Genomic DNA, 144,179 nt, shown 5'->3' with positions numbered 1-144,179 from the left:
CAGCATTCAACTCTGATATCCTTCTCCATGCAAACTCCATCTCTGATTTCACCCCTTATCTTTGCTGGTCTAATGGTGGTAATGCCCTCCTGCTGTTGCTCGCCTCAGGTAGTGTTGTAGTTGTGCCAGAGCTATAGATGGCTCTGACCAGCTCATTAGATCCAGTTGTGGGCATCACTTTTCATTCTGTCTTCACTGAGGTAATACTGACAGTTTAAGTCATGACAAGAGTATTCGCATGCATGATGAAAACAGTACACCTAAAAATTAGGGTGCTTTTGTTTTCTACTTTTTTGGAAAAAGTTGTTAAAACTATGTGAACCATAATTGTTCATTTTGCTACTAATTTCTTATTTAAATACATTCTTCTTTGCAACCACCCTCTGTGTTTTTTTTCAGTGTAACTTTATTGATATTTTCAATGGCTGAATCAAAGATCTTTCTTGATAGATGTCACACTGCACTTGAAAACATGTGGGATATTTTCAAATTTATTTTAATATTAATTTCCAACATAGTTCCACAGTGATAAGAGAACAGACATTGCATGATTTCAATACCTTTAGACCATGAAATTTTTGCACCTTGTTTTATGTCCCTAGATATGTTCCAGTGTCTCCTAGTTTACAGTCTATGGGAACTTGAGTCAAATTTGTGTTCTACTGTTGTGTGAACATTAATAAGTCTTAATTATGTTGAATTGGTTTGCTGTGCCTGTCAGGTCTACTATATCCTTCTACTTCTCTGTATATTCATTCTATTTATTTTTGAGAGTTTGACATTGAAGCTTCAACTAAAAATCTTAATTTATCTACTTAAAATAATTGTCATATACAATAGAACTATATGTAACATTGTTCTGTATTTTCCAAGTCTCATATAAATGTGTTATATTTTCATAATTAAAAAAGTAAAAATTAAAAATTTCTGAACTTACCACAGGCTCACAGTTTCTGTGTTAGGCCCCCTGTCCCTTATTTTTATTTCCTAAACTATGCACACACTTTTGTAAAAAGATTTGCTTTATTAAACATTCCACAAAGCACCAATTTTAATGTTATATCTTTTTCCTGGTGAGCCTTAACTGAAATAGTAATTGGTACATAAAACGGCTCCAGGAAACAAACCTTAGAAATAGGAATCCGAGATTGAATTGCACACATATTGAAAATGGTTTCCAGGGGAAATTGGACACTGGTAAGTTGTGGGACATAGTGGCATCAAGAGTCTCAAAATGTTACAGGTACTAGCATGGGAAGAAATGTAATTAAGACTCAGCTTGGGAGAGAGAGAATCTTTGAAATTTCATCCTTTTGCTGACAATAAGAATAAAAATTTTTATTTTACTTGGCAACTCCTAAAATCTCTAGAGTATATATTCAAGTAAAAGAACAAAATAAAGGCTGTGAATATCTAACTCAGGTAACAAATGGAAGCTTAGAAATTCTTAGCTACAGATTTAAAGAATTCCTTATTTTCTTCAGCTACAGAGTTGAAGCTGAAGAAATATGTCTGAGATCAACAAAAAGAACCTGCTCTAAGAATTGCAAAAATGAAGTGTCAATAAAATACTCAAAGAAGTGTACTGATGGGAAATGAACAGGTCTCTCAGATATGGGATAAGAATATTAGAAGAAAAAGACACAACTGAGAAATTTAGACTCTTTTTCCCTACATACTTCTAGATTTCCCTTGCTAGTAGATGTTCAACTTCTAACCCTTTTCTGAAGGAACAGATTTATGGGCTTGGGGACGTTTACCCTGCAGAGTCATGCTAATTGCCCTTCCTTACTTTCAGTGCCACAGGAGTGGTTGCAGGATATCAAATGAGAACAAAGTTGACTCCAGATCAAGCTAGGCTATACACAAAAATGTTACAGAATTTCACAAGCTTTAACTGACAGAATCTAGCAAACAAGTATGGGAATGTTCGACTTTCTGAGAATGTTAGACAAAGGAAGACGACATTTAAAAGAAAAAAGACATGTTATTTACAAAGTGCCCTTACTTGAAATGTATGATATAATGATTGGATCCAGCACCTGAGAAGGATATTAATAGTTAGCAGCTACTTTGACTCCTTGAAATCTATATACAACAGAGTGGTGGTTTTGTCACTAAGTCGTGTCCAACTCTTGGGACCACATGGACTGTAGCTTTCCAGGCTCCTCTGTCCATGGGATTTTTCAGACAAGAATACTGGAGTGTGGGTTGCCATTTCCTTTTTCAAGGGATCTTACTGACCTGGGAATTGAACCTGGCTGTCCTCATTGCAGGCTGATTCTTTACCAACTGAGCTACAAGGGAAGCCCCCCTCATATACACAGGGAGCTGTAGCAATTAGCAATGTGGTTGAAATATCAGCAATGTCTTGATGATATGTATAGCAAGGAGCCAGAAGTTTCATTTGGATTGTAATACTAGAAGCAATATTAATTACTTATGGATTAGTGCAAGTATTATTAATATTGAAATACTAGAAGTTATTTACTCAGACAGTCTTTAAACATGAGCTCTCTAAGAGTCTTAAGACTACTCATTTATTGGGCATTAAGGAAGGCCTTGATAAGAAGGGCATCACCATTTTTAGTTGATGGTGTAGCCATCAACTCTTTGCTTAAGATTATGACAAAGGATCCTGTAATAGTCTTAGGTTCCCTAAGTCTCAGTGGAAACATGGGGATCCAAGAGTGCTCAACTGGTGCTTGATATTGAGAGAGAAGGTGGATGCAAATATCTCAATAAATCTCAAGACAATAATAATTATAAAAATAATTAAAAATGTATATGTGCAGAGATCTGTAGTGATGGTTAACAAAGCTCAGAATCCCCAAGGATAATATTAACTGACAACCTACAAAGGGGATGCATGGCATATTTAATAGGAAAGTTATTTGACTACAGGACAAAAAGCTAACTCAGGTGCAAAACCTGTGCCAGTTCCTGGACTCACCGGTCCTTAGTTGAGAGAGAAATCTGAGTATTTTGAGAACGGTCTTAAGAAAATGACATATGGATCCAACGTGAAACTTCCCCTAAAATTTTTACCAAAATTTCAGATATTTAACAGGATAACAGATACTCAAGAAAAGAAAAAATGTAAATAAAAGTATCCAAACATTTTGAGAGTTTATGGTACTGCTTCTTAATTGACACTAATATTCAGACATTTTCAATTTACCAGACCTACATAGAATGGAGATTGTTGATGACTAAAGGAATCGTGGTTTAATTCTTGCAGTGGGTCCAATGGGGCTACAGACTCATGTCATGTTTTTATTTCATTTCCAGAATGTATAGTGTGAATAGACATATGTTGTTGTTCAATCGTGTCCAACTCTTTGCAGTCCCATAGACTGCAGCATAACTGGTAAAACCTCAACAGTGTCTTCTACATAGGAACCAAATGGAAATTCCTATCTCACTCCACACAATACAATAAAATGAAGCTTATCTTACCTCTGTCCTCCTCACTGATTTGCTTAGAGCTCTGACAACAATCTTGTTTCTTGTCATAACTAATTTGAGGTTTGCTTAAATTGTTGTGATATCCCCCCAACCATTTTTCTGATCCTTGTACTTTAGGCATTATGATATTTGGACTTGATGAGAAGAAAGTAACAAAGCTACCAGTGTTGAGGATGCAGATTTTTCACCTGGATAAAAGACAGGAGCAGATGCTCATTGGAGGATGAAGGAAAGGGATTCACTCAGTTAGATATCTTTGGTTTGTCCATCTAAAGACATTCTCTAATCTTCCACACACTGCTATGTACTCTAGGAAGCTGGTGTATATATACTACCTCAGTGACTTCTCTAGATCTTACCATTTGGTTGTGTACACAACAGCAAGATGTCATTGGCAAGAGATCTGAGTGCTGGAGGAGTATGAACTTTGTATATCTATTTCCCTGGATTCCTTAAATGCATGATGTTATCTGTTGGCTGTGTTGGGCTATTCACCATTCTCTGCAGATTGGAACAACTGATACCGTTCCTTGATCCTTCAGGATCAGGAAACTGAATGCTTTATTTTTGTTACTAATTCCAGAGCAATGAATTATTCTTTAAGTATTCCTAATTCAGTTCAGTTCAGTTGCTCAGTCGTCTCCGACTCTTTGCAACCCAATGAATTGCAGCACGCCAGGCCTCCTTGTCCATCACCAACTCCCGGAGTTCATTCAAACTCACATCGATCGAGTCGGTGCTGCCATCCAGCCATCTCATCCTCTGTCGTCCCCTTCTCCTCCTGCCCTAATCTCTCCCAGGATCAGAGTCTTTCCAATGAGTCAACTATTCACAAGAGGTGGCCAAAGTATTGGAATATTAGCTTTAGCATTAGTCCTTCCAATGAACACCCAGGACTGATCTTCAGAATGGACTGGTTGGATTCCCTTGCAGTCCAAGGGACCCTCAAGAGTCTTCTCCAACATGATAGTTCTAAAGCATCAATTCTTCAGCACTCAGCCTTCTTCACAGTCCAACTCTCACATCCGTACATGACTGTTGGAAAAACCATAGCCTTGACTAGATGGACCTTTGTTGGTAAAGTAATGTCTCTGCTTTTGAATATGCTATCTAAGTTGGTCATAATTTTCCTTCCAAGGAGTAAGCATCTTTTAAGTTCATGGCTGCAATCACCATCTGCAGTGATTTTGGAGCCCCAAAAAATAAAGTCAGCCACTGTTTCCACTGTTTCCCCATCTATTTCCCATGAAGTGATGGGACCAGATGCCATGATCTTCATTTTCTGAATGTTGAGCTTTAAGCCAACTTTTTCACTCTCCTCTTTCACGTTCATCAAGAAGCCTTTTAGTTCCTCTTCACTTTCTGCCATAAGGGTGGTGTCATCTGCATATCTGAAGCAGTACCCAAATTTCAGTAAAAAAGTAACCTTATAACCTCCTCTAGTCACCTCATTGAATTTCCAGTGTCATGGAGGGAATGTGACTGGTAGATTGTGCCTCAATTATCTCTAGGTCTCATGATTTGCTCAAGAGTCACAGTTACTTAACTGCTTCCTGGCAAGGCTTTGGTTTACTTCGTGATTTTTTTCCCCTTCCACTTAACAGTATTTATGTATACTATGTTATCGCTTTAGAATATAGCCTGAATAGTGAGGATTCTTGAATCTAAATCAAAGTTTCCTTGTGTTTAGAAAACTGATGAGCTATTTATTGATGAGCTATTATAAAGTTCTCAGTTGTATGAAATATAAAAATAACATTTTTGACTCACAATACAAATAGAACATAATATCCCATCAATAAAGTGATGGTACTAATTGATGACCCTAATGTTCAAATGTACCATCTATGTAGGCACTGAAAATTTCTTGCTTATATTATGAATTCATTATAAAATTTCCACATTAATGCATACATTTGTTTGAATTAGATTTCCTACAGGAATAAGAAGCAGAAAACAACTTCAATGAGACACTATGATTACTTTTAATTGGTTAGTCATTAGTGTTTGCCACAACTGTCAATTCAAAAAAGATAATTTTTCTAGCTATTTATTGGGAAAATCTGTTTTTATATTACCTTCGCATGTTCGGAGAGTTATACAAATAAAAATGATATTTATTAGATGCTTTATTTTTCACTCTCAATCTTTTAGAAATAAATATTATAAGACTACCGAACTCTCAAGCTTTGTCTTTCCAGTCATTTGTTTAGAGATTTCACCATTCAATCTGCTATTAGATAATCTTTTTTGTTCTCACTATTCCACTTTGAGTTTATGCTTCAGGAATACTAAATGATCTAAGTTCTTCTGAGTGCACCAATCTGTTCAAGTCTCCCTGACTTTGTGAAAGTTCCCTCAGCCTTGGAAAGACTTTCTATTATGATCTCTCATGTTAATATTTTTCTATTTTTTAAACTTTTTATTTATCTACCTGCCTACCTCAGATAGAAGTAATCATTTGCTCCTTTTGCTACTGTGTCCTCAGTGAATATTCTATTTCAATGACAGTGTAAGATTATTCAGAAAATAGAATCAGCACACAAATCAAGCAAGTACCTCAAAGGGAGAAAGATGAAAATGCTGATGTTTATTATATTTAAAAAATGTGAAGGACCTCATTTTATCAACTCTTATTTGTACATTTTGACATATTTAAAATTGAAATATGCTGCAATTTCATTGATACAAAATTTTCTTTGTGGTATCTGAGATGATGGTATCTTATAATTGATTAAGGAGTTGTGTGTGTGTGTGGGGTGGGGGGGTGGGCTGGGCAGGTGTTTGCTCAGTTGTTCAGTCATGTCCAACTCTTTGCAACCTCATGGACTGTAGCCCACCAGGCTCCTCTATCCACAGAATTTTCCAGGCAAGAATACTGGAGTGAGTTGCCATTTCCTACTCCAGGGGATGAAAAAATTACTATGATAAATTATAGAAATAGTTTCTGATTTTCTAATTTAACAACTTCATTTTCTCTCTCTCTTTCCCTCTGATCCCCTCCCTTTCCCTACCTCCCCATTCTAAGGATGATTTTTCCCCTAATTTTATATTAATTTACACAAAGAGATTTATCTCACTCTATACTTGTCACCTTAATAGTGATATGTGATGAGATTGTCTGGTTTATTTCACTGTGCTTACAGAGCAAAATCAATCCATATGAATGAGAAGAATTTGGAAATTTTAAATTTATATGATTATGGCAAGTAAATTTAAAGTATCTTCAGATTTTATATTTTTGTATGAAAGGAATCAACATATGTGTTCACAAAGAGAGCTGAGGCTTGCAGTTAGGAGATAAGAGCTAATGTAATTCAATATACAAAAACAATTCTTAGTAGAGCTTCTCAAACTGTTAGCCTGCTCCCCCATAAGACAATGTAATAGAGTTCTCTATGACCAGAAGTCTCTAGATAGATTCACTGACTACTTGTAAAGGAAAAAAAAAAGCAATTAGGCATAAACTCATTGAAGATGGAATTGAATTCCCTGTTGGAAGTCTCAGAGTATAAGACAATGTCAGACCCATAATAAGTAGTCAGTGCTGACTGTAGAACTGAAAAAGCAGAAAAACATTGAGAATTCAAATATCTTTCTTTATGTTGTCCTTTCCCAAATAAAACTTGATCATATGTTAAAAAGTCATAAGCATTTCCTGGAATATTTTCTTTTACTTTAGGTGGAAGAAAGCCAGCTGCCTTCTTTGTTATGCTTCTCTCTATCGTTAGCCTTTCCCAAGTGTCCATGTCCATGATGACTTTCCTTCTTTTTATAACTGGGACATAATTAATATATCTTAATCTATCCTTTTAGAGAGAAAAATTCCATGGTCTTAGTGTACTTACACAGTTAACAACTATCACTACCATTAACTTTTTGTTTTTTTAATCACTGCACAAAGAAACTTTGTAGCCAACAGGAAACATTCCGCATTCCTGCCACCCTTCCCCACCATGGAAACTACTAGTCTACTCTCTGTTTCCATGGATTGACCTCTTCTGGCTATTTCATATAAATAGTATCATATAAATATGCCTTTTAAGTCTGGCTTCTTTCACCTAGCATGTCCTCAAGATTATCCACAGCATGTATTAATACTTCAGCACTTTTTAATGGATGAAAATATTCTATTATATAAAAAATGCTTTATTTTTATTGCATTTCAGACACTGTTCAAAGCACTTTACTTAGGAAGTCTATGGATTTGTTTGATATAATTACTTATGTTGAGAAGATCAATCACAACTGATTAAGAGTTCAGATTGGAATAACAATAAACACATAGAACCCAAGCAAGCAAATAGGTGAGGCAATTAATGGAGAAAATTTTACTTACAGTATGCTTCATGGCTTTGGCATAATTGCCATTAACTTTAACCATATTAAAGTGCTAAATACTTCTCCTAAAAAATCAAGAAGCAACATAGTATGCTATTAGATATGAGGAGGTAAATGCTAAAAGAGCTAAATAAATTTAATTTTGTTTAGATCATCATTGGTGTATAAACTATTATGGCCAAGTTTTAAGGGAGGAAGGACAAGATGAAGACAGTTATCTTAAATCTCAACGTATTTTATTTATACACAGAGTGCCCAACAGCATGCTTTAAGATAATAAATTATATATACATTTCTAACAGCTAAATGAGTAGATTCAATCTTTCATTTCTTGAAAGATAAAAAGTCTAGGTGATGCTACCTAATTTTGACATGCTAATAGGATTTATTGTTAGTTTTTAATTATATCAATGTTCTAAATCATTACACAATAATCCCAGCAACTTTGTTAAATGTTGTTCACCATATGAAATAAAAGAAAAATGAATATAGCACTATTCCTAAGAAAATTAGGTTGATTTAATCAAATTAAAACCCTATGATAGAGAAGGTATTAAAACTCTATTTCATAACAAGAGAAAATTAACTATTCTTATAAAAAAGAAGGCACAGTTGAACAGTCACTGGCTAAGGTTTGAATTTCCCTCAACTACACAAATAGATATGAGGTTCAATTCAATAATCAATGAATGACCCTCATCAAAAAGTCTGCAAATAAATGTTCAAGAGGATATGGAAAAAAGGAAAATATCCTACACAGATTTTGAGAATATAAATTGGTACTGGAACAGTAAAAATCAGTTTGAGGTTTCCTTAAGAAACTAAAAATAGAACTACCATATGATCCAGAAATTCCATTCCTGAATTTATATAAGGAAAAAAAATGAAAACACATATTCAAAAAGGTACATGCACCCCAATGTTCATAAGTGCACTATTTACAATAGTCAAGGCATAGGAGCAACCTGAGTGCCCAACAGATGGTTGGATTAAGATGTGGTATGCATAAACACACAGACACACACATACTGAAATATTACTCAGCCATAAAATCAAATGAAATACTGCCATTTGCAGTAAGGTAGATAGACTTAGAGAATGTTTTGCTTAGTGAAATAAGATGGAAAGAGAAAGACAAATACTATATAATATTACTTATGTGTGAAATTTAAAAAATAATGCAAACAAGTGTATATGCAAAACAAAACCAACTTAGATACAGAAACAAATTCGTGGTTACCTGGTTACCAAAGGAGAGAGGAAATAGTGGAGGGACATTTTACCATATGCAAAATAGGTAAGCCACAAGGATTTACTGCATAGTTCAGGGAATTATATCAATTACATTATAATAACCTATAATGAATATAATCTGCAAAAATAATTGAATCACTATGCTGTACACCTGAAATCAACATAATCTGTAAATCAACAGTACTTCAATTAAGAAAAACACTGTCACCACACATCTCTTGTAGATTTCCCCAGTTTGACAGGGAATCATTTTCCTTCTTTATACCACATAGATTATCATAGCAGGAGAAACTATTGAAAAAGTATCAGAACAAATTACTAAAATTCTGTGGTGTCAATCCAGGACAAGTGAAACAGTAGGAAATCCAGAAATAAAAAAATCTTAGTTTAAATTCAGTGTAGCTAAATTTTGAAACTCAGTTTTTATGAAAGTGTGATCATTTGTTTTATAGTTACCATAATACATCAATGATTTTTGTCTGAGTTTATATAATATCTAAAGTATTCAATGTAACCTGAATTATGAACTTTTTAATTTTGTTTTGATTTTTAGAAAATAAGTTGAATATATTGTTAATCAATGTTTAAATATTTAGTGAACAATCATTTTATACTGTTGGGTTTTGCTTGTTGATTGTAATAAACCATTTGTTAATTATTAGAGGCCTGATAAATAATATTTAAACTAATTATATATTATAAAGAGCAATACACTGTTTGCTTTGAGTAGTTCATTTGCTTCTCTTATATACACAGAATTTATTCTAATATTAAAGAATTAATCACTGTATTTTAAGCACTGAAAGTGTAATACTGTCTTTTACAAATGATGCATTATTTTGGAACCATGGAAATAGATCTTATGACAGTTACTTCCCAGTTGCGAGTTCATTCATAAGAATTTAAAGTAAATGTTTATTTAGTCTTTAAATGCTATTGAGCAAATGATGCAAATAATGAAATAACAATTTGACTGGGAAAAGGCAATTTTTTTTTCAGGGTAGATTTAGGTAAGAAGTGCATGTCATACAGGCAAGTATGAATCATTATTTTTTCTTTATCACCACTCTATATGGATCATTTTTAAAGACTTTTGAGAAGTAAAAATAAATAAAACAGGCATAATCTCTATATTCATGAAGCTTAAAACCCAGTAAAAGAGAGTTCATATAGTCAAAGCTATGTTTTTTTCCAGTAGTCATGTAAGGATGTGAGAATTGGACTGTAAAGAAGGCTGAGCACTGAAGAACTGATGTTTTTCAAATTGTACTGGAGAAGACTCTTGAGAGTCCTGTGGACAACAAGGAGATCAAACCAGTCAATCCTAAGTGAAATCAACCCTGAATATTTACTGGAATGACTGACGCTGAAGCTAAATACTAAATATTTTGGCCACCTGATGTGAAGAACTGACTCACTGGAAAAGACTCTGATGCAGGGAAAGATTGAGGATAGGAGGAGAAGTGGGCAACAGAGGATGAAGTGGTAGGATGGCATCATCAACCCAATGGACATGAGTTTGAGCAGACTCAGGGAGATGGTGAAGGACAAGGAAGTCTAGCATACTGTAATCTATGAGGTTAATGAGTCGGACATGATTTGGCAACTGAGCAACAACACGATAATGAAACCAAGATTCCTCCCTCTCCAAGACTAAACAGACTAATTTGGTATATGGACCACTTTTGTTTCTAGGTAACATTCAGATACCTTTTAGTTAAATAGATCTTCAAGGACTTGGGAAGAATACTTCAGACTAAAGGGCAGAAAAAGACAAATCAATTATGAGTGGGTGTTTCATACTAGCATCAGGCTTTTCAACAGGTAAATCAATGCTAAGATCACAAATTTCAAAGGGAGGAATATAAGCCAAAAGATGCAGTTATTTTCAAATAAAAATCAATTGTGAATTGTAAAACTCATATTTATTGAACAGATATTATTGATGATTAACTGCATCCAATTAAGAAGTTTATAAAAATAAATACTGCCCCAAACAAGAAAATCATCATCATAAAAGCAGATACTTTCAAATGTAGAACATACATTTTATAATGTAATGTTTAATATTACAGAATAAATTGCAAAGTAAAAAAGTTTAGCAGATTAAAGTAGTATATATATAAAAAGTTGGCTTAAAACTCAACATTCAGAAAACTAAGATCATGGCATCTGGTCCCATCACTTCATGGGAAATAGATGGGGAAACAGTGGAAACAGTGTCAGAGTTTATTTTGGGGGGCTCCAAAATCACTACAGATGGTGATTGCAGTCATGAAATTAAAAGACAGTTACTTCTTGAAAGGAAAGTTATGACCAACTCAGATAGCATATTAAAAAGCAGAGACATTACTTTGCCAGCAAAAGTCCGTCTAGTCAAGGCTACCGTTTTTCCAGTGGTCATGTATGGATATGAGGGTTGGACTGTGAAGAAAACTGAGCACCAAAGAATTGATGATTTTGAACTGTGGTGTTGGAGAAGACTCTTGAGAGTCCCTTGGACTGCAAGGAGATCCAACCAGTCCATTCTAAAGGAGATCAGTCCTGGGTGTTCTTCGGAAGGACTGATGCTAAGCTGAAACTCCAATACTTTGGCCAACTCATGCAGGGAGTTGACTCATTGGAAAAGACTGTGATGCTGGGAGGGACTGGGGGCAGGAGGCGAAGGGGATGACAAAGGATGAGATGGCTGGATGGCATCACCGACTAGAGTTTGAATGAACTCCAGGAGTTGGTGATGGACAGGGAGACCTGGTGTGCTGCAATTCATGCGGTTGCAAAGAGTCGGACATGACTGAGTGACTGAACTGAACTGAACTGATATATAAAATATTACAATGTTATTATTATGTATATCAAATAGAATGAAGGAGAAAATAAGACTACTAATGACTTTATCCTTTACAGCAAAGATTCAATAAAAATAATTTAAGAATGCATGTAGTCACAAAATAAAAATATGTCCAAGTATAATGGCTTTCATAATATTTGGCTTCATCTAAATCTTTAAAGAAATAATATACTTGGGGTAAAATAATATAATTCCTTAAATGTATTAGCTTTTCCGGTTCACTCCAATTACATTTTTTCTGATAATTCAAATATTATTTTTATTGTATATTTTAATTAAATTTACTATTAATTTAATAAAACAGACTTATGGGCATGGGGAGAGGGGAGGAGAGAATGAGATGTATGGAGAGAGCAATATGGAAACTTACATTACCTTTTCTAAAATAGATAGCCAATGGGAATTTGCTGTATGTCTCAGGGAACTCAAACAGGGACTCTATCTCAAACAAGAGGGGTAGGATGTGGAAGGAGATGGGAGGGAGTTTCAAGAGAGAAGGGACATATGTACACCTATGGCTGATTCATGTTGATGTTTGTCAGAAAACAACAAAATTCTGTAAAGCAATTATCCTTCAATTAAAAATTAATTAAACATTTATTACGCATGCAATTGAAAATGATATGTTGTGTCATTTTCATTACTTTTTTTCTGTAGTTACTAATATTACAAGTTGTTTCAATAGCTTTGACATTAAATAAAAATTATATAATTATTATTTTTATACTAATTATATGGTAGCAATACTATGATTTTAAAAATTAGTAACTTAAGTTAGTGAATAAAATTCAAAACCATCCTGGTAAATAACATATGTCCAAGTTTGGAGAACATAAGTCCCAGATTCATATATGACTAATAAACTTTACAATGTAAACTGTTATTCAATAAAAAAAATGTGAACACAAGGCAAACTGAATATTGCTTCCCCTATGGAAACATGTAGTTAAAAATCAGACAATTTAATAAGTGCTGAAGTGTCAACAATGCTATAATAAGGAACTAATGGCTGTGTGAGTCAATACCTCTGAATGCACAAGGATAAAAATTGTGTACATAAATACCTTGAAGAATGTAATGTTCTATGTAAATTTGTCTGAGACATTAAATTAAAAGTTTAGATTACTACATTAAATTTGATAATGCTCTTCCTGCTCTTTCCATTGATTATTTCATGAGAATGTTTAAAAAGATGACTTTTTCTAGCCCTAGATGTTTGGAATAGTGATCAGTTAACTCTATGGACATGAGTTTGAGTAAACTCCATGAGTTGGTGATGGACAGGGAGGCCTGGCACGCTGCAATTCATGGGGTCGCAAAGAGTTGGACGCGACTGAAAGACTGAACTGAGCTGAATTGAACTGAACCAGGAAGACCCAAAAGTACTAAATAGGCCCAGGGAAAAGCCAAGAGGTAGAAAGGCAAGGCAAAGTGAAAATAAAGGTCACTGAAAGATTTACAAACAAATTAAAGCATTTTGTACTTTTAATCCTTTATTTTCTTTGTGGTTATACAGTCATTCTGTAACTATATGCTTTAGCAAAACTACAGAGAGTAAATTCCATGGCAGAGGATAGAGTAGGAAGGGGTTTAAACTGGGATAGAAGCATAACAGCCATGGTATTAGAATGTTGATGACCATTGTCCACTCTTCATAATAACATGATTAGAGTGAGACCAGGGAATCTTTTCCCCAGATAGTGAATCCACTCAAAAAATGCAAACCAAGGCAGATGGAAACCTGGTTTGCATGAACAAATCGATGACTAATGAAATCGTAAATCCACAGACCCTCTCTGCCTCCTGCTTTCTCATCTGCCTCCTCTCCCTTCTCCTTAGCCAAAGTGGGCATGGTCAGGCTTCTGACTATAGTGAAGGTCTGTAGCGACATGCCCCAGAAAGTGCTGGTCTCTCTTACTAAATTTAACAAGATCATTTCTTTCATTTTGGAGATGAATTGGTCCAAGTTCCTAGGTCTTAAGACTGTTTAACAAATGATCCCAAAGGACCTTACATTCCTTTTCATTAAAAACATAAGTCTCCATAGCTCACTACAGGCTGTTCTTCGGCATCAGTGACCAGCTTAGAGTCAATAAAGTTACCGAACATAACTCTGTGTGAGAGATCTCTAGTGAATTTTAGTCCCATCACTTCAGAACAGTAAGCAATAGCTATAAAATTGTTTTTCTGGCTTTGTTAGAGGCTCTTTGTTGGATCTTTACTTTCAGCCCATCTCCATTTCAGGGACCCATGCCAGGGATATTCAATCCTGAATATTCATTGGAGGGACTGATACTGAGGCTGAAGCTCCAGTACTTTGGCCACCTGATGTGAAGAGCCAACTCATTAGAAAAGACCCTGATGTTAGGAAAGATTGAAGACAGTAGGCAAAGTGGATGACAGAGGATGAGATGGTTGGATGGTGTCACTGACTCAATGGATATGAGTTTGAGCAAGCTTCAGGAGATGGTGAGGGACAGGAAAGTCTGATGTGCTGCAATCCAAGGGGTCACAAAGAGCTGGACACAATTGAGTGCCTGAACAACAGCCATTCCAGGGAGCACCTCAACTGTATCTCCCTTTGAGATTGCAGTGCATTGGCTATGCACTGAGTCCAGAGTGCTGGTGAGGGTAGGAAACAGCTAGTCTATGTGAGACCCTCCACGTAAAGCCTTTGTAAGTGCCTATGATTAGGGCTGAAAGATCACAAATAGGACCAGAGCTATGCTCAACTGATATTTAAATTATTTATAGCACATGCACTTGTTTTTCTTTATTTGAGATATTTCAAGTAGAGTAAACACTATTGATTTTACTGCACCGCTTATTTTTTGCATATAAATATACCATGATCACAAAGATCAAGATTTAAAACATTTATGGTATACATGACAGTTTCTTTTTTAAAAAATTAGAACTATAGTTGATATACACTACTGCAAACTATACCTTACAAGTATACAGCAAAGTTTTTCTTCTAATATATATGTATATATAATTTCTGAGATGACTTTTCATTACAAGATACTGAATAGTTCCTATGTTATATGGTAAGTCCTGGTTGCTTATCTATGTTATATATAGTACTTTTCATCTATTAATCCCATACTCCTAGTTTATGCCTTTTCACCTCCCTTTCCCCTTTGGTAATCATAAGGCTTTTTTCATGCCCATGACAGATTCTTTGTGATTCTTCTCAGACAACACCCCTGGAAGTACCCAGTATTCTCACTGCTATCACTCAGGATAGTTGACAGTTTTTGTTTTTTGTCATTAAAATGGATAATAGGGTATGTTGTCCTTTGCAACTAATTCCCTTCATTCAGCATACTGTCTTTGAAATGTACTCATGTTGCAGTTTATTCTTTTTATTATAGAATAATAAAATAGGGCATGAATATAGCACATTTTATGTGCTTATTCTACAATTGTTGAGCACTTGATAGCTTTCAATTTGTGGATACGTGAATGAAAATGTTACGAACATACTCAGGGCATACATGATTATACTCATAGCTCTTTTTGGGAAGATATAGATATTCATTTCTCTTATGCACATGCAAAGAAGTAGAATTGCTGAAGTGTGGAGCAAGTATATAGTTCAGTTTAGGAGATATTGCCATACAGTCCTTGAAAGTAGTTTTATTACTACCTGCAGTGTATGAGCAAATGAGTTCTTCTATATCCTGAAAATTACTTGTCAGTCTTTTTCATTTTGAAGCATTTGATAGATGCATATGATAAATTTTTGTAGATTTAATTTGTGTTTCCATGATGAGTGATTTTTTTTAGATGATTTTGAGCAAATTGAATGATTCTGGAAGCTTATCAGTAATACACACTGAGTACGTTGTTCATTCTCACATATAATCTTCATTTCAACTGAGTAGAAGCTAAGTGAAATTGTATTGCCATAGGAGAATCTGAATGTGGGACTTGTGCTCATTAGATAGAGTGTAGTCCACTGGAGAAGGGAATGGCAAACAGTTCAGTATTCTTGCTTTGAGAAGCCCATGAACAGCATGAAAAGGCAAAATGATAGGATACTGAAGGAGGAACTCCTCAGGTCAGTAGGTGCCCAATATGCTACTGGAAATCAGTGGAGAAATAACTCCAGAAAGAATGAAGGGATGGAGTCAAAGCAAAAACAACACCCAGCTGTGCATATGATTGGTGATAGAAGCAAGGTCCGATGCTGTAAAGAACAATATTGCATAGGAACCTGGAATGTTAGGTCCATGAATCAAGGCAAATTGGAAGTGGTCAAACAAGAGATGGCAAGAGTGAACATCGACATTCTAGGAATCAGCGAACTAAAATGGACTGTAATGGGTGAATTTAACTCAGATGGCCATTATATCTACTAGGATGGGCAGGAATCCCTTAGAAGAAATGGAGTAGCCATCATGGTCAACAAGAGTCCGAAATACAGTACTTGGATGAAATCTCAAAAATGACAGAATGATCTCTGTTTGTCACCAAGGAAAACTATTCAATATCATAGTAATCCGAGTCTATGCCCCAACCAGGAACACTGAAGAAGCTGAAGTTGAACGGTTCTATGAATACAAACAAGACCTTTTAGAACTAACACCCCAAAAAGATGTATTTTCCATTACAGGGGACTGGATGCAAAAGTAGGAAGTCAAGAAACACCTGGGGTAACAGGTAAATTTAGCCTTGGAATATGGAATGAAACAGGTCAATGCTAATAGTTTTGCCAAGAGAACACACTGGTCATAGCAAACCTTCTTCCAACAACACAAGAGAAGACTCTACACATGGACATCACCAGATGGTCAACACCGAAATCAGATTGATTATATTCTTTGCATCCAAAGATGGAGAAGCTCTACATAGTCAGCAAAAACAAGACCAGGAGCTGACTGTGGCTCAGATCATGAATTCCTTATTGCCAAATTCAGACTTAAATTGAAGAAAGTAGTGAAAAACACTAGACCATTCAGGTATGACCTAAATCAAATCCCTTATGATTATACAGTAGAAGTGAGAAATAGATTTAAGGGCCTAGATCTGATAGATAGAATGCCTGATGAACTATGGACAGAGGTTCATGACACTGTACAGGAGACAGAGATCAAGACTATCCCATGGAAAAGAAATGCAAAAAGCAAAATGGCTGTGTGGGGAGGCCTTACAAATGGTTGTGGAAAGAAGAGAAGTAAAAAGCAAAGGAGAAAAGGAAAGATATACCCATCTGAATGCAGAGTTCCAAAGAATAGCAAGGAGAGATAAGAAAGCCTTCCTCAGTGATGAATGCAAAGAAATAGAGGAAGACAACAGAATGGAAAAGATTAGAGATCTCTTCAAAAAAATTAGAGATACCAAGGGAACATTTCATGCAAGGATGGGCTCAATAAAGGACAGAGATGGTATGGACATATCAGAAGCAGAAGATATTAAGAAGAGGTGGCAAGAATACATAGAAGAATCGTACAAAAAAGATATTCACAACCAAGATAATCACGATGGTGTGATCATTCACCTAGAGCGAGACATCCTGGAATGTGACATCAAGTGGGTCTCAGAAAGCCTCACTACGAACAAAGCTAGTGGAGATGATGGAATTCCAGTTGAGCTATTTCAAATCCTGAAAGATGATGCTGTGAAAGTGCTGCACTCAATATGCCAGCAAGTTTGGAAAACTCAGCAGTGGCCACAGGACTGGAAAATATCAGTTTGCATTCCAATCCCAAAGAAAGGCAATGCCAAAGAATGCTCAAACTATCACACAATTGCACTCATCTCACATGCTAGTAAAATAATGCTCAAAATTCTCCAAGACAGGCTTAAGCAATAGGTGAACCATGAACTTCCAGATGTTCAAGCTGGTTTTAGAAAGAGCAGAGGAACCAGAGATCAAATTGCCAACATCTGCTGGATCATGGATAAAGCAAGAGAGTTCCAGAAAAAACATCTATTTCTGCTTTATTGACTATGCCAAAACCTTTGACTGTGTGGATCACAATAAACTGTGGAAAATTCTGAAAGAGATAGGAATACCAGACCACCTGACCTGCCTCTTGAGAAACCTATATGCAAGTCAGGAATCAATAGTTAGAAAAACAGACTGTCTCCAAATAGGAAAAGGAGAATGTCAAGGCTGTATATTGTCACCTTGCTTATTTAACTTATATGCAGAGTACATCATGAGAAACACTGGACTGGAAGAAGCACAAGCTGGAATCAAGATTGACAAGAGAAATATCAATAACCTCAGATATGCAGATGACACCACCCTTATGGCACAAAGTGAAGAGGAACTAAAAAGCCTCTTGATGAAAGTGAAAGAGAAGTGTGAAAAAGTGGGCTTAAAGCTCAACATTCAGAAAACTGAGATCATGGCAACTGGTCCCATCACTTCATGGGAAATAAATGAGGAAACAGTGGAAACAGTGTCAGACTTTATTTTTTATTTATTTATTTTTTTTTTTGAGCTCCAAAATCACTGCAGATGGTGATTGCAGCCATGACATTAAAAGACACATACTCCTTGGAAGGAAAGTTATGACCAACCTAGATAGCATATTGAAAAGCAGAGACATTACTTTGCCAACCCAGGTCCGTCTAGTCAAGGCTATGGTTTTTCCAGTAGTCCTGTATGGATTTGAGAGTTGGACTGTGAAGAAAGCTGAGGACCAAAGAATTGATGCTTTTGAACTGTGGTGTTGGGGAAGACTCTTGAGAATCCTTTGGACTGCAAGGAGATCCAACCAGTCCATTCTAAAGGAGATCAGCCCTGGGATTTCATTGGAAGGAATGATGCTGAAGCTGAAACTCCAGTACTTTGGCCACCTCATGCAGAGAGTTGACTCATTGGAAAAGACCCTGAGGCTGGGAGGGATATGGGGCAGGAGGAGAAGGGGACAACAGAGGATGAGATGGCTGGATGTCATCACTGACTCGATTGATATGAATTTGGGTGAACTCAGGGAGTTAGTGTTGGACAGGGAGGCCTGGCGTGCTGCAATTCATGGGGTCAGAAAGAGTCAGACACGACTAAGTGACTGAACTGCACTGAAGAAATTGCCAAGCTAGTAGAAAGTATGGAGCATTGAATCACTTTGTCATTTAATAGAGCTACCCTATGGAATGGTTCCCTTCTCAAGCATAGGTGCTTGCTCCCTAATTTCCCAGAGGCAACTGAAAATTGAAACTAACAAGGACAGTCTGAATTTCAGGGTACTAGATTGAAATTGAAGGTGGATAATAATGTACTTTTAGAAGAGAGTGACATTTGGAATCTCACAGTGCCTGAGTGAAAGCTGTTTGACATGGTAAAACCCAAAACAAAAACGTGGCCTGCAGCTGGCAAAGATGACCACATGGGTTAACTGCCAAGACAGGTTTCTAATAATGGTAGTTCTGTTAATTAGATAGGAGAGAAAGTTCCTGTGTAATTTCAGAATGCCAAAACAATGAGAAAAATGGTGCAAAAAAACAAATAAACCAAGTCATTCAGTGGTTGCCAGGTATATCACAACTTAACTGTCATGATGATAGAAAACTAATAAAATATGCTAAAAAAATTATCAGTAAATAGTATAAATACTGAAAAATTAGACAGGATTATAAATTGAAGATAGCATTGTATATGTGAAAATTAAAAGAGGCTAAAATAGCCAATATATGTGTGTGCATATGCACTTCTATACATGTATTAAAACTATATAATAATATAATTTATTAAAATGTTTGGACATACATATATATCCATATATCCTGTACATTAATTTAAACATTGGAGAAGGCAATGGCACCCCATTGCAGTACTCTTGCCTGGAAAATCCCATGGACAGAGGAGCCTGGTAGGCTGCAGTCCATGGGGTCGCAAAGAGTCCAACACGACTGAGCGACTTCACTTTCACTTTTCACTTTTATGCATTGGAGAAGGAAATGGCAACCCACTCCAGTGTACTTGCCTGGAGAATCCCAGGGACGGGGGAGCCTGGTGGGCTGCCAACTATGAGGTCGCACAGAGTCGGACACGACTGAACCGACTTAGCGACAGGAGTAGCAGCAGCAATATTAACAGAGAAAAATTCCATTTATAATGAGGGCAGTAACAATACAATTAATTGTTAATTAATATTAAACATTTTAATGAGTAAAATAAGTTATTTTATTTAAAGAGCATACTGAATAAATGGAGAAATTGTCTTGCTAGTAATTCTAAATTGCTGTGTAATCATAAATCAATTTCATTTAGAATTCCAAAGTATTGAGATTTGTTACTAATTTTGTTTTATAATCTTATCTTGAAAAGAACTTTAAATATACTTATTGAAAAACATTTGTGACAAAATTATAAGTTCCATTTGATAGAAAAATATAGTGGTAGAAGATTTTCTGTACCAGATATTAAAATTTACAATAATGTTGCTATATTCAGAAAAGATAGCATTGATTTTAGAAGAGATAAATAAATTTATGGAAAATATTAGAACAAAAGTATATACAAGAATATATGCAACTCAATATTCAATTAAAGTAGCATCTTAACTCAGTAGTAATTGGACAGGGCTGTTTAATAAATGGATTGGAGATATTAGAAGGTCCTAGGAGGAAAAAATTAATATCACACATGTTTTACCATGAATAAATTAAAATTTTTTGAAAATCTTAAATTGAGATAATTATCTCAATATTAAAAGTAAATAGAAAAAACTGCTTGTATTAATATAAATTACAGGCACAGAAAACCATTCCATGCTAGAATGAAAATCAAGATGCCATAAAGATAAAACATTGACTGTGTTACTATGTTTAAAGTATGTGTGGTAAAAAAAATCATTAAAAAAGTGTCAAATGACAAATAAAAATGAGAAATATTTGTAAATTCATATTTGAAAGTTGGCTGAAGTCTTAGAATGCTCCTACATTCTTTTCAAAACAACTTGATATTCAAGAAAAGCAAGAGTAGAATCTCAAAATTTGCCTTTGAAAATAAATGAGACAAAATTTCTGAAATAATACTATTGAAAACAGAAGACATTGAAATATTTTGAGCATAAAATACAATTAGGACATAGTGAAGGTCAGTTTTCATTCCAGTCCTAAAGAAAGCAATGCCAAAGAATGTTCAAACTGCTGTAAAATTGGGCTCATTTCACATGCTAGCAAGGTAATGTTCAAAATCCTTCAAGCTAGGCTTCAACAATATGTGACCCAAGGACTTCCAGATGCAAAAGCTGGATTTAGAAAAGGCAGAATAACTATAAATAAAAATTGCCAGAATACACTGGATAATAGAAAAAAAAAAAAAGCAAGAGAATACCAAAAAAATAAAAATAAAAGAATCTACTTCTGCTTCTCTGACTATGCTAAAGTCTTTGTTTGTGGATCACAACAAACTGAAATAGTCTTCAAGAGATAGCATACCACCTTATCTGCCTCCTGTGAAACCTGTATGCAGGTCAAGAAGCAATAGTTAAAACCAGACATGGAATGACAGACTAGTTCCAAATGGGGAAAGGAGTACATCAAAGCTGTATATTGTCATCCTGCTTATTTAACTTCTATGCAGAGTATGTCACATGAAATGCCAGGCTTGAAGACTCACAATCTGGAGTCAAGATTGCCAGGAGAAATATCAATGACCTCAGATATGCAGATGATATTACTTTAATGGAAGAGACTGTAGAGGAACTAAAGAGCCGCTTGATGAAGGTGAAAAAATTGGCTAAAACCTCAACATTCAGAAAAGGAAAATTATGGTATCCAGTCCCATCACTTCATGGCAAATAGATGGAAAAAAAAAAGTGGAAACAGTGACAGCTTTTATTTACTCGGGCTCTAAAATCATTGCAGATGGTGACTGTAGCCATGAAATTAAGACTCTTGCTCCTTGGAAGAAAAGCTATGACCAACCTAGACAGCATATTAAAAGCAGAGACATCACTTTGCCACCAAGTTCCATATAGTCAAAGCTATGATTTTTCCAGTAGTCATGTTTGATGTGCTGCCGCTGTTAAATCGCTCCAGTCGTGTCCAACTCTGCACGACCCCATAGATGGCAGCCCACCAGGCTCCGCCATCCCCTGGACTCTCCAGGCAAGAACGCTGGAGTCGGTTGGCATTTCCTTCTCCAATGCATGAAAGTAAAAAGTAAAAGTGAAGTCGCTCAGTCGTGTCTGACTCTTAGCGACCCCATGGACTGCAGACTACCAGGCTCCTCCGTCCATGTGATTTTCCAGGCAAGAGGACTGGAGTGGGTTGCCATTGCCTCCTCCGGTGTGGATGTGGAAGTTGGACTATAAAGAAAGCTTAGTGCTGAAAAACTGATGCTTTTGAACTGTGGTGCTGGAGAAGATTCTTGAGAGTCTCTTAGACAGCAAGGAAATCAAACAAGTCAACCCTAAATGAAATCAACCCTGAATATTCACTGGAAGGACTGATTATGAAGTTGAAGCTCCAATCCTTTGGCCACCTGATGCGAAGAGCCCACTCACTGGAAAAGACCCTGATGCTGGAAAAGATTGAGGGCAGGAGGAGAAGGGGTCAACAGAGGATGAGATGGTTGGATGGCATCATTGACTAAATGGACATCAGTTTGAGTAAACACTGGGAGATAGTGAAGGCCAGAGAATGCTTGCGTGTTTTAGTTAATGGGGTCCCAAAGAGTCAGATATGGTTTAGTGACTGAACAACAATCTTGAAGTAATCTAGATATAAAGGAGGCAAAAATGAGAATTAAGAGTTTGGTAGTTAGGTTATTGACATAATTCTGATATAATGATGACTGGGGTTAGCCTTTCCAGAGTATATCAACACAATTGTACCAGTTGTTCACTATTCAACTCCAGATTGTTGTTGCCACACAAACTTCACAAAAAGAGAGTGCCACTGTAATTTGGTGATGGCAGTGCATACAAAGACAATAAAGATGATAGAACATTTAGAATGTAAAAGCAGTAAAACATATTAAGAGAATGAAAGGGATATATGTGTGTGTTCAGTCATGTCTGACTCTTTGGGACCCATGTGCTGAAGCTCACCAGGCTTCTCTGTCCATCAAGTTTTTCGAGGCAAGAATAGTGGAGTGGGTCACTATTTCCTCCTTCTGGAATCCTCCTGACTCTGGGATAGAACCTGCATCACTTGTGTCTTCTGCATTGGCAGGCAGATTCTTTACCACTGAGCCACCTAGGATGCTTAATGTGTAAAGTGAATAGAGGTCATTGCACAATATTCCAGCATTGTACAAATCACTGAGCAATTTCTTCAGCTATTAATATTTTCTAAACATGAATGGATTCTGAAATTTAATTCAAATCTGGTTCTCACTTACAAGCATTATACATATAATGATAACTACTTATTCAAAGTCTTCATTTTATTATTTCAAAAACATATTTAATACAGTATGTCTGGGAGAGAATTTATGACCATACTTCTATGTCCAATCTACAGTTTTATCACCATTTCAATGACTATCACATTATTCTTTTAAGTTGCTGATTAAAAATATTCTTTCTCTCCATATATTTAATGACTCTTCCATTAGTTTTCTGCATATTCTTAGCCTTCTGCTTGAATTGCTGCTGCTACTCCCACCATCCTTGTTCATTAAAACTTATTAGCCTCTATTTTCAATTCATCCTTTAGACTTTTTTCTAACGTTTCTTATATTAAACACTAGTTTCTCTGAGCCTCGAGTTTGGTTTATTTCGTTCTCTACATTACATCCTTACAGAGGTATCATTGTTCTACTAATAACCTTATAACAAAGAGTATTGAAACTTTAAAGTGCTACTAATTGATATTTGTATTTCTTTCTTGACTAATATTCATGAAACCAAAAGCAATTTACCTTCCTCTTACCAGTCTATTATCAAAATCTAGCAATAAACCAATAAATATTTGCTGAGTATGTGAATTAATGAATAATAGTATTTATTGAAATGGGGAAAGACTAATAAACTTTTACCATCAGAAAAAGTCTGACAGTTAGGAGGAGGAGGAGGAGGATTAGTAAAATGAGCGAATATTAGAGTTTTTATTCTTCAAAAGTCAATGATATCTATCCATATTGAAGATATCATATAGGCTACTGTCTGTGTAAAAAAAATGTTTGTGCTGAAGACATGAATCTGGGAGTTATCTTTTTACACATAAATCTAGTGCTTGGGGATGTGATGCAGTGTGTCTGGACAAGCTAAGAACAGTATGTAGCAAGAAAAAATTTAAGTATTTATGTAAGCACTGAAGCATTTTAATTTTCATATGTTGATATGGTAACCTTGCCTTTAAAGGTAGTGTGCATGTGATTGGTGGTATGAGGGAAGAAATTCAAATCTTGAGAGCAGACCATCTGTAAAATAATCAAATTTTTATAAAAAACTAAAGGAGGACTTTTTTCTCTATATAAACTATACTTAAGTTTTAATATAACAAAGAGCTATAGGAATTTTGATAGCAAAGATAGCAAATCAATGAAATTCAGAAACACAGAAAATCCACTACACATATGAAGTTTTTTTTGTTGTTTGTTTGTTTTTTCCTTATTAATCCTCGGGAGTTTTTAATAATATCTACTGCATGTAATTCAAGTAGCCAGTACCAAGTGCCTATAATATTTATGTCATGAACTGTGTTCATGCCTACTCTTGTGTGCCTACTTTCACATTCCCAATTTAGAAAGGCTGTGTCAATAGTCTACCTCCAAATTTCACTGATACGTGTAAGCATATAGACAAACATGGAATGATGTAATATTGTACCTGAATTACTTTTAACTCCAACGCATGGATGCTAAGTCTCTTCAGTCATATTTTTTTCTGTGTGACCCTATGGACTGTAGCCTGCCAGGCTCCTCTGTCTGTGAGATTCTCCAGAAAAGAATATTGGAATGCACCACCATGTCCTCCTCCAGGGGATCTTCCTGACCCAGGGATTGAAGCTGTGTCTCTTGGGTCTTCTGCATTGGCAGGTGAGTTTTTTAATGCTAGCACCACCTGGGAAGCCCTTATAAAAGCTAAATAACAAAGTATTAAGAATAATTATAATCACACTCTAGTATTCTTCCCTGGAGAATCCTATGGACAGAGGAGCCTAGTGGACTACAGTCCATAGTATTGTACAGAGTCAGACATGACTGAAGTGACAGCACACACATGCACAACCACAGAAATGTGCTAATGGATAAACAACATGAAAAGTAAACTGAAAAAAATATGTTTGGGAGGCAACTAAAAGTATAGAGTTGTCATCAGCTTAAAATAGACTGCTACAACTCTCAGAGGTTCAATGCAAGCCTCATGGTAACCACAAGGATAAAACTCATCATAGATAATATATAAAAAGAAAAGTAAAAAATACCACAACAAAAAATTGCAAAACCACAAAGAGCCAGAGAAGAGAGAAAAAAAGAAGCAAAAAACAGAAAATTGAATTTTATTCATAAAAATGAATAAAATAAGAATAGAAAGCTCTTATTAATAATTACTTCTAATGTAAATGGATGAAACATCAATAAAAGGATGTAGAGTGGAAGTGATATCAGCAATGTGGCTGAATAATGTGTCCCTCATTATTTCCCTCCTCAGCAACAACAATTTGATGTTCATTCATGGACAAAAGCACCTTTGTGGGATCCAGCATCATATGTCAATAGGCCCAGGAGGGATTTGACCCCCCTGTGTACTAGGTAATGGGCATAAAGACCTTGGGTTTGTCTGTGAACCTTTCACTTGGCCATGAATAGGCTTCAGGTCCTCTCAGCATTAGTCTGGAAGCTCCTGGGCAAAACTTTCTTTGATACATGTGGCATTCCTTGTGGAACTTCAGGTTCTCAGTATAAAAGTTCCAACACAGCACTGAAGCAAGTAAAAACAAAACACTGCCACAACAAGAAAACATGTTTGGACACACTGAAGAGGATAAAATAAATAGTTTGCATTTATGCATGTCATCTTTCCCCAGCTCAGTGCTAAGGGAGATCTTCTCAGCCTGCTATTTCTCCTACAGGGGAGAATGAGAGCATATAAGTGAGTACCTTGCTTTCCAAGCTGTGTGGGACACTGTCAAAGAAGCCTATTTCTTTCTTGCCTTATTAAGAATGCTGAGTTGCAAGATGAATATTTGGAAGGTGGAAAGATGCTAGGAGAGAGTGGCAGATAGGACACTCTGGGGACATTCAAGGGATATGGATCCTACTAACTACCATGTGGACTCCATCAAGAAGACTGCCCACAAGTTGCTGGAAATGCCTCACTTGTGGGTCCCTCAAAATGGCTCATAAGCACACCCAGTATTCTGAACACTTCATCCAGACACACCTCACCTTAAGTCTGACTATGTTTGTTCAAAATGGTGGTTATAGTGAGCTTTGTCTGTTGAATTGTGAGCATACACAGAAAACTGACTTGAATCTGTGGGTCAAGGAGAGACCATAAATTGAGATTTAACTCCACTCTTGAGAAAGCAAAAGAAAAGCTGTCAACACCCTGCCTTGTACTTTCTAGTATCAAGAGAAGGTATACAAGCTTATGAATTCTGCCATAATATGGAGCAGGCATACCCATTAGAGGTCTGTGAAAGACTTAGAATTACTAGCAAGGTTGATGAAAGTTATTTCTCTCCCACAGTTAATTAATAAAGGCTGGAAGAAGTGATTGCTAGTGCAACTATTAAGACAGCAATATAAGACTTCAAGGAGGACTTCCCTCATGATGCAGTGGATAAGAATCTGCTTGCCAATGCAGGGAGCATGGATTCAATCCCTGGTCCAGGAAGATTCTACATGCTGCAGAGAAGCTAAGACCATGCAGCACAACTATTGAGCCCACTCTCTAGAGTCTGAAAGCCACAGCTACTGAGCCTACATGCTGCAACTACTGAGGCCTGGGCACCTAGATCCCATGCTCTATAACAAGAGAAGCCACTTCAGTGAGAAGCCGAAACACCACAGTGAAGGTTAGAACAGCCCTCACTCACCACAACTAGAGAAAACCCACGCTAAGCAATGAAGACTCAGTGCAGCCAAAAATTAAAAAAAAAAAAAAAAAAAAAGACTTCAAGGAGTCATGAAGAGTCAAGAAAACATAACACAGTCAAAGTATTATAATAATCTTTCAGTAACCAACCCCCAAAATATGGAGACATGCCATTTACTCAAGATTCAAAATGACTGTTTAAGGAAGCTCAGGGAGCTACAAAAAGAAATAAAACAAAAACACAGAAAGACAATTAAACAAAGTCAAGAAAAATGTCACAAATAAAATGAGAAGTTTAACAAAAAAAAATAGAAATAATAAAAATGAATGAAACAAATTCTGGAGAAGAATACAATGAATTAAATGAAAATTTTCAATAGAGAACATTAGTGTAAAAAAGAGATCAAGAAGAAGAAAGAAGTTGTGAATTAAAAAATAAGAATTTTGTAACTATTCAGTCAGAGGAGAACAAACATAAAATAATGAAAAAGAGTGAATAAAGTCTGTGTGATCTAAGGGATACCATTAAAAAAGCAGGCAGCAAATTTCTGGAAAAGAGAGGGAAAGGGACCTAAAACTTTGAAGAAATAACGTCTGAAAAATTTTCAAATCTAGGGTGAGATTTGAATATCTGAGTTTATGAAGCTCATAGGTCATCACATAAACTCAAGATATATTCTCCAAGATATATTACAATAAAACTGTCAAAAAGCAAAGACTTCTGGAAACTTAAATGCAGTAAGAAAAAAGAAGCTTATAACTTACAAGGGAACTCTTAAAAGACCATTGGTAAATTTCTCAGCAGGAAACTTACAGGCCAGAAAAGAGTGAAATAACATTCAAACTGCTGAAACAACAACAATAACAACTCGATATGAGCACTCTGTCTGGCAAAGTTTTCTTTTAGAAACAAAGAGGAAATACTTTCCCAGACAAAAGCTGAGAGGATTCACTATTACTTGACCTGACTTATAAGAAACATTAAGACATGCTCGATCTGAACTAAAAATCCATGAAACCATAAGAAAATATACAACATTTTGGTAAAGGTAAAAACATAATCAAATTTAGAAAACTAAAACTGCAATATGGTATTGTGCTAACCACTTATCTCTGGTATAAAGGTTAAAGGAAAAAAATATTAAAAATATAAGCAATTAAAAACTGTTAAAGAATCCAAATATATAAAATAAAGTGACATCAAAAACTTAAAAGGGTAGATTTTTTATCTTTGGTCAAAGTTAAGTTGTTATCAGCATAAAATAGATTGTTAATCTTTATAATGTTTTATGTAAGCTTCCTGAGGCTGGTAAATCAGGAAAACTCAGCAGTGGCTACAAGTGTCCACAAAGGACAAGAAAAGGTCCATTTTCATTCCAATCCCAAAGAAAGGCAATGCCAAAGAGTGTTCAAACTACTGCACAACTGCACTCATTTCACATGCTATCAAGGTAATGCTAAAAGCCCTTCAGTCCAGGATTCAGCAGTACATGAACTGAGAACTACAGGATGTACCAGAAACAGCAGAGGAATGAGAGATCAAATCATCAAAATCCACTGAATCCTAGAAAAAGCAAGGAATTCCAGAAAAAGCTTTATTTCTGCTTTATTGGCTACTCTAAAGCCTTTGACTGTGTGAATCACAACAAACTGTAGAAAATTCTTCATGAGATGGGAAAACCAGACTACCTTACCTGCCTCTTGAGAAACCTGTGTGCAGGTCAAGAAGCAACACTTAGAACCGGCCAAGGAACAATGGACTGGTTCCAAATTGGCAAAGGAGTATGTCAAGTGTTTATACTGTAACCCTGCTTATATAACTTATTTGCAGAGTAAATCATGTAAAATGCCAGGCTGGATGAAACTCAAGCTAGAATCAAGATTGCTGAGAGAAATATCAACAACAGCAGATGACATATCTAAAGAGCCTCTTGTTGAAGATGAAAGAGAAGAGTGAAAAACCTGGCTTAAAACTCAACGTTTAAAAAATAAAGTTCATGGCATCTGGTCTCATCATCTCATAGCAAACAGAAGGGGGGAAATGGAAAACAGTGAAATACTTTATTTTCTTGGGCTCCAAAATCACTGTGGATGGTACTGCAGTGATGAAATTAAAAGTGTTTGCTCTTTGGAAGAAAAGCCATGACGGGCCTAGGCAGCATATTAAAAAGCAGACATCAATTTGCCACCAAGTTTCATAAAGTCAAAGCTATGTTTTTTTTCTGTTGTCATGTACAGATGTGAGAGTTGTACCATAAAGAAGGCTGAGTGCTGAAAAATTGATTCTTCCAAACTGTCGTGACATAGAAGACTCTTGAGAGTCCCTTGGACAGCAAGCAAATCAAACAAGTCAATCCTACAGGGAATCAACTCTGAAAATTCATTAGGAGGACTGATGCTTAAGTTGAAACTCCAATACTTTGGCCACCTAATGTGAAGAGCCCACCCATTAGAAAAGACCCTGATGCTGGGAAGGATTGAGGGCAGGAGGAGAAGAGGGTGACAGAGGATGAGACGTAAGGGTGGCATCATTGACTCAATGGAAGTAAGTTTGAGCAAACTCCAGGAGACAGTGAAGGACAGGGAAACCTGGTGTGCTGCAGTATATGGAGTCACAAAGAGTCAGCCATGACTGAATGACTGAACAACATGGTAACTACAAAGCAAAAGCCTATAGTAGATACACAAAAAATAAACAGAAATTAACCAAAAAATACCACCCTGGAAAATCATCAAGTGATGAAAGAATGCAGCAAGAAAGGAAGAATGTTACAAAAATTATATAAAACAGCCAGAAAACAATGAATAAGATGGCATTATTAAGTTTTTTATTAATAATTGTTCTTAATGTAGATGGAATAAATGCTCCAGTCAAAATTTATAGCATAGCTGGATAGATAAAACTGTAAGACCCAACTATAGACAATTCCCTGGTGGTTCAGTGGTTAAGAATCCATCTTCCAATGCAGAGGACACAGTTTTGATTCCTGGTTCGGGAACAAAGATCCCATAAGTCATGGGGTGTCTAAGATCAAACATTGCAACTACTGAGCCAAAAAAAAAAAGAAAAGATACGCCTATTTCACTTTTCAAAATATATTGAAAATTTCACTTTTCAAACATTATCTATTACATAGAATCATTTATTGATACTCCAACATACTATTGAATAAAAAACTACAACTTGTATTTATATTTATACATGCTATTTCATTTGCAAAACCGTGCTAAAAAATCAGAGCTATTGTACATTTAAATATAGAAAAAGCCATAATGGTAATAGAAAATAAATGGAACTTCTAAAAATGATAATAATCTTCAAGCTTTAACAAGTTTCAAACATTACAGGACCCAAAGACTAAATAGAATTCACTGATATATTTGAATCTAACAAATTAATCTGTATAATATTAGAATCCAGAAATCATAAAATATTTGATTCATAAATCTGTTAAATAATTTGAATACAAGTTAAATGCCAATATGTTTAAAAATATACTAATATCACGATTGAGAGTTAATTTACTTGCCATATAAGCAACTCTCATTGTAGTTTTTCAGTCTCCAAGTTGTGTCTTTGAGACCCATGGACTGCAGCACACCAGGCTTCCCTGTCCCTCACTATCTTCTGCAGTTTGCTCAAATTTGTGTTCATTGAGTTGGTGATGCCATACAACCATCTCATCCTATGCCACTCCCTTCTCCTCCTGCCCTCAATCTTTCCCAGCATCAGGATCTTTTCCAGTGAGTCAGTTCTTCGCATTAGGTGGCCAAAGTATTGGAGCTTCACATTCAGCACCAATCCTTCCAATGAATATTCAGGATTGATTTCCTTTAGGATTATTTGATTTGATCTTTTTGCTATCCAAGGGACTCTCAAGCATCTTCTCCAGGACCACAGTTGAAAAGCACCAATTCTTCGGTGCTCTGCCTTTCTTATGGTCCAACTCTTACAGCCATGCATGCAAGTTAATAATCAGAACTTTACCAAACTTGAGCAGAATACTGGTATATAACATGCATAAGGAACACACAGAAGAAGAAACAAAAGTTTTAAAAGATAAAGTCCATTTATTATTTATATGGGTGTAATTCATAGTGTGCCAAACCCTGGTCTTTTGGCAATTTATCTTGTGAGACAATGTCTTTTTTCTTTGTGATCCAAGTGTATCTTAGTTGTGAATTTTCTACTGAATTATGTCAATAAATGTCTTCTCCCTCTTCAGGTTGTTCATTTTACCCCCTTACATGCACCCTGTATGAATACACTACAGTTATATTCATCTTTCTATCAACCATACATAAACAATTATGTAAACATCTATGTAATTTTGTCCATAATAATTTTTAATTTTAATAAAAAAATGTTTAATAATTTTATACTTTTTTGTCCTAGCTTTCTCAAGCTAGTAATCTGTCCTTAATGTTTTGGGCATTATTTTCCTTTTTAATTGTTTAGAATGTGACAACAATTTTCTTTTGTAGTTTCTCTTGTTTTTTTCTAACCCATAACCTCAACTTCAGATACTACGATAGCTCATCCTTGAGCTTTTATATCTCATTTGAGCTTTTACAAAACTTTAGGGGGGGCAACATTTTTTTTATCTGCCATTTTTTGATTTCTGTTTCTTTCTTCTTATATTCTTATAGTTTTTTAATGTCTTGTGCAAATTACTTTTTAACTATAAAACATTGTTTAATGACATGAATTCTTTTCTAACCAGTTGTTTGCAGGAAATATGTGTGGAAACGTGGAGAGGTAGTATTCAAGGCAGAAAATTTAGTGTGTGCAAATGATTTATTTTAGCTCCTTGTTTTCTCCAAGCTAAGAGATCTTGCCAAGTGCAAAGATGTTCCCAATTATTCCCTAAACAACAGACTCATAGGCATTTATATATTTCCTCATTTACCTCCATTATCCCTGACTTGTCTGTGTTGTATCAGAAAGGAGTTCATGGAAACTGTTTAACATCAGCCTTCACAAGTAACTGCTCTTGTGTTAAAGGTTGCTTATTTATTGTCTCTGTTAGTGAGTGCCACTTACTTTGGAGAAATATTCTCCTTGACCTTAGTTTGAGAATAGTTCCTGAAATCATCCTCCTTAGGCATCTTTCCCAGACCTTATTGGGCATCAGTTGCATTCTGTAGCCCTCTCCCTGTATAGTGGTGTGGGGTCTCCTGCTTATGCTCAAGGTCAAGTTTTCGTTTCTTTTTCTGGTTGCCATTGCAGCATTTATTTGATTTATTTGATAGAAAAGAGTCATGGTTTTGACCCATTTATAACATAAAATATTTGTTAATGTTTATCACAAGACCATACTTACAATATTAATGCTTATTACACTGCACTGAGGTGCCTAACAGTATGTTACCAGAGTTAGCATATGTTTCAGGGCAATTTTATACAGTATTCAAATTATTTTTTTATGTGCTACAGGAACCCTGGTGTAGTTAAAAAGAAGGTCATATTTGTTCTAATTTTATTGACCTTGAGACATCATTTTTTAAACTGGAAAATCTAGAGGCTTTTATAATACTTGCTGCATCTTAAACTTTATGCTGCTAGATGGTTGTATAGATGTTTTATTGATTATTAAATCCTTGATAAAGAAAATTATCTCAGTTACTTCACTCTTGCATAACTATGCAATCTGCTTTAAAATGATACACTTCAGAGAGTGCTCTGAGGAATCCACGGAGATAAAAATATGAATCGACCATATAATACACATCTTCACCGTAGCCTCATTTGAGAATATAATAAAAGCTAAAGATATTCTACCCACAGGTGAAATTAAAAGTATAAATCACATGTACAAAAATATTTCACTTTTGAATTCACAGGATTTGCTAACTTCCTGAATACTAACCATAGGCAAGGAATTCCTTTATCCAAGATTAAGATCTTTAAAATAAAGTATAAAGTGTATAAATACGTTCAAAATGAATTATCTTTGTTAGCAACCTTGGAATCTAACAATTGACATCTTATTTAACTCTGATTTTATGGCTGAAATTAAGTGGAATTCACCCTGTATACCTATTTTCATATGAGGCTTTCAACTAAATTAATTTGTCTTGCCTTACTTTTAGTAAAGTGAAATAATTTTAAATGTCAGACAATGTCATTTTTGATAGTTACCATAAAATGAGGCAGCTGCTAAGCAATCTACATATTTTTGCAAAATATCTGTGTTAAAACCACTAGTAAATATCAAAGAGAAAAATTTTGTCTAGATACAATAGAGAATTAAGTTTGAGAAAACAAAGAAGTCAGGAATACAATTTTGCTTAAGCACGTAAAGTGAATGTATCCTATTTTACTTCAATCTACTCTTTTACTTTCTTAATGTTCATGTTCATGTAACTCTAATTTATTGAATAATTGTCTGATTATTACTATAGGATCTGTACCACTCCCTCTCATCTTTATATACATGTACTCTTTATATACTACTTAATATGTTATACAGAATTTGGTTTTGAGAGCTGTTAATTTATCTATGATTGCTCTAGGTTAAACATTACATTTTTGTCACCATCCAGACAATTCTTTGTTTTCTTAAACAGGAATAAAGTTGAGACATTATTTTATTTTCTCCCAAAGCCTGGGGTAAATAACAATTAATAGATTAATCAATAAATAAAATATTAGATATCATATTTATTATATCTAAGAATAGGTTAGGCCCACAAAATCATAATCTAGCATAAAACTAGTGTGTAACTCTGTTCTGAGTGAACAAATGTGCATATCACTATGTAAGCACTTGAACACATACGGCCTTAGCCTACAGCCCTGTCTCTGAACTTGTACAGTTTTTAAGGTTTTATTTGTACATAATTTCACACAAATACAATTTGCATATTAGTACAAAGTATTTCCATGTCCCTTCAAACAAACTTGCTAGATGTTAACTGTTTTTCACATTCACTTTTTAAAATTTTCCATATGTCTCTTTCTGAAATGTTGAAATATTTGACAGCACAGTTGCAGGCATGATGCCCCTTTATTTCGAATTGTGTCACTATGTACACGACAGAAACAAGGACATTTTCTTACCTAAGTACAGTATAATTATATAAGGCAGAAAATTCATATATATAAGATGTCATTATTTCTTATCCAGCCATTCAAATTTTATTGTTTAGGAATTTCTTTTATAGCAGGGAAAATTCCATCCATGGATTCAATTCAGAACATATGCTATGTTCAATTGTCATTAATTTTTAATTTAATCTGGAATGGTCCTTCAGTCTTTCTTTGTGTTTCATAATCTTTACATTTTATACGATTCCTGGCCAATAAGGAAGTGGACAAAAAATGATGAAGACGTGTGAAATGAAAACAGGAGTCAGTCTGAAGTACTCACAGTAGCCAAACTGGGAACTATTTGAGCATTACACAAATAGTGAAAGTAAGGAATTACAACCCATAAAAAAATAATAATCTATGAGTCCATACTGATATAAATAAATTAATAAATAAGTGACATAAGAAAGGAAAGCTTCTTATTATAGTATCATTCCAACTAAGTATGCAGGGAAGCAATGTTGGATACAGAACATAAAAATTTGGCAACTGCAGTAGTTACAAAAGATCCTTCTGGCAAAACTCATCAATGAATGCAAAAACTAGCAGTCAAAAATATGATGAAAAGTAAATTTTTTACAAAGTCTGAATTTATTTCCTGAAGGTATTATTGTTGAAAAACAGTAAAGGAGCTAAAGTGGAAAATCTTGAGACACTACCTTATCCAAGAGATAAAAGTTAACATCACCAATAATGAGATGTCAAATGTCTCTTAATGTATTGTACTGAGAAGGACACAGCAGCAGTTCTGTGATATTCCAGCCAAAAACAGATTACCAGATTCTAATGATGAAGAAACATAAGATAAAGACAAGCTAAGGAATATCCTACAAAATAATAAAACTCTCCCCCAAAATAGTCAGTGTTTTGTTTTGTTCTGTTTTGCCCCTTTCTCTCATGGTAGAATATTTCTTTATTCCCAGTTTATAGGTTCTTCTGTTTTCCTTTTCCCCCCTCTCACTATATAAAAACTTCTGCACATAACACACTGAGGTACTCTACATGTCACTGCGTAAAGCACTCCAATATCATCTCAGTTAAAAAGGTATTGTGTGAGCATTCAGAGTACAGACGTAATTCATCTTCTTTATCCATAGAACACAATCCTTTGGGCCCATCTATCCTGCTCTGCTTTATAACATTGTGATTGTGTTGATTAATTTACCTCACTGAATTCTTCCAAGGGACAGTCCGTGGCTCCTTCATCTTCATATTCCTAACAGTTTACATGCTCAGTAAGTAAATTCTGCATCGCATCTGCATCTTTTCATGTGCACCAAAAGGGCCACAGGTCTCTCTACACTTGTAGTTCAGGTCATGTTTCCATATCATTTAAATAGATCTACTTGCAGAGCTCACCATTTCTTTTTAGACATTACAAACTCAGTTCTCTACAGGAAATTTGTCTGTATTTGTCTTTCTATAGGTAATGGAGACGTGTATAAATACGGGTCAAAGAAGAATCCCAGGTTACTCTTACAACATTGTTGTATACAATATTTTAAAGTGGTATTAGAAATCAAACGTTTTTAAAAACATAGAGAGCCTTACATTTTACAAACTGTCTCTAGAACATGCCCTCACTTGTGAGACACACTTCTGGCTCTAACAGGGTTATATATCTTTAGCCTTTATTCTCCCAAATTTTTTATGTGAAACACTTCTAACAGATGTGTGATTTTCCACTGTTAATTAGTGATCAGATCAATTATGTAGCTAACCAATTTGGGGACTTTTTTTGCTTGAGATAGGATACACTGATTCGTATTTTCTTCAGTTCAGCTCAGTTCAATTAAGTCGCTCAGTTGTGTCTGACTCTGTGACCCCATGAATCACAGCATACCAGGCCTCCCTGTCCATCACCAACTCCCGGAGTTTATCCAAACTCATGTCCATAGAGCTGATGACGCCATCCAGCCATCTCATCCTCTGTTGTCTCCTTCTCCTCCTGTCCCCAATCCCTCCCAACATCAGGGTCTTTTCCAATGAGTCAATTCTTTGCATGAGGTGGCCAAAGTATTGGAATTTCAGCTTTAGCATCAGTCCTTCCAATGATCACCCAGGACTGATCTCCTTTAGAATGGACTGGTTGGATCTCCTTGCAGTCCAAGGGACTCACAAGAGTCTTCTCCAACACCACAGTTCAAAAGCATCAAATCTTCAGCGCTCAGCTTTCTTCACAGTCCAACTCTCACATCCATACATGACCACTGGAAAAACCATAGCCTTGACTAGATGGACCTTTGTTGGCAAAGTAATGTCTCTGCTTTTGAATATGCTATCTAGGTTGGTCATAACTTTCCTTCCAAGGAGTAAGCATCTTTTAATTTCATGGCCGCAATCATCATCTGCAGTGATTTTGGAGCCCCCAAAAATAAAGTCTGACACTGTTTCCTCTGTTTCCCCATCTATTTGCCATGAAGTGATGGGACCAGGTGCCATGATTTTTGTTTTCTCAATGTTGAGCTTTAAGCCAACTTTTTCACTCTCCTCTTTCACTTTCTGCCATAAGGTTGGTGTCATCTGCATATTTGAGATTATTGATATTTCTCCCAGCAATCTTTATTCCAGCTTGTGCTTCTTCCAGCACAGCATTTCTCATGTTTCTTAGGGTGCTAAAAAATAAAATCTAAAAGATTTAGATTTGAGATTTTCTTATTGTGATATTTTTCAATAAGAAAATACATAATTAGGAGAAAAACGGGCCAATATAGATTTTGGCCCGTTTCTCATGTAATCTTCCATAAGGAAGGATAATTAAGCCCAATATTAGTTTTCTAAAACCAAATTCTGAATGGAGAAGAGACAATTTCTGAAGTACTGCTATTATACTTGAAGATAATAAATCTATGTTGTAATCATTTAAATGCCACTGAGTGGTCTATAACTAGTATTAGACCTTATTATCTGCATTCACATGGTTAGTTGCAATTATCTTTCCTTATTCTTTCAGGCTTAAATAACCAAATAAAACTTTTAAAAATTCAAAAGAATTCTAATTTTCCCCAGACTTAAACAATATAACAAAATATGTTGCATCTTACAGAGATCTGTATGAATACAACTGCACAGGGGTTTCATAAAATTAAGAAAATAATATACTGATGCTTCATTTCATGTAGGAAGTAGCTAACATAGTTATCCTCAGATATAGTTTTCAATAATGCATGCCCTATTGAATTAAGATGGGTTATTAAGCACAACCTGTGGACCAAAAGTCCAAATCTTGTCCATAACTTGTTATTAATAAAGCTTTATTAGAAAATAGCTAAACTCATCCTTTATGTAAGATTTATGGCTACTTTCACACTACAACAGAGCTGAGGAGTTACTACGTAGACCAATTGACCACAAAACTCAAACTATTTAACAGAAAAAGTTTGCTGTGGTACAAGAAAATTTCCAGGCAAAATAGTGTCTGATACTTGAGAATAGGCTATCGTATTTAGTGATGGTTGACAGTGAAAGTGAAAGTCACTCAGTCATGTCTGACGCTTTATGACCCTATGGACTGTAGCCTGCCAGGCTCCTCTGTCCATGGAATTCTCCAGGGAAGAATACTGGAATGGGTTGCCATTCCATTTTTCAGGGGATCTTCCCAATCTGGGGATCAAACCCAGGTCTCCTGCATTGCAGGCAGATTTTTTACTATCTGAGCTACTAGGGAAGGAATGGTTAGGGAATACTTGAAATAATTGTTGATCTGACCTGTACTTGCATTTAATAGTGAAAAAGGGAATTTTAGGTTCCATGAAATTTAGAAATGAATATTAAACTAAATAATTTCCTGTTTGTCAGTGCAATGTATTCACAAACTGAGCTAAGTAGATAAAGTATTGCCAGATGTGCCCTGTATATTATATATCTTCCAAAGGCTTGACTTTTATATCTGCCTTATTTTTGCATTATAGAGAGCATGGTTGTTCAAATCACTATAAAAATTCTCTCATGTATTGCTATTTCTTTGTATGCTTTTATACAGATTCACCTATATATCTTTTAATCATCAATATGTGTGCTTATTTAACAAAATCAATTTACCTTTTTCTTGACAATGAAGAGTGACGTTCAGTTTAGTATACCACAAAGTTATATTCCTGAAGAAATATTTGAAGTGTAAAGTCACAACTGAGAAAATTCTTTCGTAATTTGAACTGGACTTAGATCAATATATTTTTTCAGCTATGGTCATTGATTTTTGTACTGAAAGTTAATTAAAGTTATTTTTTCTTTTTGTGTCTATAATGAAACATCTACTTATGAAAAGTAGTATTGAGCATTCCATTGCAGGAATAAAATACTTTCATGCATTGAATATTTTCAGTAGTGGTAGTTGAAATGTTAGAAAATAAATTGAATTGTCTAATTCACTTTTAAATGCAGATGTAACAATTTGTAAATTTCATGTGTCGTTTAAAGTCATCTCAAATACTTCCATGGATTCACATTTTAGGAATAGCTAAGCAAACTCAATAACTTTTTTAAGCAGTCTAGACACTAAAGCTAGATGATATAAGTGACTTGCTCAACTTTTCCCGAATTATTGCAAGGTTTCTTCTTGCATCTTAACCTGCTTCTACTAGCTATATAATATTTGTAAAAATGGTACCTGAAATAGTAATTCCACTTTACTATAAATATTCCTGGAAGTTTCCAAACAATCAAGCTTGTGTGCACTATATGATGGAAAATTATTCAAGAATAGAAATTGAAGGTCTCCCATCAACTTGGCCCATTAGTATTAACCTTAAAAACTCACTGCTATTCCAGGTCAGCTTAGTACTTCTCATATTTAAATTGCCACAAGGATTGCTCAAGCATTAGAATAGCAAAAGTGGCTTAGGGTGAGTAATCACAAACTTAACTCAGCCAATTAAACGGATTCACATTCATTAAGCATTGAATCAATGGTGAGAAGACTTTTGAGAGTCCATTGGACTATAAGGACTCAAATCCCAAAGGAAATCAACCCTGAATATTCACTAGAAGGACTGATGCTGAAGCAGAAGGACTGATGCTGAAGCTGAAGCTCTGATACTTTGGTCCCCTGATGCTAACAGCTGACTCATTTTAAAGACCCTTACTGGGAAAAGAGGAGAAAAGGGTGACAGAGGATGAGGTGGCTGGATAGAATCATTAACTCAATGGACATAAAAGTCCATTGAGCAAACTCTGGGAGTTAGTGAGAGACAGGGAATCCTAACGAGCTGTGGTCCATGAAGTCGCAAAGAGTTGGACTAAACAACAACAAAGGGCTTCCCAGGTGGCTCAGTGGTAAAGAATCTGCCTGCAATGCAGGAAACACAAGTCCCATCCATGGGTTAGGAAGATTACCTGGAGAAGGAAATGGCACCCACTCCAGTATTCTTGTCTGGGAAATCCCGTGGACTAAGGAGCCTGGAGGGCTACACCCATGGGGTGACAAAAGATTCAGACATGATTTAGTGACTAAACAACAACAAACTGTGTAAATATTAGCCATCTTTAAAAAAAAATCAAATAATTTGATTCTTGTTTTTGTTCAGTTTAAGTCACAGAATGTGAATGTGTAGTATTATCTATCTCTTATGTAAGAATAGCCACATTCTATAAGTAGAAAAATTTGACTCGTGATTTAACATGGATTTTTTTTTTTTTTTTTTTTCCTTAGCAGCCTCCTTAGTTTTAAATGAGCTTCCCTGATAGCTCAGCTGGTAAAGAATCTGACTGCAATTCAGGAGACCCCAGTTTGATTCCTGAATCAGGAAGATCCGCTGGAGAAGGGATAGGCTATCCACTCTAGTATTCTTGGATTTCCCTTGTGGCTCAGTTGGTAAAGAATCCACCTGCAATGTGGGAGACCTGGGTTCAATCTCTGGGTTGGGAAGATCCCCTGGAGAAAGGAAAGGCTACCCACTCCAGTATTCTGGCCTAGAGAATCCCATGGACTATGGGGTCCCAAAGAGTCAGACATGACTGAGTGACTTTCAGTTCACTTAGGTATTAATAAAAGGCCTTGCAGGCAAACACATTAATTTAACTTTTGAACGCTGTTTATTGGAATTTATAATTTCATTTTAGCTTGAAATTATTGTTCCATTTTAGCCTTAATATTTTTCTTCCTTAGAGGCATAGTTAACCAATGAAAATTATTTTTATCAGAAAGTAAAAATAAATATAATATTTGCATACACATGAGAAAATATGAAATCAATATAGTATTGATAATAATAATTTTAGATTAATTCTATGAAGAACAGCTTTATATATAGAAATTTAGAGAAAAATAAGAATTAATCATTGTTTAAATGTATATAAAATAAGAAAATAATTTTAACTGTAGAAAGTTTTTATTATAATATCATTACTTTTGTTATAACCCCAAACATTCCTTTTAATTATTTCTTACTACTAATATATTTTTGCCATCAAGTTTCTTTTCCTGTTTCCGTGATATGAGTTTTTCTAGTCTTATCTGCTACTCATCTCTATTTCTTTATTACAATGAACACTGTTTTTTTACTAACTACTTTAAAATGGAAGTAATTAACTTGAAAAATTTTAATACCTTTCATCTTTCCTTCTTCCTGAATTATATCATCTATTCATCTTGTAAACCCTGGAACAAGCAAATCACATTTGGACATTGTAAAGCAGTCAAAGATGAAGAGAGAAAAAATAATTCAGTTTGTATTAATGGAAAAACACAATAATCTTTACACATTTTTCCATGTGTGTTTCGATTTGTTGAACACATAATTAATGCAATGTGATGGTTAGTTTTATGTGTAAACTTCATTTACCTACGGTGGTCATTTTGATCAAATGATAATTTAGATATTGCTGTGAGGGGATTTTGTGATTAATATCTATAATATGTTGATATTAAGCAAAGGAAATTGCCCTTGTTATATGTGGGAGGTATCATCCAATCACTTGAAAGGACTTTGCCACTGAAACTGGGGTTTCCTTGAAAAGAATGAATTTTGGAACGTATAAATCCTTCCCAATTTCCATTCTGCTCACATAATTATAGCCTGACAAGTCTGAAATCTACAGAGCAGGCCAGCTAACTGGAAACCCAGTTGAGAGTTGAAGCAGCAATCATGAGTCTCAAATTTATAGGGTAAGACGGCAGGCTGGAAATTCAGGTGGGAAATCTATGTTAGTTTCATAGTAATTTTTGCAATTGGAAAGAATAAATTTTTCTACTCAGTAATTATCATGATTGCTTTGACTATTACAGTTTACTTGAATTTGTATTTTAATTTGTGGATTGGCTTATAAATTCCTCAAAGAATCCAACAGGGATTTTAATAGTGATAGCACTAAATCTGAGATCATTTATGGAGCATTATTTATCCAAAAGCTTGAGATGCCTTTTCTTTATTTAGGTATCTTTAATGTCATTATGCAATGTTTTGCAATTTTCAGTGTACAAGTTTTGCAATTCTTTTGTTAAACTTACTCCTAAGTAATTTTCTTTGTTATGCTACTGTAAGTAGAACTTTTTTCCTAGTATCATTTTTGGATTCTTATTCCCAGCGGAGAGAAATGCAATTGATTTTAGTATATTTATATCATATCCTGCAAACTTGCAGAAACTGTTTATTAGCTCTAATAGGTGCTTGAGTTCCTTAGGACTTTTTTTAGACATAATATCATGATGTATGCAAATAGTTTCTTTCTCTTTCTAACCTGGATGCATTTATTTCATCTTCTTGCCTAAGAGTCCTCTATAGCATCTGTGGTATAGAAGTGATGAGAGTGAACATCCTTGTTTCAGACATTAATGGGAAAGCATTCAATCTTTCATGATTGAATATTTTGTTAGCAGTGTTTCTTGTAGGTGCTCTTTATCTTTTTGAAGAAAATTTCATCTCTTCCTAATTTTTTTATTGTTTCATCAAGAAAAATCATTGGATTTTGTCTCTCTTTTATGTATCTATTAATACTATAATATCCTTTATTCTAGTAATATACTATGTTACATAGAATGATAATTTTATCTTGAGTTAATTTTATATTCCTAGATCAATTCCATAGTCTTAGTGTATAAATCTTTTAATGTTTCATTGGATTTATTTTTGCCAGTATTTTATTGATAACATTACATCTTTAATATTTTAATGTGAACCATTTTTTTTAAGTCTTTATTAAATTTGTTGCAATATTACCTCTGTTTTTTAATGTTTTGTTTTTTTGGCCATGAGCTATATGGATCTTAACTTGCCAACCAGGGATTAAAACTGCATCCCCTGAACTGGAAGGTGAAGTTTTAACCATTGGGTTACCAGGGAAATCCCTTGGGCAAACTCCGGAAGATGCTGAGGGACAGGAAAACCTGGAGTGCTGTGGTCTGTGGGATTCCAAAGAGTTGGACATGACTTGGTGACTGAATACAATAAAAAATTTTCACAGTTCTCTTTTATTCATTTTTATTTCTTTAAAGTTTGTAGTACTGTCCCCACTTTCATTTCTTACTTTAGTAATTTGAATCTTCCTCTTTTTTTTTTTTTTTTTGTTTTCATAGTCAGTTTGGCTAAAGTTTTCCAATTTTATTAATCTTCTTACAAAGCCTACTTTTGTTTTATTGATTCTCTCTATTGTTTTTCTATTATCTACTTGACTTATCTCCAGTCTACCTTCTTTCAGCTCTGAGTTTGACTTTTCTTTTTCTTTCTGCATCCTCCATTGACTCTGGTATTTTCATATCTCTTCTTACTTTATTTGTTTCAGTCATTCTGGTAGTTGTGTAATAATATCTCATTGTGGTTTTAATTTATGTATCCTTTATGGTTAATAATATGATTGTTTCGTACACTTATTTTCCATCTGCATTTCATTTTCATTGAAATATCTCTGCATGCATTTTGCCTTTCTTCCACTGCATTGTTTTTCTTTTACTGTTGAATCTTAAGAGTTTTTTATTCTAGATACAAGTCCTTTGTCGAATAAGTTGCTTACAAATATTTTCTCACTGATATGTAGCTTTTCTGTCTCTTTTAACTTTTAGCATAGCAATTTTTATTAATTTTGATGAAGCCTAACATCAATTTTTTTGATTGTACTTTTGATATTAAACCTAAACAAATAATTAACTATTTTAGATCCAAATATTTTTTCTAGAAGTTTTATAGTTCAATGTTTAAGCCCTTGATCCATTTTGATTTAGTTATTATATAAATTGTGTGAGATTTGGGTTGTAGGTTCTGTTTATTTATTTGCTTTATTTTGTTTCTGTGATAGATACCCAAGTGCACAATTTATTGAAAATGCTATCCTGTTCACTTGAATTGCACTTATACCTTTGTCAAAACACAGTTGGGCATATTTATTTGTGTGGATCAATTTCTGGGTTCTCAATTTTGTTCTTTCGACCTATGTATCTATCCCTTTGCCAATACCATACTCTCTTAATTATTGTAGCTATATAATTGGCCACATTAACAGGTAAAGTAATCTACTCACTTTTTTATTACTTTTCAATTCTGTTACAGATATTCTAATGTCTATGAATATTCTTATGAAGTTTAGGATAATCTTGTCTATATCCATAAGAAATAAACTTTACTTTGATTTTGGTATGGATTTCATTAAACATTGACACCTGTTTTATGTTAAATCTTCTAATACTCTATTTATTTAAGGAGTCTTCAACTTATTTCAGCAAGTCATATGTCATCTTCAGTATATAGATTTTGTACATGTTTTGTTATGTTTATACCTAAAATTTCATTTTTGAAGCAATGATAAAAGACACTGACATTTAAATTTTGGTTTCCACACGCTTATTAGTATATAGAAATGTGATTTTTCAGTATAATGATCTTATATTTGTTCAGTTCAGTTCCATCATTTAGTCATGTCTGACTCTTTGTGACCCCATGGACTGAAGCATGCCAGGCTTCCCTGTCCTGCACTATATCCTGGAGCTTGCTCAAATTTTTGTCCATTGAGTCAGTGATACCATCCCTCCATCTCATCCTCTGTCATACACTTCTCCTCCTGCCTTCAGTCTTTCTCAGCATAAGGGTCTTTTTTCCCCCACAGATATACAAATTATACCACTTTAAAGGCAGAAAGTTAAGAGGAACTAAAGAGACTGTTGATGAAAGTGAAAGAGGAGAGTGAAAAAGCTGGCTTAAAATTCCACATTCCAAAACTAAGACCATGACATCTGGTTCCATCAATTTATGCCAAAATATAAGGGTTGAAAGTACAAGCAGTGACAGATTTTATTTTCTTGAGCTTGAACATCATTGCAGATGGTGACCAGTGCCAGGAAATTAAAAGATTCTTGCTCTTTGGAAAGAATGCTATGACAATCCTATACAGCATATTAAAAAGCAGAGACATCACTTTGTTGACAAAGGTCTGTATAGCTAAAGCCTGTTTTTTTCAGTGGTCATGTATGGATAACAGCTGGACTATAAAGATTGCTGAGCACCAGAGAATAGATGCTTTTGAACTGTGGTGCTAGAGAAGATGCTTGAGAGTCCCTTGGACTGCAAGGAAATTAAACCAGTCAATCTTTAAAAAAAAAAAGAAAGAAAGAAAGAAATCAATCCTGAATATTCATTGAAAGGACCTATGCTCTAGCTGAAGCTCCAATATTATGGCCACCCGATGTGAAGAACTGACTCACTGGGAAAGACCATGATGCTGTGAAAGGCTGAGGGTAGGAGGAAAAGGGGGTGCCAGAGGATAAAATGGTTAGATATCATTTCTGATGCAATGGACATGAAATTGAGCAGACTGCAGAAGATAGTGGAGGACAGATGAGACCAGTGTGCTACAATCCATGGGGTCCCAAAGAGTGAGACAGGATTTAGCAACTGAACAATAGCAACAGAGAAATAAAACAGGAACAGGACTCTGTAGGTTCTTTTGTGCTCTATAAAGATATATGTTTCTTTCTTTGTTTTGCTCTGTTACATTTCAAATTAAACTCTTCATTATACAGAGAGAAAAATTACTGTGTATGTTTAAGCTTCACACATTCATCTTTCCATACCCTTGTATAGGTTTCATTTTAGGAAGCCAATGAACTCTCAAAGTGACCTGCCTTGGACTTTAACCATCACAACTTATATGTGAGTTCTTTCCATATGCCCAAAATGAAAATTTGTCTTATATAATTTTCTAAATTTAAATGAACATAGGATTGAATTTCCTACTAAATCATTAGTTTATTTGCACTATTATAGTTCTAAAAGCCATCTTGTAAAAAGTTCAGTGAAATGATGAAATATAATGTTCTGATGATATATATAAATTTATAAAATCACAGAATTAAAGAAAATGTGCATTGCATTCAATTTTTTGTCTAAATATAACTGCTCTTAAGAAATTTTCTTTATATTGTAGTTCTTGAATATGAAAATAAAACGGAATTGAAAAGACATGATTTATAAATATATACATTTGTGTGCATGTGTCTATATGCCTATTTTATGTACTCTGTGTGTGTGTTCAGTTATATCTGACTCTTTGTGATCCCTTGGATTGTATCCCTCTAGGTTCCTCTATCCATGGGATTTTCCAGGTAAGAATACTGGATCAGATTACCATTTCCTACTCCAGGGGAACTTCCTGATCCAGGGATTGAACCTGTATCTCTTGTGTCTTTTGCATTGGCTGGCAGATTCTTTACCACTAGCACCACTTCAGAAGCCCCTATTTTATGTATTAATAAATCTAAGTATAACACTGTAACATAACACTTCACTTTGTATACTTTAATTATTGAACTATATCCTAAGCAGAATTTTGTCCTCTGTATATCTATGGATTATTTTACAATCAAAACGTTCATATACATGAATTGTCCCTACAATATTAGCAAAAAGTCAAAGATAGTAATGTACTTAGTATCAAAAGAATGTTAAGATAGAAATTATATTATAATCTGGTACAAAGGACTAGGACATTGGCTAAAAAAAATGGTTAAAAGTAATGAATTAAAATGTTAAAAGCCACAGAATTACCTTTATGTTTTGTTTAATTTTAACAAAAATATAAAACTATTGTGGAAAGATTCTGATGTGATGAGTACCATCTGCTCTTATTTTGTTATATAACAATTTGCATAAAATCTATTAAGTTTGCTGTCTTGCATGCTTCAGGAATTTAATAACCCAGAATTATGGATGATATACAATACTTGGCAACAAACGTTAATAAACAGAAATTGTATTCCTGCTAGAAATGCGTATAGAAACTAGTATGTAATTTTAGGAAAAATGAAGCTACTACAAATTGTTTTCATCATTTTTAGTAATCAGTTTGTTCTAATTAACGTGTGATTTGTGTTTCTATGCTTCTAATTTTTATCCTTAAAGAAAACGAAGTTTTGTCATTAATTTGGTTGCCCATAATATGTGTTTTAAAATTCTTCCCCTTTGTCTCTCTTCTTTTTCTTTCATTCACTTTTTCTTCTTTATAAAGTAATGTGTTCATATGACATTCTCTATTAGTGGTAAAATGAAAAATCTTCTCAAAAATTTTGTTATTTATGCAAGTATGACATCTCCAAAGGTTTTGGGTACAAGATAATCACTTTTTGTTCTTTCAGAAAAGTTACTATTCTTCTCCAATCTGAATTACTCCTAGGTTTTGCCTCCTCTGGGGCAAAGACTACTTAAGATTTATTTTTAGATCAAAGCAATTTTTTAACATACTACCTATATTTCAGGTATATCCACTGTTTTCCTATACTCTGCTAAAGGAAGTCGCTCAATCATGTCCAACTCTTTGTGACAATGGACTACACAGTCCTTGGAATTCTCCAGGCCAGAATACTGGAGTGGGTAGCCTTTCCCTTCTCCAGGGGATCTTCCAAACCCAGGGACTGAACTGAGGTCTCCCACTTTGCAGGCAGATTCTTTCCATCTGAGCCGCAAGGGAAGCCCTACTCTGCTAAAGCCAAGGTTATTACACAATGCAAATATATGCATCCTTTTATTGAGGTCCTCTATTATAAGTTGCAAAGGTTTAAAGATTCTATGCAGGTTTATCTGTACCATTATGACAGTTGTATACAACTAATGCTATAAACATATAAGCTTTATAAATCCCTATACCCAACCAAGTTTGGATTTACTTCATACTATTTGAGGGACTTTATGCAGAGTTATTCTCTAATCATAAGTTTCTTTTCAAGACATCTGGAGATCCAATAGTAATTACTATACAGGATTAATGTGTAGATTAAATGGAATGGAAAATATGTAGTCAGTGCCTGGCTCAGAGAAATAACAAAATAAACACTAGCATTTTTAAAAGCTATTCATTTTGGTGTCTGTTCAAAACCAAGAAGCCGTCCATCTTTGTAAACTATAATTTGTAGAATGAAACAAATAGAAATCTTCACAATATCCCTGACACATTTTACAATTTTACAACATCTGACAAATTCACTTTGTCAAGCAATGGCACAAGTAAGACAGCATGGGGAACAAGTGTGTTTGTGTGTGTGTGTGTGTGTGTGTGTGTGTGCGCGCGCACGCGCGCGTGTATGTGTGTGTTCTCTCCTTTGCATCTGTCAACTTCATTGGCAATAAATAAAACTTCAGTGACAACAATAAATTGTCTATGATATATTCTTGTCAGCTCAATTCTTTGAACTCATTAACCTTTGTTGATATCATTATTTTCAGAGAGGGCTAAACATAATTTTCCCTTCCTTTTTAAGACTCCCTTAATTGGTCATGTTTTACTCACTTTTGAACAAAATGAGAAAAATGACCTCAGCTAGCTAGCTAACCAACCAACAACTGAATATTGAGTGTGTATCATGAGCCAGACACAATGATAGGTCTTCAAGAAACAGCAATCAGAAAGTCATATTTCCTACATCAAGAAGGTCTCAGTTTAATCAAAGGTAGACAACTAAAGTGCAATGAAATATGTTTCACATAACAAGTATAGAAAAGGTTTGAAAGAACAGAGAGAGTGATTGATCCTAATTATAGGCTTAGCAGAAATATGATAGTCAACATAAATCCTTGAAACAATTCTGAAGCATAAGTAGAAATTCACATTAAATGACACTTAGTGAAGGTTACTCAGTCGTATCTGACTCTTTCTGACTCCATGGACTATACAGTCCATGGAATTCTCCAGGCCAGAATACTGGAGTAGGTAGCCTTTCCCGTCTCCAGGGGATCTTCCCAATCCAGGGATCAAACTCAGGTCTCCTGAATTGCAGGGGATTCTTTACCAGCTGAGCCACCAGGGAAGCCCACAGATTCTGGAGTGAGTGGCCAATCCCTTCTCCAGTGAATCTTCCTGACCCAGGAATCAAACTGGGGTCTTCTGAATTAAAGGTGGATTTTTTACCAGCTGAGCTAAATTCACATCGGTAGGGGGAAAATACATTATTTTTACAATAACAATTAACACAAAGTCCTGACAGGATCAGTTCAGTTCAGTCAGTCAGTCATGTCCAACTCCTTGTGACCCCAAGAAGTGCAGCATACCAGGCCTCTCTGTCCATCACCAACTCCTGGAGTCCACCCAAACCCATGTCCATCAAGTCGGTGATGCCATCCAACCATCTCACCCTCTGTTGTACCCTTCTCCTCCTGCCTTCAATCTTTCCCAGCAGCAGGGTCTTTTCAAATAAGTCTGTTCTTCACATAACGTAGCCAAAGTATTGGAGTTTCAGCTTCAGCATCAGTCCTTCCAATGAATATTCAGGACTGATTTCCTATAGGATGGACTGGTTGGATCTCTTTGCAGTCCAAATGACTCTCAGGAGTCTTCTCCAACACCACAGTTCAAAAGCATCGATTCTTCGGCACTCAGCTTTCCTCATAGTCCAACTCTCACATTCATACATGACTACTGGAAAAATCATAGATTTGACTAGAAGGACCTGTGTTGGCAAAGTAATGTCTCTGCTTTTTAACATGCTGTCTAGGTTGGTCATAGTTTTTCTTCCAAGGAGCAAGCATCTTTTAATTTCGTGGCTGCAGTCACCATCTGCAGTGATTTTGGAGCTCCCAAAAATAAAGTTTGTTACTGTTTCCACCATGAAGTGATGGATTGGCTGCTATGATCTTAGTTTTCTGAATGTTGAGTTTTAAACTAACTTTTCCACTCTCCTCTTTCACTTTCATCAAGTGGCTCCTTAGTTCTTCTTTGCTTTCTGCCATAAGGGTGGTTTCATCTGCATATATGAGGTTATTGATATTTCTCCCGGCAATCTTGATCCCAGCTTGTGCTTCATCCAGCAAGGCATTTCTCATGATGTACACTGCATATAAGTTAAATAAGCAGAGTGACAATATACAGCCTTGACATACTCCTTTCCTGATTTGGAACCAGTCTGTTGTTCCATGTCCAGTCCCAACTGTTGCTTCTTAACCTGCATACAAATTTCTTAAGAGGCAGGTCCGGTGGTCTGGTATTCCCATCTCTTCAAGAATTTTACACAATTTGTTGCAATCCACACAGTCAAAGGCTTTCGTGTAGTCAACAAAGCAGAAGTAGATGTTTTTCTGAAACTCTCTTGCTCTTTCAATATGTTAAAAGAAAATTATAACAATATCTCTATTTTTTTCCAAAATAATTACATATCACTCTAATATAAATCAGTATAATGTCATTTAGAATTATTATTTTAGAGCAATCAATTGAGAATAATAAATTATATACAGTAGCTATTACTTTGAAATGCTATAGGAAACTACTAAATATTGAGAGCCTTCCTTTCATATTTGATAGCATTGCTTCTATTATTTCCTTAATCTAAATATACAAACACACTATTATAGAAGAGGATAAAAACTTTGTCTGTGGTCATGTAATTGATAAATGGATGTAGTTGTATATGAACTAGGTGCTTCTGCAGTGGTTCAGTGGTAAAGAACCCACTTGCAGTGCAGAAGACACAGGAGATACAGGTTTGATCCCTGGAGGATAGCATGGCAACCCACTCCAGTATTGTTGTCAGGAGAATCCCATGCACAGAGGAGCCTGGTGGGCTATAGTCCATGGAGCTGCAAACACTTGGATAGGATTGAAGTGACTGAGGACGCATGAAGTATATGAAGTAACATCCAGCTTATTAAAACGTGTTCATTTTCCTCTAGAATGTACTACTTCTGACTCCTCTCATTTTTAAATCCTTTTATTTTATCCAGTTTTATTTTCATAAGATAACTAATTTGGTGGCTTGGAGAGGGCTATTTATCCAAATCACATTTGCCTCACTTAAAACACAGGCAGTGACTGCCTATTATTTGCAAAATACTCTCCTAGTCACGAGAAATATAGCAGAAAACTAGATCACTCCTGTCTGAAAACCTGTTCAATATTTTTAAAATTCATTAATACAGAGGTAACTGCCTTATATAACCCGAACAAACAAGTCTACCATGTCTGGAGTATAATTAGCTGCATTCTTCCTGTTTCTATATATTAAGTTTAAAATGCTGAACCCACTGTCATACCAAAAGGTGCCCTGGAAAAAGTTAGATAGTCAAAGAAGACTTTATTCAAGGGCTATGGCAATAAGAGTGGGGAAACAGGACTCATTATGAACTTAAATCTGAGAAATAGAGGAATTTTAAGTACTGGGTTTCTCCAGTACTTAAACAGTACTTTACAGGTTTCCCCAGTACTTTACAGGATGCAGCTGTAAAGCATCCATCTGCAATGCAGGAGACACAGGAGATGCGTGTCTGATCCCTGGGTCATGAAGTTCCTCTGGAGTAGGAAATGGCACCTCATTCCAGTATTCTTGCCTGGAAAAGTCCATGGACAGTGCAGCATGGTAGGCTACAGAACATGAGGTCTCAAGGAGTCGGACAGGTCTGAGCAACTGAGCACAAAGGCAAGTTAGTAGAAAAGTACCAGAGGGCATTTAATAGCAAGTCTGATCAATGGGACAACTCAGGGCCATTCAGTTTTTCCTGAGTTTGTAAGTTCTTCTCTTTGATTAAGGCCATTTCTATTTGCTAACTGGTGCCCATCACAGTTAATCTTCTACCTTCTTACAAAGAAAGATAAGAGTGCTATTTTCCTTAATGTTTACATTTCAAAAGGATGGCTCCCATGTTCCTTACAAAGACATTCTTGGTCTGCAAAAGGCTTTTTAGCAGATTATATCTCAAAGGGGCAGATAAAGAGTTTAAACATTTTCTAGAGTAAATCCTCTAGGAAAAGAGAGGTCAGAGTCTGAAGCCTGACTAAAACTGAGCAAAGCACCTGGCTTCCCAAGTGGCACTAGTGGTAAAGAACACATGTGCCAATGCAGGAGACATGAGAGGTGAAGGTTTGATTCCTGGATCAGGAAGATCTTCTGGAAGAGGGCATGGAAATCCACTTCAGTAATCTTGCCTGGAGAATCCCATGGACAGAGAGGAGCCTGGTGGGATACAGTATACAGGGTTGCAAAGGATAGGACATGACTGAAGCGACTTAGCATGCACAAGGCCTCTTTGGTCACAAAACATCTTCCTGTATTATCCAAGACCCTTGGGCACTTTAAATCATGCTCTGGCTACTCATGTAGTAGAAAGTCTTGTATTGTTTAGATTGTGTGTGTGTGCTAATTCACTTCAATCATGTCTGGCTCTGCACTACCTTGTGGATTGCAGCCCACCAAGCTCCTCTGTCCATAGGCTTCTCCAGGCTGGAATAGCATAGTATGTTGAAATTTCCTCCAGGGGAATCTTCCCTACACAGGGATCAAACCCACGTCTCCTGCTTGAAAGGCAGATTCTTTTACACTGAGCCACCTTGGAATCTTTGTTGTTTTTAAAATTAAAATAGACGTTTTCAATTTAAGATAAGCCCATGCTGATCTACTGAGAAACCTGGGTGGGCATCAAGAAGCAACAGTTAGAACCCAGTATGAAACAGCTGATTGGTTCAGGACTGAGAAGGGAGTACGACAGGACTGTCTTTTGATAGTAAAAAAAAAAAAAACAAACCAACAAAACAAAACCTAAGATCTTGGCATCTGGCCCCATACTTCATGGCAAATAAAAGGGGAAAATGGGGAAGCAGTGACAGATTTCCTCTACCTGGGCTCTAAGATCACTGTGGATGGTGACTGCAACCATGAAATCAGATGTTTGCTTCTTGGCAGAAAAGCTATGACAAACCTAGACAGTGTGTTGAAAAGCAGAGACATCACTCTGCTGACAATGGTCCCTATAGTCAAGTCTATGGTCTTCCTGATGGTCATGTACGGTTGTGAGAGCTGGACCATAAAGAAGGCAGAGCGTCAAAGAATTGATACCTTCAAACTGTGGTGCTAGAGAAGACTCCTGAGATTCCCTTGGACAGCAATGAGATCAAACCAACAAATCTTAAAGGAAATCTTTAATACTCTTTGGAAGGACTGATGCTGAAGCTGAAGCTGTGGTATTTTGGTCACCTGGTGCAAACAGCCAACTTGTTGGAAAAAAGTTCCTGATGTTGGGAAAGACTGAGGGCAGGAAAAGAGAGTGTCAGAGGATGAGATGGCTGGATGGAATCACTGATGCAATGGACATGAACTTGGGCAAACTTTAGGAGATGGACGGGGAGGCCTGGCGGGGTCACAAAGAGTTGGACCCAACTGGGTGACTGAATAACAACATTGATTTTAATATGCAGATTTTTTTTTTTTTTTTTTTTTTGCTGCCCTTGAGAAATTGGAAAATCTAACTTTATTGAAGATTGGTATTTGTAACCCCTATTTTATATAATCTAAAGGAAAGTCCTTAGGAAAATCCTGGTCTTTGGTGTCTAATAATTCACTCTTGTTATTTCTGTCCCTGATCCTGTTCACCACATGGTGTAGCTGTTGGGTATTAATTAACTATACTTAAGTATTCTTTGGCTTTCTCTAAGTCAAACGGTATGATCTGCCCATGAAGAAATCTATGATTAAAACCTTGTACTTGCATGAGCCACGATGAATTCACCTTGGACCAATAGACTTACCTATAATCAAGGTACACTGTGTATTTACTACAGATAACCAGACAGATTGCATTTTAAGAGCCCTGTATATAAGAGGTGGTGATGCACACCAAGTCATGCTTTTATTTGGAAGATATTCTCAGTTGAGATATTCTTGAATAGTGCACTGGTTTCCAATGTCATGATTATAAATACCAGATCCCCACTTACTTCTCTCTTTATGCTATGCTATTCAGTGACTTACATGAAAACATGGAAAGTTTAATTTTACAGTAATGGCAGATGTCTCTAAGTTGTTTGAGATACTAATTTGACTCATTTATGTTGTTGTATTGGACTAGATTTTTTTTGCCAACATCTCCAGGACAAAATTTAACACATGTATTTGTAACACAACTTTTAGAAACCAAGCAATCCACATAAATAAGAGGTTGAAATTTTAGTTCATTTGTTTTGTGACTCTGCTTCCTGATATAGTTAATTATATGATTGAAAGCATTCAGCCAGGAGGATGAAAAGCAGCAGTTCTCTTTTTCAGTTTCATTAGTGAAATAGTACAGTAGTGTTGATTCCAGTCTGCAGTCAACCTTTTACAAGTTAGAGCTATAGTTTACTTCCCTTGTGGCAAAGAGGTAAAGAATCCATCTGCCAAGGCAGGGGGTGCAAAGAGACAAAGGTTCAATCCCGGGTTGGAAAGATCCGCTGGAGTAGAAAATGGCAACCCATTTCAGTATTCTTGCTTGGAAAGTTCAACGGACAGAGGGGCCTGATGGGCTGCAGTCCACTGGGTCACAAAAAGTCAGGTGTGACTAAGCACACACATACATGTATATGCTGCTGCTGCTAAGTCACGTCAATCGTGTCCGACTCTGTGTGACCCCATAGACGGCAGCCCACCAGGGTCCCCCGTCCCTGGGATTCTCCAGGCAAGAACACTGGAGTGGGCTGCCATTTCCTTCTCCAGTGCATGAAAATGAAAAGTGAAAGTGAAGTCACTCAGTCGTGTCCGGCTCTTAGCAACTCCATGGACTGTAGCCTACGAGGCTCCTCTGTCCACGGGATTTCCCAGGCAAGAGTACTGGAGTGGGGTGCCATTGCCTTCTCCGATACATGTATATAGTTCCCAGTAAATCCAGTTGCTGTATATAAATATTAAATCAATAAATAAATGAATTGATATAGACACATCATTATGAGAGTTCTGGAAACATTATGATTAAAAAAACACACACACAGAGCTAAAGCTTCTAGTTGCTAATTAGATTATAGGTGCGGAAAATCAGCCTATATTTTTTTAAATGTTCTCCCTAAGATAAATTAAGCACTTCCCTAGAGAATATTATTCTTAGTTCACATTTTAATCTTCTATAGAATAGTATTTTACATCTCAGTACATGTAAAAAAATGTTGGGGACCCTGATAATAATTAGGCAAATAAATAGAGCAAATAAGCCATAATAAGCATAATAAGCCATAATATTGAAACCAACTGATTTGTGATCTAACACACACAAGAAAAAACTGTCTTAAACATAGCCCACTAAATTAAACTGAGACATCTAGGATTCAAATTCACATAGATAATCCTAAATATAAATAATCTGTGAGAGTTTTCATATGTAGGACAAAAGTCTCATGTACTGTTTGTATAACAACAATTTTTAAAGCTGTGTCTGCAAAAATCAATGAGAATAAGATTCAGGAAGTTTTGTAGTTTAATTTTAACCTAGAGCTTATAAGATTTAGTGTAATAAAATTGGCAAAACAAAAAAATTAAGTTTGTAAAATTGATTTTTAAAGAGCAGAGATTTTCTAGAGCTCAGCAGGTACGTGATAGGATTATAATATTTTCATAGCTAAAAATATTCATAAAACAAAGATGTGCTCAACACAAGCATGGGCATTATGATTGTCTAAGGCATCAGGATTTAACTACTATTTCTAAATTATACTTTTAAAAGATGTAATGTGTGATTGTACGTGTTTGTATACTTTAATACAGCAAATGAAGATTAACAGAAGCTATCCAGAGACTAATTTCAATTAAGCTGCACCAAGAAGCAAAACACAAAATATTTTCAGGATTAGAATCATACTGACTATGGTGAGATTGAAAAGAGAAGACTTACTATTCATTATCATTTCTGTATTCACAGAGTAAAACAATCAAATGGGAGCTTTCATATTCAAAGGTCAAAATTTGGGTATAACAAATTTATAGAAAACCTATCAAAAATTCTCTGGCTGTCATCAATCTTAGCTCTTCAAAATGTAAATAACAGGACACATACTGGCTTTAGGGAAAAAAAAAAGATTATTTGCTTAAGTGTAACTGAAATATTCCAATGCAGCTACAGATGAATATTCAGATAGTCGAATAAAATGAGCTGAATCTTCCCACCATGTAAGTTGACTTCCAAAGAAATACATCAAAGCTGTATATTGTCACCCTGCTCATTTAACTTATATGCAGAGTACATCATATGACATGTGGGGTTGGATTAAACTCAAGCTGGAATCAATATTGCCAGAAGAAATATCACTAACCTCAGATATGCAGATAGCACCACCCTAATGGAAGAAAGGAAAACGGAACTAAAGAATTTCTTAATGAAGGTGAAAGAGGAAAGTGAAAAAGCTGGCTTAAACTCAACATTTAGAAAACTAAGGGCAGGGAAAAAATGGAAACAGTGACAGACCTTACTTCCTTGGGCTCCAAAATCACTGCAGACAGTGACTGCAGTCCCCAAATTAAAAGGCACTTGCTCCTTGAAAGAGAAGCTATGACTAACATAGATAGCATATTAAAAAGCAGAGACATCACTTTGCCTACAAAGGTCCATATAATCAAAGCTATGATTTTTCCAGTAGTCATGCAATGGATGTGACAACTGGACCATAAAGATGGCTGACTCCCTAAGAACTGATGCTTTCAGACTGATGCTTTTTCATGCTTTTATTCATCATTTGTATTCATCATTGTCTTTATATCTTTCAAATTGTGTATTATTTCTTCATTTTTTTTATTTGCAGAAAAGTCATGATAAGGAATTTTTATTTATCCAGTTGTTGACTGATCAATACTGTCTGATATTTCATGAAATCAGAAGCAATGTTTATTTTTCATACTCATACCTTGATGCTTAACTTTGTGATTCTGGTACAAGATATTTCCATCTTGTAAATAAATATACTTTAGCTTGGATTTTAGAAAGTATACTAGAAATCTGTGGGATGTCATAAGCAATCAAATGAATTCAAATAAATAAATGAGTATATGTTTTTAGTAACTTGACAGGTCTGAAAATTGGGACTGCAAGATCAAATCAGTCAACCCTAAAGGAAATAAATCCTGAATATTCACTGGAAGGACTGATGATGAAGCTGAAGCTCCAGAACTGGCCACCTGATGCAAACAGCTGACTCACTGGATGCTGGGGAAGAAAAGGGGTTGGCAGAGGATGAGATGGGTTGGATGTCATCACCTACACAATGGACATGAGTTTGAGCAAACTCTGGGAAATAGTGAAGGATAGGGAAGCCTGGCATGGTTAGAGTCAGACACCGCTGAGTGACTGAACAATACAATAATCACTAAACTTATATTCTATTTTAGCAATATCAGTAGAAAGAAATTGATTATATTTACAATAGTTTTAACAACAATGTAGACAAAATTGATTATATTTACAATAGTTTTAACAACAACAATAAAACACTGTCTTATTGACCTAAGGTTGCATACCCATCTCTGCTAGTCAGACTAGGTGAGGATTGCTGCAGTCATAAATACACAGTTGCTTATGGTTGTTTAACACAAGAAAATGTTATTTGTTGTTCAAGCCATACCTGATGCAGGTCAAGCGGCTCTCTTTCATCCTACAGTCTTACCTTCTTTAAATCATGCCTTAAGTGTTTCAACAACAGGGGAGGGGAGCAAAAACACAGGGAACGCACTCTGAACTGGCTTGCCAAAAATTCAAACACATGGACCCACCTGAATGAAGGAGAGGCTGGAAAATATATTTTCCTCTATGCCAGGGTATAAGAAAATGAAACAGGATTTATTTCTGTTGCATTTTTTTCTTTTTTAATCATATTTCACAAAGTTTTAAGACTCAAACTGACCAGGCTGGGGTAACATGAAAGTGAAAGTGAAAGTTGCTCAGCTGTGTCTGATTCTTTGTGACCCCATGAACTGTAGTCTGCCAGGCTCCTCTGTCCATGGAATTCTCCAGGAAAGAATACTAGAGTGGGTAGCCTTTCCCTTTTCCAGGGGATCTTCCGAGCCCAGGGATTGAACCCAGATCTCCTGAATTGCAGGCGAATTCTTTACCATCTGAGCCACTATATTCACTCTTAAATTTGAAAGAAAATTAGGGAGGTCATCATTCAATTATAGTGAGAATGAGGCTAGGATATTTTCTCAAAAAATATAAAATTGTTTTTTTATTAATAGTCAAATAAGGAAATGGAGACAGAGATACTAAATGGATTCAAAAACCAAAATGACCAGAAATATAAACAGTTATTCTTTTTTATTAATTAATGTATTTATTTTGGGCTGTGCTAGGTCTTTATGGGAGACAGTGGAAACGGTGTCAGACTTTTTTTGGCGGGGGGGCTCCAAAATCCCTGCAGATGGTGATAGCAGCCATGAAATTAAAATATGCTTATTCCTTGGAAGGAAAGATATGACCAACTTAGATAGCACATTAAAAAGCAGAGACATTACTTTGCCAACAAAGGTCCATCTAGTCAAGGCTACGGTTTTTCCAGTGGTCATGTATGGATGTGAGAGTTGGACTGTGAAGAAAGCTGAGCGCCAAAGAATTGATGCTTTTGAACTGTGATGTTGGAGAAGACTCTTGAGAGTCCCTTGGACTGCAAGGAGATCCAATCAGTCCATCCTAAAGGAGATCAGTCCTGGGTATTCATTGGAAGGATTGATGCTGAAGCTGAAACTCCAATACTTTGGCCATCTCGTGTGAAGAGTTGACTCATTGGAAAAGCCTCTGATGCTGGGAGGGATTGGGGACAGGAGAAGAAGGAGATGACAGAAGATGAGATGGCTGGATGGCATCACTAATTCAATGGACATGAATTTGGGTAAACTCCGGGAATTGGTGATGGACAGGGAGGCCTGGTGTGCTGCAATTCATGGGGTCGCAAAGAGTCGGACATGACTGAGCGACTGAACTGACCTGAATCTTTAAGCCATATACTAAAATGTTAAACTTTGGAGAAGGAAATGGCAACCCACTCCAGTATTCTTGCCTGGAAATCTGCATGGACAGAGGAGCTTGATGGGCTACAGTCCATGGGGTCACAAATAACTGGACACAACTGAGCAACTGAGAACATAAAACATTAATAGCTACCACATTTTATTCATGAAACTATTATCAGAATTTAATAAAAATGAAGCTTCACTCAAAGTTTTAGTGAGATTAATAGAACGTTCAGTTCTCACCTAATAGATGTATTGTACAGACAGGAAGCAGAGGTTCTAAACAGTACTGTATCCAAACCAAAAACCACTGATTTATTTATGTCAGTCCTATTGTCTTGGCATTAATTCTTCAGGTAACAAGTCGAATTGATCTGCTGTCTTTATCAGAAAAAAAAATCATCTCAATGTATTATGTAAATGAATTGCTAATCCATCATTGTCTCATTTAGTTCTTTAAAATACCATACAAAAGGCCTAAAATAAAAACATGTGCAGCTACACTCAGTCAGGACATGCCAAATGTTATCACTTTTCCCATGCCTCTGAACAAATTCTGTGTAGAAATGGACTCTTTGGGATCTTGGAAAGAGGGAGATTGTTCAGGGTTACCTGGGAAGAGATTCTGCTGCCCCCGCTGTGAGGACATAGCCTAGCTGAGGGTGAGTTGCTTTAGTTACCAGAGAACAACAATGTTTATAAGTATTTATTTTAAGAGAAGTGCAGAGATTAGTAGTGTAAATCTTTTAGGAAGATGCTTCGATCTTGAGTATAAAAAGATCATTGAAAGACAGTAATGCGGCTGTGTTTTCAATTCAAGTCTGCATGTAGAGTGTCCCCAGAGAGGAAGGAGAGGATGAGGAAAGCCCTACTAATTTAAATTCATTCGCTTCTGCTCTGGGCAGTCAAGTACTGCATCCTTGGCTACAAAAAATAAACTCAGAAATAAATAGGTGCTTAGTGTCTCTTCCCACAGATCCATATTCCATGTGAGGATTTTCAAAGAATTTTGAAAAAGTTTCCAACTCCTGTAAGGTAGTTAACACAATATCCCATTCTTGACTTGTTTGAATAATTCAAGATGACCTCACCAGAATTTATCAAGTCTCAAAATCTAACTTCCTGTTCATAGAAAGTTTTTACAATAGAAAGATACATTAAATGACACCATGAGGATGAAATAATCTAAATCAAGAAGGTGGGAAAGTACTGGTGACCATATTGAAACAATGAATAAATAAAAAATTGGCTTGAAAAGATAAACTGATAAACATGCTGTAAAGAAACTTCAGAAGGGACCATATTTAGATCTTGATTCAAATAGCACAATAGCAAAGAAAACTAAGAAAAAAAATAACTAACTATATTTTTTATATTCTAGGATATTCTGGGGGAAATGAATATAGACTGTTATTACATAGTATGAATGGATTATTTTTAAACTTTTAGCTGTGCTAAAAGTATCATAGTAAAATCCTTATCTTTTAGTATTTGGGATAAATAGTGCTGTATTTATGGGGGGAAAGTGTTACATAGTTTCTCCTCTTAGTACTGAAGATGAATTTGGGAGAGAATGTTATTTAAATATGTTTCCTGATATCATTTATAATGATAATATTCATGTGGCAATAGTTAACCAAGAAAGAAATAAAGTTACACTTAATATATCAGGTAATATCACCACTCTGGCAATCAGAGGGATTTGATAAGTTAATTACTATGGACAGTCCTCACTGCTTTTCATACACATGTGCAATGTATATTAGTATATGTATATATTAATACATGTGTATACACACATGCACTTAGACATATATATATAATTAGTTCTTCTTATTTCGAACTTGACTATTTTTGAAAATTGAAAAGGAACCAAAATCACGACTATTTAAGAAATTTTAATATTAATCTACTGGAAGAAAACTGAATTTTGGAGTCTGTCCCTGCTTAAAAAAATTTTAATTCCATAAATTTTGACAGCGATGTAGGCCACCAAAAAAAAAAAAAAAAATGGAATTCTCACAACATTTAAGACTCTTTCATATTTTTATCGAGTCAAATATGTTTTATTTGAGATCTAGTTTTAATGTAACTATTGTCTTAACAATACCATTAAAATTCCTTCTTAATTGGAGAATGAGTACATGCGCAGTTGCTCAGTTGTGTCTGACTCTTTGCAACCCCACCCACTAGGCTCTTCTGTCCATGGGATTATCCAGACAAGGATACTGGTGTGGGTTGCCATTCCCTCTTCCAGGGGATCTTCCTGACTCAAAGATGAAACTTGCTTCTCCTGGGGCTCCTGCATTGTCAGGCAATTCTTTACCACTGAGCCACCTGGGAAGCCCTAGTTGGACAATAAAAAAAAAAAAATGTTTTTGGTATTTTAATACAAATTCAATAAACACTGTGTATGTAGGTACTTTTATAACCCTAACAAGAACTTTAAATAAATGTTTAGACATTATGGGCAAGACTACCAAATGCTGTGATTAATGTTACTAAACAGTTTCTATTATAAACTTCTGTTTTCAGAACATGACATGATTCTGAAAAAGTCTCGGTTTGCACTAAAGTGTCACATGTTTTGCCTCTTTCCCAAGGTGATTATTTTCTCACATGTGGGAGGAAAATCTGTTCCCTTTTTTCCACAAGTGAGAATGTGGAAAATATATTTTTTCATTGTAAAAATAATTGGCTACTTATTTGTATTTAAAGTAGTTCAAATGACATACTTTTTTAACTATTACAAATAATTCTGCACTTTTAATTTTGATTATAAAATTATATACAATCATTGTAGAACCATTCTGAAACAAGTAGCATTTAAAGAAATTTAAAAACCTACACACAGAGATCACCACATTTGATGTAGTTACTATTTCTTTGCCACCTTTAAAAAATATACATACTGAATATTTTAAGATTAGAATAATACATAAATACATAGTAGCAAACCATATTTTTAAATATTCTAAATTGTAATTCCAAATGACTTTATAATAATGCAAGAGCTATAATCATTTAACAAATCATTGATATGAGAACCAGCACTTTGTCTCTAATTTCCTATTATAAAAGTTAGAATATGATATATAACTTATACATGTGTATTTATGTGACTAAATATTTTTTTCAGAAACTTTCTTGACTTAGAAAAGACTGCTTCCTATCAAGGGATTAGCCTATTTAAAATTTTGCATTAGTTTCAGGTGTGCATCCGTGCTTAGTCCCTCATTCGTGTCCGACTATTTGCAACCCCATGCACTGCGGCCCACCAGGTTCCTCTCTCAATGGGGACTCTCCAGGCAAGGATAATGGCATTTGTTGCCATGCCCTCTTCCAGGGGATCTTCCTGACACAGGGGTCAAACCCAGGTCTCCAGCATTGCAGGCACCTAATTTTTACCATTTGAGCCACCAGGGAAGCCCAAGAATAGTATTGACTGGCTTGATGATCTTGGAAACATTTGTTGAATGTAACATCTACTAAGGCCTTAGCTTCTTAATGTCTATTTGGCAGAAAAGTGTTCTGCAGTTCTGCACACCTGCCCAGGACTGTTGCCTGATAAGTAAATTTCTTATTCTTTGTTAAATTTTGAAGTACCATTTATACCCCAATTCTGCCTATCCTAACAGTTTTTTTCAAGAGTTTTATACATATAATCAAACTGCCATCTGAAAATGTTATAGTAATTTATAGCTAAAGCAATACTTCTAATACTACCAACTCAGAATTCTTGAAAATATTGCTACCAAACTCTCCTACCACGAGGGCTTCACAGGCGGCATTAGTAGTAAATGACCTGCCTGCCAATGCAAGAAACATAAAGAGATGAGGTTCAATCCCTGGGTCTGGAAAATTCCCTGGAGGAGGGCATGGCAACCCAATCCAGTATTCTTGCCTGGAGAATTCCATGGACAGAGGAGCCTTGCGGACCATGTGGTGGCAAAGAGTCAAGTGTCTTAGGGTGAAGCACATACATGCACCAAATAGAGTAGGAAAGAAATCAAAAGTTTATACTCTTGCAATTTGCTGAGAGTGTATTAAAAGAATATTTGTAAAGATGTGGATCATGTGTAAGGAAACTATAATGAGTAGACCATTGGGAATAGTAATAAAAGAGCTCCACTACCACCTCAGGCCTGAAAGGTCAAGGGAGGGAGGAATTACCTCAATCTGAGAGAGCAAACTGTGTTGAGCCAATGCTTGACAGGAAGTCAGAAAGAAGAAACAGCCTATTTTGATTTTGTCCACATAGCCCAGTCCCCTCAGGCCCCCAAAACAAGGTCAGAGCATGGCTCTGAAGAGAAACTGACAGAATGGGCACAGTGCACCCAGTTTGCCCCTTGGTGTATAATTTTATTCTTTTCATGCCTTTGTAAAAGGCACACAAATTCTTTTGGTGTCTCTCTCTATGGTTCAGAGTTGGTGAAAATTCAGCGGTAGTTACATATGCAACCTAAGAGGTGAGTTGCCAGTGTTCTTCACACAAGATAGGGTGTAACAAAGGAAAAACATGCAAATACAACATAGCTGCTTTACTCCTTGCTTTTGTTGTTGTTTATTCACTTAGTCATGTCTGACTCTTGTAATCCCAGGGACTGTAGCCTGGCAGGTTCCTCTGTCCATAGCATTTCCCAGACAAGAACACTGATGTGGGTTGCCATTTCTTTCTCCAGAGGATCTTATTGAGCCAGGGACTGATCTGCATCTCCTGCCCTGCAAGAAGCTTCTTTACCCCTGAGAGATCAGGGCAGCTCCCCTGCTTCTGTAACTGTTCCTAAATCCTAGGTAATGCTTCCCATATGGGCTTCCCAGATGGCTCAGTGGTACAGAATCTGCTTGCAATGCAGGAGATGCAAGTTAAGTCCCTGGGTGGGAATGATCCCCTGGAGAAGGAAAAGGCAACCCACTCCAGTATTATTGCCTTGGAAATCTTATGGACAGAGGAGCCTGCCAGGCTAGAGTCCATAGGGTCTCAAAAGAAACAAACATGACTTCCTAACTAAATAAAGAGTTCTACCTGTACATTGGGCTGGCAGCTTGGCTGATGGGATTCTTTGCTTACCCAGGTGAAACTTCACTTTTGTGGAAATTGAATTCTTGGTAATCATGTCTCTTACTGTATTTTGCAATATATCGTTGACCTGAGTTTTACAAAAGTCATAGAAGATATTCCAGTCAGTTTCCTAGGTTCTGAATATATTCATCACTGTTCTGTTTGTATGGCAGCATCCCAATGTGCCTGGTAACTTACCCTAGTCAGTAGTGGACCCGCCTATCTGCTAGCTGGTTAAATTATGAATCTAAAATGAACCAAAGAAAATCTATGTCTGCAGGAAGGGAACTGGAGGAAATAAATAACCTGAACGTCACTCTCTTTCTTGAAAGCTCCAGCAATGTCGTGATCTGGCCAAACACCTAAAAGCCAAAAGGCAAAGGTCCACTTAAATATAGACCATGTTTGTTAGCATTATTGAACACAAAGAAGAGGAAAGAAGGTGCAGCATAGATCAGAAGGATGAAATAATGATAGAACTTGCAAAATCATTCTTAATATCTTATTTTAAATGGTAAAACATTCATAACTCAACATATATTTCTCAAATTTTCAAGTCACCCAAAGTTTTTCATGCCTTTATTAATCATTTATTCATCATTGTCTTTGTATGTTTCAAATTTGTGTATTTTTTCTTCATTTCTTTATTTGCAGAAACATCATGATTAGGAATTTTAATTTATCCATTAGTTGACTGATCAATACAATCTGATATTTCATTTCATGAACCTGAGAGAAAAGGTTATTTTTCATACTCATCAGTTTGGTTCAGTTCAGTCATTCAGTCATGTTTTACTCTTTGCAACCCTGTGGACTGCAGCACGCCAGGCTTCCTTGTCCATCACCAACTACCGGTGCTTGCTCAAACTCATGTCTGTTGACTCAGTGATTTCATCCCACCATCTCATCCTCTGTCATCCCCTTCTCCTCCTGCTTTTAATCTTTCCCAGCATCAGAGTCTTTTCAAATGAGTCAGTTCTCATCCGATGGCCAAAGTATTGGAGTTTCAGCTTCAGTATCTGTCCTTCCAATGAACATTCAGGACTGATTTCCTTTAGGATGGACTGGTTGGATCTCCTTGCAGTCCGAGGGACTCTCAAGAGTCTTCTCCAACATCACAGTTCAAAAGCATCAATTCATCTGCACTCAGCTCTCTTTATAGTCAACTTTCACATCCATATACGACTACTGGAAAAACTATAGCTCTGACTAGACGGACCTTTGTTGGCCAAGTAATAACTCTGCTTTTTAGTATGCTATGTTGATCATAGCTTTTCTTCCAAGGAACAAGCTTCTTTTAATATCATGGCTGCAGTCACCATTTGCAGTGATTTTGGAGCCCAAGATAATAAAGTCTGTCACTGTTTCCATTGTTTCCCCATCTATTTGCCATAAAATGATAGGACCAGATGCCATGACCTGTGTTTTTTAAATGTTGAGTTTTAAGCTAGCTTTTTCACTCTTCTCTTTCACTTTCATCAATAAGCTCCTCAGTTCCTCTTCACTTTCTGCCAAAAGAGAGTCATCTGTGAATCTGAGGTTATTGATATTTCTCCTGGCAACCTTGATTCCAGCTTGTACTTCATTCAGCCCAGCATTTCTTTTGATGTACTCTGCATATACATTAAATAAGCAGGGTGACAATATATAACTTTGATGTACTACTTTCCCAATTTGGAACCAATCTGTTGTTTCATGTCCAGTTCTAACTATTGCTTCCTGACCTGCATACAGATTTCTCAAGAGGAAGGTAAGGTGGTCTGTTATTTCCATCTCTTGAAGAATTTTCCAAAGTTTGCTGTGATCCACAAAGTAAAAGGCTTTGGTGTAGTCAATAAAGCAGAAGTAGATGTCTTTCTGGAACTTTCTTGTTTTTTCCATGATCCAACACACGTTGCCAATTTGATCTCTGGTTCCTTTGCATTTCCTAAATCTGGTTTGAACATCTAGATGTGCACAGTTTCAGCTTCAGCATCTATCCTTCCAATGAACACCGAGGACTAATCTCCTTTAGGATTGACTGATTGGATATCCTTGCAGTTCAAGGGACTCTCAAGAGTCTTCTCCAACACCACAATTCAAAAGCATCAATTCTTTAGCACTCAGTTTTCTTCACAGTCCATCTCTCACATCCATACATGTCCACTGGAAAAACCATAGCCTTGACTAGATGGACCTTAGTCGGCAAAGTAATGTCTCTGCTTTTGAATATACTATCTAGGTTGGTCATAACTTTTCTTCCAAGGAGTAAGCGTCTTTTAATTTCATGGCTGCAGTCACCATCTGCAGTAATTTTGGAGCCCCCAAAATAAAGTCTGACACTGTTTCCACTGTTTCCCCATCTATTTCCCATGAAGTGATGGGACCAGAAGCCATGATCTTCTTTTTCTGAATGTTGAGCTTTAAGCCAACTTTTTCACTCTCCTCTTTCACTTTCATCAAGAGGCTTTTAAGTTCCTCTTCACTTTCTGCCATAAGGGTGGTGTCATCTGCATATCTGAGGTTCTTGATATTTCTCCCGGCAGTCTTGATTCCAGCTTGTGTTTCTTCCAGCCCAGCATTTCTCATGATGTACTCTGCATATAAGTTAAATAAGCAGGATGACAATATACAGCCCTGACGTACTCCTTTTCCTATTTGGAACCAGTATGTTGTTCCATGTCCAGTTCTAACTGTTGCTTCCTGACCTGCATACAGATTTCTCAAGAGGCAAGTCAGGTGGTCTTGTATTCCCATCTCTTTCAGAATTTTCCACAGTTTATTGTGATCTGTACAGAAAGAGATGGGAATACCATCATGCGAAGAGTTGACTCATTGGAAAAGTCTCTGATGCTCGGAGGGATTGGGGGCAGGAGAAGAAGGGGACAACAGAGGATGAGATGGCTGGATGGCATCACTGACTCAATGGACGTGAGTCTGAGTGAACTCCGGGAGTTAGTGATGGACAGGGAGGCCTGGCGTGCTGTGATTCATGGGGTCACAAAGGGTCGGACACAACTAATCGACTGAACTGAACACAGTCAAAGGCTTTGGCATAGTCAATAAAGCAGAAATTCTAGAACTCTCTTGCTTTTTCCATGATCCAGCAGATGTTGGCAATTTGATCTCCGGTTCCTCTGCCTTTTTTTAAAACCAGCTTGAACATCAGGAAGTTCATGGTTCATGTATTGCTGAAGCCTGGCTTGGAGAATTTTGAGCATTACTTTACTAGCATGTGAGATGAGTGCATTGTGTGGTAGTTTGAGCATTCTTTGGCATTGCCTTTCTTTGGGGTTTGAAGGAAAACTGACCTTTTCCAGTCCTGTCACCACTGCTGAGTTTTCTAAATTTCCTGGCATATTGAGTGCAGCACTTTAGTAGCATCATCTTTTAGGATTTGAAATAGCTCAACTGGAATTCCATCACCTTTACTAGCTTTGTTCATAGTGATTCCATCACCTTTACTAGCTTTGTTCATAGTGATGCTTCCTAAGGCCCACTTGACTTTGCATTCCAGGATGTCTGGTTCTAGGTGAGTGATCACACCATTGTGGTTATCTGGGTCATGAAGAACTTTCATACCTTGCTGCTTAACATAGTGTTTCTGGTATAAGATATTTCTATCCTATAAATAAATTTGGTTTAGGTTGGTTTTCAGAAATTATACTGGGAATCTGTGGGATGTCATAGGCATTCAAATGAATTAAAAATAAATAAATGTGTAGATGTTTTTATCAACTTGACAGATCCTAAAATTGGGACCTAAGAACAGATTTTCTCCAGCTTAAATAAATGTTCTTTTTTGCCTCTTTTCTCTTTCTACATAGCAGATAAAATATTATTTCCCACTTGCCTACAAACCAACTGAAGCAGAAATTATGTCCTTTGGGGATTTCTTTGGTGATCCTGTGGCTAAGATTCTGTGCTCCCAATGTAGGAAGCCTGGGTTCCAATTCCTGGTCAGGGAAGTAGATCCCACATGCTGCAACTAAGAGTTTCCATGCCACAACTAAGAGTTCTCATGCTGCAAACAGAAAGTATATGGGCTGCAACCAAGATGCAGCAAAGCCAAATAAATACATTTATTAATTAAATAATAAAAGATGAAATTATGTTTTAACTTTACCTTATCACATGATAGGTGCTTGATATTATTGAATTTTTAACTTAATGTGTAATTTATCATAGCATAGTTATAAACATGACTTTATTTCCTAATAGAAGACCTGTAGAGTTCATTGAGGCTAAAAAAGGAGGTGGTCAATATTTTAGAATTTATGAGTATGGTTTTAGCACCACACAATGTTCTGACTTTAAGAATAAAATTTGCCTGTCTAGAGAAAAATATGATTAAAGTAGAATAGTATTATTTATTCCCCTTCAATATTTTCAAGGGAAAAAAATCTCATTCTAGACCTACTGACTAATAACCTAATTTACAGTTTAACCTCCTGACATACAGAGTGCTTTGAACCAATGATGGGCAAAACTCAGCATTGAGATTCCTGTCATTTTAATTCACTAAACTGACATGTTGGTTTTATATTAGTTTTATATTAATCTTTTATAAGTGTGCTTAGTGTGATTTTGAATGATATAATCTTGTCACTTTTGTTTAATGTGAGAAGTTGAAGGCGGATGTAAGTTCTTCAAAGCAAGTAGCCCAAAGTAAATTGCATGTGCCCAAGGCTATTAGAAGGAAATTCTAGAAACCTGGGACTACCAGTTTCTCATTCTCCTTGCATGTTTTGTTTTCTTTATCTTTTTAATTATGATTTTACTCAATGTTAGTTTACATTTGAATTATTATATTAAATGCCTTTAGTACACCAAAAACTGATTTCAATTTTAGGGAGTTAGCTGTAAAATATGAAAAATGCTTAGGAGTTTTTTTTTCGGCTGACTGAAAGAATATGTTGCTGCTGACCACGTTTTGCAATGACATTACAATCTAAAAGAAAGGGAGTTTGTCTATATAGGATAGATTTAGAACATCAGTCTCCAACTTTTTGTCACCAAAAACTGGTTCCATGGAAGGAAATTTTTCTGTGGACTTGCGGGTGAAGGTGGTTTGAGGATGATTCAAGTGCATTATATTTATTGTATACTTCATTTCTGTTATTGATACATTGTGATATATAATGAAACAATTATACAGCTCACCACAATTCTGGATCAGTGGGGACTCTGAACTTGTTTTCCTGCAACTAGACAGTCCCATCTATGGGTGATGGGAGACAGGACAGTGACACCGGAAGTGTGTTGCTTCTGTCCAGTCTACTCCATAATCTCGCTTTGGTTGCCATCATTGCAGAAAACTCTGATTTACAAAGATAGGATGTTGGAAATGGAAGCAAGCTTTTCAGTGTCTTTGTGGCAATCTCAGGAAAATAAATCCTGTTGCCAAATCAAACATGATTCTGTTCACTTTCAAAGTAAAGCCTATCTACTGACACTGAGTTGCTGTGAAGGAAAGTACAGCATTCATTGCAAGGCATCCAACAAGGGGGCCAAGTATGAAGAATGAGCAGCTCATGCTCAAAAGGCTTGTCTTTCAGGGGTAGGTTTTTAAAGAGAGTGTGAGGGAGTGTCACAGGATATGTGATCAACTCATGCATAGTTCTTTGGTTGGTTGATGGTGAGGTAACAATGGAAACAGTGACAGACTTCATTTTTGGGGGCTCCAAAATCACTGCATTTGTTTACTGCAGCCATGAAATTAAAAGACACTTGCTCCTTGGAATAAAAGTTATGACCAACCTAGACAGTATATTAAAAAGCAGAGACATTACATTGCCAACAAAGGTCCATCTAGTCAAAGCTATTGTTTTTGTAGTAGTCATTTATGGATAGGAGAAGGCAGTGGCACCCCACTCTAGTACTCTTGCCTGGAAAATCCCATGGACAGAAGGCCTGGTGGGCTGTAGTCCATGGGGTCCCTAAGAGTCGTACATGACTGACGGACTTCACTTTCACTTTTCACTTTCATGCATTGGAGAAGGAAATGGCAACCCACTCCAGTATTCTTGTCTGGAGAATCCCAGGGACGGGGGAGCCTGGTGGGCTGCCATCTATGGGGTCTCGCAGAGTCAGACATGACTGAAGTTACTTAGCAGCAGCAGCAGCAGCATGTATGGATATGAGAGTTGGACTATAAAGTTTGTTCAGGGCCAAAGAATTGATGCTTTTGAACTGTGGTGTTGGAGAAGACACTTGAGAGTCCCTTGGACTGCAAGGAGATCCAACCAGTTTATCCTAAAGGAAACCAGTCCTGAATATTCATTGGAAGGACTGATGCTGAAGCTGAAACTCCAATACTTTGGCCACCTGATGAAAAGAACTGACTCATTTTAAAAGACCCTGATGCTTGGGAAAGATTGAAGGCAGGAGGAGAAGGGGATGACAGAGGATGAGATGGTTGGATGGCATCACTGACTCATTGGACATGAGTTTGAGTAAACTCTGGGAATTGGTGATGGACAGTGAGGCCTGGCATGCTGCAGTCTATGGGGTCTCACAGAATTGGATACGACTGAGCAACTGAACTACTGAGGTAACAGGGTGTTGTTTCCAGAACTTCAATCATCAATCTTCAGGTGCCAACCAGTCTAGGATTTATATGCTAGGGTTTGTATCAGCATGAGGTTAACTTCTTACACCTGGTGAGGATTTAGTAACTGCAAAACAACTCAAGAATATGGCTTAGGATATGATAGCCCTTCAATTCAGTTCAGTTCAGTCACTCAGTCGTGTCCGACTCTTTGCCACACCATGAATCACAGCACTCCAGTCCTCCCTGTCTATCACCAACTCCCGGAGTTCACTCAGACTCACATCCACCGAGTCAGTGATGCCATTATTCCAGCTCATCCTCTGTTGTCCCCTTCTCCTCCTGCCCCAATCCCTCCCAGCATCAGAGTCTTTTCCAATGAGTCAACTCTTCGCATGAGGTGGCCAAAGTACTGGAGTTTCAGCTTTAGCATCTTTCCCTCCAAAGAAATCCCAGGGCTGATCTCCTTCAGAATGGACTGGTTGGATCTCCTTGCAGTCCAAGAGACTCTCAAGAGTCTTCTCCAACACCACAGTTCAAAAGTATCAATTCTTCGGTGCTCAGCCTTCTTCACAGTCCAACTCTCACATCCATACATGACCACTGGAAAAACCATAGCCTTGACTAGGGACCTTTGTTAGCAAAGTAATGTCTCTGCTTTTTAATATGCTATCTAGGTTGGTCATAACTTTTCTTCCAAGAAGTAAGCATCTTTTAATTTCATGGCTGCAGTCACCATCTGCAGTGATTTTGGAGCCCCCAAAAATGAAGTCTGACACTGTTTCTCCATCTATTTCCCATGGAATAGGAATGATGGCACCAGATGCCATGGTCTTCGTTTTCTGAATGTTGAGCTTTAAGTCAACTTTTTCACTCTTCTCTTTTACTTTCATCAAGAGGCTTTTTAGTTTCTCTTCACTTTCTGCCATATAGCCTTTACGGAGGACCTAAAGGTCTTTGATTTTGTTTTATGGCTTAACTATAATAAAGACCTTTATTATTATTATAAAGGTTTTGATTTTGTTTTATGGCTTAACTATTATTATTTTCCTTTGTTTCTGCATTTTCTCCCTTCTGTGATTATATTTGCTCTTTGGAACCCAGGGCAAGCCTAGGAGGCTAAACATTTATACAAACAAGAGATAGAGAACATGGAGTGATTTCCCTGGGAAAGCTTCACAATGACCTGCTCAGTGTCAATCCAGTTCTTTTAGAAAATGCTGAGTGTTATTAACATATAGTAATAAATAAGCATATAAACTGGTTTAAAGTCCTACGGGGTTATATTAGTCAGCTAGAGCTGCTGTAATAGAATGATATTAATACTACAGACTGGGTGGATTAAATAAGAGGAATCAATTTTCTCACTGCTCTGCAGGATGGAAATCTAGGATTAACATTCCAGCAGCATTACTTTATGGTGAAGACCCCTGTTCCTGGCTTGCAGATGGTCACCTTCTCAGTGTGTCCTCAAACTGCCTTTCCTTTGTGCATACATGTTCCTGGTGTCTTTTTCTCTTCTTAAAATGACAATAGTCTTATTGGATTAGATCCCAATTCTCATGATATCATTTAATGTTGACTACCTCCTTAAAAGCCCTATCTTTAAGTACAATCACTTTAAGAATTAAGGCTTCAGCATTTGCTGATGGAGTGGGCAGACACAATTCAGTCAATACTATCAATCAAATCAGCCTTCATTAGCAACCAGATTTTGAAAGCCAGTGACATAGTGATAGCCCTGTCCTTTGGGAATTGATCCAGTGAGCAGTAGCCTCACTCCAGTAACAATGTGACTGAAAGTAAATCTGCAGTATCCAAACTCCAGTAATGCATGCATGCTAAGTTGCTTCAGTAGTGTCCAAATTTGTGCAACCCTATGGACTACAACCTGCTAGGCTCTTCTGTCCATGGGATTCTTCAGGCAAGAATACTGGAGAGGGTCACCATGCTCTCCTCCAGGGGATCATCCTGATCCAGGGATCGAACCCATGTCGTTTACATCTACCTGCATTGGCAGGCAGGTTCTTTACCGCTAGCACCACCAAACTCCAGTAAACATGCTTCCTTAGCTAAAGCTCAACATCTCTAAACACATCTATTTCTGAAAGAGCACCAATCCATGATTCCATGTGTCAGCTACAAAGTGGCACTTGCCAAGAGCTTTTGCCACTGGCTGAACAACAACAAGTACGTTCGCCATCTGCCTCTTCCAATATTGAACACCATGCTGCTGTAGCTGTTGACCTTCAACATCCCCTGAGGGAGTTCAGGGTGGAGTGAGGCACTTTGTGCTACAGGGAATCTGGTGGGACAGGCCTTTGGACAGTTAGATATTTTTAGGTATTTCATGGTCCCAATCTTTGCATCTCTTGTGTCTAAAGAAACCATAAATCCTTTCATGATGACATTATTACCTTCTTTTCTTCTTGTAAAGTAAGCAATTGAGGCATTGAACTCACCCTTCACCAAAATCCTGTATATTGACCTTCCCACATGACCTCTTTGGAGCAGCTTTCAGAACTCTCTGAGGTCTCCCCAGGTGCAGTTCTCATTTTGCCCCAAATAAAACTTAACTTGGAAATTTCAAATTGTATATCTTTTTAGTTGACATGTCATTCCAAACCTTATCAGCACTGTGATTTGTTAGTAATGTAGCACCAGAGAGTACTGTTCCTTCTTAATTAGCCAGCAATAAACTCAGCTTTTTCTTCCCCCAAGTATTAAGTAACATTTTTTTCTTTCAACAAAGGTATAAAATGTAATTTCTAGACTTAAAAAAAATAGCAAAGACAATATTTAAAGGTGTGGGTTTTACACTAATTATACCGTGACTTCTCACCTAAATATCTAGCACATCTCCCTCTTTCTTGGACTTATCAGCATGGCATCAAGAATTGCCAGGCTTTCTTCTCATTGTTTACTCTTTCACACTTTTTCCCTTTTCTTCTTCATTTAAATCACTTAGAATAGCTCAGATGTCTTCCATCTTTAATCTACCTGAACAATTGCTAATGACATTGGTCACTAAGTGTATTTTCCATTACTCTCTCATATTTACAGAATTATAGAGTAGCTAAAAATTAAGAGAATGTGCTAAATCCTTTGGATAATGTTTTCTATGTATTTTCTCTGCCACCTTGAAGTCTGTAAAAGTTATATGACAAATGTTTTCATGGGAAAACAAAAAAACTAGACAGTTCTTAGTTTACAGTCTTCTTGCTATCTCTGTGTCTGGAGGAAATAAATTTTGGTTACTTTTTTTAAAGGTGTTAATTAATATAGATGATTGAGGCTGTATGGTGAGCAATCATTAACAATATAAAAATATGTTCATAATGGTAATTATGGCTTATATAGCTTTCAAGAAAACTTTGTAGTTCATCAAGATGTCATATTTAATACCATATATTTACTGTGTTTTATTTAATATGATGACAATGATGGCTTTATTTTAAAGCTAAGCTATGATCTGTAAAGTTACTATTTGCATACTTTCAATAGTTTACATTACAGTATTTTATATTGCATTATTTTCATGATAATTTATATAACAAATATAGCATAGTGTTTATATTCACATGTATAAGATATATATCAAGATTTTTTAACTGGATTAAAATATCATACCTAACAAAAGGCAATATTTCATAAAATAATGGAATCATAATTGTGCTTTCTTTGTCATGTTTGGCCATAATTTAATGAAATCTTTTTTCTCAAGTTTCTTATTTTTAGAAAAGAAATATTAAACTTTTCTAGTAATCATTGATGTTTATTTCTGAGGCTAAAACATGACCTATAACTATTTCTTGCATCCAAGTATCTATTATTTCCATTCATATCTTATCCTTTCTGAAAATTCTCTTTTACTTTGCCCTTTCCAGATTCAGACTTCAAATTCAAATTAATAGAACTGTTTAGATGTTAGGATAAGTAAATTTGTTAAAATTTTATGGCCACAGGGAAGTCAAAGATTTTCTTCTTCATTTTATATAACAATGGAGATAGTTTACTTGACATTCTTTAAATGTTATTTCTCATTTATTGTGAGATCTCCTTTGTTTACCAAATCTAGACTAAAAAACTGAATATGCTAAAAGAGAAGTGAAGTGATCTTAGGCTAATCAGGTATAATTCAAACATACTAGTATGAGTATATCTTAAAGACTGCATACTTTTCAGGTTAAAGTAAGCATACTCAAGTTTTATGCATGGACTGACATAATAACTGTCAACAAATCCATTTTTAAATGGACAAAATAATTGAGTAATATCCTCGTCAATCATTGACATCCACAATACACTTCACAGGATAAATTAAAGTCTCTGGAGATTTGCTAATGCCCTCATTGTCACTTGCCTTTCATATCACCATCCATCACTGTAACACCCTGAACACACTGACTCCATTAGGGAAATATTTATCCCCAGTGTAGACCTTATAAGAACTTCTTTGAATAGCTCTGATTTAGTGTTTTGTGTCAATGGTCCTACCAAATGAGCATAAAGCTGACTACAGTATCACAGACATAAATTCATCCTTAAAGTACAAACATCTCTTAGAAGTTAAATAAACTCAGATTGCTCAGCCTTATGCAAGCTTTCCAGCTAACAAAATATAAAAACATATATATTTGTATATACGGTAGATATGCTTTTGGGGTGGGCTTCGATCATTTTGAAAGTGTTGATGAAAGAGGCATCCTGACCTCTAGACAATCTCTCATGAAAATGTGACAAATCAATTAAAATATGTTTTAGGTGGCTTGCTGCTACATAGGTAGACATAATTAAAGTGGGTTGTCAATCAAAACACGTTTAAAATCCTAGAATGTCTTAGCTAGGACCATTCCAAAAATAGTATTAATCAAACCATCAAATGCCCTTGTCGTTGTTGTTCAGTTACCCAGTCGTATCCGACTTTGTGACCCCATGGTCTACAGCAAGCCAGGCCTCTCTGTCCTTCACCATCTCCTGAAGTTTGCCCAAGTTCATGTCCATTGCATCAGTGATGCCATCCAGCCATCTCAATCTCTGATGTCCTCTTGTCCTTCTGCCTTCACTCTTTCCCAGCATCAGGGACTTTACCAATGAGTCAGCTGTTTACATCAGATGATCAAAATACTACAGTTTCAGCCTCAGCATCAGTCCTTCCAACGAGTATTCAGGGTTGATTTCCCTTAAAATTGACTGGTTTTATCTCTTTGCTGTCCAAGAGACTCTCAGGAATCTTCTCCAGGGCCACAGTTTTAAAGCATCAATTATTTGGTGCTCTGCCTTGTTTATGGTCCATCTCTCACAACCATATGTGACCACTTTGGAAGATCATAGCTTTGATTATACAGACCTTTGTTGGCAGAGTGATGTCTTTGCTTGTCAACACACTGTCTAGGTTTGCCATAGCTTTCCTGCCAAGAAGCAATTGTCTTTTGATGTCATGGTTTCAGTCAACATCTGCAGTGATTTTAGAGCCCATGAAGAGGAAATGTCACTATTCCACCTTTTCCCCTTCTATTTGCCATAGAGTAATGGGCCTGGATGCCATAATCTTAGTCTTTTTAATATTTATTTTTAAGCTGGTTCTTTCATTCTCCTCCTTCACCGTCATCAAGAGGCTCTTTAGTTCCTCTTTGCTTTCTGCCATTAGAGTAGTGTCATCTGCATATCTGAGGTTGTTGATGTTTCTCCTGCCTATCTTGATTCCAGCTTGTAACACATCCAGCCTGGCGTTTCTCATGATGTGCTCAGCACATAGATCAAACAAACAGGGTGAGAGCAGACAGCCCTGTGGCACTCCTTTTTCAATGTTGAACCAATCAGTTGTTCCATACAGGGTTCTAACTGTTGCTTCTTGGCCTGTATAAAAGTTTCTCAGGAGACAGGTAAGATGGTGGTATCCCCATGTCTTTAAGTGAAAGTGAAGTCACTTAGTCGTGTTCAACTCTTTGAGACCCCATGGACTGTAGCCTACCAGGCTCCTCAGTCCATGGGATTTTCCAGGCAAAAATACTGTAGTGGGTTTCCATTTTGTTCTCCAGGGGAATCTTCCCGACCCAGGGATAGAACCTGGGTTTCCAGCATTGTAGGCAGATGCTTTACCATCTGAGCTACCAAGGAAGTCTGTCTTTAAGAGCTTTCCACAATTTATTATGATCCACATAGGCATAATTGATGAAACAGAAGTAGATACTTTTTGCAATTCTCTAGCTTTCTTTACGATCCAGCAAATGTTGCCAATTTGATTTCTGGTTCCTCTGTCTTTTCTAAATCTAGCTTGGACATCTGGTAGTTCTTGGTTTGCATAATGCTGAAGCCTAGCATTCAATATTTTAAGTATGTCATGCTAAGGTCGTGCTAAGCATGACCTTACTAGCATGGGAGATGAGTGCAATTATCTGATGGTTAGCACTTTCCTTAGTACTACCCTTCTTGGGATGAGGATTGACTTTTTCAGTCCTGTGGCCACTGCAGAGTCTTCCAGATTTTCTGACATATTGAATACAACACCTTGATGGCATCATCCTTTAGGATTTTGAATAGTTCTATTTGAATTCCATTGCATCCACTAGCTTTATTAATAGCAGTGCTTCCTAAGGCCCACTTGACTTCCTTCTCCAGAATGTCTGGCTCTGAGTGGCTGACCACACCAACGCCATCATTCTGTTCATTTGGACCTTTTTTATACAGTTCTTCCATGTATTTGTTCCATCTCTTCTTGATCTCTTCAGTGTCTACTAGATCTCTACCATTTATGTCCCTTCTTATGCCTATCTTTGGGCAAAAAGTTCTCTTGATGCCTCCAATTTTCCTGAAGAGATCTCTAGGCTTTCCCCTTAGGAATGGACTATAAATATGATCTGGTCATTTTTAGCTTATTTTCAGGATGGACTGAGGTTTTTCCTTAGAAGAGAGCACTGTTTTAACAGTGGTTTCTTTTTAAAAAATCAATACAAAACACTTAAGAGTCTCACCTAGGGAATACTAAATTTGTTTCCAGTGTCAAGGATACACTTTTCACTGGGACTGTCACTAAAGAACTTTGCATAGTTGCTTTTACTCAAAATATCCATTGTCAACGTCATATTCAATCAATACAATTTAGGATATCCAGAGAAATCCAAAATAGGGAAAACGTGCTATAAGTGAGCTCTCTGGAAGAATAATATTCTACTCTCTCCTCATGGATGCTGTGTGAGCTGAATCCAGTTGTAAAATAATGTTATTTAAACAGAGTTCTGAGTTTTGTTTCTGACCTGTTTTAATCATATATGCTCACAAGTCTGGTCTGGAGTCTCAAGCAAGTAGTGTAATAGTCAGTGTTGCCTTAGACAATCACTTGGGCCCTGATTTCCCCTTGGTTAGTTCACGGGAACTTGTTGTATAGCAAACACTTTCTATTGCACCTGTAAATAAAACACAATGATCAGATAGAATGATCACTGAACAGTCTAATGAAAATGACTAGTTGGCTCTAAAGAGCAGACCTGGCTGTTCCTTGAGATATGCTTTTCTGTCTGTGTTTGTTGATCTCTGTCTCTACTTTCTGAGGGTATTATTGGGACTCATAATTACTTAGAAATGGGGAATTACCTGTATTGTAATTGGCCAATACATTCTGTCCCAAGACTAAAATACTGCTGTGTAGGCATTGTCACAGAACATTATTAAATAATACATCCTGCAGTCACAAACACATGAGCTGCATATTCTAGTCTAACCTCTCATCAGTACAATTTTGAAAATGTATGCAATTAGAAATATTATTATATATATAACAAAATATGAGCAGATTCAGCCCTGGCCACCAGCAGCAGGCAGCTAGGCCATTACAAATAATACTCTTAGAATATACTCAAACATCAAACAAAGTTTCTCTGTGACCACTTTGTGACAATTTCTAAAATAACACAGATAGTGTTGATGTTGTCTTGTTGCTATTTCTGACTCTGTGATGCCGTGGATTGTAGCCCCCCAGGCTCCTCTATTCACCGAGTTCTCCGGGCAAGAATATTGGAATGGGTTGCAATTTCCTGCTACAGGGGATGTTCCCAACCCAGGGACTGGAACTGTGTCTCCTACACTGGCAGGTGGACTCTCTACCACAGAGCCACCTGAGAAGCCCCAGACAGATATTAAAAATCAAAGAAAAAAAAAAAGATTTTGTAGTCTTCATTTTCTATTTCTTTTTAAACTGACAGCACTAGCCAAGCTTCCTCTTGTAGATTAAAATCGAACAAGCTATTCAATAACCTAATTGTCCCTCCTTCTTACCAGAAGTATCTTTGGTTTCCTTAACCTCTGCTTAGAATCATCCAGCTCAATCCCAATTCTTATTTTTAAAAGCCACTAGTAACTTCCTCTTATCAAAACAGCACTGATTCTCATATTTTTTTCATTACCAAAATCCAAATAGGCCTAACTGTGAATTGTTTTCTTGATAGTTTTTAGCTGGTGAGTTCCAATATTTCTCAGGGCCTTTCTAAGGAATTTTTAAGTTTTAGTTATCTTACATTTAGTATTAAAATTTAAAAAGTGATATATCACTGAAGAGACAAAACCGTTAAGTCTTATTTGGGTAAATATGTACCTCAAGATACTACTTTGGGTTGTGCTGGTAGTGTGCTAAGTCACTTCAGTCATGTTTGACTCTTCGTCACCTCATGAACTTTAGCCCACCATGCTCCTCTGTCCATGGAATTCTCTAGGCAAGAATACTGATGTGGATTGACATTTCCTCCTACAGAAATCTTCCCAATCCAGGGATCGAAATTGCGACTCATGTCTCTTGAGTTGGCAAGTGGGTTTCTTACCACTAGCAACATCTGGGAAGCCTCAGCTGTCAAATATCTCAAATCTAATAATTTCTGATCATTTTTCCTCTTTGTCCAGATCTGTAATGCTCATGAATTGTTAAGTATGCTTTTCTCTATTCTCCAATATCACCATCTGAAAAATCAGTGTAGGTTTTTATTGTTTACTCAGTTTTGTCAAAGTCCCTGAGTCAACAGACATGCAGGACCTGTTAGTGAGCAAGTTACATGTCATCTGACCTTCAGGGAGTGGAGAAAATTATTCACAACAGAATGAAGTTCATATACTATATTTGTTAAAAGGAAAAATACATTATTTTTAATTTTACTTGATATATAAGTGTATTTTATATGAAATTATAGGAAACATTTACTTATATGTATGTGTGTGTGTGTATATATATATATATATATATACATACACATACACATACACATACACACAGGAGAGCATGGTTGGCTACAGTTCATGGATTTGCAAAGAGTCAGACACAATTGAAGTAACTAAGCATACACACACACACATACATAAAGAAAGTGAAATAATTAGTAACTTAGTGGCTATACCGCACAGTATGCAGGATTTTTTTTTATTTTCCAACCAGGGACTAAACCCAAACCTATGTCTCCTGCAGCAGAAGCACTGAGTCTTAACCACTGAACTCCCAGGGAACTTTCTTAATATACCTTTTACTAAAGGTATATTGAAAACTATGATATTTGAATACATTTCATGAATAAAATATATTCAGTAATAAAAATTGTGGAACACGTTTCTCATAGTGTCACTTATACTGGTGATTACTTCTCTGTGTGGAATGCCTTTTGCTCCATCCTCCCTTCAAGATGGTGTCTAATTTGCTGCATTCTCTCTGGTTTATGTGTCATCTCCTCCAGGAATCTATCCTTGACTTGTTTGGACTGAACAAATCTGCCCTTTTCTGTGATTCTATGATACTCTGTACAAATCTATCATATACTTATATTATTTTTTTTTTGAGTCTGATTCTATCATAGACCTTGGTTTTCTTGAGAGAAATTTATTCATTTTGTGTCTATGATAATTATACAATAATCTCCCAGTATATGTGTGAAAAAGAAATGAGTAGTTATAAGCTCTTCCCATTTAAGAAATAAAACCTAGCAAAGGCAACCAGGTGCTTCTTATTTAAAGTACATCATATTGAAAAACTAACAAATACACTCATATTTGCTATTATGACTGATTAAGTGTTCTCTGCAGTGTATAATGAAATAACTTTCTTTGTATTGAGAGAGATTCTATTGCACTATTGAAAAAATATCAATTAGATACTAATTAGTCTTGCTTTCTGCTTGTAGAGGGCTTGAGGTGAATGGGTGTGGAAGAAAATGGGAGCAATAATTAAGTAAACATTTAGGCAATTCAAACCTTGTGCTTCTTGAAGATAAAAATGCAAATCAGGTTTGCAATATAACCTCCACACAGACAACCAGGGCAGATGCTAATGAATCTAACATGTTTGTCATGAGTAGTTTAGCTTTAAAGCCATTGATTTCTTTACAAAGAGAAGCAGTGAAACATAAAGTTTTTATGCTGCATCAAACCTGAAAAATTAAAGGCTGCTAATGGTCTTTAGTAATACATTGTGAGGATGATGATTATGAAAAAGCTCAGCAGTTTTGATGAATCACTCTCATCTGGCAAGAGGTCTTGACTTATTTGACAGAAGGTGCCTTGCATAGATCAGCATACAGAAGTGAGAGATAACAGCTATTGTGTTACATAATAGTGCAATAATACAACATTTATAGGGTTTAAGTGCAAGTGAGAAACAATAAAAGTGAAGAATTTCACAGTTAAGGAGGAAACATACCAGTCTGCCCTTTAGCACAAAGTCACAACCCAGAATTAAGAGACTTGTGATTCAGGGTGAACGGTGTGGCTGCTTGCTTAAAGAAACAGTCTGCATCAGTTATTCACATATTATATTATTTCATTTTTAAAATTATTTTACACCAAGGAATATATAAACTTTCCTTATAAGGCCAGCATAACCCTTCTTAAATCTTATGGTTTTATTTCTCTAGTCAAAAAAGTAGTTTGGTGTTGAATTATCAATTTTTTGAAATTTAAGTATTCTAGCAATGATTGTATACCTGAATAAGGGAAACTTCACTTCTCCAAGTTTATTTCCCTCTCTCTAGTTATACATTCTACTGAACTTACTACCTCCTTGGTTTGCTATATCCTTGAGTGCTTTTATTTGCACGAGCCAATTTCTTTTTGAAACCAAGCAGGGCTTTGTGAGGCTCCTGAATACAAGTCATTTCTGTGTCCCTCATTTCTTGATCATAGAAGACAGGTTTCATTCAGCCTCCTTGACATTTGTAGATTTCCAAAATGCAGATTCAAATGGTTGTCAATCAGGAAACGGAAGGCACACAGAAACAAGGGAGGAACAGTCAAGAAAAAATAGTGCAGCCTTGGGGCAAGATCCTGGTTCCCCCTCAAGGAATATACATAACAATATCTTTGAGCTCTTCTGAAGAACCAAGGCCCCTACCTAGGTGTAAGATGGCAACTTCAGGCTGAGCACAAGATTTCTAGAGCAATGCCCTGTTACCTCACCACATACTGAGGTAGAAACTGATAGGCAGTCAGTGTAGGACTCTGAGACCTAGGTCTTGTTTTCAATGAACATCTTACTCCACAATCTAAAGCTATACCCTTTGTCCCAAATTTCAGGAATGTGTCCTTGGTCTAATAAATAATCAGCACTCAGATCGAAGGAAGGGCAGTAATTAACTACTGTTCCATGTGACTGAGGGAAAAACTACTGGTGATTATTAATCTTTAGCCCATACATCTCAAAAAGCCCATATTTTTGGTCCATTGTAAAATGGCCAGAGGGCAAGTAAAAGGGTGGATCCTTAATCTGAGGATCAAGAAATGCCATAAAGATGTCAAATTAACTATTTTGACCTTTAAAGTGATTGGTTAGAAATTATGAATTTTAAGGACAGGAGTCAACCAAAAATGTACAGATTAATACTGCTTAGGATGTAAACGGCTGTAAGTCCTGTCTTTGGGGGATTCTTTACTGTCTCTCCGTGTCTATGCTGGGAACTTTGTACTTTCCTTTTCGATCAATAAATCCTATTCACTTGCTGCCGTGAGTGTTTGCCTACTCCTGAAGTTCATTCTTCATGTTAGGTAGTTAGAATAGGAAAAAAGGAGTCCAGAACAGCAGTGGCTAAGATACAAAGTTGGGAAAAGCCTGTGTAAATAGAACAAAAGAAGGTCCAAGGATTGGAGTGAGGACCTCAGGTAAAACAAACAGCCTTCCTGGCTAGCCCAATTTACATAGGGCAGGCTCAGAGGGAGGACAAAGAACACGTAAAAAGAGGAGCCAAATTGAGCTGGGGCCTGTTTTCTCTTCATCTTTTGGGTCAGCCATGCTCACTCCTCCAGGGTATACTATTCTTTGTTTTCCCTAATAAAACTGAACTGTAACACTGATTTGCCCATCGCTTCAAATTTCTGCTGTGGTGAGACAGAACCAAGGAAATTACAAATTCCCCCGACATTCGGTCCCATGAATAAGAACTCAGATTTTGGTTTCACATGGACTGCAACACATCAGCTTCCCTATTGTTCACTATCTCCCAGAGTTGGCTCAAATTCGTGTCCATGAGTCAATGATGCCAGCCAACCAACTCATCTTCTGCCACCCCCTTAATCTTTCTGCCTTCAATCTTTCCCAGGATCATGGTCTTTTCCAACAGGTTGGCTCTTCGTATCAGATGGCCAAAGTACTGGAGCTTCAGCTTCAGCATCAGTCCTTCCAATGAATACAGAACTGATTTCCTTTAGGAATGATTGGTTTGATCTCCTTGCTGTCCAAGGGACTGTCAAGAGTCATCTCTAGCATCACAGCGTGAAAGCATCAATTCTTAGATGCTCAGCCTTCTTTACAGTCCAATTCTCACATCTGTACATGACTACTGGAAAAAGCTACTACCATAGCTTAGCTTTTAAGTATCCAGACTTTGTTGGCAAAGTGAAGTCTCTCCTTTTTAATACACTGTCTAGGTTTGTCATAGCTTTTCTTCCAAGGAACAAGCATATTTTAATTTCATGGTTGCAATCACCATATGCAGTGATTTTGGAGCCCAGGAATATAAAGTCTGTCACAGTTTGTATTTTTTTCCTCACCAGTTCGGCATGAAATGATAAGACCGGATGCCATGATCTTTGTTTTTTGAATGTTAAGCCAGCTTTTTCACTCTCTTCTTTCACCTTCATCAAGATGCTCTTTAGTTCCTCTTTTGTTTCTGCCATTAGGGTGGACTCATCAGTGTATCTGAGGTTATTTATATTTCTCCCTGAAATCTTGATTCCATCTTGAGATTCATCCAGCCTAGCATTTCACATGATGCATTCTATATAAGTTAAATAAACAGGGTGACAATATAGAGCCTTGAAATATTCCTTTCCCAATTTGGAACCAGTCCATTATTTCATGTCCATTTCTAACTGTTGTTTCTTGACTTGCATACAGGTTTCTCAGGAGGCAAATAAGGTAGTCGAGTATTCCCAGCTCTTGAAGAATTTTCCAGTTTGTTGTGATCCACACAGTCAAAGTCTTTGGTGTAGTCAATGAAGCAGAAGTAGATTTCTGCTTCTACTTTCATTCTACAATGAAGTAGAAGTAGATTTTCTGGAATTCTCTTCCTTTTTCTATGATGTAATGAATGTTGGCAATTTGATCTCTGATTCCTCTCTGCCTTTCCTAAATCCAGCTTGAAAATCTCGTAGTTCTCATTTCACATATGGTTGAAGACTAGCTTGAAGAATTTTGAACATTATCTTGTGAAATGAGTGCAACTGTGTGGTAGTTTGAGCATTCTTTGGAATTGCCCTTTTTGGGACTGGAATGAAAACTGACCTTTTCCAGTCCTGTGGCCACTGCTGAGTTTTCCAAATTTGCTGGCATATTGAGTGCAGAACTTTCACAGCATCAACTTTTAGGATTTGAAATAGCTCAGCTGGAGTTCTATCTCCTCCATTAGCTCTGTTCATAGTAATGCCTCCCAAGGCCCACTTCACTTCACACTCCAGGATGCCTGAGTGTAGGTGAGTGATCACATCATTGTGGTTATTTGGGTCATTAAGACTTTTTTTTTCTTTTTCTTTTTTTGATATAGTTCTGTTTATTCTTAATACCTCTTCTTAATATTTTTTGCTTCTGTTAGGCCCATCTGGTTTCTGTCCTTTATCGTGCCCATCTTTGCATGAAATGTTGCCTTATTATTTCTAACTTTCTTGAAAAGCTCTCTAGTCTTTCCCATTCTATTATTTTCCTCTATTTCTTTGCAGTGATCACTCATGAAGACTTTCTTATCTCCCCTTGTATTCTTCGGAATTCTGCATCCTGATCAGCATATCCTTCCTTTTCTCCTTTACTTTTCACTTCTTTTCTTCTTTCAGCTGTTTGTAAGGTCTACTCAGACAAACATTTTGCCTTTTCACATTTCTTTTCCTTGGGGATTTTGATCATCGCATCCTGTATAATGTATCTTATTTAGTCTTCATGAAATCCTTGAGGTGGTCATAATAATTATACTTAATTACAGATGAGGAAACAGATTAGAAGAGTTTATGTAATGTCTCCTAAAGTATCAGATATGACTTAGTGAGTGAACAACAGCAGCAAATGTCTCCTAGGTCTGATGTCTAGCAAATAACAGGATTTGAACTTGGCTCTGATGGACTGACTACGCAAAGATTTTATTCTGTGTTCCTCAAGTACTTATTATCATCAACTCAGAAATTTGCTAACAATTATCATATTATTATTTTCACATGAATTAAAACTGTACCTAAGTTCAGGCAATAAGTCACAACAACCATAATTTTTTTGGTTTTTTCTTTCTGAACTCCTAGAATAAAATGTTATGAATATTTTCCCAGAAAAGATTTTCAGAATAAATGTTAAAATGTTTACTAAGAAACATATTATTCAGTACACAGTGATAGGTAGACACACACAAAAATACTTACTTAACAATCCTGATTTTAAAGGACATATATCACTCTGAAACATAGTTATTAAAAGGAAAACTGATAGTCAAGATAAAATAGCAATAATTTAAAAGGTAAGGTGTAGGTACCTGACACAAGTAGAGAAAAATAACACTAGGAAAGAAAGTTTTATAAAATGTGTGTGAAATTCCATATTTAGCTGGGAACTGTGCAATCCCCATGAACTTACACTTTATAATGATAGATCAGTAAGCCAGTGAGTAAAATTTAGAAAAAAACAAGGACTGTGAGAAATATGCATCAGGAGTTATTGTACTAACAGAAGCAATGTACAGTTCTTATAGGAATGCCTTTCTACACACTTGGATGCCTGAGACGATCCTGCAATGACTGAGAGTTAGCCAAAGAAGTGAAGTGGAGAAAGACATTCCAGATATAAGATAAAAAGAAATAAATGAACACTGAGAAAAAGAGTGTTCATAGCACAATAACAGAAATGCAAACGATTCAATGAGACTGGGCCCAAAAGTGCAAAGAAAGCAGTGGCTAGTGATGAAGACAAACGAGGTAAACGCATGCTGTGTCCTTGATTGTCTTCCTGTCTCACTAAAAAGCTTTGAGCTTTTCCTGAGGACTTTGGTAACTCAATAGAACTTTTAACAAAGAGAGGTATGCAATTAAATTTCTCATTTGTAAAGCCACTATGGAAGAAATGCTGAAGGTGATTAGAGGAGTTAAACACTGAATTTTGAGATATGTTGTTACAAATCAAGAATGAAATAACAAAGCAGCAGGGAAGAATTTCAAAAGATACTCAGAAACCAGAAGCTATGGAATTAAGTGAAAAATTGGTCTGAAAGAATAAGAAAGAAGGAATTACAAAGAAAGAAATCCAGTATATAACTTAAAAACTGGATAATTATGAAGCAGACTTAAATAGCAGAATTAACATACTGATAGAACACTGTGAGCATGATAATATCAATTTGAATGTTTATATTTGCAATGCCAAGAGGAGATTTTCAACTGATACTCTTGACCTCATAGTGAGACTTCACATGAGATAAGGATATGAGGGAATATTCAGTATTTAGTACACTCAGGGTGTACATATATAGCACTGAAAAGTAAGCCTGTAATTGATCCTCAAGGAAAACAAACATTTAAATAAGAAGAAATAGAAGAGAAAGCAGAATAGAAAGTGGACCAATTTATGAAAGAAGGATGAAGTAGAAACAGGGATAAGAAGTCTAGCAATTAAAGTTTGTTCTAGACAACAAACCACTTTATCTTCTCACTTTCAAATGGGAAGATTTGAAACAGAGAATTAGATACAAGAGTATCAAGGGAACTACGAGAACAATACTCAAAAACTGAGGTTATTTCGAGATTAATAATTTCAGTAACACCTACCATTCCTAGGCTGAGATAGCAAAACTGTGTTGCCCATATAACATAATTCCTCTGTACTTGAAATTTCAAGAGATTATGCTGCTGTCTTGGTTGCCTAAGAACATACCTACCACACCCTCACAGTTTTCCAAAAACCCAAGTGCCCACATTATATATTATGCTATCCTAGTAGGGAAACTTAAAAACACTCACTGATGTTGCTTCCACGAAAACAAGACCTTTGATAAAGTCTTACTACCAAGGCTGCTGCAGGACCCAAACACTCTGTGCATCAAAGGTGACAGCCACCCTTTGCCATTCTCAGTGCTGGAACCACACAGCCTGAGCAGGAGTTGCACTCAGCCTCAATATTGTTGGAGTCACATCCAGAAGCCCAAGGACAGGGCTGCATGAGTTTTTGTCTTCTCCCATTTCCCAAAGCCAGTGCCTTCCACTGGAAAAGTCATTTTCAGCCTTCTGAAACAGAGAAGAATGGAAGTTGAATTGCAAAAACAACAAAATGACAGGTATGCAAAGTGTCCAGAGAAATGGATAGCCAATATAAGAGCTATGGACTGAGGGATTTGGGTTGGGTTCCCAACCACCCACCAAAACATTAAGGTGATGCCTCAACTTATTTCCTTTCTAGAAGTTATTGAGGATGTTTTACCCATTTTCCAATACTAGATATTATCAAATAGATATTTTTAATTTTTGTACATTTCTTGATGAAAATAGATACAAAGCACTGCTTTCTACTTCTGTCCCAGTGATAAAAATAGATATCAAAGTACCGTTTCTACTTGTGTCCCAGTAGTGAGGACTGTCCACCAGTTCTAGTTGTTTCTCCAAAAAGAGCTGAGCACATTTTAGTGCTAATTCAGCTATATTCTGCAGCTGTCCAGAAAGATACTTCTAGAAAAAACCATGACCTTACATTTTTGCTGATCTAACAAAATAAAAAAATGGTAATGTGGTCATGATCACAATTCCATTTTCCAGGTAAGCTTTCTGGCATCCTATGTTTACTTTGAGTTCCTCAAGGCAGATCCTGATATAAGAATTTGATTACAAGTATTTTATTTAGTGAAGGAACCTAGGAAACATCAAAAGATAGAAAGGAATATGTCTTAAGCTTAGAAGTTTTGGTAGAGTGCTCCATGGTGATTTCTTGCCCAAATATAACATGGTGACAGTGTAAGAAAGTATGAAAAGGAAAGTAAGGAAGTCAATAAAAAATGTGTTAATAAATTGGTTATAGTTATAAGAACCTAACATTAAATAGTACAGAAGTTTCTTTCAGAGATTATGGGGAACACCCCCTTGAAATCTGTCCCCCCAAAGAGAAGGAAGCTCAGATATTTTTTAACTCCTAGTTCTCATGATATTTTGCTTATGTGCATCTTTCTGTCCAAGTTCCCCCTTTTAATAAAGAAAACAGTCCTATTGGATTAGGGGCCCATCCCACTCCAGTATGGTTTCATCTTAACTAATAACATATACAACAAATTTATTTCCAAAAGGGACACATTGTTGCTACAGGTAATTGTTGCAGGGACAAGCCAATTCTAAATCTATGTTGGTTTGGAAATGTTTCTTTGACCTTTGCTTGGCAAGTATTTTGTTATTAAAATCATATATAATGGCATGCCCCAGTGTACCCTGCTCCTGTGCCTGACTGTTAAACTAAAGTGTCTTTGTTCAGCTCAGTTAACTCAGTTCAGTCGCTCAGCTGTGTCTGACTCTTTGAGACCCCAGGCACTGTAGCACGCCAGGTTTCCCTGTTCATCACCAACTCTCAGAGCTTGTTCAAACTCACGTCCACCAAGTCGAAGCTACCATCCAATCATCAAACCTCTGTTGTCCCCTTCTCCTCATGCATTCAATCTTTCCCAGCATCAGGGTCTCTTCCAATGCATGCTTCGCATTAGGTGGCCAAAGTATTGGAGCTTCAGCTTCAGCATCAGTTCTTCCTATTAATATTCAGGATTGATTTCTTTTAGGAATGACTGGTTTGACCTCCTTGCAGTCCAACAGACTCTCAAGTATCTTCTTCAACACCACAGTTCAAACCATCAATTCATCGGTGCTCAGCTCTCTTTATAGTCCAACTCTCACATCCATACATGAAGACTGCAAAAAACATAGCTTTGACTAGATGGACCTTTGTTGGCAAAGTAGTGTTTCTGATTTTTAATATGCTGTCTATGTTGGTCATAGCTTTTCTTCCAAGGAGCAAGTGTATTTTAATTTCATGGTGGCAGTCATCATCTACAGTGATTTGGGGCCCAAGAAAATAAAATCCATCATTATCTCTATTGTTTCTCCATCTATTTGCCATGAAGTGATGGGACCAGATGCCATGATTTTAGTTTTTGAATGTTGAAAGTGAAAGTGAGGGTCACTCAGTTGTGTCTGACTCTTTGCAGCCTCACGGACTATACATTCCACGGAATTCTCCAGGCCACAACACTGCTGCGGGTATCCTTTCCTTTTTTTAGGGGATCGTCTCAACCCCAGGGATCAAGCCCAGGTGTCCCGCATTGCAGGCAGATTCTTTACCAGCTGAGTCACAAGCCAACATTTTCACTCTCCTCTTTCACTTTCATCAAGAGGTTCTTTAGTTCTTCTTCACTTTCTGCCACAAGGTTGGTGTCATCTGTGTATGTGGTGTTATTGATATTTCTCCATGCAATCTTGATACCAGCTTGTGCTTCATCCAGGCCAGCATTTCACATGATGTACTCTGCATAGAAGTTAAACAAACAGGGTGATAATTTATAGCCTTGACGTACTCCTTTCCCATTTTGGAATCGGTCTGTTGTTCCATGTCTGGTTCTAACTTTTGCTTCTTGACCTGCATACAGATTTCTCAAGAGGCAGAAAAGGTGGCCTGGTATTTCCATCTCTTGAAGAATTTTCTAGCTGGTTGTAATCCACACAGTCAAAGGCTTTGGTGTAGTCAATAAAGCAGAAGTAGATGTCTTTCTGGAACTCTTTTGCTTTTACAATGATCCCAATGGATGTTGGCAATTTGCTCTCTGGTTCCTCTTGCTTTTTCTAAATCTAGCTTAAACATCTGGAAGTGCACGGTTCATGTACTGTTGAAGCCTGGTTTGGAGAATTTTCAGCATTACTGTACTATCTTGTGAGATGAGGGCAATTGTGCAGTAGTTTGAACATTCTTTGGCATTGCCTTTTTTCAGTATTGGAATGAAAACTGACTTTTCCAGTCCTTTGGCCACTGCAGAGTTTTCCAAATTTGCTGTCATATTGAGTGTAGCACTTTAACAGCATCATTTTAGGATGTGAAATAGCTCAACTGAATTCCATCATCTCCACTAGCTTTGTTTGTAGTAATGCCTACTTGACTTCACATTCCAGGATGTCTGGCTCTAGGTAAGTGATCACACCATCGTGGTTGTCTGGGTCATGAAGATCTTTTGTGTATAGCTCTGTGTGTTCTTGCCACCTGCTTTTAATATCTTCTGCTTCTGTTACATCCATAGAGTTTCTGTCCTTTATTGTGCCCATCTTTGCATGAAATGTTCCCTTGGTATCTCTACTTTTCTTGAAGAGATCTCTAGTCTTTCCCATTCTATTGTTTCCCTCTATTTCCTTGCATTGATCACTGAGGAAGGCTTTCTTATCTCTCCTTGCTATTCTTTGGAACTCTGCATTCAAATGGATGTATCTTTCCTTTTATCCTTTGCCTTTTGCTTCTCTTCTTTTCACAGACATTTGTAAGGCCTCATCAGACAACCATTTTGCTTTTTTGCATTTCTTTTTCTTGGGGCTGTTCTTGATCACTGCCTTCTGTACAAAGTCATGAACCCCTGTCCATAGTTCTTCAGGCACTCTATCAGATGTAATCCCTTGATCTATTTGTCATTTCTACTGTATAATCATAAGGGGCTTAATTTAGGTCATATATAAATGGTCTTTTCCAGTAGTCATGTATGGACGTGAGAGTTGGACTATAAAGAAAGCTGAGTGCCAAAGAATTTATGCTTTTGAGCTGTGGTATTGGAGAAGTATTTTGAGAGTCCCTTGGTGTGCAAGCAGATCAAACAAGTCCATCCTAAAGGAAATCAGTTCTGAGTATTCATTGGAAGGATTGATGCTGAAGCTGAAACTCCAATACTTTGGCCACCTGATGTGAAGAACTGACTCATTTGAAAAGACCCTGTTGCTGGGAAAGATTGAAAGTGGGCAGAGAAGGGGATGACAGAGGATGAGATGGTTGGATGGCATCACCGACTCGATGGACATTAGTTTGAGCATACTTCAGGAATTGGTGATGGACAGGGAAGCCTGGCATGCTGCAGTCCATGGGGTTGCCAAGAGTAGGACACGACTGAGCCACTGAACTGAACTGAACTGAATGGTCTACAGGTTTTCCCTACTTTCTTCAGTTTAAATCTGAGCCTTGCAATAAGCTAAATTTTGTTCAGCTCACAGAGAGATAATATCACCCTGTCTACTGGTGAATGGCTATAAGAAGATCTGCTAACCCTCTCCCAGTGTTGGCCATTCTAGGAGAGATTTGCAAGATAATGGCCTTTCCACTTTACCTCAACTCCTCCCTTCTCTGTTATATAAAAGAACCTGGAATTCAGACTGCAAGAAGATGGTTACTTAGATACATTAGTCTGCCATCTTCTCCATCAGCTGGCTTTTTGAATAAAGTCATATTCCTTGCCTTAACACCTCACCTCCAACCTATTGGTCTGTTGTGTGGTGAGCATAGAAAGCTTTGACTAGGTAACATTCTGAAGTACTAGGAAGAAATAAACATATGAATATTTATATATGGATATTCAACCCATAACACCATCCATAGTTACATGAATTTCATCCTCTCTTGTTGTAAATTGTGGATTTTGTGTGTGGTTGTGCATTTCCCATACTTGACTGAGGCTGTTTCTAAAATTACATGTGGTTATGATTGTGCTTACCCAAATTGATGCCCTGTCAGCCTATCCAGATTACACTGATGACCTCTGGTTACAAAATTTTTTGATACAAACAAGGTTAGGATCAGTAGCCTCTCAGACATTTCTTTTTGGTGTTTTGTTTATTTGTTAGCTTTTGGCTATACTGTGTGCTCAGCTTGTAGGATCTTAGTTCCCAATGCAGGGACTGAACCTGGGCACTTGGCAGTGAAAGTGCTGAGTGCTAAACACTGGGCCATCAGGGAATTCCCTTAGACATTCTTTTCGGAATGGACAAATGTTATATGCTGCAGGTGATCTTTTTTCAGAGCCCTAGGAATCTGTATAATATCTCTCAGATCAGAGCTTGCCAGAGACACCGTATGCCATTCCTATGTACCACAGATAACACAAGCATTATAAAGTCTGCTGGGTCAGATTGCTGATTACACTGACCAGTGCACAGTTCACTGACTCTGACACTGCTGGGGAGTACAGTACAGCCTGTAGCAAAGCCTGAACTCATTGAAGAGTTCTCCCATTATTTGGGCCCCACTCAAATACAGCAGTCTCCTGAGTCACTCAATTGGAGCAATATATCCAACTGTAATAACTGCTGTCTGCAAAAGATTGTCATCATATGTTGTGCCTTGCTCCTCATGATAATAATTGAAAAATGCAGTAACTTATCATATTCTTGGAGATGATGTCTCCAAACCATTGGATATTAAAAATGTCTCTCTAGTGCAAATCTCTGAAACTTTGTAGGGTTTATTTCTTACTCTTTTCCAGGGCTTGCAGAATATTTCCACTTTCAACTTTAAGAGTAACACTAATCTTTGCTGTATAATATGATGTGTTTTAAATTTCTCTCATTGACTTTCTTGACTAAAGGGAAAACAGTTTCTAGATCTTCAGCTTGGCTTCTATTACTACAATCCCATTGCTGCTGCTGCTGCTGCTGCTGCTGCTGCTGCTGCTGCTAAGTCGCTTCAGTCATGTTCGACTCTGTGCGACCCCATAGATGGCAGCCCACCAGACTCCCCCATCCCTGGGATTCTCCAGACAAGAACACTGGAGTGGGTTGCCATTTCCTTCTCTAATGCATGAAAGTGAAAAGTGAAAGTGAAGTCGCTCAGTCATGTCGGACTCTTCGCGACCCCATGGACTGCAGCCCACCAGGCTCCTCCATCCATGGGATTTTCCATGCAAGATTACTGGAGTGGGGTGCCATTGTCTTCTCCGACAATTCCACTACTAACTCCTAGAACTACTGGGATTATTCTGCCCAGTACATTTCCATATTATGTAGTGAAAGACAGGGGAAAGAGAACAGGATGGGTCCACAGAAGCTCTGGACCTATTGTGGGATGAGTTGGGTCCGTATAACAGTGTACATTAGAGAATATACCCTCCTTGGTAGCTGAAAAATTCTGTGAGCATATTTTCTATAGACAGAAATTCAGTACCTTAAAATATTTTTATTTTCAAATAGCCCCTAGTCTCCTTTAACTCAAGCTGATGGCACTTTTTCCTGTGTAGTTTTTGGTTGCCATCAATGAGATGTTGAGTAATAGTGATGATTCTTTTGTATTTATTGATCATTTTAATGAAGGTGGTGTCCTCTGGCCCCTTCTGGGGAATGCATACATCTGATACTTCTCTGTTTTTTAATAAATGTATCCTGCAATGCATGCCTTTCTAAGTCTTTTCAATCCTGCTTCAAAACTCTAACTGATAGTTTCACATCTTTATCTCTTTTGGCAGCAGTCATTCTATAAATAGGTCAGGTTTGAGTTATAGGACAATGATCTCATGTCAGTATATCTCCACTATCCAGCCTCCCATGCCACCTAGTTCACTCTTAAAATTGACATCAACATATATTCTGGTTCCTATTGGTAATTGGTAGCCTGATTTGGCAGAGAAGGCAATGGCACCCCATTCCAGTACTCTTGCCTGGAAAATCCCATGGATGGAAGAGCCTGGTGCACTGCAGTCCATGGGGTCGCTAAGGGTTAGACACAACTGAGAGACTTCACTTTCAATTTTCACTTTCATGCATTGGAGAAGGAAATTGCAACCCTCTCCAGTGTTCTTGCCTGGAGAATCCCAGGGATGGGGGAGCCTGGTGGGCTGCAGTCTATGGGGTCGCACAGAGTCAGACACGACTGAAGTGACTTAGCAGCAACAGCAGCAGCCTGATTTGGCTGTTTTTCCTTTTACTTTCATTTATATTTTATTCCTTCATTTTTCCTCCTTCCTTCTTTCTTTTCTCCATCCTTTATTCTTCCTTCTTTCCCTCTCCCCACCCACCCTTTCTTATTTACTTTGATAAAAATCTATTTCCTCATACAGTAAGGAATGATTTTTAATTGCTTAGGCTATTCCTTCCCACACTTAATTTTTAATCTAGAAGCAATGTGGAGGCAAAACTATGTTTTGAGGAAGATAAAATAATCTTTTGAGGCCTTTTCATGGTTTATAGGCAGTGGGAGACTGCTTTGCTATAGCAAGATGAAAAAGACTCTTGCTATGAGTCAATTGCCTAGGTTTAACCTAGGGGTAACTAGAAGTTCAAATGTTCCTATCTCAATTCTCATAGTCCCGTTCTTTCTTTGTCAGAGCTTTAACTCCACTGGAGTGTGTTTTAGTAACTTTTAAAATGAATCAATTCCTTCAAACCTTATTTTACCTGTTATCCTTAAAATATAGCCTTGTTTATCTGCACCAACTCTCTTAGCTTGAGATTCTCCCAAAGAAGATCCTGAGATAACGGTCCACATAGTTCCTTTAGGAGGTAATCTCAGGAAAAATAATTAGTGAGATGAGAAAGTTAAGAACATTATGAAAAAAAGGTTTATGCTATGGGAAAGTAGGATTCAACTTTACTTTAAACTCTCTGAGGAAAATTTAAAACAAAAAAAAAACAAAACACCTCTGAGGGAATGTATAAAATCTCAACTTAGAATTGTTATGTAAAGCAACAAAGTTGTGTCCATAGCCATGTGTCCCTCATCAGTTGACACACCGATACTTCTCATATCTTTTATGTGAATTGATGGTGCTCTTATAGATATACCCTCCACCAGAGGGATTGAGAAGGCCATTGCCAGGTAAGGAAACTGTTTGAAAATGGCTTTCTAGGTAGATGGAGAGCTTTGAGCTTGTTTATCCAACTGAGGCAAAGTTGGCTTATCTCAAGCCTGGATAGTAGAAATATAAATACAAACTGAAAAATATTTGTTTCCTTTACACTGTTGAGTTCCTTATGGAAGATGGATCCATTAGAGGAATTGGTGTAAGAACAGATCATAATGCTTTGAAGAATGGATTTAAGCTTTAGAAAGAGAGCTTGAATTAGTTAGCTAATTCTATAATAATAGTGCATAAAATCTACCTGAAATCAATGTCTTGGAAAACAAATTATGCATTTTTACAGTTTCAGGTTGACAGAGGGTTAGTATATTTTTCAGGCTGGGGTTTCTAGGAAGCTCTGCTTCATGCTATAGGTCTTCAGGGTTAGCCCCACCTCACATGTCTCTCATCTCCTGGGAACTGTAGACTGTCTAGGATATTCTCTTCTTGTATCTGTGCTGTCACCATGAGAAGAGTATTTATACAGATTATAAGATTCTAAAATTTCCAATAGCATAATATTCTGTATTTTCTAAACTATAATTCATACCTTATTGGTTTTGCTTACAGCCATGTTCTATCTTAGGCTTTTCTCTGAACAGTCTTAATAAACACATTGCAAAATATTTACCTATAAAGTCTTCAGCTATCTTAAAGTATAAAAGGGACACTTACAATTAATATTCAGCTGAAGCTTTACCTAGTTTTCATGGAAGTATTTTGACTTTATTTGTCTTTACATAATGGTGTTACATAAAATGACAACATTTATTATGTTGAAAAATAACTTTTAAATAACTGACCCAATTCCTTAGCAATAAATTACCAATAGAAAAATAGGTCTTCCATTTATAAACATTAGAAAAGAGACTTATAAATCCATGAAACTAATTTTAGGGCTTCCCTGGTGGATCAGACAGTAAAGACTATCTGCAATTCAGGAGACCTGGGTTCAATCTCCTGGTTAAGAATATCTACTGGTGAAGAAAATGACAACCTACTCCAGTATTCTTGCCTGGAGAATCCCATGGACAGAGGAGCCTGGCGGGCTACAGTCCACAGGTTTGCAAATAGTCAAACACAACTGAGTGACTAACACTTTCACTTTCACTTTCAAAACTATTTTTCACTCCATATATGTGCTACATTAGACAACACTAAAAAATATGTGCTACTTAGATGGATATGATATGAACTGTTATTGAAATTTCAAATTAAAAATTATACAGTCCAATGCTGATGGTATATTTTTCAAACTCAAATGCTTCATCTTTAATAATTAGCATTGTTTTATAAACTAGCAATCATTATTTAAAATAGTAAACTGGAATTTATTTATATGATAAAAATATAGATACCCTTATTTCTATCAAATAACCACCTTATTTACTATATTAAAAATGTCCATAGTGCCAAGGGCCGATATCTGATAAGGTAGACCAAGATAAAAGTGGAAACTTTAAAGAGTTGAAGTCTAATTGACAGAAGCAAATAACTCTAAAAACAATTCATTAAAATGAAACACAGATTGCTAGATTGTAAACAAAGAGCAATACTTAGATTTATATTATTATATTATGTATTTATACTTGCTATATATTTGTTATCATATAATATTAACTAAAAAAGGTGTCTATTTAGAGTTGTTGTTTAGTCATTAAATCATGTCTGACTCATTTGCAACTATAGCCTGCCAAGCTCTTCTGTCCATAGGATTTCACAGGCCAAGAATTCCGGAGTGGGTTGCCACTTCAGGGAACCTTCCTGACCCAGGGATCAGGGTCTGGTCTGAACCTGCATCTTCTGCATTGGCAGACAGACTGTTCACCACTGAGCCACCTGGGAAGCCCATCTATTTAGGGTAGTTACACCAATTAGGTATGACTTCATTCAGAGTTCAGAAATTTTAATATTAATTATTCAAGGGGAAAATTACCCCAATTTACTTACCTTTTTATACTCCCTTTGTTTCTTTTAATACATAATCAGCTCATTTTTTTCACTTACTGTTTCCTTTTCTTTTTCTAAAAAGAAGAAAAATAATCAGGTATTAGGAAAAAGTTAAATTTACATTGAATCATAAAACTGCAATTTTATAATTTTAAAAATTGTGACTTTATTATTTTTAAAATTATGTACTCTGAATGTTATTGCAGAAGTAGGTTACACTTATCATAATAGTGAGCATATCCTTGATATATCTCTTGAGAAAAAAGCCTGAAATTATGAACATGATATTAATAATAATAATTTAATGAAGCAATATTATATTTCATATGCTTGTGCTGCGATGAATTCTGGAATGGTATCCTAAGGACATACAGGCATAATGTAGAAATAGTTTTTCCTGAAATATTAAATCTCAGTAAAAACAGTAAGAGTGTGTGACACAGGAGCCATGACCCACTCCCTTCCCACCCTGTCCCAGTTCAATCTGATTGAAGCTATACCCCTGATAGGTTCTCATGAGAATACAGGTCTTCCTCAATCTTCAGCCCCTTGTTTAAGGCCATTTTCTCCTCAGAAGAAATAAACTGCCAGTAATTTTCATCTCCCTAGCTCTGTGTTGCAGAGGTACTGTTTCGGGAAACAGCAACTAAGCTGTCCATATTTTCTACCTCTATGAAGGGCAAAGACCCTATCCTAGAGAGGACATGGTGAGAATAATCAGACTCCCATCACTATGCCCCAATCCTGTAGGAGTGCACATTTTCTGTTTTGAAAGAGGCAAGCTGAAGAGCTAAAGCTCCTATCAGTCACCTTGCTTATAAAGCCAGAGTGATTCATGGGAAGTAGACAATAGAAACTGCCTCTTAAGGGTCATGAATGGTGGAATTAGGAGAAAAAACTTAAAATCTGTTATTATAAGTATGTTCAAAAGAGCAAAAGAAAGCAATGTTTAAAGACATAATGGTAAGTATGAAGATAATGTCTCCTTAAATACAAAAGATCAATGAAGAAACAGAAATAAATTGTAGTTTTGTAGTTTCAGTGTGTGCTTAGCCACTTCTGTCGTGTTCGACTCTCTGCGACCCCATGGACCATGGCAAGCCAGGCTCCTATGTCCATGGGATTCTCCAGTCAAGAATACTGGAGTGGGTCGCATTTCCTTCACCAGTGATAAAGTATTAAGTAAGTGAAGTGAGTGAAGTGAATCAGTCGTGTCTGATTCTTTGCGACCCCAAGAATTGCAGCCTACCAGGCTCCTCCATCCACGGGATTCTCCAGGCAAGAGTACTGGAGTGGGTCGCTGCTGGGAGCCAGCGTGAGGAATTCCGCCCATGGCAAGGTCATGAGGAAGGAGGCTTCGGCATATGCAAAGGTGGGATCGAGCCTCAGGAAATCCCTTGTTCCTGAGCATCTACCCCCAAAACCAGAGTCTACCTACTTTACTGTTTCATGCTCTCACCTACACCTCTGACTTTATGGGGGGCTCTTCCCCACTGGTTCTCTCGGAGAAGGAGTAAACTTGCAGCTCCAGTCAATAAAAATTCCTGGGCCTGACAAGCGTGTTTCAGGTCAAACCTCTCTGCTGGCAGACTAGCTTGTGTGACAGGATTATATAAACTCCTACCACTATGCATATGATTGTTTACTACCTCTCAACCATAAACAGCACAGAGTTTGGAGTATTTTGAAAATCTTAATTAGCATAGGGCTTTTCTCATTGTTGAGTCAATGATTGCCGCCAGGCCTCCATATCCTTAGGCATCTGGGAATATATTAATGTATTTGGAATATAGAAAAGGAAATATAGTAGTTTTTGATGTTAGCAATACTAGACTTTTTGAGTTAATGAATTTTCTCTTTTGTTATAGATCACTGTACTTTGTTATAAATCATTGTGTCCTTGCTATGTAAAAATGTAACTTTATCACTATCTTCAGACGAAATAGATCTTAAGGGGAACATTGGTGAAGGGTTTTAATTTGTTGGGCTGATGTTTGCTGCTAAATCTCCATATTCCCTGCCCTTATAATGAATATAACTAGCATATAGGAGAAATAAGTATTAACCTTTAGGATTAATCATGTTAACCTTAGGTTAAATAAATTCCTTTCTTAGTTGTAACACACTATACCCTCACCCTATAGGAATGCAACTTTATCTGGTACCTTCAGAAGGTGGCGCCTGGTTTAAGAACAAACACCCTTGGAAAAAATAAGTTTTCTGGTTAACTGACCGTTATCAGAAAGAAAGGGTCATAAAATGTAAGCAGGCCTCATGGCCAGAAGATGATGTAAAACGCCTAAGACCTTTTTTTTATATACTTTTATGTGAAGCACCTGATTTTGATAAAGGTCAGGACTGCTGACCCCCACGTGACTTTAAAATTTCCATTTGTCTCTATGTGTAACAAAAGGTACATAAGCAAACCTAAGAATAAAGAAATAGGATCAGTTTCTGGAAAGACTGATTCTCCCATGTCATTCTTTCTTTCCCCTTCTGGCTGAATTCCCATCTGGAGCGTGGGTACTCGCCATGTCTACTTACTTGCCCTGGCTTTTAAGATCCATGAGAGAGGGAGCCCAAGGTGGGTCACCCTCCGATATTCAAACGGGCACCAGTGGCCCAATGTAGATGGTGCAAATTCCTTGTCTTGGAGTTTTATTGGTATCCCACGTAAACCAAGTTATTCAGCATCTTTTTCTCCACTAATTTTCCTACTACACTATTCTTTTCTGATCTGTGTCTATATCTATAATTAAATAAGTTTTTTTCTTAGGATGCCGATTCTGTCTCCCCTTCGAATTACCCTGAATCCACCAGGGCTGGACCCTGGCAGGTCGCCATTTCCTTCTCCAGTAGTTGCAGAGTACAATAACTTAAATACAAGATTCACTGGAGGAACTCAACTGTAGATTTGAACTGGCAAAAGAATCAACAAACTTGTCTGTTATGCATTCTGAATCATAGGAGAAAAAAGTGAACTGAGGGATACTCTTCAGTGCACCAATATATCCACAATAGCAATGTCAGAAGAGAAGGGATAAGAAAAATAGGTAGAAACGATATTCAGATAATGGCCAAAAATCTCATGATCTATTTCTCATCATCTAAAAATCCCATAATCTATTTCAGTTGTCTTTTTTTTTTAATGGGTTATAGGTCACTTTTATCTTTTCCTTCATGGGTTACAAAGTTTGATTATATACCAAAAAATATTAATATGTTATGGATATTCTGGATTCTTTTAATTTCCCCAGAACAGAGTTCATATTTTTTCTATCTGATAGTTGACTTTCCTGGTCGATTTCTCTTGCAGTGGGCAATGGTTGAATTACTTACTCCATTCTTTCTGCCTTCTACCAATTATCTTCCATTATTATTGTTATGAGCTGAATGTGTTCTCCCTCAAATTCATGTTAAAATCTTAACTTCCAATGTGATGATATTAGTAGATGGGGACTTTGGGAGATAATTAGATCATGAGCATGAAGTCCTCATGAATGAGATTAACACTTTCATAAAGGAGACCACAGAGATCTCTCATCCATTCTACCATGGAGGATGGCTATCTGCAAAACAGGAACTGGGCCTTCACCAAAAACCCAACCATTCTGGCACTATGATCTTTTACTTACAGCCTCTAGAACTCTGAGAAATAAAATGCTGTTGTTTTTAAGCCATCTATGGTACTCTGTTATAGCAGCCCAAATTAAGACAATTATTCTTGATATTTACCACATCCTTGGTAATTTGGGGGATGAGTCAGTATTTCAAACAGAGTTTGTATTAAGATTCTACTTTCCAGAAATCTCTCCCTCAGTAGTCTTAAAGTCTCTTTTTTGACTTTTTAAATAGCATCACTATGTCTTCTAATTGAGTTCCTATTGTCCTATTTCATAAGGGGATAAATTACAGCCTGACATAAGCACAATGGCAGTTTTCTTCTTCTTTTTCAAATGTTCTACATCATTCACTTTCCAGCTTTCTCTTGAATTATGTCACTTTCTAGGGATTTTACATATTTTTAAACTACACTTCAGCGTGTTTTCAGTGTGTGTCTGTCTGTGTGAGTGAGCTGTCTCTTAAGAATAATCAAACTACTCCACCATTATCAGAAGCAGATTGTGAATGCTCAAATGAGATTTCAGTAAAAAGTACTCATTTTTCCTCCAGTGTTTGCTTCTCAAACATTAACACATGTCCAGTTCAGTTCAGTTCAGTTCAGTCACTTAGTCTTGTCTGACTCCTTGCGATGCCATGAACTGCAGAGTGCCAGGCCTCCCTGTACATCACAAACACCCGGAGTCTACCCAAACTCATATCCATCAAGTCAGTGATGCCATCCAGCCATCTCATCCTCTGTTGTCCCCTTTTCCTCCTTCTCCCAATCCCTTCCAGCATCAGAGTCTTTTCCAATGAGTCAACTCGTCCCATGAGGTGGCCAAAGTATTGGAATTTCAGCTTCATCATCAGTCCTTCCAGTGAACACCCAGGATTGATATCCTTTAGGATAGACTGGTTGGATCTCCTTGCAGTCCAAGGGACTCTCAAGAGTCTTCTCCAACACCACAGTTCAAACGCATCAATTCTTCAGTGCTCAGCTTTCTTCACAGTCCAACTCTCACATCCATACATGACCACTGGAAAAACCATAGCCTTGACTAGGTGGACCTTTGTTAGCAAAGTAATGTCTCTGCTTTTTAATATGCTATCTAGATTGGTCATAACATTCCTTCCAAGGAGTAAGCCTCATTTAATGTCACGGCTGCAATCACCATCTGCAGTGACTTTAGAGCCCAGAAAAATAAAGTCTGACACTGTTTCCACTGTTTCCCCATCTATTTCCCATGAAGTGATGGGACCAGATGCCATGACCTTAGTTTTCTGAATGTTGAGCTTTAAGCCAATTTTTTCACTCTCCACTTTCACTTTCATCAACAGGCTTTTTAGTTCCTCTTCACTTTCTGCCATAAGGGTGATGTCATCTGCATATCTGAGCCTATTGCTATTTCTCCTGGCAATCTTGATTCCAGCTTGTGTTTCTTCCAGCCCAGCATTTCTCATGATGTACTCTGCATAGAAGTTAAACAAGCAGGGTGACAATATATAGCTTTGATGTACCCTTTTGCCTATTTGGAACCAGTCTGTTGTTCCATGTCCAGTTCTAACTGTTGCTTCCTGACCTGTATACAGGTTTCTCAAGAGGCAAGTCAGGTGGTCTGGTATTCCAGTCTCTTTCAGTATTTTCCACAGTTTATAGTGATCCACACAGTCAAAGATTTTGGCATAGTCAATAAAGTAGGAATAGATTTTTTCCTGGAACTCTCTTGCTTTTTCCTTGATCCAGCAGATGTTGGTAATTTGATTTCTGGTTCCTCTGCCTTTTCTAAAACCAGCTTGAACATCTAGAAGTTCACGGTTCATGTATTGCTGACACCTGATTTAAAAAAAAATTGAGCATTACTTTACTACCATATGTTAATGCTGTCTTAATACTGATTCAGCCTCTGAAAATCAGTTGCAACTATCTGCAAATTGAAACACTGGTCACTATGTGCATAAAAAATAATTTGCCTTCATATAGCTTATGTTATTAACATTACATGGTATCCAATACTAACATTTGTAAAGTTAACTTTGTCAAAAACTACTTATGACCTCTTCTCCCTCCCTCTCTCTTTGAATGTGCTTGTTATTAACTTGACAATTGATTGTACAGTCTTGTGACATTAAAACAAACAAAAAAAAATGCAGCTTTGAAAGATACATTTAACTTTTAACTTAACTCTTATTAAAAAGAAAGTGTGTTTCTGATTGGAAAAATATTTATATACCAAAATATGAAGTAATTGTACTTTAATTGAAAATTACTTTGATTGATGGATTCCTGATGATCTTGATGATTTTTAACAACATTTTACAAAATATAGAGTCATGATAACTGGAATAAATATATCAGAGGAAAAATAAATTGCAATTTTGAGGTACTAATTTTTTACTTTTAAAAATTCAAAGTTATGGTTTTGCTTGTCTTATTTATTTTATTTTTTATTAATTTATTTTAATTGGAGGCTAATTACTTAACAATATTGTGGTGGTTTTTGCCATACATTAACAGGAATCAGTCATGGGTGCACATATGTCACCCCATCATGTACACCTGCCCTTCATTCCCCACCTCATCTGTCTGCAATGTCCCAGAGCATCAGCTTTGAGTGCCCTGCTTCATGCACTGAACTTACACTGGTCATCTATTTTACATAAGGTAATATAAATGTTTCAGTGCTATTCTCTCAAATCATCCACCCCTTCTTCCACATAGTCCAAAAGTCTGTTCTTTACATCTGTGTCTCTTTTACAGTCTTGCATATAGGATCATCATTCAGTTCAGTTCTGTCACTCAGTCGTGTCTGACTCTTTGCAACCCCATGAACTGCATCACCGACTCCCAGAGTTCACTCAAACTCACGTCTATTTATTCGGTGATGCCATCCAGCCCTCTCATCCTTTGTTGTCCCCTTCTCCTCCTATCCCTAATCCCTCCCACATTAGAATCTTTTCCAGTGATTCGACTCTTTGCATGAATGGTCAAAGTACTGGAGTTTCAGTACTTTTAGCATCATTCCTTCCAAAGAAATCCCAGGTCTGATCTCCTTTAGAATGGACTGGTTGGATCTCCTTGCAGTCCATGGGACTCTCAAGAGTCTTCTCCAACACCACAGTTCAAGAGCATCAATTCTTCAGTGCTCAGATTTTTTCAAAGTCCAACTCTCACATCCATATATGACTACTGGAAAGACCATAGCCTTGGTCTTTAGACCAAGGTCCATCTTGGTCTTTAGCCTTGGCCCATCTTGGTCAAAGACCATAGGTGGACCAATGTTGGCAAAGTAATGTCTCTGCTTTTGAATATGCTATCTAGATTAGTCATAACTTTCCTTCCAAGGAGTGTCTTTTAATTTCATGGCTGCAATCACCATCTGCAGTGATTTTGGAGCCCCCAAAAATAAAGTCTAACACTGTTTCCACATCTATTTCCCATGAAGTGATGAGACCAGATGCCATGAAGTTTTCTAAATGTTGAGCTTTAAGCCAACTTTTTCACTCTCTTCTTTCACGTTCATCAAGGGACTTTTTAGTTATTCTTCACTTTCTGCCATAAGAGTAATGTCATCTGCATATCTGAGGCTATTGATATTTATCTTGTCAATCTTGATTCCAGCTTGTGCTTCTTCCAGCCCAGTGTTTTTCATGATGTACTCTGCATATAAGTTAAATAAGCAGGGTGACAATACACAGCCTTGATTACTCCTTTTCCTATTTAGAACCAGTCGTTGTTCCATGTCCAGTTCTAACTGTTGCTTCTTGGCCTGCATATAGGTTTCTCAAGAGGCAGGTCATGTGGTCTTGTATTCCCATCTCTTTCAGAATTTTCCAGAATTTATTGTGATCCACACAATCAAAGGCTTTGGCATAATCAATAAAGCAGAAATAGATGTTTTTTTCTGGAGCTCTCTTGCTTTTTCCATGATCCCACGGATGTTGGCAGTTTGATCTCTGGTTCCTCTGCCTTTTCTAAAACCAGCTTAAACATCTGGAACTTCAGGGTTCACATATTGCTGAAGCTGGACATGGAGAATTTTTTTTTTATTTTTTTTATTTTTATTTTTATTTTTTTTAGTATTAAGTTTTTTATTTTTTTAATTTTAAAATCTTTAATTCTTACATGTGTTCCCAAACATGAACCCCCCTCCCACCGCCCTCCCCATAACATCTCTGTGGGTCATCCCCATGCACCAGCCCCAAGCATGCTGTATCCTGTGTCAGACATAGACTAGCGATTCAATTCTTACATGATAGTATACATGATAGAATGCCATTCTCCCATATCATCCCACCCTCTCCCTCTCCCTCTGAGTCCAAAAGTCCGTTATACACAGCTGCGTCTTTTTTCCTGTCTTGCATACAGGGTCGTCATTGCCATCTTTCTAAATTCCATATATATGTGTTAGTATACTGTATTGGTGTTTTTCTTTCTGGCTTACTTCACTCTGTATAATCGGCTCCAGTTTCATCCATCTCATCAGAACTGATTCAAATGAATTCTTTTTAACGGCTGAGTAATACTCCATTGTGTATATGTACCACAGCTTTCTTATCCATTCATCTGCTGATGGACATCTAGGTTGTTTCCATGTCCTGGCTATTATAAACAGTGCTGCGATGAACATTGGGGTACATGTGTCTCTTTCAATTCTGGTTTCCTCAGTGTGTATGCCCAGCAGTGGGATTGCTGGGTCATAAGGGAGCTCTATTTGCAATTTTTTAAGGAATCTCCACACTGTTCTCCATAGTGGCTGTACTAGTTTGCATTCCCACCAACAGTGTAGGAGGGTTCCCTTTTCTCCACACCCTCTCCAGCATTTATTGCTTGCAGATTTTTGGATCACAGCCATTCTGACTGGTGTGAAGTGGTACCTCATTGTGGTTTTGATTTGCATTTCTCTGATAATGAGTGATGTGGAGCATCTTTTCATGTGTTTGTTAGCCATCCGTATGTCTTCTTTGGAGAAATGTCTATTTAGTTCTTTGGCCCATTTTTTGATTGGGTCGTTTATTTTTCTGGAATTGAGCTGCATAAGTTGCTTGAATATTTTTGAGATTAGTTGTTTGTCAGTTGCTTCATTTGCTATTATTTTCTCCCATTCAGAAGGCTGTCTTTTCACCTTGCTTATATTTTCCTTTGTTGTGCAGAAGCTTTTCATTTTAATTAGATCCCATTTGTTTATTTTTGCTTTTATTTCCAGAATTCTGGGAGGTGGATCATAGAGGATCCTGCTGTGATTTATGTCTGAGAGTGTTTTGCCTATGTTCTCCTCTAGGAGTTTTATAGTTTCTGGTCTTACATTTAGATCTTTAACCCATTTTGAGTTTATTTTTGTGTGCGGTGTTAGAAAGTGATCTAGTTTCATTCTTTTACAAGTGGTTGACCAGTTTTCCCAGCACCACTTGTTAAAGAGATTGTCTTTACTCCATTGTATATTCTTGCCTCCTTTGTCAAAGATAAGGTGTCCATATGTGTGTGGATTTATCTCTGGGCTTTCTATTTTGTTCCATTGATCTATACGTCTGTCTTTGTGCCAGTACCATACTGTTTTGATGACTGTGGCTTTGTAGTAGAGCCTGAAGTCAGGCAAGTTGATTCCTCCAGTTCCATTCTTCTTTCTCAAGATTGCTTTGGCAATTCGAGGTTTTTTGTATTTCCATACAAATCTTGAAATTATTTGTTCTAGCTCTGTGAAAAATATGGCTGGTAGCTTGATAGGGATTGCATCGAATTTGTAAATTGCTTTGGGTAGTATACTCATTTTCACTATATTGATTCTTCCAATCCATGAACATGGTATATTTCTCCATCTATTAGTGTCCTCTTTGATTTCTTTCAGCAGTGTTTTATAGTTTTCTATATATAGGTCTTTAGTTTCTTTGGGTAGATATATTCCTAAGTATTTTATTCTTTTCGTTGCAATGGTGAATGGAATTGTTTCCTTAATTTCTTTTTCTACTTTCTCATTATTGGTGTATAGGAATGCAAGGGATTTCTGTGTGTTGATTTTATATCCTGCAACTTTACTATATTCATTGATGAGCTCTAGTAATTTTCTGGTGGAGTCTTTAGGGTTTTCCATGTAGAGAATCATGTCATCTGCAAACAGTGAGAGTTTTACTTCTTCTTTTCCAATATGGATTCCTTTTATTTCTTTTTCTGCTCTGATTGCTGTGGCCAAAACTTCCAGAACTATGTTGAATAGTAGTGGTGAAAGTGGACACCCTTGTCTTGTTCCTGACTTTAGGGGAAATGCTTTCAATTTTTCACCATTGAGGATTATGTTTGCTGTGGGTTTGTCATATATAGCTTTTATTATGTTGAGGTATGTTCCTTCTATTCCTGCTTTCTGGAGAGTTTGTATCATAAATGGATGTTGAATTTTGTCAAAGGCCTTCTCTGCATCTATTGAGATAATCATATGGTTTTTATTTTTCAATTTGTTAATGTGGTGAATTACATTGATTGATTTGTGGATATTGAAGAATCCTTGCATCCCTGGGATAAAGCCCACTTGGTCATGGTGTATGATCTTTTTAATGTGTTGTTGGATTCTGATTGCTAGAATTTTGTTGAGGATTTTTGCATCTATGTTCATCAGTGATATTGGCCTGTAGTTTTCTTTTTTTGTGACATCTTTGTCAGGTTTTGGTATTAGGGTGATGGTGGCGTCATAGAATGAGTTTGGAATTTACCTTCCTCTGCAATTTTCTGGAAGAGTTTGAGTAGGATAGGTGTTAGCTCTTCTCGAAATTTTTGGTAGAATTCAGCTGTGAAGCCGTCTGGACCTGGACTTTTGTTTGCTGGAAGATTTCTGATTACAGTTTCAATTTCCGTGCTTGTGATGGGTCTGTTAAGATTTTCTATTTCTTCCTGGTTCAGTTTTGGAAAATTGTACTTTTCTAAGAATTTTGGACTTGGAGAATTTTGAGCATTACTTTACTAGCATGTGAGATGAGTGCAATTGTGCGGTAGTTTGAGCATTCTTTGGCATTGCCTTTCTTTGGAATTGGAATGAAAACTGACCTTTTCCAGTCTTGTGGCCACTGCTGAGTTTTCCAAATTTGCTGGCATATTGAGTGCAGCACTTTCACAGCATCATCTTTCAGGAATTGAAATAGCTCAACTGGAATTCCATCACCTCCACTAGCTTTGTTCATAGTGATGCTTTCTAAGGCCCACTTCCCTTAACATTCCAGGATGCCTGGCTCTAGATGAGTGATCACAGCATCATGATTATCTGGGTTGTGAAGATCATTTTTGTACACTTCTTCTGTGTAGTCTTGCCACCTTTTCTTAATACCTTCTGCTTCTCTTAGGTCCATACCATTTCTGTCCTTTATCAAGCCCATCCTTGCATGAAATGTTCCCTTGGTATCTCTAATTTTCTTGAAGAGATCTCTAATCTTTCCCATTCTGTTGTCTTCCTTTATTTCTTTGCATTGATCACTGAGGAAGACTTTCTTATCTCTTCTTGTTATTCTTTGGAATTCTGCATTCAGATGGGTATATCTTTCCTTTTCTCCTTTGCTTTTCACTTCTCTTCTTTTCACACCTATTTGTAAGGTCTCCCCAGACAGCCAGTTTGCTTTTTTGCATTTCTTTTCCATGGGGATGGTCTTGATCCCTGTCTCCTCTACAATATCACAAACCTCCGCCATAGTTCATCAGGCACTCTATCTATCAGATCTAGACCCTTAAATCTATTTCTCACTTCCACTGTATAATCATAAGGGATTTGATTTAGGTCATACCTGAATGGTCTAGCGGTTTTCCACACTTTCTTCAATTTAAGTATGATTTTAACAGTAAGGAGTTCATGATCTGAGCCACAGTCAGTTCCTGGTCTTGTTTTTGCTGGCTGTAAGGAGCTTCTCCATCTTTGGCTGCAAGAATATAATCAATCTGATTTCAGTGTTGACCATCTGGTGATGTCCGTGTGTAGAGTCTTCTCTTCTATTGTTGGAAGAGGGTGTTTGCTATGACCAGTGCGTTCTCTTAGCAGAATTATATTAGCCATTGCCCTGCTTCATTCTGTATTCCAAGGCCAAATTTGTCTGTTACTCCAGGTGTTTCTTGACTTCCTACTTTTGCTTTCCACTCCCTTATAATGAAAAGGATATCTTTTTTTTTTTTTTTGAGTTAGTTCTAAAAAGTCTTGTAGGTCTTCATAGAACTGTTCAACTTTAGCTTCTTAAGGATTACTGATTGAGCATAGACTTGGATTATCATGATATTGAATATTTTGCCTTGGAAAGGAACAGAGATCATTCTGTCATTTATGAGATTGCATCCAAGTACTGCATTTTGGACTCTTTTGTTGACCATTATGGCTACTTCATTTCTTCTAAGGAATTCCTGCCTGCAGTAGTAGATATAATGGTCATCTGAATTAAATTCACCCATTCCAGTCCATTTTAGTTTGCTGATTCCTAGAATGTCGATGTTCACCCTTGCCATCTCCTGTTTGACTACTTCCAATTTGCCTTGATTCATGGACCTGACATTCCAGGTTCCTATGCAATATTGCTCTTTACAGCATTGAAACTTGCTTCTAACACCAGTCACATCCACAACTGGTTGTTGTTTTTGGTTTGGTTCCATCCCTTTATTCTTTCTAGAGTTATTTCTCAACTGATCTTCAGTAGCATATTTGGCACCTACCGACCTGGGGAGTTCCTCTTTCAGTATCTTACCATTTTGCCTTTTCATACTGTTCATGGGGTTCTCAAGGCAAGAATACTGAAGTGGCTTGCCATTCCCTTCTCCAGTGGACCACAATCTGTCAGACCTCTCCATCATGACCCTCCCATCTTGGGTGGCCTCACACAGCATGGTTTAGTTTCATTGAGTTAGACAAGGCTGTGGTACATGTGATCAGATTGGCTAGTTTTCTGTGATTATGTTTTCAGTGTGTCTGCCTTTTGATGCCCTCTTGCAACACCTACCATTTTATTTGGGTTTCTCTTACCTTGGCCATGGGGTATCTCTTCATAGCTGCTTCAGCAAAGTGCAGCCACTGCTCCTTACCTTGTACGAGGGGTATCTCCTCACAGACGTCCCTCCTGTGCCTGCGCAGCTGCTGCTCCTTGGATGTGGGGTTGCTCCTCTTGGCTGCCTCCCCTGACCTTGGTGTCAATGATCCAACGGATATTTGCAATTTGATCTCTGGTCCTCTGCCTTTTCTAAATCCAGCTGGAACTTCTGGAAGTTCACAGTTCATGTATTGCTGAAGCCTGGCTTGGAGAATTTTGAGCAGTACTTTACTAGCATGTGAGATGAGTGTAATTGTGCGGTAGTTTCAGCATTCTTTGGCATTGCCTTTCTTTGAGATTGGAATGTAAACACCATTTCCAGTCTTGGGGCCACTGCTGAATTGTCCAAATTTGTCGGTATATTGAGTGCAGCACTTCACAGCATCATCTTTTAAGATTTGAAATCACTCAATTGGAATTCCATCTCCTCTTCTAGATTTGTTCATAGTGATGCTTCCTAAGGCCCGCTTGACTTCACATTCTAGGATGTCTGGCTCTAGGTGAGTGATCACACACCATCGTGGTTGTCTGGGTCATGAAGATCTTTTGTGTATAGTTCTGTGTATTCTTCCCACTTGCTTTTAATATCTTCTGCTTCTGTTAGGTCCATAACATTTCTGTCCTTCATTGTGCCCATCTTTGCATAAAATGTTCCTTTGATATCTCTAATTTTCTTGAAGAGACTTTAGTCTTTTCCATTCTATTGTTTTGCTCTATTTCTTTGAATTGATTGCTGAGGAAGGCTTTCTTATCTCTTCTTGCTAGTTTTTGGAATTCTCCATTCAAATGGGTATACCTTTCCTTTTCTCTATTGCTTTTCACTTCTCTTCTTTTCTCAGCTGCTTATAAGGCCTCCTCAGACAACCATTTTGCCTTTTTGCCTTTCTTTTTCTTGGAGATGGTTTTGATCCCTGCTTCCTGTACATTGTCACAAACCTCTGTCCATAGTTCTTCAGGCACTCTGTCTATCAGTTCTAATCTCTTGAATCTATTTGTCACTTCCACTGCCACTCCCTTTCTGGTGGTACTTTTAGGGTTTTCTATTTAGTGGATTTTGTCATCTGCAAATAGTGACAGTTTAACTTCTTTTCCAATCTGAATTCCTGTTAGTTATTTATCTTCTCTGGTTGCTGTGGTGAGGACTTCCAATTCTATGTTGAATAGTAGAGGTGAGAGCGGGAACCCTTTTCTTGTTCTTGATTTTATAGGAAATGCTTTCAGTTTTTTACCATTGAGAATGATGTTTGGGTTTGTCATATATGGCTTTTATTAATGTTGAGATATACTCCTATGCCTGCTTTCTGGAAAGGTTTCATCATAAATGAGTGTTGAATTTTGTCAAAGTCTTTCCCTTCATCTATTGAGATAATCATATGGTTTTTATATTTCAATTTGTTAATTCAGTGAATCACAATGATTGATTGTGAATATTGAAGAATCCTTGCACACCTGGATAAAGCACCTTTCTATATGATGTATGATCTTTTTAACATGTTGTTGGATTCTGTTTGTTAGATTTTTTTTGAGGAGTTTTGCATCTATGTTCATTAGTGATATTGCCTATAATTTTCTTTTTTCATGGCATCATTCTCTGGTTTTGGTATTAAGATGATGGTGGCCTCATGTAATGAATTTTGGAGTTTAAATTTCTCTGCAATTTTCTGGAAGTTGAGTAGGACAGGTGTTAGTGTTAGTCTTCCCTCATTTTTTTGTAGAATTCACCTGTGATGCTATCTGGTTCTGAGCTTTTGTTGGAAGATTTTTGATTACAGTTTTGATTTCTGTGCTTGTGTCTTCACTTGTTTTATAAAGATGTTGCACTTACACAATTATTTGTAAACATTCTCATTATTCATTCATAACTCAAGATCTACTCATAATTTATATTTCTGGCATTCTGATGGCAATATCTATGCTACTATTTTAATCAAAAGATTTAATAAACATTTTTAATAACTTACCTAGTTTCTATGAATAGAAGGCATACCATAAAGCACTAACATAACTGAAAATAAATATTTAACACATATAAAAAATAACACACACCATAATGGAGCACATTGTAATAAAAATTAAAAATTAAAGGTAATGGAGAAGCAATGTGACAATTTACACTTTGTTTATTTAAGGTTGACTGAGATCAATTGGTCAATGTCATTCTTTTAGGAAATGAACACATTGTCATAGTGTATTTTGAAGACCATAATGAAATATCCAAGAAAATCAATAATTTTTTATTCTAAATATGTGAGGTATACATGTGCACAGCTAAGTTATCCCCTTTTCTTCTGACATCATCAACAAGCCACTTGGTAGATCACTGTCCTACATTGGTACCACCCACAGATAAAAACCAGTAGAGATAAACAGCAGAAAAATCTAGTCCAAGAACATATTGCTCCATAAATATTATCTGCTATGTTGCTGCTAAGTTGCTTCAGTCGTGTCCGACTCTCTGCGACCCCACAGATGGCAGCCCACCAGGCTCCCCTGTCCCTGGGATTCTCCAGGCAAGAACACTGGAGTGGGTTGCCATTTCCTTCTCCAATGCATGAAAGTGAAAAGTGAAAGTGAAGTCGCTCAGTCGTGTCTGACTCTGCGACCCCATGGACTGCAGCCCACCAGGCGTCTCCGTCCATGGGATTTTCCAGGCAAGAGTACTGGAGTGGCGTGCCATCACCTTCTCTGTAAATATTATCTATCAGTCTATAATCCTTCTTTATATCATAGAGCTTTCAGAACTAGCTAATGTGGTAGAAGTGTGACATTGATGTTCCAGTAATAAGATTTCCTGATTTCTTTTTTTTTCGTATGTTTTAACATTGATTTGAAATAAAAGTTAGTCATTAGTATTGTCTGTAATGCACATAGACAGAACTGATATCACTGAGCAGTTATTAAAATATTATTTTATGGTAAGACAAATATTTTAATTACAGAATTTTTGTTTTATTTTTATATGATCTATCATAAGCACAGTAAATATCTAAGGAGCACTATAACCATTAAATAATGAGGGGTAAAAGATAATTTTTTATTGGAGGAAAATAGTCAGGGAAAAAAAATCAGATGGTTTCTGTAGAAAACCATCATTGACTTAGTACTTAAATTTTTCATAAGTTTACAATAGAAAGCATTTTTTATGAGTACTTAAATAACCACAGAATGGAAGACATTCTTGTCATTCACGGAAGACTGTTTAAATTCAAAATGAATTTGATAGTTTCCTGACATACTCAGTGTTTCTTAAAATTAACAGAAAAAGATGCAATGAAGAAGAAAAACAATAAAAAATTTGGCAATATAGTAGAAGCAATGTACTAAATATGTTACCAATATTTACTATATTATCAACTTTAATACAAAAATTATGGAAGGCATATACTAATTAATATAAAAATAATTTGCCTATAGAAATATAGGCAAGATTACAGTTGTCAGCATTTTAGTCAGTAATTTTTGTAGTTCTATCTCCATTCTGTTATAGTTCCTCCAACTTGGGATAAATCAGGATCATCTGGGAAAGTACAAAGGAGAATAATTAAAAGGATTAAGTGATTAAAGTGCAAAATATGTATTTAAGAGTAAGGGATTTCAGATGATTCAACCAGAAAATGAACAGTCTCTTGATAATGATGGAATGACTTATATCCTTTACAGAGGACTGAACCTCTATGGAAACTTGAGCTTGCATATCTGTTTATAATTACTTTTGATTTCAGGGCAGACTTTGTTCTAACTGAAGAGTGGTGACAGCAGCAGAAGCTGAAAAAAAACAGAGAAAGACAATAGCAATGAAAATTCGTTGCACAGAATCCACATTATCTACTGGTTGAGATGTCCATACAGCCTACATTTGCACATTGCCTTGTCTTCACTGAATTTACTGATACTCTGGCTTTCCCCACAAAGTTGCCCGGGAAACACTGTCAAGTTTTGTCATATTCTGTCACTGAACACCTCTCTTGCATTGCCATCAGTCTTTTAAGTGCTCTAATTTTTTCAGGTTCCTTTTTCGGACCTTAGGCATTTTCATGTCCAGTGCTTGTCACAATCATCTAATGCCTCTTTATCAGAGCCTTGGAACTCTGATCACCCAGAGTGAACTCTGGGGCAAAAATGGCATTTTATCATCCAAATAAACACCTTCCTTCTCTGACACAAGGCTCTCAGTCTGCTGGCAAGCTTTCTGACACTAACTTTCCCTGTCTGGGGCTTCCCTAGTGGCTCAGATGGTAAAGAGTCTGCTTGCAGTACGAGAGACCTGGGTTCATTCCCTGGGTTGGGAAGATCCCATGGAGAAGGAAATGCCAACCCACTTCAGTATTCTTGCCTGGAAAACCCCATGAATGGAGGAGCCTGAGAGACTACAGTCCATGGGCTTGCAAAAAGTCGGACACAACCAAGCAAATTCAGTCTCCCCATTCTCAATCACAGAACAGAGGACACTGTTTGAGTGACTGTCCCTCAGGTGTCCCATGGATGTTACTTGTACCATATACTAGATGCAAAAGAAGTTCTCATTATACATAGTGAACACTTTAAGACATTAAAACTTAATTTTCTGTAGGTCCCTGATGGGGGGATTCTAAGTTTCTAGGTCATAGTTGTACAACTTCTTTCAGGTAATGCTCCATAATCATCTGGATATTGACTCTGAGAGTTGAAGGCAGTAGTGGAGGAAATTATTCTGAAATTAACTCTCTGTTGTTGTTTAGTCATTGTCATGTCTGACTCTTTTGTGACTCTATGGACTGTAGTCCACCAGGCTGTCCATCCATGAGATTTCCCAGTAAGAATACTGGATTAGGTTGCTATTTCCTTCTTCAAGGGATCTTCTGCTGCATTGCAAGTGGATTCTTTATTGACTGAGACACTGCTGCTGCTGCTGCGTCATTTCAGTTGTGTCCGACTCTGTGCGATCCCATAGATGGCAGCCCACCAGGCTCCCCCATCTTTGGGATTCTCCAGGCAAGAACACCAGAGTGTGTTGCCATTTCCTTCTCCAATGCATAAAAATGAAAAGTGAAAGTGAAGTTGCTCAGTCATGTCCTACTTAGCGACCCCATGGACTGCAGCCTACCAGGCTCCTCCGTCCATGGGATTTTCCAGGCAAGAGTACTGGAGTGAGGTGCCATTTACTTCTCCAACTGAGGCACAAGGGGGCTCAAATGGGAAAGATAAGCTTGCATCTTTGTTCTGTTTGGGGTGTGTGTACTCAGTCATTTCTGACTCATTGTGACTGCATAGACTGTAGCCCACCAGGCTCCTCTGTCCATGGTATTTCCCAGGCAAGAATACTGGAGTGGGTTGCCATTTCCTTCTCCAGGGGATCTTCCTGACCCCAGGATCAAACCTGAGTCTCCTGCATTGGCAGGTGGATTCTTTACCTGTGTCACCTGTGAAGCCCACTTTTCCTATCTTATATTGCATTCAGCATTCAAAGCAATGGCAGAGTGTCATGATAAAGGTTATTCAAACTTGGGTTTGAATTTTACCTCCAATTCTTACTGCACAGTACCAGCGTTGTAGTATTTGGACTTCTGATATCTTAGTAAAATATATCTTATATTAAAAATCTGTTAGCCGATTTAATATATGTAAAAATTTAGTGTTAGAAATTACAGGGATTATGGAGCTTCCTAATTTTGTGCTCAGGCCAGTGTATGAACTTCTGGTGAACTTGGTCCTCTATTGACTGTCTTTTGAAGATGATCTTTGTGATCTTTGTTCTTTTATAATTCTGAACATAACCTAGAATATCTCTGAATCAAGTTGTGGTATTCTTGCTCTCTTAGGAAAAGGTAAAATTAAATGCATAATATTTTCAGACAATCTGGTAAGTGTCTATAAAATTCTGCTTTCTTATTTATGAATTCCTTTCCAACACAGTTGTTTTATGTGGTGCCATCTCTCATACTTTAACTGGCAGCCCAGTACCCATTCTGCCTTGTTTCATAGGAATATTTGTTTTTCTAATAATGTGTACAGACCATTGCAGTCATGTCTATGTATCCTTTAGAGACACATGCTTTCTTCTTCCTTCAGCATTTGGTACAGAATTCTCTCCATTAACTTTCAAATCAACTCTTTTTTATTTTTTTTAACTTTTGCTTTCCCTGTAGATTTCTTCTTTTTATTAGGCTGCATTACCTGTTAGTCTTCAAATCCTTAAACTGATCAGGCTTCAAATCCTTAAACTGATCAGGCCACAGTCTCTCATGGGTTTCCTCCCTACAGTGATCTGTAGTCAGTTGGGATTGGGATGGGAAACTGAAAACCCCGAGGAACCTTAGCTCCACTAGCAGAGCATATAGAGTTTGTCTTGAGATTTCTTCCTTTGGGCTCTCTCTTCATAAATTCATTCAGTGAGCTTGGTGATTCACACTGGGCCCTTATGACTCAGGCATTCTGAGGGAAACTACCTTGCAATCAAGAATCAAAATAGGTGAAATAAGAGTGAGGTCGTGTGTTTAATAGTTTCTTGGGAGAGATGATTAAGAAAAGCTGTGATGATGTTTAGTAGTAAGAGAATTGATAAGAAATTAGGCAGGAAAAAAATACTACGTTTTTCTAGATATCTTCAACTGTATCATGTTTGTAGCCAAATATTCTGTTTAATCTCTGCTTTAAAATAGATTCAATGTACCATATATGAATCTTTGTAAACAAGTAGAAATTTCTTAAGGAGAACTAAAAGTCTATTCCTAGGAACTCATAAATATAGCTCTTGCTTAAATTCCATATTTTCCTCATCTTTCTTGTTTCTGAAATATGTATAAAATACTGATGAGTAGTAGTAGCAAGAACTGAGTAGGTCATGTCACTGTAACAGTTATAAATAGTGTAGGAGTTAATATTTTCACTGGTGCTTTTTTTTTCCAATCATATCAGAAGATTCATGCCTTTTAAACTTTGAAGGTAAGCTAAGTTTTTCATTTAAGAGTAAAAACAATATAATGGTTTTTATTCTGTAATTTTACATTGATCAAGCCATGCTGAACATCATTCCTCTGGTGACTTGCATTTTCATGTAATGTCAGGTTATTACTTCTAATATAGACAATTGGGGCTTCCCAGGTGGTGCTAGTGATAAAGAACCCACCTACCAATGCAGGAGATGCAGGATATATGGGTCTGATCCCTGGGTTGGGAAGATCCCCTGGAGAAGGGCATGGCAACCCCCTCCAGTATTCTTGCCTGGAGAATCCATAGTCAGAGGATCCTGGTGGGCTCCAGTCCATGGGGTCACAAGAGCTGGACATAATTTAGCCACTAAACCGACACCATCAACTCTCCCATATACACTTTCGTGACTCCTGAGAATATAAATATGCAGTCACATTGTAATAGTATTATTTTAGCATTTTATTTTATGTATTTGTAGAAGTTTTATAAATACGAGTGTGTGTGTGTGCTTAGTCGCTCAGTCAAGTCTGACTTTTTGGGACCCCATGAACTTACCACGTTCCTCTGTCCATAGGGATTCTCCAGGCAAGAATACTGGAGTGGGTTGCCATGCTTTCCTCCAGGAGATCTTCCCAAGCCAGAGATCAAACCTAGATCTCCTATTTTGCTGGCAGATTCTTTACTGTCCGAGCTACCAGGGAGTCCCATAAATAAATATACCTTGTACTTATTTTCATAATGCAGGGGTAAATGCATGAATTTCAAATTTGTTACTTTTTTTCAGACTTTTTTTTCCTCACTATTCCCTCTTCTCTGTGATTTAGGAAATTCTTTTTATTACTTTAGGAAAATAGTGACCAGAACTGGCCCTTGTGTTAAATAAATTCAAAGCAAATATATATTCTTTTCTTCAGAATATGAACAGAAGTCATTTAACCTAAATATAGTTATTAGTATTATAGTTTGGTAGTATTAATATTTGTCAGATTCTATTTGAAAACAAAAAGTGACATTTTGTTTTTATTTCAAAAATTCTTTTTTGTTGAGTGCATGTTAGGAGAAAAAAAATAAAAGCAGACAAATGTCTAGATAGAATATAAATCTCTACAGCTTTGTACCTACTTCCTCTTGTTTACTAGACAGGAAAGTTTTTTCTTTTCTATTTTTTAAGGGTTTTTTTTGGGGAAGGGTTGTTTTTGTTTTAGTATTTTTGTTCATTTGTTGACACTACAGGAAAAAGACTGAAGAGGAGAAGTGAAAAAAATTTATATGAATTTGATAAGCAATGAAAATGAACAATGTTGCTTAGAAACCTAAGTGACAATTTGTGGCAGGGAACTGTGGAAAAATCCAATTTACCAGCTCTACATGCAATCCAACACTTCTCTCTCACTTTGGAGAGTTTGGATGTCACATCCTTGTCATGGAACTGGAATTTCACAAGGGACACCATTAGCAGAGGCTTTTCAGAGGGTCCTCCTGGTGGTCTCTGAGGGGTAGTCATCAGCTGTGGAAGATCTGAGTTTGAGAAAATTATTGTGGCAGAAACCACAGAGTTACTGCAGGACAAGCACTATGGCAAGCTCAGGTGGGCCTTCTCAAATGGACTGCCAAAAGCAGGGAGAAAGGCTTCTCAGGGGTGGTAATTACAGGCAACAGAAAGCATGCTGGTAGGGATCCAAGTCCTCTTATTTTAACATTAAGTGTGACTCATTTTGTAGCCATAGACATGTGATGCCAGGGTGTGTGCCTTGTGTATATAGGTATGTGTGACTGTGTAGCATTTTTTTCAGTCACATTTTTCTTCAGTATGCTGTTTAATTGCATGCTTGTTTCCCCTTGTTCAGTTGCTCAGTTGTGTTCGATTCTGCGACCCCATGGACTGTAGGCCTGCAGGCTCCTCTGTCCATAGGATTTCCCAGATGAGAATACAGGACTGGGTTGCCATTTCCTGCTCCATATTTTCCATTAAAAGTATAATATGAACATCTTTCCTAAATATTAAAGCTTTGAAAAGTAAAAAAGAAATAAGTTGATTATTCCCTTCTCACTCCATCTAAAGTTCTATTACCATTTTCTTCCATCTCAAAAGGACTTTGGATGGAAATTTCAGTTTCCCCTTCTTGTAAGATGTATGGTACTAATATTTCTACTTTGAAATTTGCTGATCTCATCTAAAATAGCAGGCAATTACCTTCCTGCCTCCTCTCAGGGCATGTCTCTCCTAGCTGTGGATATTTTTCTAAGGAAAGGGCAAGATAAGTGTCAGCTCATAGCAACTTATATTACAACCTTTTTTTTTTTTCCTTCTTAAAATACATATATATATATATATATATAATCTTTTCTAAAATTGTAATTGCATACATGGATGTTCCAAGGAGTAATGAAGTCATAGGTAAAAGTTGGTGTGTTTTCCTGGGTCATCCATTATAATTTTGGTTGGTAATCAGAAGAGGAAAAACAGGTACTTGCAAATTTTCTGAGTTGTGTCTGCATTTTTTGATGACTTGGTGTTCTTTTTTTTTTTTTTTTTTTCATCTGAATTCTAGGAGGGGGTGCTGGAAAGATCTTGGTGGAGACACACAGGCTGGCTCGCATCATATTGGGAGTGGGAGGATGGATGAGCCCAGGGGCTAGCCAGAGAAGTATTTCAATAAGTGACCCTAAAGTTCCTTGAACTTGAGTAGTAATTGTGGTTTATGGTCTGTTTTATCTTCTTTTGAACCTTCAATTTTCTTTAAAAATTAAATCTTATCCTCTGCTGGTTTGTGAAATAAAAGATGAATTCTACACTTAGGATATATTATTAAGAGAAATTAAGAAAGAAAATGCTTGAGATATATATTTTATATAACTTAAAATTGTTTAGAATTGTCTGAACAATTGGCTAAAGAAAAAAAATACCTATATAACATCAATTTGGCAATTGTAAGAAATATACTCTATAATATTCACTTCTGAAATGTAGGAAATAATGAACTAAGAATAATTTGGATACTATCCAACATACTACAATTGTAAAGATATATGTATTTTTAAGTGTGAGTGTTTGGAAATTTATAGAACTGGAACTTTTTCAATTTCTGATAGGCACAGCACATCAATGCAAGTTGCAGTTAGGCAATCCTGTGCATTAATTAGAAAAGGTCAAGCTGTGCAAAGGAAATGAGTGCAGTTCATATGGGTGAGAGCTTAGAAAGTACAAGCTGTGACAATGAATTCTAAATCTTAACTAATTACCGGTGGTTCCTCCAAATAAAATGACACTGAATGTTGAAGCATGCTTAAGAGGAGACTTTCTACCTTAGTTGGAAGTTTAAAGAAAATGATAATGTTATTTTTTAAGAAGTAATTTATAGCATGTAATATATCTTTTTTAAAAAGTTATGCCTTATGATTCTAATAACATACTGTGAGACAAAGGAAAGTGAAAAGAAAGGTAGTCACACAGTTGTGTCTGATTCTTTGCAATCTCATAGACTGTAGCCTGCCAGACTCCTCTGTCCTTGGAATTCTCTAGGCATTATTCCTATTTGAGTGAAGAGAAAAACAAAATTCAAAGAGAATTGGCAACTTGTCAAGGTCACACAGGTTGTAAATGACAGAACACATGAAAACCTGTCCTCTCTTTCTTTGAAATATTTTCAAAGCATAATCAGTTTTAAATCAGATCAAAATTCAGCGTGGAATTTTGTTGGAATCTCATCAACACATTCATGTAAATTCTTACACAGAATTTTACAAGCTTAGATAAGCTACAGAATGCTTCAGAATTATATTCAAGTTATTGCTTTACAGGGTTAATGCTTTTAAAATATCATGTCAATATTAAATCAATATAGTCTTATTTTCAGTAAGTCCTAATCATCCTAAAACTCTCTTATTAAATTTATGTGTGATCAACTCAGATTCATAGATTTACTTATTATAGTTTATTTTGCTGGTAATCAGGGATCAGAATTTCAAAGAGTCAGGGAAAGTAAGACCATATTCATGGTCAGCACAGTACAGGTATTCTACAATACAAAGAACATAGCAAAAGTTCCTGAACTTGTGTGGCACAAAAACAAGAAATTAATTAAGGGAATGATGGGATGATGTGAGAAAGATAATTGTGTTTCAGGAAGCAGAATTGTTGTGTGGTTTTGGGATCTGAAGCAGACATGTGGCACAGACACGACAAAGCCAACAGTGGTAGAGAATCCAGTATGCAAATAAGTCACAGATATATTACAAAAGGAGCCCTCCTTTCAGGAAACCAGACAATAATCAGGGTGGGCCTCACCTAGCTCAGAAATCATAAAATTATATTCACCCCAGAAAAACTGTGGATATCCATCACTTGGGCAAAATTTGAATAAATTACAGTGGAAGTCAAGAAGCAACAGTTAGAACTGGATGCAGAACAACAGACTGGTTCCAAATTGGGAAGGGGGTACATCAAGGCTGTATATTGTCACCCTGCTTATTTAACATATACACAAATACATCATGCAAAATGCCCATCTAGGTAAAACACAAGCTGGAATCAAGATTGCCAGGAGAAATATCAATAATCTCAGATATCCAGATGACTCTATCCTTATGGCAGAAACTGAAAAAGAACTAAAGAACCTCTTGATAAAAGTGAAAGAGGATAGTGAAAAATTTGGCTTAAAACACAACATTCAAAAAACTAAGATCATGGCATCTGGTTCCATCAGTTCATGGCAAATAGAAAGACGATGGAAACAGTGAGACTTTATTTTGGGGGGCTCCCAAACCACTGCAGATGGTGACTGCAGCCATGAAATTAAATGATCCTTGCTCCTTAAAAGAAAACATATGACCAAACTAGACAGCATATTAAAAACTAGAGACATTTCTTTGCTAACAAAGGTCTGTCTAGTAAAAGCTTTGGTTTCTCCAGTGGTCATGTATGGATGTGAGAGTGCAATCCCTATCAAGCTACCAGCCATATTTTTCACAGAGCTAGAACAAATAATTTCAAGATTTGTATGGAAATACAAAAAACCTCGAATTGCCAAAGCAATCTTGAGAAAGAAGAATGGAACTGGAGGAATCAACTTGCCTGACTTCAGGCTCTACTACAAAGCCACAGTCATCAAAACAGTATGGTACTGGCACAAAGACAGACGTATAGATCAATGGAACAAAATAGAAAGCCCAGAGATAAATCCACACACATATGGACACCTTATCTTTGACAAAGGAGGCAAGAATATACAATGGAGTAAAGACAATCTCTTTAACAAGTGGTGCTGGGAAAACTGGTCAACCACTTGTAAAAGAATGAAACTAGATCACTTTCTAACACCGCACACAAAAATAAACTCAAAATGGGTTAAAGATCTAAATGTAAGACCAGAAACTATAAAACTCCTAGAGGAGAACATAGGCAAAACACTCTCAGACATAAATCACAGCAGGATCCTCTATGATCCACCTCCCAGAATTCTGGAAATAAAAGCAAAAATAAACAAATGGGATCTAATTAAAATGAAAAGCTTCTGCACAACAAAGGAAAATATAAGCAAGGTGAAAAGACAGCCTTCTGAATGGGAGAAAATAATAGCAAATGAAGCAACTGACAAACAACTAATCTCAAAAATATTCAAGCAACTTATGCAGCTCAATTCCAGAAAAATAAACGACCCAATCAAAAAATGGGCCAAAGAACTAAATAGACATTTCTCCAAAGAAGACATACGGATGGCTAACAAACACATGAAAAGATGCTCCACATCACTCATTATCAGAGAAATGCAAATCAAAACCACAATGAGGTACCACTTCACACCAGTCAGAATGGCTGTGATCCAAAAATCTGCAAGCAATAAATGCTGGAGAGGGTGTGGAGAAAAGGGAACCCTCCTACACTGTTGGTGGGAATGCAAACTAGTACAGCCACTATGGAGAACAGTGTGGAGATTCCTTAAAAAATTGCAAATAGAGCTCCCTTATGACCCAGCAATCCCACTGCTGGGCATACACACTGAGGAAACCAGAATTGAAAGAGACACATGTACCCCAATGTTCATCGCAGCACTGTTTATAATAGCCAGGACATGGAAACAACCTAGATGTCCATCAGCAGATGAATGGATAAGAAAGCTGTGGTACATATACACAATGGAGTATTACTCAGCCGTTAAAAAGAATTCATTTGAATCAGTTCTGATGAGATGGATGAAACTGGAGCCGATTATACAGAGTGAAGTAAGCCAGAAAGAAAAACACCAATACAGTATACTAACACATATATATGGAATTTAGAAAGATGGCAATGACGACCCTGTATGCAAGACAGCACAAAAGACACAGCTGTGTATAACGGACTTTTGGACTCAGAGGGAGAGGGAGAGGGTGGGATGATTTGGGAGAATGGCATTCTATCATGTATACTATCATGTAAGAATTGAATCGCCAGTCTATGTCTGACGCAGGATACAGCATACTTGGGGCTGGTGCATGGGGATGACCCACAGAGATGTTATGGGGAGGGCGGTGGGAGGGGGGTTCATGTTTGGGAACACATGTAATAATTAAAGATTTTAAAATTAAAAAAATAAAAAACTATAAAAAAAAAAAAAAGAAAGAAAACTGAGTGCCAAAGAATTGATGCTTTTGAACTGTGGTGCTGGAGAAGACTCTTGAGAGTCCCTTGGACTACAGGGAGATCAAGCTAGTCAATCCTAAAGGAAATCAGTCTTGAATATTCATTGGAAGGACTGATGTGAAGCTGAAACTCTCACACTTTGGTCACCTAATGTGAAGAACTGACTCACTGGAAAAGACTGATGCTGGGAAAGATTGAAGGCAGGAAGAGAAGGGAATGATAGAGGATGAGATGGTTGGATGGCATCACTGACTAAACGGACATGAATTTGAACAAGCTCTGGGAGTTGGTGATGAACAAGGAAAGCCTGGTGTACTGCAGTCCATGGGGTCACATAGATTTGGACATGACTGAGTGACTGAACTGAACTGAACAGTGAAAGGAGAGCTATACAGAGAAAGATAATAATTTTGTCCACATCTGTGAGGATATATGAAAAATTACACAGCATATTTAGTAGCTTTTTACCATTGTCTGTCAACACACAAAAAAAGTCTATGTTATTTTTCCCCAGTGGCACAAAGAAACAAGTTGAAAGTATAATGCTTTATACTTATAATTATGTATTTATAAAAAAATATGTCTGTGAAAAGTGAAAGAGAGAGAAAGAACGTTGCAGGCAATAAATTTCAGACCCTACAAGTGGATTTTCTTGGTGGGAAAGTAAGAGAAAGCTGGTAAATTATCATGTTTGAAGTGTATGTAGACAGCTATTCAATTCCAAATTAATATTTAGTTTTTATAATTTAATAAAGATTATGTGAGAATATAAAAATAATTCAAGTATCTTTTTGATTTTATTATTTGCTTTTAGCTTTATTCATGCTCTTGATGATATAGAATCTTTCAATTTCTCTGCAGTAAATCTGTCAAGCTTCATTCTCTCCTTGGATTTTACATTTTAATATGTCTTCAAATTAGTTCAATATTAGTGTTGTAAAGTTGAATTTGTTTGGCATAAATTGAAAGACATGACTAATATTTGACGCTAAGCAATTGTATCAAATCTGTATACTCCCTGCATTCAAGTGGCATTATTATAAACATCATTTCATAATAATCAAACTCATTCAAACTTAAACCATGTATCTCTCACTGATCATATTTTTCTTTTTTTTTTTCATATTTTTCAAATATATGCTATTTTAGTCCATTCAGGTTTCTGTAACAAACTGCCATAGACTATGTGTTTTTTTTTTTTTTTTTTTTTTTATTGTGCGTGCTAAGTTGTGTCTGACATTTTGTGATTCCATGGAATGTAGCCCACCAGGCTCCTCTGTCCATGGAATTTTCCAGCAAAAATACTGACTGGGTTGTCATTTCCTCCTCCAGTGGATCTTCTTGACCCAGGAATTGAACCCATGTCTCCTGCATTGGCAAGAAGATCCATTTCCACTGAGCCATCAGGGAAGCCCTGAATTAATATATTTTTTTTTAATTTTTTTTTATTTTTTTTAATTTTAAAATCTTTAATTCTTACATGTGTTCCCAAACATGAACCCCCCTCCCACCTCCCTCCCCATAACATCTCTGTGGGTCATCCCCATATTTATTTCTCAGGGGGTCGGGAAGGAAATGATCAAGGTACCTGCTAAGGATCCCCTCTCTGGGTCATAGACAGCTGTCTTCTTGCTGTGTCTTTACGTGGCAGAAAGGACAAGAGGACTCTGAGGGTCTCTTTTATAAGGTCATTAGTCCATTCATGAGGGTTCTAGCTTCACAGTCTAATTATACCCCAAACGCTCCACCTCATCATCACCTTAGAGATTAGAATTTCAACAAAACATTTTTGAGGTGACATAACATTCAGTTCATCACATATGTCATAGATTTTAAAATTTTGAAAATTATTTAAATAACCCATGAAATTAAAAAAAATTGCATACTCTTGTCAGAATCTATTCTAGTAAGAGTATCAGAAATCTAGAATTGATTCTGATAAAAGCATCAGAAATAATTTTATATTTAATGTATATATTCCTTAAAATATTATTCATGCTAAGTAAATTATGTGGGGTGTTTGTGTGTATGGTATATGTATGGTGTGTTTATATGTGTTTGTACATATATTTATATAAAAAATTAAGATCTAATGTAGAAAATTTAATTTTTCTGGCTAAGGGTGCATTCCCAGTGCTTATGATTTCTCACTTGGAGGGTTATTAATGAATAAGAAAGGTTTACCAAATTGAATCTATAATGATCTTTTATAATCTTCGGTTTTAATTCTCTTCATGGACTTGTAATTTATATTTTATTATGCATTAAAATTAATAATAGCACACTTTAGACATTTGTTACACCTGGGTTAATATAATTATGTACTCTCTCTAATAAACGCTACCCACCACGTTTCAACTACTATCATCCTATGAAAAATTAACTGATGTTTTGAAAAAAACGTATCTTTATATGGCCTAAAATTTAATTTTAAGTTATAAAACTATGCAATGTTCTTTCCTTGTGTTGAAAATATAATTAATTTTGTTAGTTCTTATTCAGATGAATTAGTTCTTCATAAGCTTTGATGGGTCTATCACTTAGTAGATTAATGTAACTTCAGCCCATTACACATAATGGTGGTCAAATTAATTCACTAAAACTCTGACCACATTCTGGATAGTAAACCCAGGAAAAATTAATCAGCCTAGTACTGTGCATCACATTATACTTAGAAGTGAGTCATATGAGTGTAAATTATGCAAATTATTCCTATGTCTTTACTAAATAGTAGCAAGTATATTTTGTAGTTTAAACATTGTAAATCCTATCATTATTAAGGTGTTTCATTACTTATTGATTCTATTATAAAATATCAAATGCTTGCAGTAAATTGTGCAATCATGTACTTTATAACTAAATAAGTATACTTGGATACATTCATGAGGGAAAGCAGTTTAATTGTAACTGTAAGAAATAAAGGTGTTGCAAATCTGTTTGGTCACATAATATAATAAAACAGTTTAGTGATATAATTATTTCAATAAATTCTAGGCTATTAAACTATCACTAAGGAAGATAATATGAAATGAATGAAAAATAAAACCATAAGACATTTTAAATTGTGTCAGAACATATCTCTATGCCTTTTATTTGAAAACCAAAGTATTGACAGTTTTTATTATTTCTGATTACTTAATTCTATTTTAGAAATATATAAATGTGACAGTCAGGGACAATAGAAAGAATAAAAGAATAGCGTCAAGGCCTTGTGCTTCCAGACCAAATCTGTCTCCTATTTTCTGTAAAATACTGAGCAAGTTATTTAATCAAGTGAAATATCTTTCTTAAAGTATAAACAGAAATAGATGTATAAAGTTTAAAATATAAATGAATTGTAGAACAGTAGGGAAATGAATGAAAGACATGATTTCCTTAAAACTCTCAACAAATATCTATCAGAAAGTCAAATCGCTTTTACACTATTAACATGAAAACTTTGATTTCTATATTTTCTATTGATTGCATATCGCTTCAGTCATGTCCAACTCTGTGTGACCCCATGGACAGCAGCCCACCAGGATCCCCCTTCCCTGGGATTCTCCAGGCAAGAACACTGGAGTGGGTTGCCATTTCCTTCTCCAATGCATGAAAGTGAAAAGTGAAAGTGAAGTCGCTCAATCGTATCCGACTCTTAGCAACCCCATGGACTGCAGCACATCAGGCTCCTCCATCCATGGGATTTTCCAGGCAAGAGTACTGGAGTGGGTGCCATTGCCTTCTCCATTTCCATTGATTATCTGGAATCAAATTGTATTTTGAATATGTGCTGTATTTGTGTGACACATATTTCACTATCATCTTCTCAATCATCCACCCATCCATCCATTCATGTATTCATTCACCCATTTGCAATATTGACTACATAAATAAACTCTTGAAAGTGAAAAATAAAATGCCACATCATAATATATATTCTTTCTAAAAGAAAATATTGAATTTCTTCAGCTAATCTTTCAGTCCTGTTGGAGATGAGATGATGAATTTATGTACTGGGAGATGTGAAGAGAAAGATATGAATCATCACATTAGATTAAGTCAAGGAGCTGAAAGCAATAGGCTTTCACATGGTGGTAAGGAATAAAGCATAGGAATGAGGATAGGATACTGACCAGAATCTAACCAGCCTCAGAGAAGCCAATGGAGCTGCAGTCATGTCTTCATACCACTAGCTAGCATTGGGTAAACACCTCCTGTTTACCTGGCTGATCCATTTGAGGTATTCTTCTCTTCAGTGTGGAGACCTTCTCCTAAGAGCTGGTGTCATGTCTATTAAAAATCATGAAAACAAACTACATCTACATGCTGAGACTTGGCTAAGGCAAGCAAAAACAAACCACTTAAAAAAAAAAAATATATATATATATATATATATATATATATATATAACTGTCCTTTCTCACTTCTTTTCAATCACCCAGGAAATGTAACATTTTTGGTACAGAAGTGTTTTTAACCAAGGGTGACTTTACTGAAGGGAAAAGGAAAAAAATCACAATATCTCTATCAATGAAACACATTAATCTTGCTCTTTCAATAAAAATATTTTGATCAACATTTACAATATAAATCCTGCAGGAACATGGGACACTGTGATTAAAACACACACACACACACACACACACACACACCCACACACAAATAAACATTTTAGCTCATGGATGTTATTGCCTTGTTCCGTTCAGTTCAGTTCAGTCGCTCAGTCATGTCCAACTCTTTGTGACCCCATGAAACACAGCACGCCAGCCCTCCCGGTCCATCACCAACTCCCGGAATTTATCCGAACTCATGTCCATCGAGTCAGTGATGCCATCCAGCCATCTCATCCTCTGTTGACCCCTTCTCCTCCTGCCCCCAATCCCTCCCAGCATCAGAGTCTTTTCCAATGAGTCAACTCTTCCAATCAGGTGGCCAAAGTATTGGAATTTCAGCTTTACATCAGTCCTTCTAATGAACACCCAGGACTGATCTCCTTTAGGATGGACTGGTTGGATCTCCTTGCAGTCCAAGGGACTCTCAAGAGTCTTCTCCAACACCACAGTTCAAAAAGATCAATTCTTCGGTGCTCAGCTTTTTTCACAGTCCAACTCTTACATCCATACATGACCACTGGAAAAACCATAGCCTTGACTAGACAGACCTTGGTTGGCAAAGTAATGTCTCTGCTTTGGAATACGCTATCTAGGTTGGTCATAACTTTCCTTCCAAGGAGTAAGCGTCTTTTAATTTTATGGCTGCAATCACCATCTGCAGTGATTTTGGAGCCCTAAAAATTAAAGTCTGACACTGTTTCCACGGTTTCCCCATCTATTTCCCATGAAGTGATGAGACCGGATGCCATGATCTTTGTTTTCTGAATGTTGAGCTTTAAGCCAACTTTTTCACTCTCCTTTTCCACATTCATCAAGAGGCTTTTTAGTTCCTCTTCTCTTTCTGCCTTCTCCTCATTAGTGGAGTCAAAAAGCATCAGCCTTTGGATACCAAAATCATCAGTTCCACCTGATGAGAAAAATTGACTCATTGGAAAAGACTCTGATGCTGGGAAAGATTGGAGGCAGGAGGAGAAGGGGATGACAGAGGATAAGATGGTTGGATGGCATCATTAACTCAATGAACATGAGTTTGAGCAAGCTCTGGGAGTTGGTGATGGACAGGGAAGCCTGGCATGCTGCAGCCCATGGGTTGCAAAGAATTGGACATGACTGAGCAACTGAACTGAACTGAGCGGAGTGAAATGTCAAACTTAAAAAAATGTGCAATTACAATTACAAATTGTGAGAAATATTACAAAGGATGCATGCAGAGTGTAAGAAACTGAATTGGGGGTAGTACCAGAAAATTCTGATTTGAGAAATGATCAGAGAGTTGGGAAATTTTCATATTAGGATTCTCCCAAGGACTCTAGTTCAAGGCTGGGGTTATTAAGTCTAGGATTTTCCAAAAGGACCATGTTCAAATGGGTACAATCCATATGAGCAAAGGGAAAGTATATAATTAATCAAGATGGGGGAGGGGGAGCCATAAGGCAGTAGTAGCTGTAAAAAATAAAAGTTGGTAAATGGACTTTCTTGGTGGTCCAGTGGTTAAGAATTTCCCTGACAATGCAGAGGGAAAGAATTTGATTCCTCATTTTGGAACATTTTGCATGCTCCAGGGCAAGTAAGTCCAAGCACCACAAGTACTGAGCCTGTGCTCTAGAGCCCATGAGCCACAATTTCTGAGCCTGAGCACCCCAGAGCCCGTACCTAAGCTCTGCAAAGAGAGAAGCCATGCAATGAGAAGCCCACACACCTCAACTAGAGAAAGCCAGTGCACAGCAATGAAGACCTAAAGCAACTAAAAGTAAATAAATGAATGAATACAATTTAAATAAAAGCTGATGGATATAAAAAGGGTTTGGAGTTTGAATACATCAGAAATTTGGGACAAAAGTGAACAGTTGGTTTAGGAAACATGCCTTTATTAGTCAGGGGTCTCCAGAGAACCAATATGATATATCTATGTCTATATCTATTGTTGCTGTTGTTTAGTTGCTATGACCTGTCCAACTCTTTTGCTAGTTCATGGACCCCATCAGGCTCCTCTGTCCGTGGGATTCTCCAGGCATGAATACTGGAGTGGGTTGCTATGTCCTCTTCCAGGGGATCTTCCCAACCCGAGGATTGAACCCACATCTCCTGAGTCTCCTGCATTTGGCAGACAGATTCTTTACCACTGAGCCACTGGGAAGCCACTGGGAAGGTCATCTATATCTACCCTACATCTACATGTATACATATTGATTGGCCTATGTCTATATCTATACACATACACACACACACATATATTTATAGACTTTTCTGTTTTAAAGATTGGCTCATGTGAGCTCAGATGGTGAAGAATCTACCTGTAAAGCTAGAGACCCAGGTTCAATCCATGGGTCAGGAAAATCCGCTGGAAAAAGCAATGACTACCCACTCTTATATTCTGGCCTGGAGAATTCTATGGACAGAGAAGCCTGGTGAGCTATAGTCCATGGGGTCACAAACAGTCATACATGACTGGGTGACTAAAACTTTCACTTTTTCACTTTCATGTAATTGTTAGGGCTGGTGAGTACATAATTCATAAGTCAGACCAGCCATCTCAAAAATTCAGGTAGAAATTGATACCAGAGTTCTGAGTCCAAAATTCATCAGGTAGCTTAGCAGAGGCTAATATTATAGTCTTGAGTCAGAATTTCTTTCAAAAAACTTCGTTTTTGCTCTTAAGCTGTTCATCTGATTGGATGAAGCTCACTCACATTGTCAAAGGTAATTTACTTTTCTTAAAGTCAGGTTACAGATGTAGATGTCAACCCCTCTACAAAATGCCTTCACAACAACACTTCACATTTAATTAAACCAATAGGTACTCTAGCCTAGGCAAGTTGGTGTATAAAATTAACCACCAACAGCATAACCGGTAAGAAGAGGAAGGTGTGGTAAGTGGTGCTTATTAAATTCAAAACAACAACAACAAAAAAAAAAAACCAGATTTTTTTTATGTTTCGCATTTCTCAATTTTCTAGTTCTAAGTCTTTATGTTTATAATCCCTTCAATTATCTCCTGAAAATGCTTTTACTCCAGTCACAATGTTTTATTTTCTTTAGTCTTAGAGAATTTTCTGATTTTGTCTTATTATTTTTTAATATATGACTGACTTTATTTCTCCCTTTCACCATAAAATTATCAAGGTTTTCACAATATTTAGAAATTCTATGTACTGTATTTTTAAATATTGTAGTTAAATGTTTCAGTCATCTAACTTTACAAAATGCTAAATAGCAATTTAATAGTATTAAAATTTGTATGAGAGGCACACTATAACAGAATATTATTAGCTATAAAAAGCAATGTAAAAATAAAATATGATTCTATCTGATTCAAACTGAAAGTCACAAGAAAACATAAACACATTAAATAAAATTGGAAGCAGCTTGTATCAGGAGTAATAAATAAAAACTGATCTTTAATACACACTAATTATATACCATTCATTGCTGGCCTTTATACCAGACTTTTTTGTTTTTAACAAATGAGTTTGGGTTAATGGTATTTTCTTCAAAGGAATGGAAAAAGAGTCTAAGTATTCTACCTAGAACTAGGGCTAAGGTAAACTTTTGGATTTCCTAAAATATAATTTTATTATCTTTTAATACATTTGCATACTGAATATAAAGCTTAATGACTTCCTAAGTGGCTAAGTGATAAAGAATCTGCTTACCAATTCAAGGGACACAAGAGACTCGAGTTCAGTCCCTGAGTGGGAAAGATCCCCTAGAGGAGGAAATGGTAAACCACTTCAGTATTTCTGCCTGGAAAATCCCACAAACAAGGGGAGCCTAGTGGGCTGCAGTCCATGGGGTCACAAAGAGTCAGGACATGTCTTAGAAACTAAGAAGCACGTGCATTATGAAAATGAAAAAGAGTGAAAGTGAATATCAGTCATATCCAACTCTTTGGGACCTGATGGACCTCACAGTCCAGGGGATTCTCTAGGCCAGAATACTAGAGTGCTAGTGTAAGCCTTTCCCTTCTCCAGGGGATTTTCCCAACCCAGGGATCAAACCCAGGTCTCCCATATTGTGGGCGGATTCTTTACCAGCTGAGCCACAAGGGAAGCCAAGAATACTGGAGTGGGTAGCCTATCCCCTCCTCCAGAGTATCTTCCAGACCCAAGAATTGAACGGGGGTCTACTGTATTACAAGTGGATTCTTTACCAACTGAGCTATCAGAGAAGCCCATGCATCATAAATCTTACATACTCCATATCATTTTAACATTGGTTATTGTTATATATACCTAGACACAGGCCATGATCTTATCTCTGTACTTCTAGGTTTTTTTCCAACATCACTATTGGACCTGAGTTTGAGCAAACTCAGGGAGATAGTCACAGACAGGGAAGCCTGACATGCTTCGGCATGACTTAGAGAATGACTCAACAATAACAAAAACAAAATGTCATAAGGCCAACTTAGGCTCAAAGAGTGGAGTAGACTTCTTTTCTTGATGGAAAGTAATGCAAAATCAATTTGCAAGGGACATGATTACAAAGAGTGGGATAATTAAAGTCATTTTTGTAAACAATCTACTATAAAGATGTGTAGAAGAAATATCAAACTACCAATATTTTATGGCATACAAATTTGAACACATTGAATTTAACTGAAACAAGGAGGAAGTCAAGATTTATACCACACATTCAATCTCCTAACTGAAGATTAAGTTATACTAACCAAAAATTTAAGTGGCCATCTTTTTGCCTTGTAAGTAGATTTTCAGTCATTCAGATGCTATTTCTACTTTGAAAGTTTTTGAATAATAGTAAATAATGAGTAGTGACTGAAATCACTTTAACCTATTCAGAAATGAAAATTTCCAAGGAAAAGAATGCAAGGCAGAGGTAGAGGATAGTGAGATTTATAGAAATCTTAATTAAATGAAGAAGCAGCAGCACAAAGAGGAAGAATCCTAGAAGCAGGGTATCAGTGTATTTTATTTTCTCGTGAATTTGATCAATACAAAGAATTAGAAAATGAAGCAGTAGTGTATGTAGTGATTTTAGTAGTTATCTTATCAGTGCATGTCTGGACTATAAGAATCATATTTTAAAAAGTAAAAACTTAATTGACTTCATGTAAACCAGCCTAACAATTATAATTTAATAACGGATCCCACAATAATACTAGACTTAAGCTAAGTTCAGGCTTCATACACTGTTCTTTGGAAAATAAAATACTATGGTTTATCTCACTTTATTTGAAGATTAATCATTTGATACTTATCACCAAGAAACTTCTGAAAAGATATTCAAACATAAATCAATGGGGTGTCTTACAAAAGAAAATACCATAATTTGAGATAAAGGAGACTACTTAAATAATTATTAAATCAACCTACTACACAATAAAATACTTAATGGTAAATCACTAGTAGCAGTTTACTAAAAAATTGAAAATGAGAAGGAATGCCCACCAAAATTACTTAATGATGTCCTGCAAAAAGTAAAGAACCATGAAAAAAATTGATGGATTTTGGCTAGTTGCTCTAATTAACAAAGAATATGACTATTTGGAAAGATTACAAGAAGCTAATGTATCATTAGAACATAAAGAAATATAAGAGTTTGATGCACTACTCTGTTACAATATAAAACTATAGAAGTCAATAACATATATCAACAATAATAGGATAGAAATTATGTATGTTTGGATCAAGATAGAAACAAGATAGAAACTAAAATAAAATGTATATTCCATTTCACTAAAAAACACCAAATGACACATTATTTACTAATAGTTTTCTGGAAGTTAATTCCATTATAAATATTCAATACTGATCAAAATGTAACACACAATATAATTGAATACTTGGTTAAATCAATATTATAAATGGTTCTGAATACAATTTCTATTTAAATATACTCTATTGTCACAAGTGTATTTTAGAATTGTATAAAGTTATTTCAAAATTTGAATAAAAACACAAATAGTAAATGCAGAATGCATTTGATAAAATGCAGACTAGTTTTACTATCTTATGTTTAAAAACATTACTTTACAAAAAGTAATGTTATACTAGAACAAAAAAAGAATTATTAATCAATGAAAATAATAAAAAATCTCATTGTAGAACATTTTGTTAAATACAAATGTAAGAGAATATACACACACTCAAACACTTAAACACACACAATCCTACTAAACACACATAATCACACATATCTATAGTATAAGAGAACTTTAAAATGAATATTATTCTTGTATGTTCTACAAATAATAAATGACATATTTATCATTATAATAACAAATAATATAACCTTAAGGCAAGTCATAAAACAATATGATTCATTTTTTATGTATGCCAAGTTTCAGATAACATTAATATTCTTTACATTTTTTTTAATTTTTAAATTTGTCAACAATGACTGGAACACACAATTTATACTCTAATTTCAGAAAAAACAATCAATACTTAATTTCAAAATGAGTTGAAAACTTAGAAGAAAATAATCATACTTGAAATATTCAAAGTATAATTTTATTATTAGAAAAATATAAAAGAAAAATCACCATAGTTTTGTACATGACTTAGAAAACATGTTATGGTTGCAGACTTCTTTGGTAGGAGAGTGTTCAACATGTTTATCGTTTTCTTTACTTATATTCAATTCACACATTTACCTACATATTATAATAAGGAAAAAGAGACTGGCAAAGTGAACCATTTCCTAGAAATTAAATTAAATGTTCTGGGAATGGAAATCATTCCATAAATTAGTGGTTCACAAAGTCTGATGGTTAATTTTTTCAGAAAGACCTGAATTGACTGAGGTCAAGTGTATTTCTATAAAAATTCTAAAGCATTATTTTTTATTTTCACTGATGTTCTCTCAGAATTGTAGAGTGGAGTTATTTACATGCGACATGACTTTAACAAGGTAACTGTTCTTGTAACTTAAAGGATGTGAGTGGTAGTGTGTATTATATATTCTTATATTTCCTAGAATATTCTGAGGTATTCAGTGGATAGATAGATGATAAGTAGGTAGAAAAAAGAATATATATATATATACGCACACACATATATAATTTTCTGAGATTAACTCAATTTTACTTCAGAGTTCCTATCATACTCTTACCACCTATGTGCAATTATAACTACCATGATCTCTGTACTCTTACTGTTTCACACTAATTCCTCATTATATGGAAACTTCAATTTTTGTGTGCTAATGCAGAATATATATATATATATATATGTATATGTATAATTCTCTTGTTTTTCCATATTCTTTAAAAATTGAGGGAAATTTTATGTATCTGAGGCTGATTTTTTAAAATTTTGGTTAGAATATATTTCCTTGTAGTTAAGAATAGATGTTTGGCTTAGAAAGGGAAATTAGATGACTTGCTTTCTCAATTCACAGTTGTCCCATCTATGTATAAATTTGATGAAAAAAGATAAATTCAGAGTTCTTTCTATTAAACATAGACACACCTCACACTTTAAAAGCGAAATATTGTTATATCTTTACAAAAGATAAATGCAGTGCCCCTGAGGCATCTTGCAATTTTAAGCCTATATCTCTAGCCTGAGTACATGTTTTTTTAAATGGATTTAAAAAATAGATATATTGAGGTATAAATAATGTTCAATAAACAGCACATTTAATGCCTACAACCTGATGAACTTGATTACATTCATAAACCATGTATGTTTGCATTACAGTGATTAAGGAAATAAGCATGCATATTCTCAGCTGGTAAAGAATCTGCCTACAATGCAGATTGCAATTTTATTCCTTGGTCAGGAATATACGCTGGAGAAGGGATAGGCTACCCACTTCAGTATTCTTAGACTTCCCTGGTGACTCGGCTGGTAAAGAATCCACCTGAGAGTTGGACACAACTAAGTGACCTTCACTTTCACTTTTCATCATCTCCAAAAGTTTTCTTGTCTCTTTGCTTTGTGTATGTGTGTCAAGAATTGCTGTTCAGTCACTAAGATGTGTACAGCTTTTTATGACTGAAGGACTGAAGCACACCATGCTTCCCTGTCTTTCATTATCTCCTGGAGTTTGCTCAAATTTATGTCCATTGAGTCGGTGTTGCTATCCAACCACACAGTACTCTGTCGTCCCTTTCTCCTTTTGCCTTCAATCATTTCCATCATCTGGGTCTTTTCCAATGAGATGGCTCTTCATGTCAGGTGGCCAAAGTATTGGAGTTTCATCTTCAACATCAGTCCTTCCAATGAAAGGCTGATTTCCTTTAAGATTGACTGGTTTGATCTCACTGTTCATGGGACTCTCAAGAGTCTTCTCCAGAACCACAATTGAAAAATTATCAATTCTTCAGTGCTCGGCCATTTTACGATTCAACTCTCACATCTGTACATGAATACTGGAAAAAAAAAAAAAAGATAGCTATGATTATATGGATCTTTGTTAGCAGTGTGATGTCTTTGCATTTTAGTACATTGTTTAGCTTTGTTATAGCTTTCTTCTGAGGCACAAGGATCTTTTAATTTCATGGCTTTAGTTACTGTCAGAGTGATTTTGATACCCAAGAAAATAAAAAAAATCTGTCACTTCTTCCACTTTTTCACCCTTCTATTTGATATAAAGTGATGGGACCGGATGCCATGACCTCAGGTTTTTGAATGTTGAGTTTTAAGCCAGTTTTTTCACTTTCCTCTTTCACCCTCACCAAGAAGCTCTTTAGCTCTGCTTCACTTTCTGCCATTAGAGTGGTATCATCTTCATATTTAAGGTTTGTTGATATTTCTCCTGGAAATCTTGATTCCAGCTTGTGATTCATTCATGTACCTAACATTTCAGGTTACTATGTATGATTGTTCTTAAAGCATCACACTTTACTTTTGCCACCAGACACAGCCACAACTCATTTGTGCATTGCTTGAACATTGCTTGTGCCTTGGTTCAGTCACTTCATTCTTTCTGGAAATATTAGTAATTGTCCTTTGCTCTTCCCCAGAAGAATATTGGACAACTTCCAACCTGAGGGGCTCATCCTCCAATGTTATATCTTTTCGCCGTTTCATATTGTTCATGGGATTCTCAAGGTAAGAATTCTGGAGTGATTTGCCATTCCTTCCTCCAGCAGACCAGGTTTTGTCAGAGTTCTCTACAATTACCTGCCCATCTTTAATGATCCTCATAGCTTCAGTGACTTATGCAAGCCCCTTTGCCATGACAAGGCTGTGATCCATGAAGGGCTGGTAAGAATACTGAATATGAAATCTACCCCCTTAATAAATGTTTAAGGGTTTGATTAAGCTACTTGTTAACTGTAGGCACTATGGTTTACAGTAGATGTCTAGATCTTATTCACCTTGCATAACTGTAACTTACATCCATTGAAAATTAACCCTTATTTTCCCTTCCCCATCTCTTGCCAACCACCATTCCAATCACCATAAACATATCTATCACCTCCAAACGTTTCCTCCTGCCCTTTTGATTTATTATGATTATTACTCAAAGAAAATCAATGCCTACCAGAGTCTTAAAAAGAATAGTTCTTAATTCTATCTTTGTATCAACACATTATTTTACCAGTATTATGACCTGTAATTTTGGTGAAATAAAACATATATACTTATGAGAGATAGTTACAGTAAAAAGTGCATATGATTATAGTTTCCTACAAGTTTATTGTAATGTAGGCATTTGAAAAAAGGTTTATTACAGAGACAATAAGATATTTCTCTATTTACATTATGAGCATTTAGAAATCTGCTGATATGATAGTGATGATTCCTCAATCTTTTTTAAAGACATTGTGTTTCTGTAATAGTTACTATATATCTCAATGTAATATCATAATATCTGATAATATAGTATTAATTATGTATATATTATATGAATGGATGACTGAATCTCAGAACTACTTTTCAATAAACATATAGTATACTTACTGATTATATGAAATGTGTTGATGTTTTTCAGGGTATTATATCAATGTAAACAAACTGAGTATATTACTCAGTAATTGAAATGTGGCACTAAACCAATACAGTTTTCCCAGCTTTCTCTGGTTATAAGATTTAGAATCATATAGTTAGTAAACGAATTGCTATATGAGGTAGAATTTGCCACTATGCTAGTGAACAAGATTTTAATTCAAACTTTCAGAGTGAATTATTTCAGATTGCATTCTTATTGTTTTTTTGCTGCTCAGTTGCTCAGTCATGTCTGACTCTTTGTGACCCCATACACTACAACACACCAGGTTTCTCTATCCTTCACTATCTCCCAGAGTTTTCTCAAACACATGTCCTCTGAGTCAATGATGCCATCCAACCACCTCATCCTCTATCACTCCCTTCACTTCCTGCCCTCAATCTTTCTCAGCATCAGGTCCTTTTCCAATGTACCGATTCTTCACATTAGGTGGCCAAAGTATTGGATCTTCAGCTTCAGCATCAATCCTTCATATGAATATTCAGTGCTGATTTCTTTTAGGATTGACTGGTTTGATTTTCTTGCTGTCCAAGGGACTCTTGAGAGTCTTCTCCAGCACCATAGTTTGAAAGTATCAGTTATTCAGTGCTCATCCTTCGTTATGGGCCAACTCTCACATCTGTACATGACTACTGGAAAAAACATAGCTTTGAATATCTAGACTTTGTTGGCAAAGTGATGTCCCTGCTTTTTAATATGTTGTCTTGATTCATCATAGCTTTACTTCCAAGGAGCAAGCATCTTTTAGTTTCATGGCTGCAGTCACTGTTGGCAGTGGTTTGAGAGCTCAAGAATATAAAGTCTATCACTGATACCATTGTTTCTTCATCTATTTGTCATGAAGTGGTGGGACCGGATCCATAATCTTTGTTTTTTGAATATTGAGTTTTAAGCTAGCTTTTCCACTCTCGTCTTTCCATTCTCCTCTTTCACCTTCATGAAGAGGCTCTTTAATTCCTTGGTTCTCAGTTCAAATAATGTTGAAGCTTAGCTTGAAGGATTTTGAGCATTAGTTCGCTAGCATGTGAAATGAGTGCAATTCTGCAGTAGTTTGAACATTCTTTGTCAGTTCCTTTTTGTGATTGGAATGAAAACTGACCTTTTCCAGTCCTGTGGCCACTGCTGAGTTTTCCAAATTTACTGGCATATTGAGTGTGGCACTTTAATAGCATCATCTTTTAGAATTTGGAATAGCTCAGCTGGAATTCCATCACCTCCACTAGCTTTGTTCATCCTGCTTCTCATTTCACATGATGTGCTCTGCATATCAATTAAATAAGTGAGGTGACTTGCCTGTGAGTGTTTAGGAGTCACTTGGGAGGCATGGGTCATCAGTGCCCTGCTGTGGGTTCAGGAGCATTGGTAGCAGCAGTTTTGAGAGGCAAGGCATGCTGGCATAAGTCCTTTTGGAGGAGGACATCATTACCCCTCCTTAGTAAGGCCTTAGGACAAACTATAGGGATAGAACACAGCCCCACCCATCAGCAGAAAATTGAATTAAAAACTTACTGAGCATGGCTCCTCTCCCCAGAGCAAGATCCAGTTTTCCCCACAGCCAGTCCCTCCCATCAGGAAGCTTCCGCAAGCCTCTTTTCATCCATCAGAGGGCAGACATGATGAAAACCACAAGCACAGAAAACTAGCCAAAATGATCACATGGATCACAGTTTTGTGTAACTTAATGAAACTATGGGCCATGCTGTGTATGGTCACCTAAGAAGGATGAGTCATGGTGGAGAGTTCTGACAAAATGTGGTCCACTGAAGAAGGGAATGGCAAACCACTTCAGCATTCTTGCCTTGAGAACCCCATATACACTATGAAAACATAAAAATATATAACACTGAAAGATGAACTCCCCTGGTTGTTAGGTGTCCAACAGGCTACTGAAAAAGAGAGGAGAAATCACTCCAGGAAGAATGAAGAGGCAGAGCCAAAGATAAAACAATGCCCAGTTGTGGATGTTTCTGGTGGTGAAACTCTGATGCTGTAAAGAGCATAAATATTGCATAGAAACCCAGAAAGTTAGGTCCATGAATCAAGGTAAATTGGAAGTGGTCAAACAGGAGATGGCAAGGGTGAACATTGACATTCTAGAAATCAGTGAACTAAAATGGATGGGAATTGGTGAATTTAATTCAGATGACCATTATATCTACTACTATAGGAAAGAATCCCTTAGAAGAAATGCAGTAGCACTCATAGTCAGCAAAAGAGTTCATAATGTAGTACTTGAGTACAGTCTTAAAAATGACAGAATGGTCTCTGTTCGTTTCCAAGGCAAACCATTCAATATCACAATAATCCAAGTCTATGCTCCAGCCAATAAAGCCAAAGAAGATGAAGTTTAATGGTTCTATGATGACCTACAAGACCTTCTAGAACTAACACCAAATAAAGAAGTCCTTTTCATTATAGGAGACTGGAATGAAAAAGTAGGGAGTCAAGAGATAACCTGGAGTAACAGGCAAGTTTGACCTTGGAGTACAAAATGAAGCAGGTCAAAGGCTAGCACAGTTTTGCCAAGAGAATGCACTGGTCATAACAAATACCCTCTCCAAACAACACATGAGATGACTCTACACATGGACATCACCCGATGGTCAATATAAAAATCAGACTGATTATATTCTTTGCAGCTGAAATGGAGAAGTCAGCAAAAAAACAAAAAAAGACTGGGAGCTGACTGTGTCTCAGACCATGAACTTCTTATTGCAAATTTATTCAGGTACATGGAATTATTAGTATACATAAATTATTTGGGTAAGTATCTAAATCTACTCGAATTGTATGTAGTCTAAATTTTTAATTTCAGATTTTAGAGAACAAAAAATATTTATTTGAAAAAGTTTAAAATCGCTTTAGGAAGTTTCAAGAAGTTTTAAAAGTTTAAAGAGTCCTCTCTTTAGCATGAAATGACAGCTATAAGTTATGAGAAAAATAGGAATTATCAGTATGAATACAGAACTAGCTTTTCAAAAAAAATATTATATAGTCAACATGCAGGCTTGATTCTATGGGGGTGATAAGAATTGTCGTAGATTCTAATTAAATTATATGAGAATCAATAGAAGCCAATAAAATAGCCCATTAACTATGCAGTGATTGTCAAACAGACCATGACTGTCTATGACAATGTGAAATTTGGAAAATAGATTTCTACAACTGGCCAAACAATTATTACACTTTATGGTTCTCTCAAGCTAGCCGTGGTGAATCTATCAACTTTTAGCCAAATGTTCATGTTAAACAAGTATGGTGTGCTGCATGAATACATGAGAGAAAGGAGGAGACAGGAGAGGGAAGAAGGAAAGGAAGAAAAAGAGGAAGACAACAAATAACTTATATAGGCTGTACCACAATTCTAGTAACAGGAGGTCCTATTTAGGTTTAAGCCATACAGAACTCAGATAATCTTCCAAGGGAAAAGATCAGTATCAGTGCTCCCTGTCCCTTACCTAAGCTATTCAGGTTTATTTCTGTGAAGTTCATTCTAGTTCAGGGGAGAAAATGTTATATGCAGATAAAACTAGGAATTATCTTGGACCTCTGAAATTATAATGAGTACTTAACCATATTCTTCATAAGTGTTCTAGGAGAGTGTTGACTTTTTAAACTAAATGTCTTAACATGAGAACCATACTTACAAAATTCAACACTTTAAATCAGTTTATAGTATAAAAAATTAATTCAGAGTTTATGCATATGTTTACCAAACTTATAAGTAATAAGCTTAAACCAGATAATTACACATGGAATACAGAAGTGGGCCTTTCCATATATTAGCACAACAACCAGGCAACAAGAAGCTGTGGATAGTTCAGAGTTGGTCATTATATCCACCAGTTTTAATGAAAGGATGACAAGTCAATGGCTGTTTTCCACTTAAATTATCTGAATTTCAAATTGAATCTATTTAAGATCATCAATAAATAATGAATGATCATATTGTTTGTACATGTTGCCTGGATAAATTATAATGATTATGAATCAAGTTCTCTAGATTTTAACCAAAATTTATTTTAAAAAGCCTCTCAAAGGTAGACACTTATATTTAGTATTTAATCAATTCTAATGCTCTCTAAATCCAGAAATATTACTTACAAATTTTCACACATATGATAAACATACTAGCATGGCTTTGAGTTTATTATTTTTCAACTTATATTGCAATTCAATGTAAATGAACTAGGTAAAATAGTTTATCATGTCAAACTGCTTGTTTCAAGTTTGTTCTTCTCGAGTACTAGTTTTTTGTTTGTTTCTGCATATATGTAGCAAATTTCAGATAATATTAGTCAAGTTTAAAATAAACTTTGAATTCATTTTTCATATTCTGTAAAAGGCTTTATAAAATGATTTGGCACTATTGAAAATAGACTGAAATATTAAGCTACTGATTAATATAAATCACAGCCAATTTTAGTTGTTATAACAATATATTTTGGCTTAAATTTTATGCTTTTTGTATATGTACAAACCTGTCTGTACAAGAGCACACACATATTCAGCCTCACACACACTCATCTACAATACCTGTATATGTACATCTAGATGTTTTAACAAAGATATGCCTTATCATTGCTATTCTTCAGATAAATCAAAGAAATTTAAATTTGTTGAATAACAACAAAATTTTAACAAAGTAAGCAGTACATTCAAGCCAAGTTCTGCCTGTTAGAACAGAGTCTTTCACTGCCTTTTCTTAAAATCACATCTGTGTTAAATCTGAGATAATATTCGGTTTAGTTTCTGATTGATTCAAACACTATAGGATCTTATTTCAATCTCAAAGACTTCATTGTATTAGAATTTATTGCTCATACAAAAAATTACAGGAGATTATTTGAATAAAGATGAGGGTTGTAGCACTATAATGATGAATATTATGTGTTTCTTATCCAACAGTTGACTATTATTTTTGAATATACATTTTGGGGCTCTATAATTAAAGCACCATAAAAATGACATACTTGTTTTTTTTTTTTTCTAAATAAAGCAGTTAATTTAACTTCACTAAGCTTTTAAAAATGGATTAAAATATTTATTCTCTTTCCTAAGACTCTTTTTTTTCTTTCTCTGTATTCCCCTTTCCTCTCCTCTCCTATCTTTTTTTCCTCTCCTATCCTCTTTTCCTTGCCGCTCTTACTTCTCTATAGTTAGAGATCAGCAAGAGACTTTTGATGTATTTCTACCGTTAAAATGTTTGGTAGCAATTCTAAGCTGTTACTGAGTGTTAATTTATTCTATTGAATAGTTTCCAAATAGCCCAGCAGACATGACTGAATTTATTTCAGTATTGGGAGAAATTATATATTTTTTTGTCCTAAGACTCCAAAGAGGAATATAATGGTGAATAATTAAGTGCAGACCATGGTCTATAGTTAGTAAATCAATTTATGGACTGCTTCTTGTTCCCCAAACTGAATATGCTATGTAAATATAAAGTGATTCTCTTAAAGGCTTAAAACCAAAGGTTAAAAGAGATAGTCATGATTTAAAGTAAAAAAAGTAGGAGGCATGTCAGCACTGTTCAAATCACTCAAATATATTTTAGTACTGTTTATTTCAAATTCATGACAGACAGAATATTATTAAAAATATCTTCAAATCCTGCCCTACTTTCTGGGACCAACTAGCTTTAAAAAAATCAATGCTAGGCTATCTTTTCAGAAAATATATGTAATCTCCTCTTTTTGAATAATTCTCTTTTCCTTCCCTTGGGTTTGCAGGAGGGGTTGAATAAGTTTATTGATTCACAAAGTTTCTCTTAATAAGTCAACTGTTCCCAATATTGTTGGTGTAAAAAATACACTTGGTTACCTGCTTAATAATTGGTTTCTTTCTTCTATGGGGAACCTGTCCATACCTTTCCCCCCAGCCCTCCCCATGGGTAGTGATTAATTTGCATTAGTTTAAATAACCACCATCATTCCTTTCTGGGTGCTAGTGGTTCATTTAAGAACAGGCATATAATGCCATTCTAACTGAAGGACACAAAGTGGAATCTGCAAGGGAATCTCTGGAGAAAATTTCTACCTTGGCACAAAAGTCAAACTGTGAGGAAGGCAGAGTAGAGGTTGAAAAAATCCTGTGTATTGGATATCTTTTTTTATGATGCTGATTTAACCTATCTTTAAATAGTCATGCTTTCCAATTTTGAAGTGGGCTAATAAATGTCTTATTGGCCACAGCATTTTGGAGTTGGGACATTAATACGAACATCCGTCAGTACCCTAAATGGATACTATTAACCAGGAATTGTTGTGCACATTTGGGTCCAAGTAAGACCATGTGGCCAAAATGTAATAATTATAAACTAGTCCATCTTCTTTTAAATGTATATTACATTTTATGTTAAATCAAGTTGAAACATAAAGTCATGTTATTTTTAGATTTTTAAACTGTGTTTACTTCAGAAACAAAAGTGTTCTAATGAAAGTAATTACTTGAAAATTTTTCTTATGTAAGTAAAGCTTATATTTTTTTGTGTGATAGATAATCCTTAATTATGAAGTATATTTCAGTCCTCAGGTTTGCTTTGTTTTGCCATTTTTGATTAAAGTAATACAGTAAAAAAGATTATCCAATAATTAAAATGAATCAAATGAATTATAAAACTGAACATTTCTATTAGATCAAAGTTATCTCAAATATTAATGATTCCATGAGGATTGCATGTTATGTAACATATCATTTCTGGAAGCCTCAGAGATAAAATTCACATGTCAGGGGAGATTTCTATACACCCTGTACCGATGTAACTTACTATTTGACATTGATGGTTCATGAATGATTATTTCCAGGAAACCTGCCATATGATTTGGGAGTAAAGTATAGATTAATAACCTTTTTTTATTGTTCAATTGTTTTCCTTGTACCATTCTGATTAGGGACCATCAAATTGCTCGTGTGTTTTAGATCAATAAAACCTTTTGGGTGGCTATCCCAAAGGTAAAGGGATAAAAGAATATTTCTACTTATCACTTCACTTCAGATTAAAAAATTGGTCTATCAAAATTACTTTATAATATTACAGAATGAAATGCCACTTAAAGGGCTACATTTCCAAAGACATCCTCTGAAAATGACCCCTGTGTCCTGCGTGCTAAAAGTGATCACCTTCTTTCCTGCAATGAAGGATTTTATTAATTCCCACATTTTTATGATCTTTATTTTTCATCATATTCTCCATTGCATTCATAGCTCAATTCTTAAAAATCAGGACAGTGTGCTGAAACGGATAGCTGACATTTACTTGAATGAAAAGAGGCATCATTTAGCGTGAACTTTCCTTCTGATCTTTCCATACCCTGATTCCATTCCACACATTTTATTTTTCCAGTATTTCCTGAACAAGCTCCTTTGTTAAGTGAATCATGTATGAAATAAAAGTGACTTATGCTCTAGGAGTCCAGAATATAAACACTGTAATATTAACTTTTTTTTCCTGAATAGTAGAGTGATCATTAGTAAAGATCTAGAGCATGCATTTGGACTCTGTGACATTCTGCACTTATGAGACATAGTTTAATGTGGATGAAATTTGT

This window comes from Budorcas taxicolor, chromosome 20 (assembly GCF_023091745.1).
Source record: "Budorcas taxicolor isolate Tak-1 chromosome 20, Takin1.1, whole genome shotgun sequence".
Taxonomy (NCBI): Eukaryota; Metazoa; Chordata; class Mammalia; order Artiodactyla; family Bovidae; genus Budorcas; species Budorcas taxicolor.
This window is presented reverse-complemented; position numbering follows the sequence as displayed.